This window comes from Vombatus ursinus, unplaced genomic scaffold, assembly GCF_900497805.2.
Source record: "Vombatus ursinus unplaced genomic scaffold, bare-nosed wombat genome assembly UNPS02014802.1, whole genome shotgun sequence".
Classification (NCBI taxonomy): domain Eukaryota; kingdom Metazoa; phylum Chordata; class Mammalia; order Diprotodontia; family Vombatidae; genus Vombatus; species Vombatus ursinus.
The window spans coordinates 23,149,697-23,251,407 of record NW_020954580.1 but is presented as its reverse complement, the minus strand read 5'-3'; the positions used below and the strand labels follow the sequence as shown (position 1 = coordinate 23,251,407).

The 101,711-nt window shown below is 36.6% G+C and overlaps 2 protein-coding genes across 4 annotated transcripts; one reads left to right on the top strand and one right to left on the bottom strand.

The window, feature by feature from the left end:
- Positions 1-8,357: 8,357 nt before the first annotated feature.
- On the bottom strand, positions 8,358-32,305 carry WDR12 (WD repeat domain 12). Its single transcript, XM_027873899.1, has 13 exons — positions 32,035-32,305; positions 28,464-28,558; positions 26,645-26,739; positions 25,656-25,762; positions 23,540-23,655; positions 22,996-23,150; positions 22,483-22,528; positions 18,844-18,929; positions 15,017-15,157; positions 14,804-14,909; positions 14,499-14,631; positions 10,052-10,124; positions 8,358-9,256 (listed from the first exon to the last, which is right to left on the bottom strand). The coding sequence occupies exons 1-13, from the start codon at positions 32,073-32,075 to the stop codon at positions 9,185-9,187; spliced, it is 1,266 nt and encodes a 421-aa protein (XP_027729700.1). The 5' UTR covers positions 32,076-32,305; the 3' UTR covers positions 8,358-9,184.
- Positions 32,306-32,920: 615 nt separating this feature from the next.
- CARF (calcium responsive transcription factor) lies at positions 32,921-85,141 on the top strand. Of its 3 annotated transcripts, none has more exons than XM_027873896.1 (16): positions 32,921-32,975; positions 37,615-37,705; positions 42,686-42,806; positions 43,801-44,028; positions 50,247-50,367; positions 51,474-51,603; positions 52,436-52,520; positions 67,375-67,564; positions 71,011-71,134; positions 72,501-72,644; positions 73,981-74,214; positions 77,117-77,279; positions 78,973-79,048; positions 79,764-79,894; positions 80,289-80,655; positions 83,923-85,139. In XM_027873896.1, exons 3-16 carry the CDS (start codon positions 42,696-42,698, stop codon positions 84,039-84,041), a joined length of 2,223 nt encoding a protein of 740 aa, XP_027729697.1. In that variant the 5' UTR covers positions 32,921-32,975; positions 37,615-37,705; positions 42,686-42,695; the 3' UTR covers positions 84,042-85,139. The 3 variants fall into 3 exon arrangements, with proteins under 3 accessions (XP_027729697.1, XP_027729698.1, XP_027729699.1); XM_027873897.1 differs by having other exon boundaries at positions 32,948-32,975; positions 37,589-37,705; XM_027873898.1 differs by lacking the exon at positions 32,921-32,975 and having other exon boundaries at positions 37,534-37,705; positions 80,289-80,493; positions 83,923-85,141.
- The last annotated feature ends 16,570 nt before the right edge of the window (positions 85,142-101,711 follow it).

Below are 101,711 nucleotides of genomic sequence, written 5' to 3'. Positions count from 1 at the left end.
CCTTAATCTTCAATTCCTCCTTTAATTTTCACTTCCTCCTTAGTCTTTCCATTCCCCCATATTCACCTCTCCCTTTAGTCTTCACCCCCCCCATATTCCTCACCTCATTTAGGTCCTTCTCTCCTTTATTACTTAGTTCTTTTCCCCCTTTATTCCTCAATGTCTTCCCCACCCCTTTTATTCCTCAGTCCCTTCTCTTTATTCCAGATCCCTTTTTTTGGAAACTCTACTCTCTTATTCCTCAGTCACTAACCTATAATACTTTAGTCCCTTCCTAGTCTTCTTGCTTATTCCTCCCCAAATTACCTCCCCAAACATAAACACCCCCTATCCCCTCTAATTTTATATTCCCCAGCTTGTTTTGCCTCTCATTGCCTTTTATCATTCTTTCCTTTACCCTTAACCCACACCCTTCCCCATCACTTTTTGTAATTATAACTCAAAACAACTAGATCAGAAGAGTCAAAAGACATTTGGTAAAATCAGTCACAGCAAAAATTGCTTTTTTTGCCTTCCCAAAACAATGCTACCTTGGATAGGGCTTTCTTCCTCTCTTGTGCTTTTATCACATTCTACTCTGTTTTGTAGTTTTTGCATAGCTATATGTGACTTATCCCCCTTGACCTCTTAGATTGTGACCTCCAATAAGGCAGCAAGGACTAGATCTTAATTATCTCTGGATCCTCCTCAGGATCTAATGCAGTATTCTGTAGGTGGTATGCCCTTACTATAATGGTTGTTGATTGGATATAATGTGTATCCAATACATGATATTCTGGAGTCCATGACATGGTAAAGAATGCTAGATTTGGAATTAGAGGACATGGGCTCAAATCCTTGTCCAACCACCTTTATGACCTCAATAAATCAGTGTCACTCACTACAGCCATTGGAATTAGGGCTTTCTAAGTGTAATACATTTAAAAATCAGAGGGACATTTGATTAATTTTTCCTACCCATTTCAATTCTTTCATTTAGTAGTAAATGCTTTTCTAAATGTGGTAACCCCACCATTTACTAGAGAAATGGAAGCCCCAACCTTTTTTCTCCCTCACCACTTTCACTTCACACACTCCCCTCACCAATACATCTTTCTCGTAATAAATATAATCAACAAAACAAATCCAAACATTAGTTATATTTAAAAAACATGTGGCTGAGTCTTTTTCTCTCTGACCAGAGAGACAAGATACATTTTTTATGATTAGTCTTTAAGTGTTATTTTTCTTCATATGGTTCTGTAAAGTGTTTTGGTTCTGGTCACTTTGCTTTGCATCAATTTTATAAGTGTTCTTGAGTTCCCTGAATCCTCCCTGTAGTGTAAAACATGTGTAGAGAGATTTTCTCTGCCTGTTTCCAGGCGACCATGTTGGAGCTTTAGAGCTCTGCTTCTAGCCAAATGTTATTCAGGGGCTTGCAGTGGGAGGTTAGAGTCCTGTCATTGGATGCAGGCAAAAGAAAAGCTGATCCGTTAGCTGTACAAAACCAAGATACTGCTCTCTCTGTCCCCTTCTTCCTTTCTGGTTTCTTAGCTAACAGACTGTTTCCAGCTGTAGTCTTGAGAATGTGGCTGTGAGTGTATATCCTGCCGACACAGGCCTTAACCTCAGATTGGACTGCACCTCCTTTGGGTTCCATTTCCTTGAGTAGGTGATCTTGTGTGTTTGGAAAGCCTGGAGGTCTACAAGTTCAGCAGCAGTAGTGTCCACCAGGGACATAACTAGGGGCAGAGGAAACTTCTGTCCCACACAAGAAGCCTGGCTATGTCACCAATGTAGTGTTTGCACAGCGTGGTGTTATGGTGAAATTTGTAAAAGGCCTAATTAATAGTCTTAAAAACCTGCTTTATGTTCTGATGAGGCTTAAATATTACCTTCCAGCTGATAGTAACTGTAGTTATAAGTTGATTCTTATTGTAATTTTTCATTTAACAAATTTTTTTTTATGTGGAGGAATAAATTATATGATCCACTCTCAATTCATATCACACAATAGGTACTTCCTTTTACTCTTCCCCCACTCCCTGGCCCTCCAGCCCTTGATGTAATAATGGAAGAGGGAAGATTATTAAAACCTTAGGAGGGTGGGACTCCAGAAATGATTGAATAATATTCATCTATTTATTAAATAACCATAATTTTATTGGTCTCCTATATATACAGCTAATGCAAGAGGCTAGAAGAGATATAAAGATATGGTTCCAGCCCTCAAGACACAGTTTAATACCTGTAGCCCTTTGTTATACAAGAAGTACTTTTAAAATTTTGATGTCTTTTATTTTAATATCATCTTCATTTCTCATTGTACACCTCTCACTAATCCCGTTAAAGAGCTATCCCCCATAACACAGAATTTTAAAAAATAAAATAAAATAAAAGGGGCAGCTAGGTGGTGCAGTGAATAGAGAATCAGCCTGGAATCAGGAGGACCTGAGTTCAAATATGGCCTCAGACACTTGACACTAGCTGTGTGATCCTGGGCAAATCACTTAACCCCAATTGCCTTGCCAATAAATAAATAAATTCAGCAAAACCAATCAACATGCCTGAAAAATCTGACATACAAAATGTTCCACACCTGTGGACAGCCCTCACCCTTGTGGCTGAACTTGGTCATTATAATTTTGCAGTTGTTTTGATTGCTTTTTGTGTTGTATTCTTTCTGTTTACATTATCGTAGTCATTGTGTATATTGTTTTCTTGGCTCGGATCACTTCATTTTGTATTAGTCCATTTAAGTCTTTCCATGCTTCTCTGTATTCATCATTTCTTATAGCACAGTAATATTAGTTCCATTACATTCATATACTATGATTTATTTATCCATTCCCCAGTCAATGGGCATCAATTTAATTTCTAGTCTTTTGCTACCACAAAAAAAAAAATGCTGCTATAAATATTTTGGTATCTATGGAGCCTTTCTTTTTTGGCAACTCCTAGGGGGTGTTTGTCTAGCAGTGAAAGCTCTGGTATAGATATTTTAGTCAATCTATTTACATAATTCCAGATTGCTTTCCTAAAACTGCCTTACAGTGTGATTGTTGACAATCTTACCTTTAATTTCTACCTTGCCAGATAAACCTGTGAATGAAATGAATGAGCCTGGTTTTAGAGTCTGATCTCATTTTTCCAGCTAGGAAACTTGAAACAGGTCATGGAAACAACTCCGTTTCTACTTTCTACTTTATTTTGTAATCTGATTTGTTTGATCTTACAAAACAAGTCAAAGGAAGTATTGGAGATGAAGCTCTAGGAGAAGTTGGTTAGCTTGTGGGGATATAATTTACCAGTTGCTCACAAAAGGGAAAAAAAAAGTAGAATGTTATAAGCAACAGATGTAGTACATGTCATTTTCCCAGGGGAACCCACGATGGAGATAATTCTAAGAAGATATTTTTCTTCACTTTGCACTTTATTAAGCGGTGTTGTATTTCTTTTGTTCCTGTGCTGAACGTGAAAAGCCAGCGAACCTTCTTGTGCTTCTTTCCGCATCTGTGGAACAAGAGAAGCAGAGGAGGTTGAGGCTACTATCCTGTCCATAGTCATATTATCTGCTAATACACGTTAAAAAAATTTTTAATTTTCTTTAAAAGTTTCACAAGCCAACTCAACAATTTTTGCACAGATTGTTTTTTGGCTGATGAAAACTCAGACAGGCCGCATGGCATGGTGGATAGGGTGCTGACCCAGATTAGACTAGGGTTCAATTGCCACCACCTCTGATTACTGACTTTGTGACTCTGGGCCTATCACTTTACCTCTCCCCAGGGAAGATCTCCTAGAACAAGAGCTACAGAGAAGCAGAAAACAGCCTTGGGTTTGGAGTCAGGTGACTTCAGTTCATATTCCATCCAGTTCTGCCATTTATTATCTATGTAAAGGTGTTCAAGTCACTTCACTTGTCTGGAAGCCAGTTCTTTATAAAATGAGAAGTTTGACCAGATGACTTCTAAATCCACAATCCTGGATACTCCATATATCTTGTACAGCCAAAAGTTTTACATTTTTCCTATGAGAATAGAAATTGTGGTAATATATAGCTCTCAAAATATTCTTCCCCTTTTATTTATTTTAGAAAAGAAAGATAACCTACTGTGAATTTCATAGCAAGAACATATCAAGAGATTTTTTAGCAGTGTGAACAGATTGCTGTGGTATTACCACAAAGTCCCAGATGGTACTAGTTTTGTTTTTTCACTGTTGTTTTTCTTAAAATGTAATTAAATATTATTTTACAATATATAAATTTAAACTTTCATGTCTTTCTTCCTCATGTCATCATGCTGGAACAACATTTTGATAAGTTGTTAAGCATAATTGACAATGTGCTAAGAATGCCAACTCACAATCCAAGAGGGGGCATGATGCAGCAAATACTGTAAAGTACCAGTGGTAATATATTAACTTTATTGTATTTATTTTACATACTAATTAGAATAATTACATACTAATTAGAATAATTTTAAATAATTCAAGCTTTTTCTAGTAACGTCCAAATAAACATTACTAAAGTAGCATTGAAACAAATTTCCAGTGAACTTTTTTTCCACATAAAAGATAAGATGGAAGGCAAATTTTATGTTCATGTTTTAAAAAATCCCTAGGAACATGCAGAAAGCGCACGATAATACACTTGTTTTTCCTTTTTGATGTCTAGCCTATTCAGTGACTAGGAATCCGTGAACCAACAAAAGCAATTTTTAACTTTAAATCTTAGAAAGCTTTTCTGAATTACATTGAAAAATGAAATATAGATTCATCTTTGCCTATTACACCAACTTGAAAAACTGGAAATTATTGTTAATGGGGTACAGTTTACAAGGCAAAAAGAGAAAACATCAAATTCCATATATTTGGTACTGGAAGGCAATGGAAAAAAATTGAGGTGTCTAGTAATCCTTCCTCAGAAGGAGAAAATGAGACCCATTAAGCCAATGCAAAGAAGGATGCGGGATGATACATTTAGAGCTGGAAGGGACTTAAGATGTCAACTAGTCCAACCCGCTTATTTTACAAATGATGAACTGAGACCCAGAGAAGTTAAACAACTTCCTCAAAGTCACATTAGTAATTGGGAAAACCCTAATTTTAATCTAGCACTCTTCCCTTTGCACCACATTTACTTCACTCAGAAAGTATGAGGATAAAGCCTACACAGAGAATACTATTATTGGAGTGCTTTAGAATCTAGCATCCAAGTTTCTTAGAACTGATTTTAGGGATCTTTAATACAGGGAAACATAGGAAGACTCTGAGAACTGATTGAAAGAGAAATAAGCAGAACCAGGAAAGCAAAAAACATAATGTAAATTATAACAATGTAAACAAAAAGAATACCCTGCCCCCAAAATCACTCTACTTAGTATTGTATAATTACAATAACTAAGTTGAACCTGAAGATACAGGAACATACCTCCCTTTTTTTTGTAAAGGGGTAGGACTATAGAGGGGGCCCTATCCCAAGTTTCAGGCTTTTTTTGTTGCTGTTTTCTGGGGGTCTGTAAGAGTTCAGTTCTTCCAAAGTGGTCAAGAAATAGGCTGGAAAAATGAGCAAACAACAAAAAAAGAACCTGACCACAGAAAGTTACTATGGTGAAGAAAGATGAAGCTATAAGCCCAGAAGAAGACAAGGAAATCAAAGCAGCTACATACAGAGCCTCAAAGAAAAATGTGAATTGGTCACAGGCAAAAAAAAAAAAAAAGACTTCCTGGAAGAGCTCAAAAAGGATATTAAAAATCAGATAAGAGAGGTAAAGGAAAAAGTGGGAAAAGAAATGAGAGTGATGCAAAAAAATCATGAAAAAATAGTCAACAGCTTAGTAAAAGAGGCACAAAAATTCACCGAAGAGAACAACTCCTTAAAAATCAGAATTGGCCAAATGGGAAAAGACATAAAAATTCACCAAAGAAAAGAACTCCATAAGAAGTAGAATTGGAGGGGCAGCTAGGTGGCACAGTGGATAGAGCACTGACCCTGGAGTCAGGCAAACCTGAGTTCAAATCCAGCCTCAAACATATAACACTTACTAGCTGTGTGACCCTGGGCAAATCACTTAACCCCATTGCCTAGCCAAAAAAAAAAAAAAGTAGAATTGGCCAAATGGAAAAGGAGATACAAAAGCTCACTTAAGAAAATAATTCCTTAAAAATTAAAATTGGGTAAGTAGAAGCAAATGACTCCATGAGACAACATGAAACAATAAAACAAAATCAAAAGAATGAAAAAATAGAAGAAAATATGAAATTTCTTGTTGGAAAAACAGCTGACCTGGAAAACAGATCAGAGAGAGATAATTTAAGAATTATTGGACTACCTGAAAGCTATGATCAAAAAAGAGCCTAGATATATTTCAAAAAATTATAAAGGAAAACTGTCCTGATATCCTAGAACCAGAGGGTAAATTGAAATGGAAAGCATCCATTGATCATTTCAGAAGAGAGATCCCTGCTCATTCCCCTTCTAATCATTGATCCTTAAGTGTAGACCTCTTCTCTCTTTGTAATCTCTACTGGTCTATACCTAAGGACCAAGAGTTGGAATGGGGATTAGCAAAGGAGACTAAGAAGAACCATGAGAGTCAAGAGAACCAGGAAGGAAGAGTATCACAATCTGAGAGATATCCAGGTTATTAAATGGTCTAGAAAGGTAAAGGGGGATAAAGACTAAATGAGAAACATAGCATTTAGCAATTAGGTCATGGGCCACCTTGGAGGGTTTCAATAGTAGGAGGGTAGAAGGCAGATTGCATGGCCATGGGGAATGAGCAGGTGAAAAGAAAGGGGAAAATGAATGTTTGCTATTTTCCAAGTTTGGCACATAAGGGAATGGGAGGGTCAGTGACTGCTTCAAAAGGTTTGGAGATGATATGGGAGCCCTGAGGATGTAGGAGGGGCAGTAAGAAGAGTCAGGGGAAAAGAAAAAGGTAAAGCTAGGAGAGTAGATGAAGGGGCTCATGGGAGTCTTCTAGTGAAGGAGATGATGAATGGTTTTGGAATCTAAAGCAAAGAAGATTATTGAGTACCCTAATAGCTTATGGGGTAATCAAGATGAATAAAAGCTTAACAATCTCTCTTCTACTAGTAGCTCACTTAGGCAGTCCCTTACTGCCCTTAGGTGTGGGTAGTTTACATATTATCAACTGTACAGATGAGGAAATTGTGACATCATGGCTAAGTAACAAACTCAAACTTTGAACCAAGGCTCTTCCTACACTACATTATTATCCTAATACAAGCTTTACCCTTTGGCAAAACCAGACTGCTCACCATTCCTTAAGCATGCCTTGTGTTTTCTGTCAACATTTGTCAATGCTGCGTTTCATGTTGTTTTCCTTTCCCCAGAATCCGTTTTTCCCCACTTCTGCCTTTGAAAATCCCATCCATGCTCAGAATGATCTAGTTCACATACCACCTACCTTCCTGCTCTCTCCCTCCTTACATCTTCTGTAGCACTTTTATAGGTATCATTTAGATGATCCTTCTATACCACCTTGTATTATATGTATCATCTTCCCTGCTACACTACAGGCTTATTAGAAGAAACGTGTTGTCCACAGTATCTAGCAAAGCACCTTTATTGGAACATTGGTCATCATCCTCTCTTCCTGGGTTATCAGTCTCCTTTCCCTCAGGTGCTGTGACATCATATTCTCCTGTCCCTTGAAGTCCCTAAAGGCACTTCAAATTTCTTATGTCCAGAACTGAACTCATTCTCTGTCCCCCAAATCTTCCTCTCCTCCACATTTTCCTATTTCTTCTAAAGGCACCATCATCATTCCAGTCACTGTCATTGGTAATTGAATCATTTGGATTCTTCTCTCTCAACCCTCATATCTAATCTAATTCCTGTGATTCTACTTCCCCAATATTCCCGTGTACACAGACACTACACTAATTCACCTCTTGCCTGGAGTGCTTTAATAATAACCTAATTGGCCTCCTTCTAGGCTTTTCTATCATATCTCCAAATGATCATCCACACAATAATTTTTAAAAGTATAAATCCCAAACATCATCCCTATGCTCAAAACTCCTTAACAGCCCCCTATTGCCTCTAAAATCAAGTACAAACTCCTTTTATTTTAAAGGTCTTCCACAGTCTGACTCAAGCCTACATTTCTAGCCTTATTATTACACTGTTGTGGGCACTATACATTCCAGGCAGACTGAGCTCAAAGGCTTTGCAGAAGCTATTCAATACCAAGTAATAATATACGTCTCTCTAAATGAAGGAATAAAATGTCCTGAGAAGAAAAATGGACTTATCCTGATATTATTATTTGATAATTGCACACTACAATTAATTGAAGCATTTTATTTTAGAAGATTACATGGAATATGTGGTCTTATTAAAAGATGGTCACCAAACAAATAGCTATGAATAAATCAAAGTACTGTTTGGCAATTTCCTCCAGCAATTAATTTTACGCAAGGACCAAGTCTTAATTCATATGTAGTGGGAAGAAGCAAGAGCATTCTAGAGTCAAGGTACATTTCCTTGAGATTATATTCTGATAATGAAGGACATCTTATGATCCATTTGTATGATATTTCAGACAATTTTTTACCATTTCTTGGCAGTAGGGTATCCAGCTAGAATGTTCAAATAAGTCCTTCTTAAACACCAGCAATGTTTATGATTATCTATGTCTGAAACACCTGATATTTACTATCTGGAGGAAATAAGTATCCCTTCTCATGATCACTGGATGACAAAGTGAGTTACAAGGACATCACCCAATTAATTAAAAGCACAATAGTAAAACATTTTCTCTTTTTAATTTCATTCATCCTTTTAATATGGCATTTACCAGTAGTTTGAGTTCAAAGAAGAAACTTTTCCCACAGAATAAATCAGGACCCATAAAGTCAATTGCTTTATATTTATTATAAACTTTCTAGTACTTTTTTATGTTATTCAAAGCCAAAATATTCAGGAAGTTCTGAACACAGTGAAGAGACTGGTCACATTTCACTTTTTATAAATACCTAGATTTGTATATTATAAATACAAAGGAAAAATGGAAAAAAACTAAACACAATGAAAATGACTGTTATGACAGTCAAAAACCATTTTATACAGGTTGTTGTAAAAGACTGGCTAATGAAGACAATGATCTTCAGATCTATGTCATATAATCAATGATTTTATAGATAATCTCTGATGTTGAATCACCATCCATCTTCATGCATTTGAAGCAGTGACTGAATATTTGTAGGAGTACAGTTTATTGTCGGCTCCTCCACTCAATAGCAGCTGATTGATGAAAGAAACAAACAGAACGTAAATGAATAAAATTCACTTATGGTAGAAAATAAGCCAATCAAAATGACATTTTTATATTAAGAAAACCAGTATTTACCAAGTGATTTAAGTTACAAGAACTAATAACCAAACGAATCACAACCTCAATTTGCAATGCTATTACTAATACATTATAACCTTTATTAAAAATGTGATCATTCTATCTAAGCTGTGTTGATGTGTACCTCTGAACTTTCTATGAAGAAAAGGTTTGCAAAGAAATGAATTAAAGTGAATGAGATTGAAAGTGGAATATTTAGAGTACCATGAATTTTAAGGATATTAGATCAATATTTATAAGTAAATGGTTGCCATCAAATGCAAGTTAGTTAACTGCTTGTTGAAGGAAGATTATTTTAGCAACTGCATTTGGTAGACGTACTTGAAGTAATGAAATCACATTTCTTCAAATATTTGGTAATTGATTTTTTTTTGCTGAGAATAACTTTTCCCCAATATGATTTAGTAGAATTTAACTGTACTTTTACTATTTTAAAATTTTAGATAACAATTATGTAATCCCAAAGGGAAAAAATGCATAGAAATAGTTTTCTTGTTAAATTATTAATAATATTAAGTAATTCATTTCTTATTTGAATTGAGACATATACTGAACTTTGCTGGTAAAGTTTTCAGAATGTTTATCAGAAATAACTGAAATTGCTCGGTCTATGGTAACAATACAAATACTGAATGAATTTCATCACTTAATGTTTTTGTCTTTTCATATACTAGTTGATTTCTTACCCCTGCTTCTGTCCAATCTACACATAGAACTTTATCTTCATGAGCAGCCAAATCATAGAGGGGGGCCTTGCAACTAGAAAAAGACATAAGTCACATTAACTTGATAAATATTTACATTATTATATCATTAAATAAAAGAATATATCTGTCTACACACACACACAAATAAAATCACTCAAACTTGTGAAACAGAATAATCTCTAAATTCTGAATCTTTGTTAAAACACATGTCTTACTCTTTCCTGAGTCATTAGATGAAAAGACTACAGATGTATAAAGCAAAAAAATATAGTAAGAACTTTCAACTTCTTGAACACTTCAACACTTGAACTTGATAGCAAGTAAAACATTTTAAAATATACACAAACTTCAACACTTGAACTTGATAGCAAGTAAAACATTTTAAAATATACACAAAAAGTCTATGGAGCTACATCCTTCAGGTATGCTTCTTATTCTAGGCACTGAATGGTATGTAAGAAGTCCTAAATATACTCTAATTTACTATATCTGTAATATTATTATAATATTCTTAGGAAGAAAAAAATATGCCTTCATAGCTAGTCATCTTTCAATTTGTATATTTAATTTTGTATTACTACACAAAATGAAAATCAATTAAATAAATGTTTTAAGTCCCTACTATTGTGATCAAAGCTGGGAAGACTAAAACAAAACTGAAACAGTCTCCACTTGCAAAGATATTGCATTCTACTGGGGAAATACAACATGTATGAAAATAAATAAATACAAGGTAATGTGAGTAGGGAGAAAGCATGAACAATGGGGAGACGATGGAAGGCTCCGCAGATCAGGTGGCACCTGAGCTCAGCCTTGAAAGAAGACAGGATTCTGAAAGGCAGAGATGACGTAGGAATCCATTTCAGGCATGAGGGATAGCTTATGTGCATGTACGGAAATATGAGATGGCATTTCAGGCATGGAGTTGAGTAGTAGAATCTACCTAGAATGAAGTATTTATGAAATTGAGTAGCATGAGGTATGTGCTGAAAGGAAGGTTTGAGCCACACTGTTGTAACCCTTAAAATACGAGGAATGTGTATTCTTGCAGATGACAGGGAACTAAGCACTCAAAGTTTCTGAGGAGGGGCGTGAGATGATCAGACCTGTGCCTTAGGAAGGAAGATTATTTTGATAACAGCTGTATGGAGGATGAGACTAGAAACGGAGTTATGTTAACAATCAGGAAGATATTAGAATAACTCTGCATGAAAGCCTCAAGGGGATAGAAGGCAACTAAATAAAAGGGAACAGGTCCAAGATACCTCAGACAGACTGTGGTAACTGACTGGATATTAGCGGGTGATGGATGACTGGGAGCTGACAAATCCAGGTTAACTGCAAGGACGGTGCCCTCAACAGAAACAGGAAAGGAGAAAGGGAGGGTTTTTACTTTAGAAGATAATTAACGCAATTTTGGACATGTTACATTTGACATGTCATCCATGTGCAAGTGTCTAAAACACAACTAGAGAGATGCCTTAGAGCTAAATGCCAAGAAATTATAATCAATGAGGGGAATTTCATAGTTCAAGGTTAGGGAGGTGGCAGTTTTGGTTAGTGGTGAACTTTGAGGGGTGTTAGATGAAGTATAGCAGAGCTGCAGATTATGGGAGCTGAGAAAGTTGATGAATTCAGAATCCAGGGTTTGTGAGGGGATATTTTTGTGAAAATTTAAGTCCAATAGTATGAGAACAAAGGTTAGGGTGGAGACAGAAGCTGTGAATTTGGAATAAAACTCCTTGAGAAGGGAAGGAGAGCTCCCCAGAGGCTCACAGATCACAGCAATGACAATGCAAAGGTGGGCATCACAGAAAAATGTTAGTGGAAGCAAGGGAAAGGGAGAGAAAAAGAATAAGCATTTATTAAGCACCTACTATATGCCAGGCACTGTACAAAGCAATTTACATTATCTCATGATCCTCATAACAACCCTGGGAGGGAGGTGCTAGTATGTTCCCAATTTTACAGTTGAGGAAACTGAGGCAGGTAGAGTTTAAGTGACTTGCCCTGGGTCACACAGCTAGGAAGAATCTAAGGCTGCATTTGTACTTGGGTGTCCCTGACTCCAGGGCCAGTGCTCAATCCAATGAGCCACCAGCTGCTTTAAGAAACATACCAACTGGAAACTGATAAATACTGGAGGGGGTGTGGGGAAATTGGGACACTAATGCACTGATGGTGGAGTTGTGAACTCATTCAACCATTCTGGAAAACAATTTGGAACTATGCCCAGAGGGCTATAAAACTATGCATACCCTTTGATCCAGCAATACCACTACTAAGTCTGTATCTCTAGATTAAAAAAAAAGGAGGGAGGAGGAAGGGAAGACCTCTTTGTACAAAAATATTAACAGCAACTCTTTTTCTGGGGGCAAAGAAATAGAAACTGAGGGGACGCCCATCAGTCAGGGAATGGCTGAATGAGTTGTAGTACATGATTATAATGGAACACTATTATGCTATAAGAAATGATGAGCAAGCTGATTTCAGAAAAATCTGGAAAGATTTATATGAACTAATGCAAAATGAAGTGAGCAAAACCAGGAGAACATTGTACACAGTAACAGCAATATTATATGATGATCAACTGTGAATGATTTAGCTATTCCCAGCAATACAATGATCAAAGACAATTCCAAAGGACTCATGATGAAAAATGCTATATCCACCTTCAGAGAAAGAACTGATAAGAGTCGAATGCAGATCAAAGCATACTACTTTTCACTTTATTTTTTTCGTGGTTGTTTTTTGGACTGTATTTTCTTTTGTAACATGGCTAATATGGAAATGTTTTGCATGACTTCACATGTATGAACTATATAAAACTGCTTACCATCTTAGGAAGGGGGAAAAGGGAGGGAGAGAGTAAGGAGGGAGGGAGAATTTGAAACTCAGAAATTTTTAAAAACGAATGTTAAAAATTGTTTTTACATGTAATTGGGAAAAAAATAATAAAATATTATTAAAAAATAGAAGCATACCAATTGCTCCTCCTGGTTCAATGGGTTGTAAGGCATGAGAGAGACAGCAACTAATAGTGAAGCAGGTAGCCAAAGGTGAGGCGTCTTCTGGAGAAATCCAGATTTCCACAGAGTGTAAAAGACAGAAAAGTGTGAGAAGAAGAGAGCTAGGATGAAGGGAAGTTTGCTAATAATAGAGTGGGTGGAGGGAGGGAGTCTACAGGACATGGTAGAAGGGGAAGTTGGAGGACAGTTAGGGAGTGGCAGAGTTAATCTGGATGGGGGAAAGGCAGCAGGAGAAAGGAATTTTTTGTCTTGGCAAATAGCAATACGCACCACTGAGATGAGAAGAATAGGAAATGGTCATTTGCTACCTACAGTGTAGGGAGATTACCAGTTGATAGAAACATTCAATCAGAATAGAGGTTCAAAGGGTCTGTGGCTATCTGGGAAGATGCGGTAAAGGAGACCATTAATCTTGGGCTGCACAGGACGGGACAAGCGCTATATCCTTCTGTCCTCCTCATCACAATCCTTCAAACAAGCTGGTGCTGGGACAGGAAGTATAGACAGTGATGGAGGCCAGTGGGATCATATAAGATAGTATGGTCAGGCTAAGCAGCCAATCGTTTCTGGCTGGCAGAGAGCATGCTGGGACAAAGGGTATAGTAAATACTGATTCCACACAGAAGGGGCATGTGTGAAGGCCACAATTTCTAAAATCCAAGAGGAGCCAAACATTTCTGGGTGTCAGTGTGTTTTGACTTTATTTCTACCTCTCCTTCCCACCCTGACCTAGGCCCCTGGTGGTGACCCATGTTTAAGCAGGGAATGATCTCTAGATCAGGGGTCAGAGCAAAGGAAGGCCTGAGGGGGCCTGTTTTTGTATGTGAGCAAAGAATAGTATTTACATTTTTAAATATAATTAAAACTTTACTTAAAAATGTAAAAAACATTCTAACCTCAAGGGCTATACAAAAACCAGCAGCAGGAAGCCCAAGATCTTGGTTTGCCAACCCCTGCTAGAGATAATAGAGGTTGTGATAAAGCGTGGAGGAGATTATTAATTTAAGGCCTACTCATTATCTCACTTAATTTGGGAACATCAAACAAACACTAGCTATGGCTATTTCCACTAATCTCTAGTTTTCTCTTCTCTGCACATTAACTATAACATCAATTTGAAGCCTGCGTAGATGTGCTGCACACATGTATTTTTAAAAATAATGCAGATTAATATTAGCTTAAGAGAAAATATTAAAATGTTAATTTTAAGAGGACTATGTAATATGAGAAAAATATATCTTTGACGGTTCTTTGTTTTTAGTGGCAGCTATTTCTCTGCAAAAGGGACCATCAAGAACATTTTACTCATTTGCCTCTGAAACATCAAAGTGCTTCACTTCTCTCTTACTTAGGATAATCGGGACGCTTATTTAGCAGGTCGTAGAAATAAGTTTTACCTTCTTGTATCCCAAAGCTTGACCACGTTATCCAGGGAACCTGAAATTAGTTGCTGTTCATGTGTGGGAGACCACTTTACCGATGTCACCCAGTTATTATGGGAGGTTAAGGATAATAACACCAAGGAACCATCTGAATAATGAAAACAGATAAAAAACGATTTAATTAGTAAACAGTAAAAAAAGTCAGCATGATAAATTTTAAGTTTTTATATAAAACCCATATTTGTAAGTTTATATGTAAACGATAAGGAAAAATGTCTGTCACTCACATAAGTTATTTGCAGTAGCTTGCAAAGGCTCACCTTTAGTTCGGGGATCCCACAGCCTGATATGCCTATCAGAGTTCCCAGACGCTAAACGTTTACAAAGTGGGGAATAGGAGATACAGTTAAATGCTTTATTTCCAGTCTAAAAAAGAGAAAGAAAAACGTTGAAAAGGGACTCCAGTGGCCTTTTTATACTACTTGGCTATCTTAATACCAAAATCATTAAGAACTACTTAAATTCTCTCTCACCAAAGTTGATTTAATATTGCCAGTTTCAACATCCCACACTCTAATTGTATGGTCCCACGATGCACTGCAAATTTCTTCAGTGTCTGACCAAAGCACTGAGAAAATTGCATCATTATGGCCAGACAAAGTCACGATAGGAGTCTATAAATTAAAGTAAGACCAAAAGGTTTTTTTCATTCCAGAGTTACAATCGTCAGTCCACCAACTAAAAATTGTCTATTTTTTTTTTAGTATATCACAAATGTTAACACAACTAAATTTCTTATAGATCTCCAGTTCTTTGATTCTATAAAGGAAGCAAACCAAACTACTTCAAGTTATTGCTAAAAACCATACTTTTAGGAGCGCTACCAAACAACACTTTATCTTTAACCTCTTTAGCTTTAACACAACCTATCAGGATGTTGGAAAGGGGCTACCTGCATTGGGTGGGAACTTGGACTAGAAGATCTCTGCTGTACCTTTCAATTTTGACTGTTAAAGTTCCTCAGAGAGAACTATGAAGTGAACTATCTTGATGAACAACATAACTTCCCTCCTTTCAGTATAGAGGCTGTGGGCTGTACCAGAGGTCCTCAAATTTTGTGGTTTCAGGATTCCTTTACACTCTTGAAGATGACTGAGCACCCATCCCTAAAATCTTTTATTTATGTGGTCCTACCTAGCCATATATACCAGATTAAAAATTCAAACATCTTTGTATTGTGATAATAGTCTTGATCTTGGCCTAAGACCTTGTAAGGGTCTTAGGGACTCCCAGGGTCCCCAGATCATACTCTGAGAACTCCTGGGCTATACTATAGATGTGGAATAAAGCATAAACTGCCAGACATGGTCAATGGGTGGGTTTGTTTTACTTAACTATACTTTTTTTTACAAGAGAGGAGGCATAATCGGAAGAGGCAAATAAAATTTTAAAAGAAAAATTTTAAGTATATACATATTTAGGTCAGAAAAAAATTTGGGGGTGAATTAAAATCTTGAATAAATTACCACACTCCTAAGTATAATAATACAGTCAGAAAAATTTGTAAAAATCTTATTACTTTCAAGGATTTCCTAATATTTGTCATTTCTGTCTTTCATACATCAAAAGATAATAAATAAAAGTGAAAAGAATGAAATTATAAGTTGAGGATTAAAAAAAAGAAACTGGTAAACATTCCCAAGAAAAGTAAAAGGAAATCCTAAGAAAGAAATCATCTCCAGTCACTAAATATTAATTAAATGCCTACTAAGTGTCAGGAATTGTGCAAAGCGCTACAGATACAAATACAAAAAAAGAAAAGTCTCTGCCCTCAAGAAGCTTACAAACTAATGGGGGAGGACAGAGGCATTTCATATTTCAGTGAATAATGCCATCATATTACCAGTTAGTCCATGATTAAGTTTCATTCCTTCATATAGTCTGATGCTATGGAGTCATGGCATAACAAAATTTCATGGAATTTTCTAACTTGGTTCCTTCCTTATCATCACCTCCCTGCCTCTGCCACAGTTTTAGGGCTTTCCCTGTTACCTTAATGACTTCTCATTAGGTGAGAAATGAGGGGATCATAAGGAATTCTATCCCAAGAGGCAGGGAAATCATAACTGAATATAAAGAAGAGAATGACTGTAACCCTTTGTAGCAGGAAAGAAAATAAAGGAGAAAGTCTTGGGGAAAAGCTGTGGATGAAGGTTTTAACATGGGCTCACAAACTAGAAGGAATTAAAAGATAATGAGGACAGGTGCTTAACCAGGGTATGAGGTACCTAATTGTAGTTCGCATTCAGAGATACGAGGTGATTGTTTCTTCCTCTCCACCATTCCTGCCATTCAATTACAGAGACATAAAACAGTAGCATCCATATTCTCATCATCAAAATATTCTCTTAAGCAACTACACAGAACTAGATTGAACACTGTACCAAATGGAAAGATGTTAAGAGGGAAAAACCATCCTGTCCTTTATGTACTAATGTCCAGAGAGCATTCATCTAGAGCTACCTCAAAAAAGACCTAATGAAAAGTCATTAAGGTAACAGGGAAAGCCCTAAAAGTGTGGCAGAGGTAGGGAGGTGCTGATAAGGAAGGAACCAAGTTAGAAAATTCCATGAAATTTTGTTATGCCATGACTCCTTAGCATCAGACTACATGAAGGAATGAAACTTAATCATGGACTAACTGGTAATATGACAGCATTACTCACTGAAATAGAGAAATTCAGAGGAGGAAAGGAGTTTGAAAGGAAGATGAGGAGCTATATCTTTGACATGTAACTTGAGTAAAAAGCTAGACAGAATCTTTCTTTTCTGCTGACAAGTTTCTCTGTAATTCAAGAAATTTAGTCAAAGGCTTTTGTATAGAAGCATTAATAATTTACGTAGACATAAACTTAAGCCTTACAAAACAGAATGAAAACCTTAGTTTTCTCATCTGCAAACTAATATCTAAGATCCCTTTCAGCTCAAAGGCTCTATGACTCTAATGTTCTAATTATACACTTGCCCAAAAAAAGAGGGGTGGGAGGGAGAGAGAAGCAACTGTGTTCTTTGTAGAGAACACTCAGAAAATCTTTTTGCTTAGGGATCCTGATCAGGGACATGAATCGTGCAGCAAGGTAATCTATCACTGGCACAGAATCCAAAACACAGGAAAGCATTTCCAGCTCTAATTTCTGTTCTACCAGATGGAATGATCGAGGGGTTTCTTATTTCTTAGAATGGGTGCCAAATTTCTCTATAAGATCTTCCCATCTACAGTTCAGTAAACATCTTTAAATGTAGCTAAAACAGACCATTCACCTGTTTCATATAAGCCACCATCTGGACCAGTTGGCAACACTGCTATTGAGAATGATACTAATAAGGCCCTGGCCATATACCGAAGGCTCCAGTGTTAACCCTAGTGAGTTATTCTAAAGATATAAACTACTGGTAACAAAGAGAGTAGAATGAGAACGTACAGATAGTTCAGGGCAAGTTTATCACAAGCACCTGAAAATATGAAAAATGGAAAAAAAAAAGTACATCCTAACAAAACTATCAAAGGAAAGAAGAGCACATAAAATCACAGCTAACAACCCTGACACAGGTCATATTTTCTAACGATGATTTTCACAAGAAACATCTTGATATAATGAAAAGATTTCCATAATCTAGCCCATGGACAACAAATGATTTCAAACACTATTTGGTGGAACAAAATTCTAGTACAACAAAGCATTCTCAAGTGACTACTTATTTCTGGTGATTTCAGTGACACGACCAGCTTTTCTCATGCAGGAATGGCATCCTGAGTGAATCTTCAAGCATGAGCACATATTCATGTATGCATGGGTGTTTAAAAGAATCAGAACACCTAGAATTATTCTACATTTTCCTCTACAAGATAAAGTCATGGAAAATACCTTAGCAATCAAACGACCCATATGTAAATCAGGAATAATTTTTTTGTTGTTTTGTTTTAAATTTCATATAGGGGTACTTATAATTTAGTAAGGCTGAAAGACCCTAAGAATCTCTGATAAAAGATACCATAGGATGGTGTTATAATATATTTTCTTGGCAATAAAGTATAAAAATGTTGGTATAAGTTTCTAGGAAAGACAGCAAAAGAAAGGATTCCTGAAAGAAGGGATTTTGGAAGATGGGTTATAAAATACTCATTATAACATATTCTACCCAGAATATAAAAGAGATGAATTTGCCCTAAAAAAAAAAATATATACACACACACACACACACACACACACACACACACACACACATACGTATATATGTGTTTGTGTGTAATGCTGAGCATATCTGATGCCAAATTACAGCAGTTTCTCACAAAATCTTACCCTTGTTAATCCCAGTTGCTCTGTTCTCTGTTTCTTTCTAGGCTTGTTTGTGGAATCTTCTATTTCATCTTCTTCATTTGTAGGGACTGAAACAGAGTAAGATTTGATGTCTTTTTTAAAATTTATAGGCCATATTAACTTACTTAAATCTTTAAGTATACAGATTGAGTTGGAAGGTCATTTATAGGAAGAAAGCACGGTTATAGGCCAACGCTGGATAGAGAGGTCCTATATAATGAAACATTCATAGCACTCTGTGGAGCAAAGATGCATGGTGTTTGAAGGATGCCTGAATAATCTGTAGCATATAAATGTATTATCATTGCTCTCTTAAGAAAATAACAGGGGGCAGCTAGGTGGCACAGTGGATAGAGCACCAGCCCTGAAGTCAGGAGGACCTGAGTTCAAATCCGGCCTTAGACCAAACACTTGACACATACTAGCTATGTGACCTTGGGCAAGTCACTTAACCCCGATTGCCTCAGTAAAAAAAACCAAAAAACAAATATGAGGCATTCTAAGAACTACCATAAGATTTGTATGAAGCAACGCAGTGAAGGAAACAGAAGCAAAAGAACAATATTCACAATGACAATAATAAATTATAACCACTTTTTTGTTGTTGTTGTTCAGTTGTGTCCGACTCTTCATGACCCTACTTGGGGTCTTCTTGGCAAAGATACTGCCAGTGGTTTGTCATTTGCTTCTCCAGCTCATTTTACAGATTTCTGAGAGAACTGGGGCAAACTGGGTTAAGTGACTTGCCCAGGATCACACAGCTAGTAAGTGTCTAAGGCTGAATTTGAACTCAGGTCTTCATTTACTTCAAGGCCTGCACTCTATCCCACTGTGCCACAATCTAAATCCTCAGCAACGGATAATGCACCTTTCCTCTCTCAGCAGAGGTGGAGACTAAAGCTGTGAATCCCAAATACATTCTCATGTGTCAGTGGGATGATTTTTCTTTATTTAAAGGAAAGGTCCAATCTCAAGGGTCAGATGAAAGGAAAACCATTGTGACCATGTTGCATTTATAGTGATAAATATTTTTTAAAAGACAGTCCTCAGCAAAACGTCAAATTTCTGGATTTAAATTCTCTACATCTTTGGGAAATAGTGTTTTCTGGTTCTTTTCTCCTCCCCACCCCCCAAATTCTCTCTTCTTTCTAACTTCCCTATTCCCTATTTCGAGGGTACCACCATCATCCAGTAACCCAGGCCAGCATTCTGGGTATGATACAATAAGCTGCCAGGTCCTGTTGTTTCTACTTTCCTAAAATCTTTTGTACATGCCCCCTTCTCTCCTCTGACACTCCATTACCCTAGGGCAGGCCTTTGTCCCTTCATGCCTAGACTATTGGTCTTCCTGCTTCAGATCTCTCCCCACTATAGTCCATCCTCCACTTAGCTATCAAATCGATCTTCCTAAAGTCCAAGTCTGATCACATCTCTCCATTCAAACCTAGTACCTACCTATTGCCTCCAGAATCAGACATAAAATCCTCTGTTTGGCTTTTAAAGCCCTCCACAACCCGGCCCTTTCCTATGTTTCCAGTCCTTACTGTCCACCACGCACTCTGTAATCCAGTGACACTGGCCTCCTCACTGTTCCTCACCTAAGATACTCCATCTCCTGATTCTAGGAATTTTCACTGGCTCTCCCCCAAGGCCCAGATCTCTCACCGCTCTTCACTTCTGCCTCTTCACTTTCCTGGCTTCATTCAAGCATCCACAAAAGTGCCACCTCCACAAGAAGCCTTCCCCAGTCGTCTTTGATATTAGTGCCTTCCCTCTGATACCATCTCCAATATGCCCTGTCTATATCCTATCTGTACACAGTGGTTTATCCTGTCTTCCCCATCGGACTGGGAGCGGGAACTGGTTTTGTCTTTGTATCCCTAGAGCTTAGTGCAGTTCTTGGCACAAAGTGGGCGTTTAATAAATGCTTACTGATTATGGACTCTCCGTGTATACACACAGACACACAGACACACACACACACACACACGCAGATTATCCATCTTCCAAAAATTATAATGCACTAAAACACACTTAAATACTAAAACTGTCTTTGACTGGTGATTAAGAAATCCCTAAAAAGACTCCAAATTGCTGAAAGGTACAATATTATGCAAATTCCTTACTACCAAAAAAGTCTAATTAAAAGAATGCCAAATAAAGAGCCAAAGTATTTAGGAAAAAAATCTGAATAGAAGAAATCGCACTTGGTGTCCTTCACATTACTAACAGCATGAAAGAGAAATAAGGAAAAATAAGAAGTATTTCAGTCTAGCCCTTCTCTTGACTGGTGGCAGATCATCACCCAAAAGTTCTAAATACAATCCATGTTTCCTTATCTTCACTCTAGGCCAAGGTGGCTGGGGACAGGGGCCTTCTTTAAAAGACAAAACAAACAAAAAACTCCAGGAAACTGAGGAGCAGAGCAATTAAGTAATGTCACAGGTCTCCCATTCGGGATGCTCTTTCCAATGAGGATCAGTCAATGGTACCACAACAGGCCAGGAAATACTCCTGTTCCACAGAGTCTGCACTGCTCCATCACCTCACATGAGAAGAGTCTCTCTTGTTCTAGTGTTTCCTCTTCTTAGGCAGCTGGATGGTGCAGTGGTTAAAGCACTAAATCTGGAGTCAGGAAGACCCGAGTTCGAATCCAGCCTTACCAGTCTAATAAGTGTAGTGACTTACTAGCTATATGACCTTGAGCAAGTCATTTAACATGCCTGCCTCAGTTTCTTCATCTGTAAAATGGGTACACAAGAGCACCTACCGCCCAGACTTGCTGAGGATAAAATGACATAAGATTTTAAAGTGCTTTGCAAATCTTAAGGAAGGAAGGAAACAAGCATTTATTAAGTACCTACTGTGTGCCAGGCTGTAGCTAAGTGCTTTGCAAGTTTTATCTCATTTGATCTTTACAACAACCCCGAGAGGTTATCATTGTTATCATTATCCCCATTTTATAAGTGAGGCAAAGGTTAAGTGACCTGCCCAGGTTCACACAGCCAGTAATTGACCGAGGCTGGATTCAAACTTAGGTCTTTCTGACCCCAGGGCTCAGCATTCTATCCACCGTACTACCTAGCCAGCTGCCTCAAGACACAGAGTGGTTACATTTCATGTACAAGTCAAAGAGTGTGGGCCTGAGTGAAGCGTATGGGCCTGTACGGCATGGAACCCATTCTGGTTGCTCAGGGACATTTCTTGTTACTCCTGACTCCTTGACAGTTAAGACAGTTACATAGATGACCTCCAGAAAAGAAAGCTGCTGCTATACTTCTTTTGTTTTTCCCAAGGCACCTAGAATAATACTAGACACACAGTAGGCACTCAATAAGTAATATTATTTTAAATTGACAGGGGCTCGATCATTCCTGGAATACAAAGTAACTAACTAAAATTTTGAGGAAAAATGAAAACCTTGACATAAATAGCACTTCACGACATAAAGCTCAAGTGTTCCCTGACATGTAATTTAAAATTTTTTAGTTTTTTTGTCCACTTAGGTCACCAGAATGGATGACATGTATTTGCAATTCAACAAGCGCCTAAGTACCTATCCTTTCAAAATGACTTAGTATGACGTCCGGATGAATATTAAGAGTAAAAGATTCGACTTACCTGCAGACCAGATCTTTAACATCTTATCCCAAGAGCCACTGCAAAACTAAATCAATGGAAACACGTCAACAAAAGAGAAGGTTGTATACTATCTCCTTTAGCTGACATCCCTCCCCTACACAGTCAGGTATACCATTCCAGCAATTTAATTAACTGAAATATTTTTCCCTTAATCAAAACGAGACAGATGTGCTGTCAGGACTGTGCTTAATAAGTTCAACTAGACAAAAAGATACATATAACCTTTATCATTTCAGTGTCCCATTTGAAAAGTTATATACCTCCACTTCATCATCAAATTTCAACTGTTACATTAACTAGAAGAGGAATAGTCTTTGCCTTACGATGGTGGTGTTCTTGCTCACTAACGACGGAGTTAATAGGCATAACCACAAAAGGTTATTTAAGTCAGAGGGGAAAAAAATCCTTTGACATTCTGAGCAGGCCATTCGTACTGCAGCTCAGTACAGACATCAGTTGGTCACCCTCCCAACCCACCCACCTGCGGCTTACTTTAGTCCCTGTGCTGTCGACAGCGACAGATTCCACACTCTCAGCATGGCCTCGACAGCAGTGCAGAGCTCTCACTTTGTTCCTCTCCACGTTCCACTCCCACAAGAGGATAGTCTGATCCATGGAGGCAGTGAGAAGCAGGCACAAAGGACTGTCTGTGGCAAAGCGAAAACGAGGATAAGCAACAGCAGGCTCTACAGCATATTCTGGAGCCAAAGAATTTTCCTTCTTTTAGAATGAATTTTAAAAGCTAAGATCATCTGTATGACCAATTTCAGAAAGAAGAAAGTTGAACCTAGACTGCAAAGAAGAAACTTTTGTTCCTATGATAACATAATTATAGAAACTTGAAAATACCTATGTAGCAGGTGATTTTTACCAAGGGACTTACTGCTGACCATTTACTTGCTTTACCCTTCTTCCTAAATGTTCTCTGACTGACAGTATTCAGGATACTGGAAATGCAAAATTTATTTTTCTGCTGTGAGTCTTTTTTCCACTCCAACCCCACCTGGTACTTCTTGAACAGTACAAAGGAACTGACCTTTCTTCACCCAGGCAACATCTTTTACCACTTCTCTATGTCCACCGATTGTCATGAGAGACTTTCCTTCTGGAGACCAGATCCGAGATGTCTTGTCATAGGAGCCAGTCAAGATCCTAAAGGATGTAAAAAGAAATGATTTCCCCCCATTCTGAAGCTGGTGTGCTTCCTAGGACAAATCCTTGAGGAGAATGTTCAAGTAAGGGAATCTTAATCAGGAATCCATGGGTCACTTTGGAGGGGTTCTGTGAACTTGGATGAGAAAAAATAATTACAGCTTTACTTTCACTAACCTCCAACTGAAATTTCATATTTCCTTAACAAACATTACTCTGAAGCGTTCACATGCTTCACCAAACTGCAACTTGAATTCTTAATGTCGATATTTTTATTTATTCTGTTCAATACGTCCCAAGCACTTGTGCGTTTGATACCTCTGATTTATGGCTATCCACACAATTCTCAGAAAATTTTAAAGAGAAGTGGGCATTCTGAATCAAGTGCTTCCCAAGGAAACCTATGACTTGTAAGCTTCCATGCACCAAAAGAGACCCAAAGACATCATGTTTGATTGCCACCTGCTGAATGGAATGGTCTCGATCACATCTCTCGTTGGATACCATTAAAGAATGTCTCTGCCTAAACAAAAGAGTGTCCCAACTCTCAGTGCAGTCCTACAGAGAAAAACAAAGGTTCTTCTCCAATCCTAAAATCTCAACAAATCCCCCATGTGCTTATGTACGGCCACATAAACTCTGGGAGAATCTGACAACGGCTGAAAAAAGTTTCAAATCTGACAGTTTAAATATTTGAGATATAACAGTGAATTATACAATATAATACACTTTGTATCGTAGGATGACAAAACTAAGCTACTGCCAGGGAAGTATGTGCCACTTCGCACGCTCCCAAGTTTGCCCCAAGCCACTCACTCTTTTACGTGACTAATCGTAACAGCTTCTCTTACACAATCCTGTCCAGTAACAGAAGACTTTCTACGACTCCTCTAACTGGATCCTCACAGCAGCTCTACGCGTGCAGTGGCTAGTGTTAATATCATCACCTCCGTTTTACAGAGGAAGTGTCCTGGTAGTGAATGGTAGAGCGTGGACTCTTACCCAGTGCTTCCTGGGCCATACTACACCGTGTCCTGACTGGACTAGATTGCTACTCCAATGATCAACATTCTCAAAACGGCCTGGAGAATAAAAGTCTACCTCTTTAAAATATTTTTTTTTCTCATTAGATAACTGGACTACATAGAGCTTAGACCTATGGCCTTAGTTTTCTTAACACTGGCTTTAGCTAACTGAGCTAACTGGCCTAAGCACTGCACCTGTGCCTGACATGATCAAACAGCACCATTCCACAACAAGAAAGGGCAGCAACATAAACCTAGTTTTAGCAACTTGAGATTTTACAGAAACCTTTTTGAACCACAGCTGGAATTTCACTGGTATAGGGAAGTCCAAGTGAGGAAAACTCCCTCTATCAATCCAGAAAAGCAGCTGGTATGCAGTGTCAAGAGTCTTAGAGAGCTGCTGACCCGGTCAAAGTTACACAGCCAGCAGATGTCAGATGTCAGATGCTAGACTGGAACACAGGCCTTCTTAACTACTCGGCCAGCTCCGTATCCACTGCTCAGTGCTATCTCTCTAGGGAAACTTGTTCTCGCAAAATATAGTTATTAAAATCAAAGCATAAAAACAAAAATAAAAATTAAAAAAATCAGTGCATAGCAAGGACGGGCTTTTCTTCACTCTCAATAAAGGAAGCAGTGCAATCAAAAACCTCACTTTTATACAACAGCAAGACCACATGTATACCACTTTGGCCACCTCAGGCTAGGATGGTGGCTAATCTTGAAACCTGTCACACTACCAACTCTACATGGGAACAATGAATATTATATAAGCCTTCAATTCTCTCTAACACAATCATACATACAACTACATATATAAAAAAAGAAAAGAAAACCCAAGATCCAGAGAAAGACACACATGGCCAAGCTAAATGTAGAAATAAATAACAAGAAACCTTCAGTAAAATGAGTAGCAACACAGCAAATCTGATAAGAGAATGAAGGAAATTCAAGGTGTAACACAACTGGCGATACCATTCCACTGTTCCTTCAATTGAACTGATCCAGTCATCATGGACTATACATTCTTCAGGCTGTGGTGCGATATATTTCTCCACATACTCAATTTCCACTACTTCTTCCTATTCACCCAAAGAAACAAGAAGCTTATCAGGAAAAGAGGTGACTTAAAAAAAAAACAAACTACACACATGTTCCTAACTTTTTCAGCACCTCAAAGGCATGCCACCTTCAGATAACATTAGAATCCTTTCCAATAGGGGAAAAGATCCAATTTGGAGTCATGCAAAAGACTGAATAGTTTCAACACAAATTTAAGTTTCATTCTTGCTTGGGCCTATATCACATCCTGGAAGTAATTGAAAAAAATAGAGCATCAGAAAATTTATACTGAAGTATGATAGGAAGCATAATAAGTAACGAGTGAACACCACAGCTATAAGCAGTGTAACTGAAATGTCTAAATGAAGGTAAATGAACTTTCTTTCTGTCCATATAAGTTTCTATTAAATACTGTGAAGAATATATTTTGTATAAATTTATATTGTATGTATTTATATATTTGTATTATATAAATTTATTTTGTAGACACTTGTATTGAAAATATCTCAGCAGTTCCTCCATTTTGCCTTTGGGTACCCTAAAAATGTATGATTCTGTTCATTTGAACACTTAAAGATATTCCAAAATCAAGGAGATAGAAGTCAGAATTAGAAAAAGTCTCCTGGGGAGAAGCAACGAACTAGGGAAATTTGGATGCTGAAAGGACATCCCAAGGCCTGATGCATATACAATAGCATATACAATAAATACTCAAGCAGTGGCTCAAAATGCCACAGGAGAATCAGATGCAGATAGAACCTGATTAAATACCTACAAATTTCAGCATGATCATGAGAATTAGATACAATGTGACACATGATTAAACCTTAATGACACAAGTTAATAAGGAGATAAAGTCATTATGTAATAATGCCTAATCAGAGGAAAATATCTAAACTTACTGTTGAGATGTTCTCTTGTTCCATATGCTTAATCAAGGGCATTCGCAGGAACTGACCCTTAATAAGGAAATCAAATTCCACATACTTGTGGCCTTCTGAAATTAATAAAAAATAAAAGTCAACATATTTCATATTTGAACATTTTTCCTTGGGGGCTAAGTCATTAATGTGTACAGTAACAGTGTTTAAAAGGAAATGAATAATAAAAAGTAATCAGAAGTATGGACAATGAGATGAAGTTCTGACCAGTTAACTCTGTCAACACAATAACCCAGGGATTGATACTTTAATTATTCACAACATCTCATGCTGCTATGAGGAAAATTAATATTATGCTACATCATTTAATAATCAGAAACAACTGAACAATAATAATTACTCTGTATTCTATCCTATTCCCCATTTTGTCAAACTCCATTTCTCAGTCTAGCTCAAAAGACACAAATCAGCCCAACCAAAGGTGTGGTTAAATAATGTGTCCTAAAAAAAAAAAAAAAATATATATATATATATATATCCTAGTCCCCAGGACATTTGCTTGCTAACCTAGGACCCTTACTTCAGTTTACCTGTAAACAAAGAACTGAGCCCCTGTCCTACTCTCTTCAGGTCAAAGTTTAGGGTGATTTGGTCTCCAAGGTGAAGGTTAAGTAAGAGAGTTGGGGAAGATCCTGATTGGGGTGGTTCTGACTTTCTAGCCAAGATTACTAGAGGCATCTGAGGCCCATAAAAGAAACAGCATTCCTGATTTGTCAGAGAGGGGTGTGCTCAGCCACACTTGAAGGCCAGTTCACTTTCCCCAGCCTCAGCTAACTGAAAGTTGTTTTTTTTTTAAAACAACCCCAGATCTCCCCCATCACCACCAGCACCCTGACCTCACCTGCCTCTCACCCCCTGCCACCTCTCCTTGGGGTCTCAATAAACATGGTCTCTTCAACCCCATCAAGGTCACTAACCCAAGTGTGTGGATGGGAGATGGAGAGACAATCTGACCCATTTTCTTAACAGCTATACAAGTCACAGTTAATAAACTGTTATTTTGCCCTGGAGAAAACTGTGCCTCAGTTCACCTTTGTTCCATTTTTACTTGCCATGGCTGTTTTCCCCCTCAACAACTGTATTATTCATGAGCAAAAACCATGGAAGATAGAAAAAGTAAACCTCAAAAACCCTGTTGCTTATTTGTTGTTTTGGTAAAGATATAACAAAGATAAAACCAGCAAACCACATAAAACCAATAAAAATTATTACTATCAACCCTAACCTTTGGGATGCTACAGCAGGTAGCTACTATGACTTAGGAGAGTCAAAGAAAATAAGTCATATACCTCACTAATCTTTCTACTTGATTAGGACTTTTAGAAAAAGGTTCTTTGTGGGACTACCGGACTTTACAGATATCATAAAGAATGCAAGTGTAAGGTCCAATTGTCACTCAAAGTGGGCATACCTCCTCTATATCTGAAAAGCAAAATAATAAGAAGTTTCCAGGCAGAAATATTATTGTTTAAACCACAATTTATAATTATTTGTAATGGTAAATGCTTTATTCATAAATAGTGAACTAGTGTATAAAATTACAAAAGCATTAATAAACTGATAATTAAACTGAAAATATTATCAGAAAACTACATTGTTTCTTCCAAAATATGTCTGTAAAATAGCCTGATAGGCTAACAAACACACTTGGTAACTGTATTTTTACAGTCACAAAATGTATACATTTTTAAAGAAAAACAAAACATTCAACAAAATGTAACTGTATTATAACCTGTTGTAAGTACTCTTTTTCGATCTTTTAGATAATAAAGATGCTCACCATTTTTGGCTTCCAATAATTTATTGATAATGTTACTAAGATCAGAGATTTCAGAGGCCGCAGGGATAGAGAAGGGAACATTGTCTACAGCATATCTATAAAAAGAGAGAATACTTATTCTTTACATGAACAAGACAAACTGAGATAAATCTGCTTTGCTAATTTCATCATACATAATATTCTAGAATTACCATGCCCAGAAAGGTAGCATCAAAATTTCTATTTTTCAGTACCATTAAAAAGGGTTCCAGTTTAGATAATAGTGGCTTTCAATTCAGGAGTTAAAAGATTTTCATGTATATTGTCATTTATTTGGCTAACTTTTTATTGGTGAATAAACACATATTCAACCATAAATGTTGCTGCTTCTAAACACCTACTTAATTTACCAGGTCAATCCAGAAAGTCCTACTCACAAAGCTGAGAAGGGTAACTAACACAATGAATCCTACGGGGGTTTTAAAATATATTGATAGTCTAATCCGAATAAAATAAAGTTTAACAGAGTAAAATGTATGGTCTTTTTACTTTGGTTCCAAAAGAATGTCTAGGCAGGTCATCTAACAAAGATCTGAAAGTTTTAATGTGCTGCAAGATAATATCAAACAATCGATAAGTGTTTATTAAGTGCCTGCTACGGGCCTGGCAATGTCGACACAAGTACAAAAAATTAAACAATATCTACTTGCAATGAACTTAGAATGTAATGGAAGCAATACATACATATAAAAATATATACACAAAAAATATAGCTAATAAATACAAACATACACAAAGTAGTTAAATACAAGATAGTTTGGGCGGGGCAGAATACTAGCGGCTAGGAGGCTCAGAAAAGGCTTCATGCACAAGATGATGCTTGGGATCTTAAAGGAAGAGAGGAATTCTAAGAGGCAGAAGTAAAGATGGCATGCATTCCAGGCATGGGAGACAGCCATTGAAGAGGCATGGAGATGTGTCACGTGGGAGTAACAGAGAGAGAAGGTCAGTTTGGCTGCTTTGAAGAGTGCAGTAGAGAGAATGATGTCCAGTGAGGCTGAAAAGGCAGGTTGGGGACACTTTATACAGGGCTTTAAAAACTAAATAGAGGAATTCCTATTTTATCCCACAGGCAACAAGAAATCACAAGAAAGCTAACAGGACCTTTGGGTGCAGTAGTGACAGCATTCAGTTCTAAGGTGGTACCAGTCCCATTACTTACCAAGGTCAGACCATATCTAGAATAGTGTGTTCAGTTCCGGTCACTACATTTTGGGAAGGACAGTGATGAGCTGGAAAGCATCCAGAGGACAGCATCTAGGATGCCAAAGAACCTTGACTTCAAGCCACACAAAGGTCAATGAATTGAAAGAACTAGGAATGTTCATCCTGTAAGAAGGCTGAGTGGGCAGAGGGAAGGGAATATGATAGCTGTCTTCAAGTATTTGAAAGGGCTGTCATATAAAAGAGAGATTAGACTTCTTCTGCTTGTTCCCAGGGGACAGAATGAAAAGTCATGGGTGAAGGCTACACAGAGCAGATATAGGAGCTTGTCATACAGAAAAACTCTGCCCATTTAGAAGCAGAGCGGGCAGGTTCAATGTCTGTTCCGGATCAGTGATTCAATTATGTGAATGTGGAGCCACATTTATTTAATCATCAATAATCATCACTAATAGAACTATGTGACTATTACATGCCTAGAGTATAGCATACTAGCATCATAATAATATCTCATTTTGTTGTTGTTGTCATGTAGTCATTTTCAGCCATGTCTGACTCCATTTGGGGTTTTCTTGGCAAAGATCCTGGAGTGGTTTGCTATCTCCTTCTCTAGTTCATTTTGCAGAGGAGGAAACTGAGGCAAAAAGGGTCAAATGACTTGCCAGGGGCACATAGTGTCTGAGGCTGGATTTGAACTCAGGTCCTCCTGACCCCAGGCCTGGCACTCTATCCAATGTGCCACCTAGCTGCCCAATGTCTTACCGTATACATTAAAAATCTTGGTACCAGAAGTTGAATGTAGAAGTCATGAAAGGGAAGGGGAAAAAGAAAGGAAAGGAAAGGAAATAAGCATTTAAGTACCTACTACAAATAAGTACTTATTATGCTTAAGGTATTGCTAAGTGCTTTTTACAAATGTTACCTCATTTGAGGGAGATCATTGTGGAATCCAGTGGTCATGGAGGGTTTCAAGGAGGAGATGGGATTTAAGCAGATAGTTTTAAAGGAACAGTAGGATTTAAAGAGGGCAGGGTATTCTAGTTAGAGGTTGACAGTGTCAAATAGGGACCACTCTAAACTTAACGAATAGGACAAGAAAGGCTGAAATGGAAGGCACCAGAAATCCTCCCCGTAACACAGGCAAAGATTTAAAAACAAAACAACAATACAAAAAAAAAAAAAAAGACACAAAGATGTTATGCCACAATCTGGCTCCAACCTATTCTTCCAGCCTCATTTCACGTCACTTCCATTCATGAACTCTACTTTCTAGCCAAAACAGAAAGCTCTTCTCTAAATTCTCTCCTCTCCAGAGGACTTCCCTCCTGCTCTTACCTATTTCTGGCCTTTTAAAATCTTTATCTTCTTTCAAGTTCTACTGCCACTTCTTCCCACCCTCCACCTCCCCCCACCCCTGCCTCCCCCAGTAGAGTGGAAGATAATGCAAAGGCAGGACGGGGCTAGGTTATGAAGGGCTTTGACTGCCAAACTGAGTATTTCCTATTTGATCCTGGAGGCAGTAAGGAGGCACCGTAATTTACTGAGTAAAGATAGATCCAGTGTTACCGGAAAATCACTTTAAGTGGCTGAATGGAGGGTGGACTGGGAGAGAGTTGAGGCTGGCAGACCCACCAGCAGGCTAATCTGCAATAGTCCAGGGAAGGGATGATGAGGTCCTCCTGAACTAGAGCGGGCAGTTTCATTTTTGGCCCTGTATTCCCAGCACCTTGCAAAACGTCTTGCACATAGTAGGCACGTTAGTGAAATATCCAGACTAGAATCGCACTATATATGGAGAGGTAGGGGAGCAAGGAATTAACCGGGGCTAAAAACCTGCTTAAAGGAAGTGGGAACACTTCAGCCTTGTCTCCGGAAGGACAACTTAGCTGCTCGACGGCCGTGGGGTGACTAGGGACAAGGCTGGAAGGTGGATTGGGGCTTGACGGGAGAAACTTCTCAACAATCACAACTGCCCCAAAGTGACATTTATCTTCCAAATGCATACAGCTGGGGGGGGGGGAGAGAAAGACTGACGCCGAGTCACGAAGGGGGATGCCCCCGAACGCTCCCGTCCGGGGGTGGGCTCGGTGCCTTCTCGTGCACCACCGAGGCGCAATGGAGCTTCCTAATCAGACCCACCCGGGGGGCGGCAGAGGGGGGTCACCGCCCCCTCCTCCCAACTTTACTCTCCAAGCGCTTTTCTGGAGAAAAGGGACGCGGAAAACTCACCACCCCCCTCCCCCAAATGAAAAGTTAAAGCAAGTTCAACAACCCGAGACAGGCACCCGCTCCTCTAGCCGTCACTCCGGACTCCTTCAGTGGGGCAGGGGCGCCGGCAGAGGAGAAAGTGGGGGGGCTCGATACTTACTTTTTGTTGTCGGTGAAGAAGCGAGTCTGGAGCTGCGCCATGGCTGGGGGAGATGGGGGGGGCGGGGAACGACCCGGCCCACAATAAGGAACGAGGAGTGGTGGGCGCTGCTGCAGCGTGTGTGGGGGCGGGGGTTGGGTCTGTGCGGATCGACCCGGGCTCTCTCCTAAACTTCCCGGGCCGGCACCTCTGACCGCGGCAGCAGCGGCAGCCAAAAGCGGGGACAGGCACCAACCACGTGGCTGCAGCCCCGGCGCTACCGGGGATGCTCCGAGGCCCAGGCCAGAGAGTTCGACTGACGATCCCACCAGGCCACGATCTACTAGTTAGGTCTCTTCTTAAAAGGCGCCCGCGTGTAGTCCCCACGCCGTCAACAATTTTTTTAATTAGCTGGTTTCTTCCACTAGCTCCAGACTTGATGTATCAGACAGAGATATTAGGTCCCTCAACTTAGCTGTCTTTGAAAAATATGTATATATATTTTAAATCATCAGGGAAGTATTCGAAGAGGAACTCAGTCAGGAATCGCATATACTACAACTCCCAGAAGGAAGCTCCGCCAATCTGTCATAGACTCGCCGCAATGCTGACTGGGAGTTGTAGTCCGTCTTCGCTCTGTACATGGAGTAAGATCAGCAAATGTCTTATTACGTTATTAAGCCTCCCCCTTTCTCAATCACACTTCCAGCCTGGGAGTCACTGCGGAGGGGCAGGGTGAGGAGAGGGGAACGGGACATGACTTTTTCTGGGCTACAGCTTCCTCTTCACAAACCCAAATTTAGGGAAGTCAAGGCAGATCCCGAAGTAAATCTCATGACGGTGGCCAAGGAGGCCCAACCTACTAAGGAGCATAGTGGAGCCGGCGTGCGGGTGCAGGGCGGGGCGGGCCGCGCCTGCGCAGTGCGCTGGTCTCCATGGCGGTGCCGCGGAGCCAAGACGAGGTTGAGTAGACTCGTTTTGAATTTTCTCCCTCTCGGCTCCGGCGCTTCGCGGACTTCCCTGGTTGCCCTGCAGGGCTCCCGGCGGCCACAGGGCTGAGGGAGCCGGGGGGCGGCGGGGACGTTCGCGCCCGGGAAGGCGGCCTCTGTCGCCTCCCCCGCCCCCCCATCCTCCTGCCCTTTCCCCGTCACCCACCCCGACCCCCCGCCGGGCTCTGTGGAGGCTCCGGGATCCGCCCCCTCGTTACGGGCCCCGGGCCCGCGGCTCGTCCGCTTCCCTGTTGATGCGGCGTCTCGGGTTACAACATGGTGGAGCCCGGCGGTTCTCCAGACCCTTTCCCCGGGGATCCACCCCTGACCCTGCGGGCACGGGCTGGCGGAGGTTAGGTAGCCCGGCTGAAGGAAGAGCCGCCCCGCGGCGGCTGGGTGCGGAGTCCTGGAGGATGCTCGTCGGTCCCCGGCCTTGCTCTCCCGGGGCCCGAGCTCAGCTCCGCCCCCCTCTCTCTCTTTGTCACGAGAAACGGAGACAGTTTGAGGAAAGTGCGAGGACCCCGGTCCCCCCTTTCCTCTCCCTCCAAGCACACGCCTCCAGGCGGCGTTTTCAAGAGCCAGGGACACAAAAGTCACCCGGCCGAAGGATGCTCTGGGTGTCTGTGGGGCTGTCTGTGCTGGGGGTGGGGGTGGGGCGGGGGAGGGGGATTCGGAGACCACGGTCTTCCCGGCCCCCTGCAGTGAGATGGGATAGTTAGGAGAAGCCACCTGTGTATGTCCTTGGCAGTGAGGGGAGGTCGGGTGGGGGATTGTTAGGCTGCTGCTGTAGCTGAAGGGCCGCCACGGCCAATTCTTGCAATGCCCAAGTTGTGTTCAGTGGCTGCACAAAGGTGTTAGCTGTGGAAACCTGGAAAGGGGTCAGCATTTCACAGACTTCCCCAGCCCAGGCGAATAAGAGGAAAAAAATGTTCACGGCACTTCTCTGAGACGAAGTATGAAATGATGTGTGTCAGATGTCTTCTTTTGATATGGAAGTGATAGTCCCTCTATTTTGCTCTTTCTACTGAATTCCCTTTGTCCCAGGCATATACACTATACCTCCAGGCTCTCAGGGCTAACATTTATGGCTAGCTTTGCAAATTTTCAAATCCAAAACTGTTCCGTGGCCAAATTAGTTTGGAAAATGCTGTTCTCGGCAGTTCTTAGAGAAGAGTTCTCTTTGCTTAAGAGTAGAAAGGAGTGCAAAGGAGAAAACTGCTCATTCTGCTGTCATTCCACTGACAAGTTTCAGCTTATGCAGTAGTTAAGATATTGCCAGGAAGAAGAAGGGGAATGGAAAAGTAGGTAATGGGGCAGTGGAGAAAGAAATATGTTGCCAGTGGCATATAGACTTAACTATGTTTTTCATGCACAGCTTTAGCTATTGTTTGGCTTGGGATCACTCAGTTGAGAGATGCTGTATTGGATAAAGAGAGAAAAAACCTTGAAATTAATTAATATCATCTAATATATACATTTAGTAGTTCTGAGAATCCATTTAACAGGATTTTTAATTACCATGCTAAAGGCTCTTGAGGGAGAAGGCACTTAAAGAATTCTGTTGTACCATATTGTATACCAGTAAAGTAAAAAAAGAAACAACACTTCACTATTGGAAATAATTTAAGTCTATTTATTTCTTAAAATAATTTAAGTCTGATTATACTTTATGATTTGTACAGTACCCTTGTAACTTTTCCTGTTTTGAATTACTTCAATAAGACTGGAAAACATCTAAATTATGATTTTCAAATTATGTTTTAAATAAAGGAAAATTGGGCATTTAATGAAGCATAGCTGTTACTTTGAAATGTATAGGTTTTTTTCCCCTAATAAATAGGTATTGGATAAATTAGGCCTTATTCTTGGTTTGCAATTAACTGGGGTGAAAAAATGTCTAATATTTCGATTAATGTGAAGATAGGTTTTTAAAATTAGAACATCTTAAATATGACTAGTAAATAACATAAGATCAGGGTGTATTCTTAGTTGTTAATTTTCCAGATTGCTGTTTTTAAAGAAAACAAACTATATGTGATAGAAATATTTTGGATGAAGACAAGAATTAGAACCTAAAAGTACCACAAACAATCTGGAATGGTGGTCCATGTCTGATGAGATGAAATTTCATGAGAATGAATATAAAATCTCGCAATTGGGTTTTTTTAAAAAAAATGTGCAAGTACAGGTTTCACACATTCATGTGAGAACAGCCAGGTGGTTTTGGCAGTCTTGACAGTCTGCAAAATGATTATGAAGTGTGAGTTAACAATGTGCCATGGTGGTCAAAGTAGCTAATGAGATAAGGTACATTTAATAAAAGTATAGCATCTGGAGTATTGTGGACACGAAGGTAGGAGTGGGTCTAGAAGAAGACAACCCAAGATATTGAGGGTCAGAATCATGCCAAATGAGGATGAGCTGAAGGAATCAAGGACATTTAGGCTGGGGAAGAAAAGAGGATGTAAATGGTTGCAGTCTACAGATATTGAAGTGCTGTCGGGTATAAGAGGTATTCAGCTTAAAATTAGCTTGTCCCAAAAGGACGGACAGAACTAACATCAATGCATTGAAGTTGCAGAGGGGCAGATTTCTACTGAATGCAATTTTATAATGGTTGTTCAAGAATGAAGTATGCTGTTTAGGAAATAGTATATACTGCCTTTCACTGGAGATCAAGGAAGGAACAGCTGGATAAGCACTCAGGGATGTTGTAGAGAAGATTCATATACTAGGGATTGAATTAGATTACTGCTGAAGTTTCTGCTTCTACGATTCTATGAACTGAAAATGAGTTTATGTAATACATTTTTACTAGTCAGTGACAAAAATGCTTTTCCAGTTGTTGTGTTTGGGGACATTCCAGACCTTTAACTTCATTTACATAGAAACTACTTCCACACAAATGAAGACTGGCAATTCCTGTGTAATTTAATAGTCTGAGAGAGTTGCCTGGGGCACTGAAAGTTTAAATAACTTGCTTGTGGTTATGCAGTTACTTGTGTTAGAGATGAGACCTGAATGCTGGTGTTTCTGATTCTCTATCCATCCTTACATCCTTTACAGGAAACCGCTCCTCAGTTGCTAGATTGACCTTTGTTTAAAGTTCAGCTGAGTTGAATTGTTGCTTACAGAAGAAAATTAGTATTGATATTGTTCAATATCCTTAAACATGAAATATGCATCATATTCTGTCAAGTTGAGACAACAGGCACAACTGGTTACCTCATATATTGTGTTCTGTCTTTGTAAACATTATCAAGCATGAAAACCATTCATTTATTGCAGTGCTTGTGCCTTAAAGACATTGAACATCACATCCATTTTTTAATTGATTTGTTTAAAATGGGAGCTAATACAATGCATCAAAATAGGATATTTCGTATCCTAGTAACTTATGCTAGTAGTACTCATTTAGGAAATTGCAGAGGGTCAGGTGGTTTAAGGTGATTAAAAGGATTATAATACAGGTTACATAGTTTATTATAACTCATTAGTGTTGGAAGAGACCTTAGAAATTATCTAATTTGTTGTTTTTTGCTAATATGATAACCCGTTACCCCTACATCCTCTGCGCTGAAGGGATATGAGAGCATAGAACTATGTGTATATGCATACTCAGAGGGAAAGGGTAGAATGGAAAATTAGGACTGCAGGACAACTAAGGAGAGGGTGTACCGTGGGCAGACCAATACTTAGGTGATCAAAATTTAGATGTGATTAAATTTTGAGGACAAGAATTTATTCTTACTTGGTTATTACTATTCTGATACTATTGTGCAATTTCAGGCTATTTAGAAAATATTTTTGCAACTTTCCACAGCCCATATTTTTAACAAGGGAAGAAAATAAACCCTTCCACTGAAATATTCTAAATTCATGAGCTTATTATCTGGGATATAGGTGTTAATGGATTTTGTTTTTGTATATCACTGGTTCTTGAGGTAATTTTGAACAAATCATTCAAGGCTATAGTCTGCCTACTTCTGACTATACTTATTTAACAGGGTTGTTGTATGGAGTTTCTTAAAAAATACTTTTTAGAAATGTGCTAGAAAGATGCTATAATTGCTAGGGTGTATTCTCATCCTGTCTCACTTCCTTCCACTGTGGAAACTAACAAAATAATTTCAAGTTATTTTCACCTTTTATATATTCCTGGTTTTGTTGTATTGCTGAAAGCTAAGCTCTTACCAGATTTCCTCTGGAAGTTTTATCTGCTAGTGTTAGGCTAGTCTGTTAGTTATTGTTTTCTACCATTTGTGTACTGGAAGAAAAAATATTTTAAATTGCTTATTTTGTTGTGCACAGGTTTTTTCTAAAGGCATAAATATAACCATGGCATAAATGTAGGTGTAGCACCTATTAAGCTTTAGTACTCAGGGTTCTTGTAGGTAAGCTTTCCCACAATTCTTGACAAGTACATTTGTGGCTGCTTAATGGTCTCCAATTTAACTTAGTTGCTGCATGGAGATAATTTTTGTATTTACATTTTGGAAATGTAATAGTGGATAATAATACAGCTCGTGAATAATGATTTTTACCATTTCACATGCTTAAAAAGTCAAAACTATACCTTGTCTTAGAATATTGTTCTGTTTATGGTAACCAGTTGGGGAAGAAGATTTCATTTATGGATGGACATGATACGTAACATGCTGGTCCTTAAGTAACTATGCCTTGACATGGAACTATTGTGTGTGGTAAGTAATATTTTATAATATTTAAATAACTTGGCATGATAAAATGAGGTGTTTAAGATTACCCAGAAGTGATATATCAATTAAAGTTAGTAATGCAGTAATTTCCTCGCCAGGAACTTCCTAGCCCAATGAAATCACAGATCCAGTTTAAAAAAAAAAATGCAGGATTGTATTAAAGAGAAGAAAGGAAAGGTTTTTTTTATTTATTTTGCATGCAAAATTATCTAGAAGATAGTGTGTCAGGGAATCTTTTTCTGTCACTTAAAAACATTCAGGCAGTCCTCAACTTACATGGAGTAATAGAAAGAATGTTGACATTGAGGTCAGTATGACCTGCATTTGAATCTCACTTCCAGTATGTACTAGCTTGTGACCTCTGGGACATTGTGGCATAATGAAAAGAAAATCACACTCGGAGTCAGAGAACTTAGGTTCAAGTCCTGTTTCTTCTATTTGCTATTTGTGTGACCTGGGGTAAATCATTTCTAAGCCCACATTTGTTCATCTATAAAATGAGAAGGATAACCTCTTTCTCTGAACTTGTATCTTCATCTGTAAAATAGGATAGTGGTATGAATCTCACAGGGATGTTTGTGAGACTCAAATGAAATCCTGTAAGAAGACCCTTTGCAAACTAAAGTGCTGTATCAGTGTCAATTTTTATTAGTATTACCTAGAAGATTTGTAATATCTCACATCTCTGTTGTTATTGTTCAGTTGTATTTGACTCTTTATGACCCCATTTTTGAGATTCTCTTGGCAAAGATACCAGGGTGCTTTGCCATTTGATGAGGAAATTGAGGCAACAGGGTTAAGTGACTTGCCCAGGGTTACACAGCTAATAAGAATCTGAGGCCAGATTTGAACTCAGGTTTTTCTGATTCCAGACCCAACGCTCTTATGTACTACACTGCCTAGCTGCCCTCACAATTCTGTATCCTCTTACAATTTACAAAGTGCTTTGTTTACAGCAACTCCAATAGGTAGGTGAAAGTTTTATCATTTTAAAGGTGAGAAAACAGACTGAGAGGTTAAGGTGTTTCCCCAAGATCATAGAGAATCACTGAGCATCTGAGAATTTCAGAGTTGGAAGGAAACTGAGAAGCCATCTAATATAACTAATACCTGACAAGTGACTATACAACCTTTATGGGCAGACTTTCTATAAGGAGTAATATCCTATATCCTTGGACCACCTATTCCACTTTGAATAGTTGTTGGGAAGCTTGGTTTTGCAGCAATTCATAATTTGCCCCTCCCGTTACTACTGTTGGTCCAAATTATACCCTGTGTGGCCAAACAAGATGTCTTATACAGGGATGGGGAACCTGCGGCCTCTAGGCCATATGTGGCCCTTTAGGTCCTCAAGTGTAACCTTTTGAATCCAAAAAGTTTGGATACTCTTAATAAGAGGATTTATTCTTAAAACTTGGACTCAGTCAAAAGGCCCCACCGAGGACTTAGAAAGCCACAGCTTCCCCACCCCTGGTAATCCCTTCTTCCATATAACAGCCTTTCAAAGATTTGAAGGCTATTAACATCTCTCCTTAGCAACCCCAGTTCCTTGAACCATTTTCTTGAATCCCACTTAATTGCCATGTGACTTCATATGGTGTGAACTCAAGTTACTTAACCATCCTAGCTGCCATTTTCTGTATACTTCATAAAATGTAGTATTGAGAACAGACTGCTATGATCAATCTGACCAGAGCACCATACAGTGGGACCTCCACCTTATATCTAAAAGGTAGACATCCTCTTAATGCAGTCTAAGATATTAGCTTTTTTTTTTTTTTTTTTTGGTGGCGGTCAAATCATGTGGTCGATTCGTTAATCTTGAAGTCCAAAAGCTGCAGATCTCTTTTCAGGTACGCTGCTCTTCCCAAAAAGTTCTTTGATTAAGTATTAAGTTCATTACTCTTTCTACTACAGTGATCAGCTGTATTCCAAAACTTAATTTTTAAGACTGTTTGAACTAATATTATAACTACTATTTAGATTGCCTATCCTGATCATAAAAGCAGCAACCCATAATGTAGCTTCACCATAGTACTTATGATACTGGCTTGAGATCTGCATCTTAAATGTTGTATGGTATAAAAGCAGAGAGGAGAACAAAGAAGAGGTTTTTTTCCTTCTTATTTCTAGTGCCACAGGCCTAGCCCCATATGAATTTTTTAAATAAGTGAAATTTGCATTTGGAATCCTTCCACTTCTTTTTCTGAACCCTTCTCTCACCTAGTGTCCTCTGTAGACTTAGGATCTCATCTGAAAGGGACTTAGGAGCCCATATAATCCAACTTGAGCAAGAATATCTTGAATGATAGGTAGTTTTCCAATCTTTACTTGAAGACCCATTGCTTCCTAAGACTGTCTGAGGCTCCTGGGTACAGTGTCTTTTTCTCAGACTGCTTTCAGTTTCTCTTCCTACAGTATAGCTAATACCAGTTAGATATATAAGGAAAAATTAGTTTTATCGAAGTATGAATGATTGATGACCACTTTTAACCTTACCAGAATTGAATTTTGAAAGTGTATTTGTTGACATAAATCTATAAATGAATAATAAAAAAGTTCTAGCTGAGTGATTTTGTGGGGTAAGGAGAAGAACACCTAGTAACCTAGATATGGTTACTTTGAGAGTCTGCCCTCCTGGGATCAGCTACTCTAAGCTGCAGCTGCTTTTCAAAGAGCTTTTCCCTCCTGAACATACCAATTCTCCAAAAACTATAAAGTGTTCTCCTAATCACTGGTAGCACTGTGTTGACAAAGGGAACGTATGGAATTTATAAAAACTAGCCATACAAAAATTTCAGTGTAAAAGAGTCCTAAGACTTAAAGAACCAGCAATGCCTTCAGTTTACTTGCTTAAAAGTGAATTTCCTTTTTTCCCCCCAAGGAATATTTGTATTTCTGCCTATCTAAGGAAGACCACTTTGACCAGTTTTAATGTGTCTATTGATCAATGCTAATCTTTATTCCTAAATATTTCAGTTGAAAGAAAACTTTATAAAACTACTTGTTTAGATAGCTAAAGAAGTCTCTGGTTTTAAGTAGTGAAGAAACAGCAATATTTGTAAAAATTCCTTTTCCTCTATCTTTTGAAACCTTTTTGGATCAAGGTTTTTGAATTTTTTTTCTAATTATCTTTAAGGAGAAGGAAAAGGAATTTCAAAATTATACTCCAACAAAAATATTTAGATAATATTGTTTAAATGAAATCTGATAGAATTGTGTCCTGCAGTAACTTCATTTATTAGATTATTATGGTTTGTATAGGAATTTTCCCAGGAAGGATCATTCTGTTCTTTTTTGAGAAAGTTCCAGATATTGTAGATGAAGGGGAAAAAATAATATTCTCTTTGTGTAATGAACTTTTACAATTAGTGTCACTATACCAATAAAATATAAAATCTTAGTTCATATCTCATAGTGTACATATTTTTTGAAAATCAAAATAAAATGTTTGAAGTAGTAGTTCTTTGTCTTGACCTCAGGAATTTTTATATGAAAATTTCCAATATATCTTTATTCTTGAGAATGAAATTTGTTTTAAAATTGCTGAATTTATGATGATAATGGTTTCATTTTAGCAAATGGCATAACTAAAAGTTTTACATTTTTGGTTAATCTTTTCACCGTGGAACTTGATTGTTCCAAATGTAGTTCTCAAATGTTGATATGAATTTAAGCAAGCAGAATTAATGGTCCTCTTTCATTAAAGTTGATTTCTCCTTGGAAATTCATCATGTTGGAGTCTCCTTTCTCTTTCATCTTACTTCTGTTCTTTACTGAACTCCAAAGGACACTTTAGTTCTATCAATTTTGCAAGACTTAAAAAAAAATAAGCATCTGTATGGAGCTCTGTGTAAATAATTTTATGGGTATCTCTCAGAAATTTTTTTAGCCCATTGCCTTTGTATTTTTTTGTTTGTTCATGAAATATGTAGGATTTAGGATATACTGAATGTCTATGTAAAGTTTAAGATCAAGGAAAATAAAAATAGGTACCATCATAGATTCTGCTTTATGCAGTATTTGATAGATTTTTATTAATTGAACAAAAATTATGCATCTTCTGTGATGTATAATAAAACCTTGTGTTGTGTTTCAAAGGAGATATTTATGGAAAAGGTAAAGGTAAACCTGAAGCATTTTACAAAGTACATAGTTTCTAGTCCTAGGGCTTTAATTTACCTAATAAAATTAAAAGTTTATATATACATGCTGAAAACAGCATTGTCTTAATTTTCCATGTAACATCTTAGATATTTTTGTTTTGGGGTATGTTTTCTTGGCAAAGAGCAGAAGAGTTACTATTTGACTGCTACTTTTAAAGACATCTTATCTGAAGAAACATTTGAGCAGTTGTTTTAAGAATGAACTTCTACCAGTTTCTGTTTGATATAGTCCAAATTTAAAGACATGAACTTTATTCTTTAAGGTCTGGAGTACCAGGTGTCACTTTAGCACATAAGATCACTTAGTCATGAGTTGATTGTCCTGATAGCAATTATTTGTCTTTTATTTGGCTTCTTTCTGTGTGCTTTTAATCGATAGTGTGAGTTCTGTGATGATGCTCTGTTCCATATGGTGAATTATTTACAATTTATATTAATGAAAGGTTAAGGTTAGGCCTTGCCTAAATGCAAAGTAAAGCCACTTTCTTTATTCTAGACTCAACAATCTATAAAATGAAAAAAAGAAAAAAATGGTTTGGAAAAAAATAATGTATTGTAAATTTCTTTCCTTAGCATCCTTGAAAGCCAGGGTAATTGTGACCTAAGGATGTAGGAATTACACAGTACTAACATTTGCCCTTGAGTATTCAGTTGGTGTGGACAAATTATTCAATCAAATCTTAAATTTCCTGTGAAATGGAAACAGTGTTACTAATTTAGAGTTGTGGGTGGGGAGGTTAAGTATTTTTTAAAAAGTCATTTAAAATACTTTAATTTACTTTGATTTGGACTCTTTCAGCTGTCTTTTAATGGAAGAAAATGGAACTGGCCATGATGCCAAGATGGAACAATCTCATGATTTATTAGTAGTCAACTGTAATAACACCGAAGAGTCAGAAAGAGATGCTCAGGTGTTTCAGGTGGGAGTTAGACTGAAAAATCACTTTCTTTGCAGCTTATTTTCATTCTGAGGGGAAAATAGCCTGCTATATATATAGTGACTTTACTTGCCTAAGAAATAAGTTATATTTCATTTATTCAGCAATAACAGCATAAAAATGTTATATACCTTCATAAGGTATTTCCTGGAAAACTCACTGAATTTAATTATTAAAGTTAGAGAGATGATATTAAGGGAGACAGTGAAAAGAATGCTTGATTTCAAGTCACAGGCCCTGGGTTGGAATCCTAGGTCTGCTGCTTGATTACTTGTGATCAGTTTCTCACATATAAAAGTAAAAGGGCTGGACTGGATGAAACTTAAGGTCCCTTATAGCTCTAAATTATGATCAATAGAAATGAAAATTACATAAAATTATGCATTAAAGTATTTAAATTGCATGGAGAAATAGTGACAATCTTTTGATCAAATTATTTATAAACTGAATGTAAGCTAGCTAGGGTTATTTTTATGTTTCATGCAGTACTCAATCTTAATAAAAATGATGGCTTAACTGAAGAGAGTGTGTAGGACAGAAAATTCTGTAGGAGTACAACATGTAGCTCTCTGTTCACACACTCTTTTTTAGCACTTTGGAGAAGCCGAGATCTTTAAAAATGAGCATGTTGTTCTTAACTGAATAGGAGAAGATATGTAAAATTACTGAGGAGGCAGGAGTTAACAAATTTATTAAATGAAGTAGTTATGTTATCTGATGAATGGGATTACAATATAGTAAACTCACAACTATACCTGTATATCTTTTCTCATAGACTTAGGCACCTGCCTTTCACAGTACAACATATCAAAATCATTACCTTAATGTACCTTTTGAGAAAGATAAAGTGACAATTGCATAATAAAATACAGTGTGTTTGAAATTGATTTATTTGTTGTTGGGTTGGTATGGGATTTTTGTGAAACAGTATATTTCAGGAGGATTGAAGTGGTATTTTGTTTTTCCTATGCAAAAGCATCTAACCTGCATGGATTCCAGGGATCCTTCCTTTGGACAAAATGATTCTTCTGCAGTTTTGCCCATCACAGTTGGTGTAGCAGATAATTCACCCCCATCACAGCATGTACCAGTCCAGCTGTCACAGCCACAGTCTCTTTCCACAGAGCAGTTCCATCTAGTTGACCAAAATGGGCATCCTATTCAGTATGAGCTTCAGTCAGTAGGGGATTATAATACACAGATGGTGAGTATATCTGAAAACAATCCAGGACTCATGATGTTTCACAAAGTGTGATAAATTGTAAGGTAAACAGCCTTGCCTTTCAGATCTTAACCTTTCCAACAAAGGATAGTAGGGATGAGGTTAAATACTAATTACCAATAAATGACAGTATGGAGCTGATATTAAATATATTCTCCGATTAAATTTCAGTTTTTTAGGACCACAGGATTTAAAGCTCAGAGGGACCTTGGAGATCATTCATCTCCCACCCTTGTTTTATAGGTGATGAAATGATGAAATGGACCCGGGGGAGGAAGTTACTTACCCAGGGAGTTCTGTTAGTAAATATTGCATTATGTTACACTTTTCATCAATTGATATTTGTTCAAAACTAGGATGTACCAGAAGCTATTTCTGTTAGTAAGGCAAGTTTCATCAACTACAAAATTAAAAATAATAGTGATAGACTATCATTGAAAGGAGCACTTTTCGTTAGTTTTCCTTGGAATAAGCAGTTATACCTCCCAACTCAATAATTGCTATTAGAATTCCTATAGCAAATGGGTTTAGACATTTCAAACTGTAGCTGGCAGCTAATAAGATGATGGGCTGATAAACATGAAGGAAGGACTTTATTAATTCCACAAACATTTTTTAAGTGCCTTCTGTGTGCATTGTATTGTAGCAAGTGCTGAGAAAGCTAGAAAATTGAAGAAAACACAGTCCCTCTTTAATAGACCTTATGATCCAGTGGCTTAAAGAATTGTTTCATGTGGAATGTGAAGAATATGGAAGAAAGGTTGGAAATAAGTAGGAGAAAGAATAAAATGAACAACTGTATATTATCTTAAAAGCTCTGGTTTCAGAGTCAGAGGACCTGGTATTGATTCCTGACTTTCTTTACTACCTTTACAAATTTGGGCAAGTAACTTAACTTCTCTAAGCCTGAGGTTGGACTAGACCTCCTCTTTCATTCCCTCCAGCTCTATAACCATAATTCTTAAGATTATTAAAGTTCAGAGGCAATGCTCATGAGAAGAAAAAGTGAAAAACTTTAAAAGGAATGTATAATTTATATGTGTGTGTGTGTGTGTGTATATACATATATTCATATAGGGGTGTGTGTGTGTGTGTGTGTGTGTGTGTGTGTGTTAGCCTACCGGGAATTATTGGAGGATTTTGATAGGGATGAATCAGTGATAGGAAAAGGTTTAGCATAGGTCTGTGTTAACAGTGCTATCATGGTGTGGAGGTAAGCCACATGATGTGGAGCTTCATTCACAAAGGCGTTAAGAAATATTTCATGGACTGTGTCATTTCAAATTATAGGATTCATGATAAGTATTTTCAGAAAGACCACCATGAAAATTGCAGCTTTTGCACCAATATCTGTTGCAGAGAATGAGGAGGTAGAGAAATTTTACAAAGAACTTAAATTTTACAAATAAATAAGCATATGTTTGCATTACACTCAATGACATAAGTACAAAGGTTGGAATAGATGATGTCACCAAAAAATCGTTGGAAAATATGGTTCGGGAGGAAGGATGAGAGGCCAAAGACTTAGAGACTACACAGAAGTATAATGCCTGTATATCACCAATACTCTCAAGAAGAGTGGAAGACATGGGAAATAGTGACTTTTTAACACCACAAAAAAAGGAAATCAATAGAAGGAAGGACCTCTACACTTATTGTAACAATTTTATATAGAAATTTAACATGTAAACTAGCTGCCAAAGCAGGGAGACAATCTAAAAACTGCCTTAGTCAGCAAACGTTTGATCTACTGGTCAAGCACAGTTAACTAAAGCAAACACTTGTCTATAATACAAACTTATTTAGAAAATTTTACAGAGGATGAGTTGGAGATTATGAACAGTATTGCCTTATCTGCACAGAAGTAGTAGGAAAAAAAAACATAAAGAAAGCTTGGCAAGATAGTCAACTAAACAAAGCTATTGTGAAGTCAGTTAAGAATGAAATTGGAAGGAGAGTATAACAAATGAAAGGTTAAAAAGATATGTAAAGATTTTTAATAGTAAACTCATTTTGCCATCAGGCAGTAATTTAATTTGACTGTTTAACATCGCAGTCCCAGCTGAAGTTGAAATAGCATTAAAGAAAGGAGATGTGCTCAGAGGAAGTCTGCACTGAAGGTGACAGAATTTTGAAGGCATTACAGGATTGTTTTACAAGTCACTTGAAGAAGATATAAAAAGCATGGGAAAAAATCCAACTTTATTGCCTACCCACCACAAAGGCACCATGAGAACATTATTGACCCAGATAATATGTGTGTTGGTAGGTCTTGGAGAGACTGAAAGTGAACCGTGAGCTGAGCTGAGAATTGAATAGGAGGAAGAGAGAAGAATTGAGTTGTCTTTGGGATATTGCAAAATTATTTCAATGACCAAAAACTTCTCCCAAAAGCAGAGACCCATTTTGTTAAGATCACTGTTCTCCCAGCAGTGATATGGGACTGTGAGTCAAAAAATATTACAGTCTCTAAAGAAGTGAGATTAAGGATCCCACGAGCAATAGGGAGGCACATGGAGGGCATGAATAGGTGGTAACACATTATGAACAAGCAATTGGGAAGAATTATATAGGGTATGTCTCTAAAGAAATGTGTTTTCAAAAAAGATGAACCGGTCATGTAGTAAAAGTAAGGGATAATTGACAGCTCATGTTTGAAAAATAATATGAGGAAGGCCCCCAGCACTTTGAGTAGACACCCTATGGAAAACCTACATGAGGGTGAGCAGGCATGGATAGGTTATGCTCTCCATTGCTAAAGGAAGTACATATATCAGTAAGGCCACAGATTGGAATAGGACAAGACCACTAAATTGAAGACTATAGGTTAACTCATGGTTTAGTCCCTTGGTTTGTCCCAAGTAGAATGATGCATAGGATCGTAGGTTTAGAACTGGAAGAGACCTTGTACTGTCATCTAGTCCAGCCCCATCATGTTACAGACCCAGAGAAGGGAGTAACTTGCCCAGAATTACTGGGCCAAGGAGCTGGGCAACTTGAACTTGTAACAGAAGTGATACTTTGCCTTCTGTGTAGCTTTTCGAGGAAAAAGCAGGGGCGGGGGGGAGGGGTGGAGGCCGAGGATAATGAAAAGCAAAAAGCTAAGGCCAGTCATCCTAAATGGCATGGGCTAATCGTTAAACTTCCTCCAAAAACCCCAAACACAGGTGGTAAGTGGCAGTGGTCCTTCCTCTGATTTGAAATTCAGTACTCATCCCAATACCTCACATTGTCTCTAAATAACAAGGGCAAGAATTGTATTGACTTTCGTAGTAAAATAGTTGTGCTAGCCAGCTAAATTTGTAGAACTGTATCACTGTAGTCAAAAATTATTTATTGTATTCCCAGTGAGTTTATGGCATAGGTTCTGTTGTTTAGGGTCATAGGATTTAGAGCTAAGAATCATAGTGTCATAGATTTAGATCTGGAAGAAAATTTAGAAAGCGTGTAGGCAGCCTTCTCATTTTACAGATGAAGAAAAAAATGCTCAGAGAGATCAAATTACTTTTCCAAGGTTAGGTAGTAAGTAAAAGTAAAGGGAATAAGTGCAGAGGAAACTTGTTTCTCTACTTGGGCAGTGCTTCCGAGTGTGGGAAAGATCAGGCTCTTAAATCATTATCCATAACCTCTCTCTCTCGTATAATCTTTCATTGTTTGTTATATCAGATTTAGGAGAAGTCTCAACGTTCTTATTGTCTAATATAGAAGAAATCATGTATGTTATTTGATACTTGCAAAGTATTGCTAAGAAGGAGTAAAAGAGATAACAATGCTAGCTAGCATTCAGATAGTATCTGCGGCTTTGCAAAGCACTTCACAGATAGCTCGTTTTGTCCTCACAACAGCCCTGGAAGATAGGTGCTATTATTTCCATTTTACAAATGAGAGAACTGAAGCAGACAGTGATTTGCCTAGGGTCACACAGCTAATAAGGGTCTGAGATCAGGATTCAATTCACATCTTCCTGACTCCAGATGCAGATGGTTATGCCATTCTTTGTTCCTTGTCAGTGACCAGCAGTGTTTATTTTATGTAAGTGACAGCATCAAAACTTGCCATACTGGCTGTATTACAGTAGCGAGGGTAAATAGACCTGTAGTAGTAGTAACAATGAGATCAATAACAATAACTCACCTTGATATTTTGGATTGTCATGACAATCCTGATGTATAATATACAAATATGATCCTCATTTTATATATGAGGAACTAGAGGTTCAGAGAAATTAAGACAACTTGCTTGAAATCACACAGTAACAGAGCTCAAACTTGAGCCCAGGTCCACTAATTCCCAATCCAGGACTTTGTCGCCATGCCATGCTGTCCAGGTTTATCTAAGAAAATTATTAGGCTTAAATTCTGTCTGTGAAATATTTATAACTGTATTATTCCATTTCCATTGCCTCTCCCCTACCCCTCATCAAGTCAGAAATACCAATATTAGAAGAACTTTTCAAAGTGTGGAGTATCTGCAGTGTTTACGTATTGCTCTGCTATTTACAAAGGGAAGTCCATGAAAACAAGTAGGAGCAATGACTAGTGGGTTATTTGCAATTTACATAGTATCTCCTGCCACCTAGAGGCAGGGATGCAAAAAAGAGACCTACTGGGAAAGGAAGGATATGAAAGTAACGACTCTTGGGTAATAGCAATTAAGCCATATTAAGAGTGTCAGACAAGTAACTGCATAACCACACTTGTCAGATAGGGCAAAAGTATGTCATAACTCAAAGAGCATTAAAAATTTTATCTTTGGCCAAATTATTTGTTTAGATTTTTTAAAATAATTAGGTCCCATATGATTAAGTACTTTAAAAATCTACAATTTCATTGGCGTAGATATTCCCTTTTCCAATGCAGAGAGTAAATGGTATTGAAATTTATTTGGGCCAAGCATCTTTATCTAGTTACTTTTCACAATCCTACCTGAAGAAATCAATTTTAACATTGACTTCACTGTTAGTAAATGATATTGAAGAATTTCTGTGGCTGAAAAATGTATCATCCAGTGGCCAATCTGTTGAGGAGCCTCTCCAAAGTTTGCTAAACTCATCCTTAGACAACAGGTACACAGTTGATTAGTAGATCTATACTCAAAGCCTTTTCTGCTTGGTAGGACCTGTCAAAACTTGAATTTTTCTGATTACCTTTAAAAAATACCATATACCAAAATTAGGCAATGAATTAAGATTTTAGTGGAGGAAATTTCATGCATAATAAATACATTAAAGAGATTCAACTAAACTCATCAAGTGCCTTCTGTGTACAAACTGTTATGCTAAGTAGCCAAAGATGACAGTTTCTGTTTTCAAAGATCTTATGCTCTAATGTGAAGTATCTGACTTAGACAAATAAGTGTGCTATAAGATAGGACATGGGTCTAGACAAAGTGCTGTAAAAAATGGGAGGGAGAATTAAATTGCATCAAAAAATCAGAGATGGTTTTATGGAGGCGGTGGCCCACGCCGGGCCTGTGGGAGTAATTTAAACAAGCAGACATGAGGGAATGTGCTCTAGGAATGGAGTATGTATAACAAGGTGAAAGAGCAGGGTGAAATGGAGTAGCAGGTACTAATTCAGTTTGGCTGGGACATTGAAGTGGAGTAAAATGAAGTAAATCTGGAAAGGTATGTTAGAAGCAAATGGTGGAGGACCACAAGTATCAGGTTGTGAAGTTTGTGTTTTATTCTTTAAACTGAGAATTCTTAACCTGGATTATGTAAGCTTGTTATTTTAATATTTTGACAATTATTTTATGTAATTGTCAAAATGTTAAAATAATAAGTTTACATAATTCAGCCCTATGTATTTTATGCTTTTAAAAAGATTATTTTAAGAAGGGGTGCATATATTTCACCAGACTGCTGGAGGTCTGTGACACACTCAAAAAAGTTAAGAACCTCTGCTATAGACAGTGGGGAGCCCTTGGGGATTTTGAGCAGGGGAGGGGTATAATCAGATTTTGGTTTAGGAAGACTTCTAGCTGTGGAACGATTGGAGGAGACATTGGATGCTGTTATAATAGTGCAGATGAGATTAGAAATATTGGCACCCAGAACTAAGGTAGTAGGTAGTATGTGTGATGCAGAGGGGGCACATGAAAGATCTTGTATAGGTAGAATACAAGTGACTGATAAAAAGATAATTTTATTAAACAAGTATAGGAATATACATTGATTTTTTTTCTTTCATATTTTCAAGATGATTGTTACTAGTCCATCAGAAAATGGACAGGTGCTTCATGTAATCCCATCCACTCAGACAGGAATGGCACAAGTTATTATTCCTCAGGGGCAGCTCCTAGATGTGACCAGTCCTCAGGGTGAGTAACATGAATACTGTTTGGGGCAGTTGAGGGTGTTTTTTATGATCAATCATGTATTTCAGAAAATCATCTCAGTGAAGTCAATGTTAAAATTGATTTCTTCAGGTAGGATTGTGAAAATTAACTAGATAAAGATGCTTGGCCCAAATAAATTTCAAGTTCATTTTCCAACCCCTGTCTAGGTTAGCTGTCTATTTCAGTTTGGAATTCTGTGAAGCTGGTTGACTCCTGCTTCCTCCCCAAAGGACCAGTGAGCATAAAATAAATTCTTTTTAATAATAACAGTAGTAATATTAATAATAATGCTAATAACAAGACATAGAGCTAACAGCTACTGGAGGAGTGTTGCATTTGTTTCTGGATAGATACTTGTATACTCATACCTTTTTTCTCCCCACTATTCTTGTTTTCTCTCTGCTCCTGGCACTTTCTACCCTCCATTATCCTCTAGTTGCTGAAAGGGGGCTTTATGCTTTTCCCCTTTTTATTCTGCACTTCCTTTGCACTTTCTCAGTTCTCCATTTTAGATCACTCATAGTGATGTTTCTTGTTTTCACTAATGTTTTTAATTAAACTTTTTTCAATTAATAAGCATTTTTTCTTTCCCTCCTAACTTCATGTTTTCCTACTTCTTTATCCCCTTGTCTTGTAGCATTGTAGCTCTACTTCTTTGCTACTTTAATAATATTTTATGGTAGGGTAGCATTATGATGACATTTCTGCTAATTCGTGATCTAGGTTAGCAATCGCAACATACTTTATGAAGGGAACTTTTTAAAAGTAAGACATTATGAAGACATGTACAAAAAATGTGTACTTTAAGTATTATTATGACACTGTGAAATGATAGTTGCCACAACTATTTCTGCTTTTTCTTTGTTCATGTCTTGGTTTCTCAATTTGAACCTAAAACATAAATACAAAGTGATAGTATTATAACTTTTAAAAACAAATTGTTTTATAAAATTCTCGATGAAGTATTTTTAGTTTTGCCACCTTTATCTTAGCTACAATTCTTGCTTTTCCAAAAGAGAGAAAAATTACAGTTATCTACATTCCTTTGATGTTATTAAACAAGATTATTTTGTGTTGTTGTTATTAAGATATTTCAGAAGAGAATACCACTGATGGACACTTACAGACTGTAGCAGTGGCTGCTATAGCAGACAATACCAGTAGTTATATTCTTCATCCACAAGCATCCCTCTCCTTGCCTAAAAAGACAGCAACTAGGTAGGTCAATAGGGAAAGAAGAACTCATCTAGCACCACGGACATCTTTTCCAAATTATTTGTTTTCTAAGATGACCTAATATAGAAAAGTTTAGTAAATCATTCATTATTAAATATGTAAGTCTTGATTTAATTTAAAGGTATGCTGGAAACATAAGACTGTTTCAGAAGGTGCAGGTGCCCAATGCTTCTTTTTTCATTATTGCCACCTGGCTATTTTCTGTTGAGGAAATATAAAAAGAATTGATTGCTAATAAGCGTTCAGAAAGAAAAGTTACTAATTTCTTACCTTAAAATGCCATTGCTCATGTTACTCTATGATATGACTTTTATACTTTATATCTTTTTGTTTTGTTTTTGTCTTCTCAAACAGTTTTCTGGTTAAGAAAATCATACTTGTTTCTACCCTTACTACCAAAATAACACTGATTTGAAGAATTAGATAGAATTCTCTTAATACTCGTGAAATCAAATAAAAAGGTTTCGTTAACTGATTTGCACTAAATAATAAGTGAAGGAACCAAATATGTAATATAGCTGATTTTGCAATGACTGCAGGTTGTATTAAAAAAGAATATTTTGTCAAACTCAATATTTAGGGAGATGAAGATGTTAGCAAACTTAAAATGTGTAACTTTACATCAATTATATACAATCACTCAAAAAAAACCCTGTAGGCAACCTGTAAAATTCCTTTATACAGTGTATTTTTAACAATGATTTATAAAACTTCATCTGTTGTCTTAGTGTTTAGGACTCTGACTCTAGCAAAGCAATGCCAAGTATTTTAAATGTTTTTATCCTTGTCATTGATACGTATGTTGTCCTTTCAGAATAGCTGACGACCCTTTTCCTGTCCCTCTGCAACCACTTCTTCCACATACACCTACATGGGCTCATCGTCTACGGAATTGTCAGGTAGGTGAAAACCTTCCTAACCTAAATCCAGGGAGAATCCTGATGACATTATTGTCAAAGTGTACTTTTTCTCTGTACCTGTAGATTCTGTTTGAAATATTTTGTTTATAAACAAAGTAAACTTGATATTTTCTGTCTTTTCTTCAAAATGGATTGTAAGTTCCCTCAGGGCAAGGACAGTTTAGGTTCCAAGTGACCTATTTCATTGTTATAAATCACCCCTTCCTTTTTGAACCTCATTCTTCTCGTGGTTTCTATGATTCTGTAATATGCTGATTTTCAGAGAATTTCTGAATTAAAGGAAACCATCTAGTCCAACCCATACCTGAAAAAAGACTTCACTACATTATACCTTACAAGTAGACATACCACCTTTGCTGGAAGATCTCCATTGAAAGGGAACCTATAACCTCCTGAAGCAAGCCATCCTATTTTTAATATCTCTAATGGTTAGGCATTTTAGTCTTATATCAAATTTAAATTTCCTTCTTTGCAACTTTTAACCATTAATCCTAGTTCTGTCTTCTGGGTCCAAATAGAACATATTTTATCCTTTTTCCATATGACTATCTTTTAGGTACTTAAGAAAGCTATCATGGCTAAACATCCCAGTTACTTACCTGATCCTCATGTGGCAGGGACTCAAAGCTCTTTACCATTCTCTGATGGATGCTTTGCAGCTTATCAATGCCTCTCTTAAAACGTGATGCTCAGAACACAATTTTCTGGATGTTCTCAAGCCAAGGCACAGTACAGCTGTCATCTTCTTGTTTTTGGAAGCTTTGACTCTCAATGCAGAATGTTTTAGCTTTTATAACTGCCATTTTCACTGTTGAGTCCTGCTGAGCATGAAGTTCACTCAGACAAATTACTGGCTAACCATACCTCCCCTATCTTATACTTGTGAAATTGATTTCTTAAACCCAAGGATAAAACTTTACATTTATCCATATACAACTTTACCTCACTAGATTCAGCATAGTACTCTAGCCTGTTCAGATCCTTTGTGATCCTGACTAGGTTATCCAGTATGTTGACTACCCATCCTGACTTTGTGTTGTCTGCAGGTTTGACAAAGATACTAAGTCATTGATTATAATGTTAAACAGCATAAAGCTAGTAGAGGTCTCTGGGGAACTTCACTAGAGATCTCCTTCCAAGTGAAATGGAAATGTTAATGACTGCTGTTTTGAGTCCATCCATTCAACCAATTCTGAACCTATCCTACTTGTAATATAACCCACACTTCTTCATCTTTTCCACAAGAATAACTTGAGATGCTTGATCAAGCAACTTCTCTAAAATTTTGGTAAACTAAATCCATAGTATTCCCCTTGAGCTGCCAAGTTTATAACCTTTCAAGAAGTAAATAAGATTAATGTTACATGACCTTTTCTTGATGAATGCATGCTGGCTTTTATGAATCCTTTTCTTCCTTTTCTGGATGTTCACTAATCCTCTTAATATATGCAAGAATTTTCCCAGGAATGAAATCAAACTCACTGCCCCACAATTCTCATCTCTTTTATGAAAGTAAGAAGAATATTTGCCTGTCTCTAGCCCTCTGATACCTTACCTGTTTGCCATAATCTTTCAATATCATTGACAATTCAGTAATCACATCCACCAGTTCTTTTATTCTCTGAGGATGTAATTCATCTGGGCAAGGTTCCTAGAATTCGTCAGAGGCAGCTATCTCCTTTATCATCCTGAGGATCATCTCCATATTAACTATTTTTACCCTCTTATTTCTCATATAGGGGTTATCTTACAAATAAAAAAAAACAGATGCAAAATAAGAATTAAGTAGCTATGCCTGTTTTCAGTTGTTAGTTACACTTGTCCTGCCCACCCCAATAGCCATCAAAACCAGTTCCTTCTTGAATGTACTTTACTGTTACAGCTAAAAAAACCCAAAACCCAAACCATTTGATTGTCCTTCACTTTCCTTACCAGCCTCACCTTAGTCTGAGATTTAGCTCTCATGATGCAATTTTTGTAAGATTATGCCATGCTTTGGGTGTTTATCATGGCTTCCGTCTTCCATATATATCTTTTTAAATCTAAATTGAGAGTGCCTCAGTAGGTGGAGTCAGAGTAATAGAGTGGAAGTATAGCCCATCCTCCCCACTATACCTTCTGGACAGCCATCTAGAAAATACACCAAACTGAATTCTGATCAGCAGATGCCAGAAAAAAATCCCTGAGCCATTTTTCCAGCCCAGGTTGGCTTAGATAAACAGGGAAGTCTGCAGATATTAGGGAACAAGTCTGGTCAGTAACATACTGTGTGGAGGATTAAAGCACCCAGGAACTCATCCAGAGAGCCAAGACTTGGCCCTGCAGGAGGAAAAAGTCCCAGGGGCATCTCTGAAGTAGCACAGGTTGCAGGAATTGGTGCCATCTGGCAGCTGTGTCACTTAACTACCTAGTTCTGGGTCATAGATCCAGGGCAGAATAAGGGAGGGTCCTGTGCCTAGGAGTACAGAGAATTATAGTTACAGTCATGGGCCCTAGATAAGTACCAAACAAAAAGCAAGTTTAGAAGGAAACAGTAGCTGTGTGGCTTTAATCAGAAAAGCAGAGCAAGGACTCAGTTCTGTCCTCTAGCTAAGGCTGAAGCCTGCAGTGGAATAATGAGGTCAGGAATACTATACCAATGGGGAGCCTGCAGTTCAGTTACAATGAACCTGCAGAGCCTCCCAGTGAACTAATAGTGACTGAGTCTAGCAGCAGTCTACTGAAACTTCCAAACTTAGAACTTTAGGACAAGCTGACAAGAAATCTTGCTCAGACCCAAACCTGAGTCAGGAACTTGATGTGCAGACAGCAGGATAGTGAGCAGATTTTGTCCTAGAATTGATCGTATTGGGAGTATGAAAATTTGGAGGTCCCTTGCCTGAACTATCCTTGAAGTCCTGGAATAATGCAATAATCAGTACTCCAAGACAACAGCAGAAGGCCTCAAGAGGACAGAAGCTCAGCCCAGATATTGTTTCCAGATGTGTATAGAACCTGGCTCTAAGATAAAATAAAAAAGTAGGCTGGATAAATGAACAAATTAAAAAAAACCCTACCATAACAAGCTATTATGGCAACAAATAAATGCAGGACAGAAACTGCCAAAAAAAGAGAATGATGTGAAAATATGTATAAGCAAAGTTTGAGCACAAGTCCAACTAGAATTCCTGTAAGTGTTAAAATGAGAGTTTTTAAAAAGAACTAAATTATTTTAACAATAAAATGAGAGTGGTAGAGAAAAGAATGAGAAAAGCAGTGAGAACTCCAGAAGAAAGTTACAGAAAGAGAATCAATAACTTGAAATGAGATACAAAACCTTAGCCAAGAAAATAGGTTATTGAATATTCAAGTGGACCAAATAGAAACTAAAGCTGCCATGAGACATGAAGAAATATTAAAATAAGGTCAAAAGACTGAAAAAAAACAGAAGAAAATATAAGTTATCTCATGGCAAAATAAATAAATGAATGAACTAGAAAATAGATCGAGGAAAGATAATTTAAGAATCAAATCACTGGACTTCTGAAAGCCATGACTGAAAAAAACAGGGATTAGACAACATATTTCATGAAATCATGAAGGAAAACTGCTAGATCTCTTGGAACATGAGGGCAAAATAGAAATTAAAAGTAGAAATTGAAAGAATTCCTGAAAGAAACCCCAAAATCCAGAACTTCTAGGTCAGAGAGAGTATTGCAAGAAGCCAGAAGGAAAGAAAGTACCAAGGGCCACACCAGAGTTGAGATCACAGCAGTTATAGCAGCCACCACTTTAAAAGAGTGGAGAACTTACAATGTGATATTCCAGAAGCAAGGAAGCATTTTTTAAAAATGTAAATAGTATTTTATTTTTTCCAGTTACAGGTAAAGACAATTTTCAACATTCATTTTTTATAAGATTTTGAATTCCAAATTTTTTTTCCCTCCCTCTCTCCCTCCCCAAGATGGCAAGCAATCTGATACAGGTTATACATGTGCAATCATGTTAAACATATTTCAATATTAATCATGTTGTGAAAGAAGAAACAGAACAAAAGGAAAAAAACACTAAAAGTGAAAATAGTATGCTTTGATCTGCATTCAGACTCTCTCAGTTCTTTCTCAAGATGTGGATAGCATTTTCCATCATAAGTCTTTTTTTGTTTCTTGGATCATTGTATTGCTGAGAAGAGTTGATTCAATCATAGTTGATTATCGCACAGTGTTGCTGTTACCATGTACAATGTTCTCCTGGTTCTGTTCACTTCACTCAGCATCAGTTCATTTAAGTCTTTCCAGGTTTTTCTGAAGTCCGCCTGCTCATCATTTCTTTTTTTTAAAATTTTATTAATTTTAACTTATTTTTAGTTTTCAACATTCACTTCCATAAGCTTTTGAGTTTTAAATTTTCTCCCCCTCCCTCCCCAAGACGGCATGTAATCTGATATAGGCTCTACATATACATTCCTATTAAACATACTTTCACATTAGTCATATTGTAGAAAAGAATTAGAACCAATAGGAGGAACCACAAGAAAGAAGAAACAAAACAAAACAGAAGAAAAAGAAAAGAGCAAATAGTGTGCTTCGATCTGCATTTAAACTCCATAGTTCTTTCTCTGGATGTGGATGGTATTTTCTATCATGAGACTTTTAGAGATGTCTTAGATCCTTGCATTGCTGAGAAGAGCTAAGTCTATCAAAGTTAGTCATTGCACAGTGTGGCTGTTACTGTGTACAACATTCTCCTTGTTCTGCTCATTTCACTCAGCATCAGTCCATACAAGTCTTTCCAGATTTTTCTGAAGTCTACCTGCTCACCATTTCTTATGGAACAATAGTGTTCTATTACATTCATATACCACAACTTGTTCAGCCATTCCCCAATTGATGAGCATCCCCTCAATTTCCAGTTCTTTGCCACCACAAAAAGAGCTGCTGTAAATATTTTTTACATATAGGTCCTTTTCCCTTTTTTATGATCTCTTTGGGATACAGACCTAGCAGTGGTATTACTGGGTCAAAGGGTATACACAGTTTGGGCATAGTTCCAAATCAAGCAAGCATTTATAAAGCACCCTCTATGTGCTAGGCACTGTGCTAAGTGCTTCACAAATATCTCAATTGATCCTCACTACAACTCTGGAGGTGGGTGATATTATTATCCCCATTTTATAATTGAAGAAGCTGAGGTAGTCACATGTTAAGGGACTTGCCCAGGGTCACACAGCTAGTAAAAATCTGAGACCAGATTTGAACTCAGCTCTTCCTGACTCAAGGCCCAGTCCTCTATCCACTGTGCCACGGCAGCAAAGTCTAAAGATCGAGTCTTATAACCAAGAATAATTTACCCAGAAAAAAATAAATATAATCCTACAGGGGGAAAAATGAACCTTTAATGAAATGTAGAAATTCCTAGAATTCCTGCTGAAAAGACCAGATCCGAATAGGAAATTTGACATACAAACACAAGTCAAGAGAAGCCTAAAAAGGTAAATATAAATGAGATAAATATGAATTAAGGGGTAAAACAGTTTACATTCTTATAGAGACAGATGATACATGTATCCCCTCAGAACTCCAGGATCCTCAGGGATCATAAAGGGAGTCTAATTAGACAGATGGCCTGAGAGTGATTCTGTTGTCTTAAAAGAAGAATAGAAAGATCTTAAAAGAAGAATAGAAAGAAAGAGGAAGAAAATTACACTCAAGAGGGGGAGGGACAGAGAAGGGAAAGAAAAAAATGGCAAAAATTATCTTACATAACTGGAGTAGATAAGCAAAAGTCTGTTAAAAAAAGGAAAAAGAGTGTTAAGAGGAGCAAGTAAGGTCTGAACTTCACTGTCATCAGAAGTGGTCAAAGAAGGGAAGAACACACACACGCGCACGCGCACACGCACACACACACACACACACACACACACACACACACACACACACAGAGTTGGGTACAGAAATACATTTCGCCCAAAAGGAAAACAGCAAAGAAATAGTTTAAGGGAAAGGTGGGGGAATGAGAATGTAGATGAATTAAGAAAGGGATTAGTCAGAAGCAAAATACTCTTAAAGAGGGGATAAGAAACAAAGACAGGGAAAAACATAACAGAATAGGATGGAAGGAAATACAGAATTGGTGATCAGAACTAAATGGGATGAACTTACCCATAAGGTGGCAAAGGATAGCAGAATAGATTAAATACTAGAATCCAACAACATAGTATCTAAAAGAAAGACATTTGAAATATTAAAATACTGAGTTAAAATAAGGAGATGGAGCAGAATCTAATGTGCTTCAACTGAAATAAAAAAGGTAAGGCTAGCAGTCATGGCCTCAGACAAAGTAGCAGAAAAATCAGACCCAGTTAAAAGAGATAAACAGGAGAAATATATTTTGCTAAAAGGTACTAGAGACAATAAACTAATATCAATACTAGTTATATATATCCCAAATGGCATAACATCTAAATTCTTTAAAAACAAGTTTAATGCATTAGGGGAGAAAGAAAACCACAGACTGAAATTTCTAATGAATATTAATTTAAATTTTTTAAAATAAAACATCAATAAGAAGACAAAGGCAACACATTACAAAGATTATACTCTATGACCTGGCTATATTTATATCACCATTGCAGGGCTGGTTCAATATTAGAAAAACTATCAACATAATCGACCATATCATTAACTAAAACAATGAAAATCATATAATTATGTCAATATATGCAGAAAAGCTTTTAGCAAAATACAGTATGCATTCATGTCAAAAGACATGAGCATAGGAATAAACAGAGCATTCTTTGATGTGATACATATAATCTAAGAAACCAATCTGAACTAAGAACCAGCATTATCTGTAATAGCTATAAGCTAAAGATCTTTCCAGTAATATCACGGGTAAAATAAGGATGTCCATTATCCTCATTACTATTCAAATAGTGCTAGAAATTCTATTTATAGCAAGAAAACAAGAAAAAGAAATTGAGGGAATAAGCATAGGCAGAAGGAAAAAAAGGTCACTTTTTGCATATGATGGTTTACTTAGAGAATTCTAGAGTCAACTAAAAACCTGAAAGAATTAACAACTTCAACAAAAGTTTGAGATATAAAAAAAACACAAATTACTAGTATTTTGTACATTAACAACAAAATCCAGTGAAAAGTGATAGAAATTCTACTTAGAATAGAGGTACCATAAAATACTTGAGAGCCTGCTTGCCAAGACACACCAAGGAACTATATGAACACAGTTATAAAGCACCTTTTACACAAATAGAGACATCTAAATAATTAAAGAAATATTAATTGCTAGTGGGTAGGCTGAGTCAATATAATAAAAATGACAGTACTGTATAAATTAATTTACTTGTTCAGCATATTGTCCATCAAACTACTGAAGGATTATTTTATAGAGCTAGAAAAATATAATAAAATTTATCTGGAAGAACAAAAGGTCTCGAATCTCAACAAGAAACTAATGAAAAAATGTGGAAGGAAGGAGGTCTAGCAGTATCATATCTGAAACTATACTATAAAGCCATAATCATTGAAACATTTTGGTTCCAGATGAGAAATAGGTTAATCAGTAGAACAGATTAGGTACACAATGTAGAGGCAAGTGAGTACAGTTGCTTAATGTTTGATAAACCCCAAAATCTCGCTTATTGAAGCAAAAACTCACTAGTCAATAAAAACTGTTGGCAAAGCTGGAAAGTAGTCGCTAGTTATAGATCAGTGTCTCATACCATATATCACGGCAAGTTCCAAATGGAGACACATTTGAGATGTGAAGGGTGACATCACAAATAGAGGAAGATGGAAGAAATTACATCTTAGACCTAGAATAGAAGAATTCATGACCAAATAAGAGATAGAGAGTTTCAAAGAAGATAAAATGGACAGTTTTGGTTACATAAAATTAAGTTTTTTGCACGAAGAAAACCAATTAAAAGAGAACCACGATTGGGAGAAAAAAATCCTTTGCATCAAGTTTTTCTGATTAAAGGTCTCATTTTTAAGCCACATAGGCAACTGAGTCAATTTTATAAGAATCATCCTTCAATTAATAAATGGTCAAGGATATGAATAGGCTGTTTTCAGAGGGAGATATTCAAACTATTAATAGCCACGTGAAAAATGCTTTAAATCACTAATAAATAGAGAAATATATATATATATACACACACACACACACACACACACACACACACACACACACACACACACACACACACACACACACACACACACACATATATATTAAGACAACTCTGAAATATCACAACACATCCATTGGGTTGGCAAAATTGACCAAAAAAGGAAAATGATACATGCTAAGAGGCTGTGGGAAAACAGTTCTATAGTTGATGAAGCTGTGAACTGGTCCAGCCAATCTGCAACGCCATTTGGCACTATGCCCAGAAAATTGTTAAACTGTGAATTCCCTTTGAGCCAGTAATAACACTACGGGGTCTATTCCCCAAAAAAGATTAAAGAAATGGGAAAAAACCCATTTATACAAGAATATAATAGCAGTTCTTTTGTGGTAGAAAAGAATTTGAAACTGGGGAGGAGGCGAAGGCCTTCAATTGGGAATGTCTGAACAAGTCATGCCATATGAATGGGATAGAATACTCCTGTATTGTAAGAAATGATGAAGGGTGTGATTTCAAAGAAATCTGGGAAAACTTGTATGAACTGATGCAAAGTGAACAGAACCAGGAGAACAATCTTTATAATAACAGTAATTTGAAGGCACACAACTTTGAGGCAAGGAACTCTGATCAACATAATGACCGACCCCAGAGTTCCAGAGGACTCATGATGAAACGTGCTACCCAACTCTAGATAAAGGTGATGGACTCAGAGTAGAGATTGAGGCATTTTTTAAAAACACAGCGAAGGCAAGAATTGGTTTTGCTTGACTATAAGTTTTTGTAACAGTTTTTGTTTTTCTTGCTTTTTTCAGTGTGAGAAGGAGATGTGAGATCAAGAAAATTTGAGCTGAAAATAAAATTGAAAAGAAAAAGAAAAATACAAAAAAATTAAAATTTAAATGTGTTAGTTCATGGTCCATCCAAACCATTTTCTTCCAGCCATTTCTATTTTTCTTCCTTATCAGAATGTTTTGCACTTTTGTCTTCAGAATTTAATTCTTGAGAATTTCCTATGTATTTTTAGTTGATTTTCCTTGTAGCATTTTATTCCATGCCAATTCTCCCTATATTTACTTTGAACCCTTTGAAATCTGCTTTCCCCAAATTTAGAACGTGTTTTGGATTATGCCTAATTTTCCTTTCCTTCTCTATCACAGACTCAAGGAAGCAGTGGTCAGTCACTCCCAAAAGTTCTCCTTTCTACCAGTTTGTTGATGAGAATCATATCCATAATAGAATTTCGCCTTTTTGGTCCCTATACCTTTTGAAGGATAAAAAATGTCAAAAACAAAACTCATTTTCCTTCAGATCCATCCCTTCTTCTAATTTATCTCTGTTAATGGTAGTACCAGTTGAAAAGTAGGAAATGAATTGAAATCTATTTTCTCTGAATACATGGAATGTTCATTCACAGTTTTGATTTATACTGTCTTCCATAATTGAGTGAAATGTTACTTTGAATTTTTTTTCTTACCTACTTTCTATCATTGAGAGATCATGCCTTCTCTTATTCAGTAGCTAAATAAGCAGTCTAGATATTGTGCAGTGTCTACATAGGGTGTATGGGGTGGTCAAGGAGGACTAGTACCTCTGGTGTGAGGGTTTAGCAAGCCCTTTTCAAGTCTGCTCATACACATTTCACTCAGCTCTCACTTGTGGCTCCAAAAAGCTGGAGCATGGGCCGTGGCCATACCCCAGTGAAAACCATCTCAGCAGATGGGCTAAACCAGGTTGAGGGTAACCAACAGGCCTCAGAGCCATCAATAAATTAGGGAAATGTCTATCCCAAGCATGTAAAGACTTCCCTCAGTGAAATGGGTAGATGAGAACAGTTTGTTCCAATGGCCATGAAAGCGATAGAAGCAGGCATTGTGGAGTGCTTAGAGCTTGGTCAGACATTGAAAATGCCAAGGTCATCCACTGCATGCCGGGCCATCGCCAGTCATCTTGACTTTTGTCTTGCCTCTGGACTTCGATAACTCTGAAAGAGAGACTGACAACTTTTTGCAACTCTACCTTACTTAAATCCAAATCACCTGCAAGTCAAGACATCACCTCATGATGTCACTAATTCTCTTCAAAAGCGAGGGATGAACACAGCTCAGTTCTCAATTTCTGAGTCATCCTTGACTCTTCACTATCACCTCCTTTTTATCTGTAGGCTCAATTACAAAGTCCTTTGGCATTTAAAGCCCTTCTCAGCTTGGCCCATTCTTTTTCGGTCTTATACTTAATTCCTCTCCAAACATTCTAAGCCTAACAGTCCAGGCCTACTTTCTGTTCCTTGCCCACAACACTCTTTCTTCCAGTTCTGTCTGTAGACTGTCCTCCCCACCTAGAATGCTGTCTTTTTACCTCTGCCTCTTAGCTTTCCTGGTTTCCTTTAAGTCAGCTCAAATCCCACCTTCTGTGAGAAGCATTTCTCAGTCCTTCCTACTTTCCAATGTCCCTAGCACCTTCCCTTTGAGATTACCTTCCATCTACTCTGTGTGTATCTCTCATATCTATTTATGTCTCCCTCAAAATGTGAGTTCTTTGAGGGCAGGGCCGTCTTTTTTTGTATCTCCAGTACTTGTCTGGCACATAAGCACTCAATAAATGCTTATTGAGTAACTATGGACTGACTCTCCCTCACTTTTCATATCCAATAATTTACCAATTATTATATATTGTTACATACATACATATACACATTACATACAATCTTACATGTCCTGCCTCTGCTACATCTCTCATACATATCCATCCCTTTCTACTCATATAGCTGCCGTGCTCACTCAAGTCCTCTGGCCCTGGACTATTTTAATAGCTTGGTAATTGGTCTCACTCTCTCCAGTCTTTCTCCTGTCCAATCCATTCTCTATACAGCTACCAAATTGCTCTTCCTGAAGCACTAGTCCAGTCTTCCTTGTTCAGGAAGCTTTGCTGTATCCCTGTTAACCTCCAAAATAAATATTCTATTTAGCATTTAAAACACTTCACAATCTGACTCCAACTCATCTTCTCAGACTGATTTCACATTTTCTCCCTCTCATCTTCTACATTCCAACCCAGTTGTCCCTCACATGGAATCATCAATCTTCTGCCTTTGCACAGGCCATCTACCATGTCTGGAATATACTGCTTCCGCACTTCCATTTCTTGGAATCTTCAGTTCCCAGCAAGGTTCAGCTAAGGCCTCTCCTGTCTATGAGGTATTTCCTAATTCCCTAGGTAATAGTGCTCTCTCCCACCCTCAAAATTATTTTCTATTTACTTTTAATATATTTCATATTGACTTATCTGAGTACATGTTGTTTCTTCTGGAGTGCAAGCCCTTTTTTGTTGTTGTTCTTTGTATTCCCAGTGCCTGGCACGGTGCCTTGTATATAGAAGGCACTTAATAAATGTTTGTTAAATTAAAGTGAATGGCATTTTACTTCAATTTAACAAGTAAGTTATATAATCTTTTACAAATGAGTTTATAATTTAAACTCATTTTTCCCATTGCTGTCATATCTGCTTGCTAGATGAGGCATTTTCTAAGTTTATTCAGTCTCCTGTTGTGCCAGCTGATTTATAGTAGTTAACATTTCTTAGGAAATGGTAATGTGTGGTCCATTCTTTTATCCATTTTCCATTTTGAAGGTATTATAAGTTTGTTAAATAGTCTAGTTGGAGTTGACTCAATTATGTACCATGCTTTTTCATTTTTATAATTTCTTTTTATTTGGTATTTATTTTTATCTTTGCTTTAAAACATCAGTCCTCTGACTACATGGACAGTTGATTTGGAAATGACTTCCACTTCGTTAATCAAGTTTTTTCCTTTCTATTATAATATAATCAATTTCTTTTTTTTTATTTAATTTGTTTTGCCTCTTCAGTAAGGCGTTTATGATATATGTATGTATATGAAGCTTTTGCATAATTTCTAGGCCAAGCCCTGTTTCTTTTTCTTGAATTATGTTTTCTTTTAATTTTAAAAAAATGTGCTTTTTAAACTGCATTTTCCAGTCCCCCCCAACAAAAAAGAATTCTCTTCTGCAGAGAAAAAATAATTAAGATAAGCAAAGTATCAGTGACCACATCTGAAAATATATGCAATATTCTTCACTTGTAGTCCACTAACTCTCTACCAAAAGGAAGGAAGTGCATATGATCATTGGTCCTCTGGAGCCAAGATTAGTCATTGCATTTAATATGAATTATGATGTCTTTTAGTGCTGCAATATTTTTCAGCATGTTTTTCACTGTCCTGTCCTTTGCCAACCTTTGCATCATAGTCATTCACTATTGAAGTATATGTTGATTTAATTCAAAGGCTCTTAATGAGTAGATAAGAATTTCTATGCTTTATCATGTTCTGCAATAGGTGCTGATGTATAAACTCTACTTATCTTAAGGGTATACTTCTTACACAAATACTTATCATGAATTACTTCAACAGAAAATGACCAAGTATAACATGAAATAATTTTTTTCTACCTTTGAATAAAACCAAAGGCAATAAAAAACTTTTTTTTTTCTCCAGGAAGAACCTGTAGCCATATTTTCATTTAGCCTCAACTTCTTTTTATCTTTTGGGTTCATTTTTTTGTTAAGAATGTCAAGATTGATATACTCAGTTTCTCTGAAGTATATCTTCTTGCTAGTTACTGGACAGGAATCTCATATTTAAAGTTCCTAAACTAAGTTAGTTATCTTCTGAAAATGGAGTGATTCTTAATTAACATCCTTAGCCTCTTTTTCAGCCACTCTGCTACCATCACTGCAGGAATGGAAGAAGACTGTGCAAGACTGAAAGCCAACTGGTGTTTTACTTTGTTTCATGAGTTGTCATGGCCAAAGAGTTCATCACCAAGAGTTTAGCCTCCTAGTGAAAGACATCTCTCTCCTGAGGATCTTTTTCAAAAAGTACACCTAGAATCAAAGTCTAACTTTGGACTTTGCTGGCACAACTTTAAAGAATCTAGGATCAGCTCCATGCCATGATGATGTATTATAGTAGAGCTTTGTGTTAATAATATCTGATATTAAAGAAACACTGTAATTTTAAAAGCTCAGCAAGTGGGAGTTGGGGAGTGTCCTACCTTTTTCATATTCTGAAATAATTTCTAACCCTGAAGTCTTATAGCAGGATATTCTTTTAGTGCATTTACTTCCACAATTGAATTTACACCATCATCTTTTATAAGCAGTGCTTATATTTTAAGGTTGTTTCCATATTCTAGTCATGTTCCATCAAAGGTGGTGCCTTTTCTACAACAGAGTACTTGACAGACTTTCAGTTGATTTAATGTCCATCTTATAATTATTGACAGAAAAAATTTCTGGTTTTGCTTTTTTAAAAAGTTGCTTTTTAAAAAGTATTTAGGATTTTTTCTATTGCCGTAATGTGTATCTGGCAAAATTATGTTATGATTTCCATAGTTTGAATTAGACATTGGTTATACTATCAGTTTACAAAACTTTCTTTATCTCCTTACATAGTCTTGATTATGTTACCTAATTCTGAATTTATCAGTTAATTCTAATTAAAAATCTAGTGCTCTCAGCCTTTGTACATACATATGTGAATTCATGCAGACACAATTAGATTTTCATCTTTCTGTTCTACGAATAAATTGTTTTACACACACACACACACACACACACACACACACACACACGTACCTAATTGTGTCTAGTGGTAGCCATCTCTAAAACAGGGCAGAGCCAGAGCAGGGGAGTGGGGGGGAAAGGAAGGGAAGAAAGAAAAAGGAAAAAAATTACATATTTAAAAGAAATAGCAAGTTGTACATAGTGGATTTGCAGTTTTATGTACAATTGTCTTTTTTATTATACTATGTTTTGGAAATGCTTGTTTTATTCCATAAATTAAACATAAAATAAATTAAATTTTAAAAACGGAATCAGAATTAACTCTTTTTAGTAAAAGGAAATTTTTGCTATGGGTTAAAAGTATAGCCATAGCAAGACATATACCAGTGCCTATATATTTGTTAAGTATATTCCCCAAAACCAAAATATCCGTTTGACAATAGAGGAGCTAGACCTTTAATCCCATATTAGTCTACACTTTCTGTCTTATCATCTATGGGAGAAAAATGTATATAGTCTTACAGTTCCATATACCTCACTAGAGAGCAGCCCTTAGAAAAAAGAGTAGTTATCTGAATGAATTTTTTGGTAGCTTTTTATAGAATCTGGGTATAGACACATGTTCTGTGGCTAAACTTGGGATTCATTGTCCCAGGAAAGAAATAATTAAGTTGATTTTAAGTTGTATCTTGTCAGTGACATGATTTTATATTACTCTGAGATAAGGTACCACCATGTCCATTTGTTTCTCTTTTCTTTAATAAATTAAAATGTCAGTTTAACTAGTCTATGAGCAGATAGTTGCTTAAGCATATGTACTTCCAGGTTTAAAAAATTGGTATTCCCTAGCCTACTATATGCATGTTCCATATCCACTGTATTTTCTTATTTAATCTTTAATAGAGTGTTATTTTTTTCTCCCTAAGCAGTACACATTTACAATCTACTATCTGCCAGGCAATGGGCTAAATACTTTATAATACAGAATAATATTCTGGTTATACCACAATCTAAAAGGTTATCTACCTGTTAAAATTTCAAAATATCTCAATTTTCTTTTGCAGTAAAGCAAGTTTTCTTTTGTTAATATTTTTCTTATTTAACCTCTAATCCATGCAGAAAATTGGAGATTCGTACCGTGGTTATTGTGTAAGTGAGATAGAATTAGAAAATGTACTAACACTTCACAAGCAGCAGACAAAGACTATATGGGGGACACGCCAATCTCCAAGCCCAGCAAAACCTGCTACACGCTTAATGTGGAAATCCCAGTATGTTCCATATGATGGAATCCCTTTTGTCAATGCAGGTAAATTTGAAAAGTATTTGTAATACTTTGTTTTGCATAAGCAATTAGGTTTTCCTGAGATTATGCATTTTTACTTTGACAGATGATAATTAAGTGGTTTTTTGTTGTTTTTTTTTTTTTTTTTTTTACCTCCTCTGGTCCTGTGATTTCATTAACACGAGGAAACCCTGACTACCAATATAGGTGGGCAACTTTTCAGTAATTTGTAGTCTCAGGGTGCTTCATGGGCATTGAGAGGTTAAGTGACTTGCCTGGGGGTGCACAGCCAAGATATGTGAATTGGAACTTGAACCTGACTCTAGTGCTAGCTTTCGCTGTCCACTACTCTATATTGCCTCCCATTATCTAAATGTTGGTAGATTTAAATAAAAGTTAAGCCAAAAAGAAAACTATCAGTAAAAAAATAAAAAACTTTTTTATTTAGAAATAATCTATTTCTTAACACAAATTCATAATTTTCTCTATAGTTAGAAAAGCAGAAAAGAAAAATAATTTTCTTGACAATGTTAATATAAATTAATATTTCAAAAGAACTATGGTTTCATCAGTGTGGTTATTTCTTTTCCTGATAGATCAAAACACCTCTCGTGGTCCTCTGATGATACATAATTCTTTGCTTGGCCTCTCTTTGAAGTTTTCCCAATTTGGTGGTATTTTTGGACCCTGTTTCACTGGTGTTTTATTTAGGTACCTAGTGCTATCTCCATGTCACAGCGAAGCATCAGAATAGGCCCTTAGTGGAAAATAATTAAGTAATAGAGTAGTTATTAGTACTTAAAACAAATAATAATCATTTCCTCTGAGTTTCCTTTCTCCCATTAACATCACTGTTCTTACCCTTATATTTGCTAGAAGTTTTGGGGGGTGAGAGAAATAAATAGTTGGATTGCTATCATGGGGGCACAATATAAAAGTTATATAAAATTCTAGTATTTCACATTACATAAATATTTAAAGTATTATTGATGCTATTGAATCTTGGAATTTCTCTTGCTCACATCTCTGAAACCATATATCAGCACCACAGTTTCTAAGAACGTGGTTTGACATTATCCCAAAAGATTCACTTTAGCGCAAAGCAGGGCTTAAAATGAGTAATGTTATGGGAAGTGGTATAGTCTCATGTCTAATTTGGGAAATCAATTTGGGAATAAATTTGGGAAATGCAATACTGAGAGGATTAGATTCACTTGAAGTGTTAGAGGTGGTTGGAAGAGAGAAAAGGTACAAAACTTACTTGCTCAAGTTTTCTCTACATGAGAACATATTTAATCCCAGAGTTCTTTGCCAGGGGGGCTGTGGACCAGAATGTTTCCTTTTAGCCTTTCACCATCCTAGCCTAGGATAATGGGCTTATAATTTAAGTGTGCAATAATACAAATTGATATTCTTTTCAAAGACCCTGCCTGACAGGCTTATCATTACTCCTTGGAGGCTGTTATTTTGTTGGCTTATCAGTATAATCAATTGAAATACCATATTTCGCATTCAGTTATAAATTAACATAATGCCAAATAACATTTAATAAAAGAAAAGGATGTGTGTTCTTTTAGCTTGTTTAAATGTGTTTTGATGTGGTTCTCCTAAGGACAACTCCCACTTCTAAGCTAATTTGCTATAGTTTGGGAGTATTACCTCAACCTCTATAGCTGGCATTGTATACAACCTGTTGCCAGAACTTGATGTCCCTTGAAGAATGAGTTACGTGAGTCTGTTACTGAAAGGATGACAGAGATTGTCATCTCATGTCATCTCATCATTGTCATCGTACTTTTGGAAACACATGCTACCCTAATGGGGCTTTGCATGGGATAGGCAGTTCTTTTAATTTCTAGTAGGGGACCAAATTCTCGGGGGGTGGAGAGAGGATGCTTCAAGCATTTGGCAGGTTGGTTTTCCAAAGGGCTTAGGATACCTATGATAATTCTTCAAGGTCTGAGTTTCCCTGCTGCATTTTTTCAAGTTATTTTACTCTTAGAAGACATTGTTACTTTAAGAAACAAGTTTTGACACAACAGACACAACCCAGTAATTCTTCCCCAATGTACATTTCCTGGAGATATTTAAGCAAAATCACCTAAAAGAAGGATTACAACTTTAAATACAAATAACTTTCCATTTTTACGGCTTACTGATTGTTAATATTAAGGAAGGATATGTATTTTAAATTGAATTATTTGGTACAACATTATCTGTTGTCTTAGTTTTGTTGCCTTTTTTCATGTTGTTATTGTACATATTGTTTTTTGGACTTTGCTTTCACTGTTCTGCATTACTTTATACTTTATTCTTTGGTCTTATTTGTTAGTTCTTACAGCTCAGTAATATTCCATTGCATTCACATGCCAAAATTTATACAGCCATTGCTCAATCATTGGGCATATATTTTGCTTCCAGCTTTTTATAATTATAAATAATACTTCTATCAATATATTTGTACATATAGGCCTTTTTTGCTGCCATTAACCTCTGTGAGGTATAAACCTGGTAGTATGGGGTCTCTGGGTCTCAAAAGGTATGAGCAATTTAATAACTTTTCTTACATAATGTATAATTACTTTTTATTATGTCCTCCTTGTTCCCTCAAAAAGTCTCCTTCTCAAGGAAAAAATGACTTGTATAAACCAGGTTCCTATTAAATTTGGAATGGGACCTTTGGGTAATATTTTTAAAAACTGGAGCCTCTTACATCTCACCACCACACCAATATATACTTTCCTATTCCTAAGGATATACAGGAATCATGATTTTAATACTGGAAGGGGACCCTGGAGATTATGTAATGTAAACCTGTCATCTCATGGGGGAAACTAAGGATTTCATGTTAGGAAAAATCTAGTTTTGATTCTCGCCTCTGACATGTGTTATCTTTGAGACCATGGGCAAGGCCCTTATCCTATCTGGGCCTTCATTTCCTTCCTTCAGAAGTGGTTGGGAGGATCAAGTGAGATAATGGATTTAAGGTTCTTGGTAAAGCTACAAGTGCTATATAAATATTAGTTATTTTTATTATTTGTAATTTTCATAACTAAAAAGATCTCTTGCGATAAAATAGGATATTCAGTGAAATAGAATATTCAGCCAAAAAACTTAAACTTTATAAGAAGTTTTCACAATTGTTTAGTCTGTTAGCTATTGTCAAAGGTATCGCAGTTAGAAAACACAATGAACAAAAAGATTTGTCAATTTTAAAGATGTGTTATTTGCGTATAAAGTGTCTGGTATGCTTTATGATAAAGAAAAAATGGGGACAAATATGCATTAATCTGAACAAGATACAGTTTGCGTTCCCAACTAAGCTTAGTTGGGCACCCACAGCTATCCTTTCTCCCTAAAGTGATAATTATGAAAAAGACTCATTGCCATTGACAACTTATTTTTCAACTTAGTGGCTAGAACAGATGGATACTTGAATTAATGACGTAATAGTTGGTATCTGTCCATAGGGAGCAGAGCCATAGTGATGGAATGTCAGTTTGGGCCAAGGAGGAAAGGTTTCCAGGCCAAAAAAACTGGAGAGCAGGAAAGCACCTCCTCCTGTCACCTCTACAAAGCCACTTGTCCAGCACGGTAAGCTTCAGCTAGACTAGGACCCCATGTAGTCAGGAGCATACCACTATTATTAGAAGCATAAAAAGACTGAGAATCAGAAGAATTTAATAAGTTTTTAAAATGTTACTTTGTTATTTTTGTTCAGGAATTGAAAGTGTTCCTCAGAACTTCATAAAAAAGAAAAGCAAAAATGGAAGAAACTAGTAAATGGAATTTTGTGGGACTTTGTAATATTTTATTTTAGCATCAGATCTCATATCACAAAATATTCTAAAAATACTATTAACTAAGTTGATAGGAATTTTCATATTTAAGCTGATAACATTAATTTTAGGCAATATTTATATTTAAATCTCAAAGGAAATTAAAAAAATTTTTTTGACATTCGGAGGGTATAAAAATTTAAGCTTCTATATAATTTTCAGTGAGTTAGCTTCAGGTCTGACATGGTGAGGAAATAATATTTTCTCCATAAATCAACAAATATTTACTGAGTGCCTGCTATTTCCTTAACAAATTGCTAGATACTAGTAAATATGAAAGTATAAGATGATATCCATGTCTATGAGGAACTCATAGTCTTGTTCAAGAAGCAAAGTACACATATGAAACAATTTGAAAACAAAACAATTCAATTTTGATATGCATGAGAGAATATGGTGTGACCTGAAGTTATCATAGGGAACACTTCATAGATGTTATATAGCCCTTGAAGAATGGGATTTGGAAAAGAGCCAAGGTGTGTGTGTTGGGGGGAAGGGGTATCCTAAAAGATCAAAAGAGGAATGAGCATGCTATGTTGGGGGACTGTACAGAGATTGGTTTGAAGAAGCCAGAAGCAGAAATAAGGCTGGCTAAGTCACTGGGATCAAGTTATAGAAGACCTTGAACACCTAACTGAAAGGCTCCGATTGGATCAAAAGACAGTAAAAAAGCATTGTTGAAAGAGTGTGACATAATGAAGCAAAATATCAATTTGGCTTTGTTGTGCAGAATGACTTTGAGTAGGGCTTGACTGGAAATAAAAACAGCTAGTAGATTATTAAAGTAATTACAAAATTAGGACAGGTTGTAGTAGTAGTAGAAAAAAAGGTCAGAAAAAACTGTTCAAATTATTGGCTAAATTGCTGAAGTAGCCCCCAGAAATGATCATTATTAGGCGTTCATGAAGGTTTATGTAGTATGTAGTGTTCTACACTGAAAAGTAACCTTTTGTGCTTAATTTATTTTTTAAAAATCTCTAAAGAGGTATAATCAGTGTTCATGTTTATATATCCACATGTATACATGCATGGATATTATACCTAAAGGTGGTATGGTTGATAATTTAGAATTCCCTGTGAATATTATATAATAAACTATCACCATCCTTTCATTTTTATAGGATTTACATTAAAAAGGTACAAAAATTCCCTGAGTATCGAGTTTCTACTGACCCCAAAATTGACAGGAAGATCATCAGAATGGAGCAGGAGAAAGCCTTCAACATGCTGAAGAAGAATTTGATTGATGCTGGAGGGGTTATCAGGTATGAGTTTCACACTCTCTTTTGACATTTTCAGTTTGCCAGACAAATTGCCAGAATCTCTCTGCAAGTAAATGTCCAAGGAGGGCAGTTTATCCGTTTTTTCTAGCTTGTTTTTTTTTTTTTAAGAAATATTCTCACTAGTAGTTTGCTAAGGATAAAGATGATTTTTCTTTGTGCCGTTCTTGGAATTTTTAGATGGTATCACAAGTAGGCATGAGCAAAGAGTTTTGCAAATCTAAACTTTTTTTTCAAAATGATCTAGTTTTAGTTCTTATAACCAGATTAAAAATCCCAACTTTGGTTTTACTGATGACAACCAAAAACAGAAAAAAAGGAAAAAGATGATTGAGTTTAAGTAAGTTATTCTGTTTCCTTAACAGAAATTTTACCTGACAGCAATTTGCTACAATGTGATAGACGCTAACTGCAATAAGATAAGAGCTTAACATGATACATTGCCCTCACCCTTAATGCTTTAGATATTAAATAAGAAAGTAGCATTAGCTTTATCTCTAAATTTCTCACTTTTGTTAGCTTAGGCCAGGTTTGATTGTTGTTATGTAACCATGGAATATCCTGCTTTCATGTGGCCTTTAAAAGATTTAGTTACATGGGAAATGAGCAGAATGGAACCTTCTTTTGATCCAATGTGTGTGATACTGTAAGTAATTTTCATTTCATCAAGTTACCATTGCAAACATGTAGTATAAAAACATCAATTAAAATACTATCCTTCAAAGCTAGTTCATTTGCCTAGTGGCTACTTTCTGCATTGCCATGCAAGAGACCTGTGTTTGATTTCCAGTTGATTCTCTTGCTCATTGGGCCAACAGGAGCTGGGAGTGCTGTGGAGGCAGTGTTGTTGAGCCCCTGTGAGCGAAGAGTATCCCATATAGCTCAGCAGGCTCTGAATCACATCCAGTCTTTGGATGAAAGGATGGTAGGTGCAATGCAGAAGCTTAATTGGGGCAAAATGGAGGGTAAATGGGGTGATACCCATTTCAGGATATGATGGTTGACATTATTGCCTTTTTATTGTGAGGTAAAATTCTAGTGATATAGAACTTAATATAAAATTACTTATGTATAATACTTTGATCCCCACTACCTCTTCAATTTTTGGTCTATCACAAGGTCTGTAGAGATTTATAAAGGTTTTTGTTTGATTGGGATACAATCTGACAGAAGTTGAACAGAGCATATATTATAATTTGTTATAAAACTGTGTCACCATGAAGTTTTGTCTTACTAGACTTCTTTTCTTGATAGTTTGAGTAGAAATGATTTTTCTTATTTCTGTTTTATACCTTCATTTAAAATTTTTCCTCTTTATTAGGTGGTATGTACAGTTGCCCACCCGAAAGGCTCATCAATATCATGAATTGCAGAAACCTTGCCTCATTCCTTCTCCTTCCCCTCTCCTTGTTTCTTCACTTGAGAATGAGGAGGATACAGTTCGGGATGAGAACTCTACGTTATCCTCACGTCTACATCCACAAGTAGCAGATAAAATCAGAGAACTGGTATCTCAGGGAATAGAACAAGTCTATGCAGTGAGGAAACACCTCAGGTATAGTGGAAACAAGATATTGGGTTGTTTTTTTTAAGATGTTGGTTTAAAGTTAAGTGTTCAATATCTGTACTTACTCTCCCTTCACATAACTACCACTCTGGGTCATGCCCTCATTACCTTGTGCCTGGACTAGGATTGTGGATTCCTCATTGGTCTCCCTTCATTGGTCTCTCATACATCATCACACAGGTGCCCACATAATCTTACTTAAGGCCATTTAAGACCAGTGGTTCCTCATTGCTTATAGGATAACATACAAACTCTTTAGTTTTGCATTTAAAGCCATTTACAATTAATTTGGTTCCTACTACCTCTCTAACTTTATTTCATATTACTGCCCTTTACAGATCTCTGTTGTAGTCAAAGTGGACTTTTAGTCATTCCCAGAACTCAGTATTCCATCTTCTGCCTCCATATGTTCTTTTAAGTTCTTATTCCCAGAAAGCTCTCCCACTTCATCTCTGCCTCCTAGTTGCCTTGTCTTCCTTTCTGACTCAACTCTGGTGTCAACTTCTTGTTAAAGCTTTCTCCCTCTTAAATTTTCCTTTTATTTTACTTACCTGTGCACATGTTATATCCCTCTAGTTACAGGGGCAGGGAACCTGCGGCCTCGAGGCCACATGTGACCCTCTAGGTTCTCAAGGGTGGCCCTTTGAATCCAAACTTTACAGGACAAATCCCCTTAATAAAAAAATTTGTTCTGTAAAACTTGGATTCAGTCAAAAGGCTGCACCCGAGGACCTAAAGGGCCACATGTGTCCTCGAGGTAGAATGTGAGTTCCATGATAATAGGGACTGTTTTGTTAATGTCTTTGTATCCTTGTACCTGACATATCATGGGTACTTAATAAATAATGATAATATTGATAATAACTAGCATTTATATAATATTTAAGGTTGCAAAGTATTTTATATGTTATCTCTTATCCTCACAACCCTGTGAATTATAGGTGCTATTATTATCACCATTTTACAGGTGAAGAAATAGAAATTAAGAGTGGTTGAGTGACTTGCCTGGAATTACACAGTGTCTGAGGCAGGATTCACATTCAGGCCTTCAAGACTCCAAATCCAGTGCTCTATCCAATGTGCCACATAGCGGTTGAGTCCCTTTCACCAAGTAGATAAGCAAGATGTCATTTTATTAGAAAATATAACTCTTCCTGAGCCAACAGTTTCCCAGCAGTCTTGGCAAATCACAATTTCCAGCTCTGTATACAGTATTCAAATCTAGCAAATTTGACTGTCTGTAAACTAACTTAAAATAGTGCTTATGTAAGGGGCAGCTAGGTGGCACAGTGGATAGAGCACTGGCTCTGCAGTCTGGAGGACCTGAGTTCAAATGCGGATTCAGACAATTGACACTTAGTAGCTGTGTGACCCTGGGCAAGTCACTTAACCCCATTGCTAACCTCCCCCCAACCAAAAAAAATTGTGTATATGTCAAGTCACATTAAAGTAAAAATAATCACATAAAAATCTGTGCACTCAAGACTAAGACCTACCCAGCGGCCCAAATATTTCAAATATTTCACATAATACTTAATGAGGGCACCTTTTGTGGCAGTCCCTTTATAATGGATGAATTTGGATGGTCTCTTTTTAATGGAAATTGACCTGTAGATTTCTGTTCAGAATTCTGTGATATGCAACAAATAATTAAACTTGTTCACTTAAAATTAGGTCATTTGAGAACCAGAAGGCTTGTTCATCATTTTAATAATAACAGTAATGGCTGGCATGTATATCATACTTTAGAGTTTACAATACACTTTATATGCATTATTTCATTTGCTTTTATTAGCTTTGGGAGGTAGGTACTTAAACATATTACTATGATTTGCATTTTACAGATGAGTGCCGAGGTTCAGATAGTTTTTTCATGCTGAAATTTAGCAACTCGTCCGTTAGGGTTCAAAATCAATTAGTGATCCTTACAATTCGGGCTGATGCTTATTATCCTCTTATACACTGCTTTGGGGAAATTCCAATAACATTTCTGCATGAGTATTTATAGATCCTTCTGATCAGCAGTCATCTTAGCATTTTTTTACTCACTTCATATTTAATATATGCTAGAGTAGGGATTCTTAACCTTTTTTGTGTCATGGACCCCTTTGGCAGGCAAGTAAAGCAACTCTCTTAGGATAATGTTTTTAAATGCATAAAATAAAATACATAGTATTACAAGAGAAACCAACTATGGTTTGAAATATGTTTACCAAAAATTTTTTAATACAAGTTAATGGATTCCAGGTTAAGAATCCCTGCATGAATATGACGTGTTAAAATCCAGAATTTAGTAAACCTCAAACCCTATTCTTTAGAGACTTCCTAATAGTATCAGAGGAGCTTTGTTATAATAGAGTCTCACCTAGAAAAGATTGTTTAAGTGCAAACTCTAAGAACAGTGTGATAGCATGACATGAATATATTTTCCATATTAACTAATATGTTACTTAACTAATATCATGGTTTATCTAATAATGGCTCCAGTTTTCTATGTGTATGCTCTTTTTCATCATGTATTTCACATTTAATTGGTATAATTACCATTTTCTAACCATATCTCTTTCTGTACATTATGTTTCGTATACTATTCCATTCCACTCAACTGTTTCATTGATCCTCCCTTGGTCTTCCTGGGGCAGAAAAGATTTATTCTTTTCAATTATGCCTGTAAAATGCCAAAATAGTTTATGTGTAGCCATTTGGAGAAAGAAAGTATTAAAGTTTTCTCATCCATATGGGTTCTAGAACACTTTATTGTAGAAAAATTAAAAGTGGGAAAATATTAAAAGGTTATGGAGTTAATAAGCCATACTTTATATGGAAAAAAATCTTTCTGGTTTTGGTTTCGTATGTTTTACATTATTTTTCCCTTTTTATATATTCACAGAAAATTTGTAGAGAGGGAATTGTTCAAGCCTGATGAGATACCTGAAAGACATAATTTGTCCTTTTTTCCAACTGTGAATGACATAAAAAACCACATTCATGAGGTACAGAAGTGCTTGAGAAATGGGGAGATGGTGTATAATTCAGAAACTCCTCCAGCTATGGTATGATTGGAAGTGCATTTGATTTCTTTTGTGGTTCTTACTTAGCTTACTTTTGCTGTTGTATCTATAATAGGTTCCATTCATGATGTTAATCAGCATTTAGTTTACTTCTTAGAATTTATTTGTAGCAGAAATAAATAGATTGTGAAAAAAAGTCACTCTGAAAATGTATGTTCTTCTCTTAAGTTTATAGAATTGTTTTCTTGACCAAGTAGGACTAACAGTTTTTTCATTTAAAAGCCTAGGCCTGAATGTTTTCTTTATGAAGGAAATTATAAATATAAATGAGTGTTAATAGAAGATAATGGATAGGGTTCTTATATATCTGGAGAATTTTAGGCATAGCTCTGCCTAAATCCCTGAAGATAGATGGATTACCAGATTTCTCTTTAATAACAATATTACTTCAGAGACTCATAGAATCACAGAGTTACAAGATCTACTCCAGTCCCATTATTTTAGACTGAAGAAATTGAGGCCATGAGTGATTAAATGACTCATCCCAGTACAGACAAGTGGTACTTAATTATTTTAATTTTCCAAACAACTTATTGATGTAAATTTATTTTAATTATCTTAACTGTGACTAAAAAAGTTTTCCCTAGATTTTACTGATGGTATAGTTAGAACAGTGAAATTAGGAGGCAGATTTACCTGCACTTGTACCTATAAAATAATGAGACGGATTTTCATTTGTGGCTCACACAAAGAAGATAATGAACTCCATCCTACTCTGTTTTCAGACCCATACCACACAGATCTGGTATATCTGGATTTTCCCAGATCTTCTGGCCTGGAAAGAATGAAAACTCATTTTCATATTAAGTCAGATGAAATGTGTAGAGTTACTAGGTGATTAAGAGGCATTTTAACTGAAAAAACAGAGCTTGAGAGATAAGGTTGTAGGGTTTAGATTTAGGGCTGGAAGGGTCCTCCCAGTCATCAGCAAGCTTTTACTGAGTGCCTGGGATACAAAGAAAGGCAAAAACCAATCCCTGCTCTCTAGGAGCTCACAGGATAATGGGAGAGAGAACATGAAAACACCTATGTTCAAACTCATTTTAGAGAAGGAAACAGAGGCCTGGCGTGGTTAAATGACTTGTCAACCCAAGGTGTCAAAACCCAGGGCTACTCCTTCATTTACCCTACAATCTTAGTGAGATTAGGTTTAGGATCCCAACCCTAATCCTTTCTTTAATCCATTTCTCTACTTATCCATTAGCCTTTTGATAAGGGAAGAGAGATAAGAGGAGTTACTGGAATAGTGGGGCTTCAGGTATTAATGATTTCTTCTTGGTACTTTTCAGATGGGGTACCTTGCATATTGAAGGTGATTGCAAATTTCTAGGTACACTTGAGGAAAAAGAATATGTCACAGTGGAATATTATTTTCTTACAACTTTTGGAGTCATTCTCATTACTTTTTACCTTATAAAACTTTTATCACTTTTGCAGCGACATTGAAATCTTGAAAGTTATGCAGAAGTTATCAGTATTTTTGCTTTGTAATAGATTGGCAATGGTCATAGCATAATAATCAAATTAACTTAAACACCCAGACATGAAGAGAGCAAATGTATACTAAAAGATAACTGCAATTGGAAAAAACGTAAGGGATAACAATTAATTACTGATAATTTTCAATGTCATTCCTTTTATATGTATATTTTCATATGTTTATTTTTCATTTCAGTTCCAATGGACCACCGACAGTGGGAACATTCTCACAGAGACTGTAACAGTTACATTTGCATCACCATCCACTGAGGGTAGGCTCATGCTGAATATCATTAAAATGCACTTTTAAATGTATCTAAACAATTCCAAATTCCCCTGAAGATCAATTTCCATGTTTTCTTATGAATAAAAAAGATAATTAGTGGCTAACTAGAGGGCTAAGAGAGTTCTACCAGCAACCACTTTGAGGTAATTTGAACCAAAAAGGTCTCTTTGACCCAAACGTTAAGGTCTTTTGATTTCTTTCTTTTTTTTTTTTTAATTTTTTTTGCTTTCCTCTTTCTTTTTGCAATATGTTGTTACTTTTTTTTCTTCCAACTTTTGTCTTTCAAGAGTCTTTTCAGACATTGGTTATCATGACATAAAAAAGCTTTGTGCCTATATACCACAGTGCTGGTTAATATACATGATAGGCATAGTGTTATTGATTGGTTACTGATTATTATGCACATTTTGTTGCATATAAGATGTGGCAGCAAGAGAGTGAAAATTTTAAGTCCTGGAATTAGTTATAAAGGGACATTACAAAATCTCTTTTCTAAAGCTCTTAAAAAAAATGGATAGGGGTCTTATATATCTGGAGAATTTTAGGCATAGCTCTGCCTAAAAACATGAAGAATGGACTGACACGATCTTAGAAAGTTTTTCAAACCAGTTGAAGTGATGAGGGACTGGAATAAATTGCCCTGGAATTCAATAGAAACAGTTCTTGTTTTAACAATTTATTGGTAATGTGATATACTTTAGGAAGCTCACCAGGAGAATCGATTATCACTAAAGTGGAAGCAGATCAGACAGAGGAGTCTTTGTCTGCAGAGACAGCCCACTTGCTCTCTTCACTCTCTTCACTTCAGCCCAAAATGTTTGCACAGTTGCAGGTAGGTGTTCAACAAAGCAGCCAAGTTTAATTATTTCCATTCAGATTTTCAAAAAATTTATATTTTCTTTTTTATTCTTTGATAGAAAGGTTATGATAATTTTCACAGAAAATTTTTTCCTTATATATTCCCATTTTACAAATAACTTAGCATCTTTTACATTGATTGAAGATATATTGAATATGAGTTGAATTAAATATAAATACAGTGAAATTTAGTTCTCACCCCTTTTCCCCTCTTAGTATCATATGATAAAGAATTTTAGAGGAAGGAACTTAAACCAGTATTCTTTTTTTTTTTTGTCCCAATCAAATGTCTGAATGACAAACAGTATCCTGTAAGAAAAAAAATGCTTAAGTTAAACATTTTGGTAACTGATTTTTATGTTTTACAGGGTTTACAGTTACAACCAGCGTTCACCTCTACTGATGGCACAACTGCTTTGATATCAGTAAATAGCCACTCTCATTCTACTTCTACAAACCTTCTGGATTCAGTAGAAAGTGCTGTAATGAACCATTCTGTCGTGTTCACTCAAGGACATAACCTTCAAGCAGGAGCCTGCCTGACACAGAACCATCCGGCTTCCTCTACACTGGGTAACCTTCCTGGACCAGATCAGAACCTTGTTACAATGGGCCAACTGGTAGCAGTTGGAGGTGTTGAGGATACAGGAAGCCTGGAAGGTAGTGTTCATCAGATTTTTTTGGGAGATGTACAAACCATTCCAATCAGGATTGTGAACAGCCACCCAACTCTTAGTAAGTCAAAACCAGCCTATATTGTTACAACTTTTAATATTTATAATATTAGCAGTATACCAAAATATGCAAGAAAAAAATTTATAATCTGCTCAGTGGATTTACAATCTCAACAGAGTAAGTTAAATAAGACTGCAAAAGAAAGAGGAAAAAAAATTTCACGACTTAGAATTAAACGTTTATTTTATTTTCCTCTGCTTCTTTGTGTTGTTCTTCTCAACTTCTTAGTTCAAAAATTGAAATAAATAAATCTAATCAAAACTAAAATCAATAAAGGCTCAAAAATTAAATCAATAAAGGCACAAAACCAATAAAAATTTTCAAGGGTGGTTTTGAAGGTATGAAGAGTAATGAATAAAAATGAAGAAACTTCTAATGGGAAGATAAAGGATGAGTAATAAATACAAAGTGAAGGGAATGAGGTACTTCAGGGAAGAAAGGGAGAAAAAGTAGAACTGACATCAGTCAAATTGTGAGGAAGAAAAAGAAATAAGAATTTTAGCCAGGAACCACCACGGTTGAGTTCTATGGCCCAGTAGATCTGAAAGTGATGAATGAACCCATTTTCCCCAGTTACTGGAAGAAGTAATGGGCTTTATCACTTTCAAGCACACTGTCAGCTGCAGCTCAGAGGAGTAGATTCTTCCTTTCTTTTCTTATTGGCAGCAATTTACTTGTCTGAAGTCTGACATCTAGGGTGGACAAACCACCAGTGAAGGTAGCAGAGAGGAAAAGAAGGGACTCCTGTGTCCACTGCTTTTGTCTTAGGATTGTTGCAGGTGTGTGAATTTTTCTTTCCTAAAACAGACATCAGACTCAGCTGCTGCAAGCACAGGTAATAGGCACAGCTTGCAGGAGTAGTAAAATAGCACGGGAAATAGAAGACTGTGTAACATTTTACAGACATGGAAAGTTCATGGGTTGGCCACAGTGATTTCAGAGAGAAAAGGAAGGAATAGTATAGCTATAAGAAAAGACATTCAACATGTCTCCTCATATGGAAGTGATCAGCGACTCATCAGGAACTACAAGTTAGAATGACCAGCTGTAACAACTTAAAAGAAACTAACAGTAGAAAAGTCAATTCAATCAACAGGCATTCATTAAAAACTTAGGATGAGCCAAGCTTTGGGCTAAGCCCTGGGGATTCAAAGACAAAAGTGAAAACGTCCCAGTTTTCAATAATAGTCAGCATTTATGTGGCACATTAGGGTTTGCAAAGCATTTTACAAATACTATCTCAATGTATCCTCCAACAACCTTGGAAAGTAGGTGCTATCATTAGCCCCATCTTACAGATAAGAAAACTGAGACGGACAGGTTACATGACTTGCCTTGAGTCACACAGCTCGTAATTGTCTGAGGTGACATTTGAACTCAGGCCTTTTTGACTCCAGGTCCAGTACACTATCCACTGAGTAGCCTACCTGCTGTCTTCAAGAATGGAATAAGATAGTATCTCCATAGAAATAACTGAAAGTATAACTGCATTTCTCAGAGATTTAAAGTGAGAATCATTTTTTTAGATCACCTGTTTCTGGCAATGAGTTTTTATTATCAGCCTTAGAAATGATGTGCTTTCCTTCCTGGATAGACACAAGTGGCAACATTGATTTTCAATAGGGCATAAACTCTCAATTGTCCTTTCAATAATGGTAGTGAATTTGTATGATGCCTTCACGTTATGGTCCACTCTCCCTTAGAAGTCAGTGGCACGCATATGAGAGATTTGTGGGCAGGCAGAACCAGAAGTATAATCCTAGCTGACAGCCTCAGCTTCATTAACATCATGCTCTAACCAAATTATCCAGTCACACACAGACAGTATAAGATAATGTTTGTTAAAACTGATAATTACTATTAGCTGACCTCACTGGAGCACTTCCTTTTACTCAAATTGTTGAATTGGATATTTTTAGGAAGAATTTTTACAATTTTATTGAGAAAAACAAAAATATACACTGCAGCAACTGTTCTTAAACTACATCCTCATCTCCATTCTTATTGATTTTTTTCCCTATTCACTTTTTAATTGGAAAAACTGTGATAATTTCCTTCAGAAAACATTAATTTTTTTAAAACACTGACTGAAATAGTTTTAAATACTGTCTAGCTGACTAAAAGCATCTCACTTATATGTCATTGAAGAATACTAAGGGCTCAAAACCTTGGCCAGGGGGCTCCTGAGAGGTCTATTCAGTGGTAGACCTAACAAGACAGCCTTTTTGAAATAATACTCCCAGGAATTCTTGAATTGGATTAGAATTTGAGGGACTAGTTGAACTTGATAAGAACTCCCAGAGCTACTCAAACCAGACAACCAGTGCTTCTCTCTTGTCAGGATAAAGGCTGACATGTGCTACACAGATATATATTTGTTACGTGTAACTCTCCCTTTCAAGAACTGTATGGTTGCTTTAACCTCTGTTCTCCTCATCAGCTGAAAAAAAATTGATATCTCAGAGAGAGATGAAGATTTCATATCAGATCTCCTACTTTCCTGCTTTCAGTAGTGTTGCTATTATGTACTAACTTAGATTTATTTAGTTTAAACTATTTTGAAATCAGTTTAAGGTTGGAAATTATACACACTGAAACCCTTCGTTTTTCTGGTAGAGCAAATGAACAGTGCAGATAGTGAAGTTAAAACATTCTTTAAAGATGCAAAATTTTATTTTCCAAATTAGGACAAACACTAGAGTTACCTGATCAACAGAAAATTTCCATTAACATGTAACTACACAAGCATGGAAACCTCTATAATAAAAAGGTTGTTGAAATGGTACCACACATAAGTATTTGCTACATATGTTTTCTAACTGTATAAAGTTTCCCTTCAAAGAAAAGGAATTCTGTTGCCTTTTATTCACATTAATATTCAGTGGCATCCTATCTTCAAAAACTAATTAGGCCGACAAACATCTGTTTGAAAAATGTTACTTATTAGGGCTTATTTTTTTCTCATTTAATAAGCTGGTTAATCTTAGAAGATATTTAGAGGAGAATAGCTTTATAGTTTTGTCTACATTCCCCTCTCCTTTTTTCGTTGTTAGTTATGTTCAAGAAATATAATTCTTTCATCTTTTCACACAAAAAATGAATGATATGAATGTTATAAGTCACAAGTTTGTTGCATTCTCAAGTATACAACCTAGGGTTTAAATTACTATTTTAAACTGTTGTGCTTGGCCTCTAAAAATGTCATTCTAAAGAGCTTACTGTTGTTAAAAGTACTGACCTTAGTCTGTCTTTTGTTTGTTTTTAAAGTTGAAGAAAATCTACAAGGTACTTTTTCTGTGAGTCAAGTTAAAGAAGAGCCCAGTGAACCAACATTATCTGAGCAAGCAAATAATATCCTGGACAGAAATACCTCATCCATGGTTTAAGTTTTTCAAGACTTTTTAAGGCTTAAAATTTTGAAAAATTCAACTCTCTTGGAAATGAAAGTAGATAGTGTCAAAATGGTGCCATTCTTCTCAGTGGCATTGTTAAAGAGCATATTATACAATAGTTCTAATGGATACTTTCATATAAAACTGATAATGATTTGTGCCAATTCAAAGTCATTGTGTTACCTTATAAAAGAGTTTCTCTTCTCAGTTTTGGATAGATCTGCTAGTTCTAAATTGTCTGATTTAACCAGTATTTCAAACAGTAGGCTGAAGGTTTGGTGCCAATGTAAATATTTCTCCTACTCATCTCATAGAAAGTCTTATCTGATTTTGGTGCTTCATGGCTGACGAAAACATGCTCTTACATACATCAGTCATATGAGTCTTTTTTTTTCTTTTTTCTGTTTTTTTGTTTGTTTCTTTGTTTTTTAGGAGGAAAATGGCTTTTATAACAGAGCCTATTTGGTACTAGTGGGAAAAGGTACTTAAACAATGAAGAGATTGAATATAAGGAAGGAAGTTACATTCCAGTGCTAAAGAAAATATGGGTGATAAATGAAAGCGTATTACAAATATGAAATGTAATGGGTCTCATTTGTTAAAATAATTGTTAACATTATAAATTATTTTCTCTTGGGTTGTAATTTGTTTCACCTGGAAAGAAACACAATGGTTTTTGTTATGACTACTAATGACCGCAGTCATTTCTGGTGAAATGTGGCTGTACTTCAGCTACTTCCCTTTGACTTTTTGCACTTCCAGTTACAAAGAGTTTATTGATTAGTAGTTTTCAGAAGGATACTTGGAATATTCTAAGTACCGAGAATCCTGTATCCTTAAGTAACTTGAATTACACAGACAAGCAATAGAAGTACATGTAGCATATATAAATACTGTCTTTATAGCTAAAACACTACCATCATTGGAATTAGAGAACTTTTGAAAACATGAAAAGGTTCCCAGAGTTAAAGGAAATTTACAAAGCTTTTTAAACTGATCTCAGAGGATTTTTTTTATATTACATTGAAAAAAAATGGGCATATATTTACATTTTTTCCATGCCAAACAAAATTCTTCATGGATTGATTGGCATTTAGAACTAAGGTATTTACATTAAAAATATTTATGCATAAGATTTATTTTTATTTATAGTAGTAAAATGTATTGATCTGTTGCATTTGCTAATTAAATTATTAATATTTACTTCAAATGCCAAGTATCATAGTAACATTTTCAGTGTAAGCCCCTGTTTTAGGTATATTGCTAAACCAGGAAAGTCAAGTATAGTTGTCAGGAATTCAGCTTAATTACATTTTTTAATTTAAAAATTTATAAAGAAGGGTTTATCAGTGTTAGATATTAAAGATATAGAATTTTCACATAGACAATGCAAAATGATGTTTGATGTTAACGTTTTGACTACTCTGAATCACTTTTTGTTTTTCTAAAGTGATTAGACAAAGTCGTGAAGGATTCTCATTCTTAATCCATTTCAATTATTTTAGTGTCTGTCTATATTTGGAGAGTTCTTTCATTCCAGGTGGATGAAGAATAGAACCCGTATCTTAATTATAAATGTTTTTGCTTTTTTATATTTAATTTTATACTCTTGGGATTATTTAATATAAAGCTTAATTTTTAGTTAAATCTAAAACTTGTTTAGTAAGAAATATTTTCTTTCCTGAGTAATGAAAATATTTAATGTGGGCATTCGTAATGACTCCAAGTCTGCCAAATCTAATTATGTTAAATCTGTTATACTTGATAAATTTTTGTGTTAAGTCCACTGATAATTTGCCTTAAATTTAAATTTCTACTAAAGTTTGTGGTATCTTGCTTAAAACCAATGAGTGAATTTTTTGAGTTGTCCATATTAATTTCAAATTTAGGGATATACAGATTAAAAAAATTACTTTTACTTTCCATTGCTGCCTCCCAAACTAGTGTTTTATTACTCCCTTCCTAAGATTTCAAATAGTAAATCTCAGTCATACTGATAGAGATGTCAGAGAATATAAACCTTAACTCTTCTTAATCAGAAGAGATTTTTATACAAATATTCCTCTCACCTCATTTTGCTGAATCTCTGCTTTATATTATTAGAACAGAAAGCAACAATGTATCCTGAAAACAAATATAAAAGACTACTTAAATCTTTGATTTTACATTGTTTTAGTTTTATAGGTAGACACTGGAAATATCAGTATTTTCATCTGGATCTTTCATTGAGTAGTTCTTCCAAAAGTGACTACCAGACAAGTTCTAGAAACTTAATATTCTTTGTCCTCCAAGTGCATGCTCAGGTTATATCAGTGTTGTCTTTGAAGGTGCCTAGGCTTTTGTTATTTAAAAAAAAGTGTTTACATATATTGTCTTAGATTTGTTTTAAGGCATGTGTTGAATTTGTCATAATGATATAACATTTTCTGTAACCACACAGTTGGCATTCTCCTCCTAATTGCTCTGTAGCAAAATTTTACCTGTTCTTTTGTGTGGGATATATGATAAGGTAGATCGAGGTAGCGCATTTAAAATAAGCAGGTAAGGATTCGGAATTGATATTTGGACAAATTTCTGAACTGTTGACTAGTTATCATTATTCTGTTCATATTCCAAGCCACCAAATTTATTTCAAGCCGCACTGCAAGTCAGTTGTAGTTAAACAACTACAATTTCCCTCAATGTCAGTTTCCCATAAAGGCAGTTAGTATCTTTAAAACAAAAGGTTTATGCATGTAAAAACTCTTGACTAAAGTGCAGGAAAGTGATAGAAAACATGGGTCCCTTGTTTTGGTCTTGACTAGAGTTTTTAGTATTAAACCAAACAAATCCAAGTTTTCTCTTTCTTTATATGCTATAGAGATATGCTTAATCATGTGGATATGAAAAATGTTGTTTAACTTGTATAAAGTTTAAAAAGAGATAAAGTGTATATTTACTGTAACAATGTATAATGTTCTTGTTATAATGTAATTTTTTTTAAACGTAAACCAAAAAAAGCCTTTTTTTAAAAACTTGTTATAAAAATTTTTATATTTCCCTTGGAAATTGAGGTGCTTTTTGTTTATTTTGATGCTATAAAATAAATATCTTGGTACCTGACTACTTTGATAGTGAAACTTATATTCTCTTTGGAATCTGAAAGTGCTTAATTAAGCATAAGTAGTAGAGGAAGAGGAAGTGGCTTAAAACCCTGTTACCATAATAACCATTGGCATTTAAAAGAATTCCTTTAAAGATGGGGAAAGGATCATTTGTATGTGGGTCTGCTAATTTTGCTTATTTCTTCTTTCAGTTTCTTTTTCTTTATTTTCTTCATTCTTACTTCACTGTCATTCTCAGTGGGGGTAGAAGGCTTTCTTCTACCAGCAGGTGTGCCAGATTAACTTAAGGTCCAGAAGCCTTGGATGATAAACTGTGATGTTTGTGATTATTAACACCTTCAGTTATGATAGCCAAGTTTTAGTGCCAGAAGGGTCCACACCTTTTTCACTTGAGTAGAAAATCACAGACTTTCAGAATTGGAAGAGGTCACCCAGTTCTACCTGGACCTGGTCAGGAATTCCCTCCACCACATCCCTCAAAAAAAGTCATCTAGTTACCACTTGAAAATTGACGGTGATATGGAATGCACTCATTCCCAAACAGCACATTCTACTTTTGTACAGCTCTTGTTAGAGTTTTTCTTTGCGTTGAATTAAAGTCTTCCTCCGTGCAACTTTTAATCATTGCTCCTAATTCTGACCCTCTGGTGCCAAGCAGAACAATTCTGATACTCTGTCTTGATGACAGCCCTTCACAAATGCTATCTAGTCCCCTAACCACCTATTTATATCCAAGTGTTTTCTTCTCCAAGCTAAACATCCCTGGGCAAATCCAACTGTTCCAGTTTTATCCAGTCCTCTCACCAACCTGGTGATTTAGGCAAGGTGTTTGGATCATAAGTAAAGAAGATCCTTTTTAACTGTTTTTATTATTCATTGCCCATTAGGTGGTGACATTTTTACTTTGAATTTACCTTGGTTGTCTGATGGCAACAGTTGTGTCCACTCATCAAACCAATGATAGGGGAAATTAAAGAAAATTGTCCTTTTTTTTCTAGGTAATTTTTGCTTTACACACAGAAATGATCATAAATTGAATCTAATTTTGTAGTGTGGGAGGGTAAAAAAGTTTAAACTGTTTTCCTCTTTTCCAGGATAAAAAAAAACAAGACTCATTAGGACAAAGTCCTTTTAAACTACTCCTTTGAAACTCACTGAATTCAGTTCAATTCAACAAACATTTTTGAAAGCCTTTAATATGCCAGGTATTGAGCCAGGTGCTGTGAATACAAGCATAAAAGTGAAAACAGTCTCTGCCTCCAAAGACCATCCATTGTATGGATCCAGATAGATTCCTGAAATCTTAGATAGTATTGTTGACTTCTATAATTAAGCATTATTACTTTTTCAATGAGTATTGATAAATACTAATTTACCTGTACATCCTTCTAGGTTCTGTGATGATTTCTAACAAATTAAATATCCAGAAGGCTGAAGTAAAGGTAATTGGTATCTTGCTTAAAGTCTGACATAGCATAAATGATTTTAGGATCTTTTGTTGTAATAGGAGTAGCGTATTCCCAAATATGTATGAGTAGGGGCATTTGAGTCAATAAGTCACTTAACCTACCTCACTTATAAGTGAGGAGATGCTATGCTCTTATACCTGACCAGGTGAGAGCACATCTCAATCAGCCAGAGACTTTAAATATTAAAAGTTGTTGAAAGCTATTAGAATGCTGTTTATAGAAAGTCCTTTCATATTGGTTAAGGAAAGTTGATCACACCCTATGAGTTCTCAGTAAAATATCAAACCCATTTTGGAACTGAGAAGGTGAGCAGCAAGCTAGGAGAGAGTGAGTATTCCAGTCAAACCCCTGAAAAGTATTTGCTTTGGGTTGGAGGACAGTGTCTTTGCCTTGGCTTCCACTCCTGCTATGGTCAGAAGAGGGCCTTAGGTGCTTTGAAGGAGCCAAAGGATTTTGGTTTTCCCATCTTTCCATCAGTGTCCTAGCTGCATCTCCAGAAGACTTGATAGCATTGCTTGTATCAAGAGCCAAGATCAAAGTGGATGAGATGAGATAAGGCAAATGAAAGGCTCTAAAAAGAACCCAGCAGAAAAGCAACACCATACTTAAAGGGAACATCTTAAAGGCTCTAGTCAAAAGACTTCAAAGAGCTACGAGTTAGCTCTAACAGATGAGACTTCTAAACATGATCCCAATTTCCCCTGGATGCTGCATATAGGTACTTTGGAAAGACTTCTGTGGGGATTGTTTTATATCAGCAGTTCCTAGAATACCACTTTAGTAAATATCCAGTTTTAAAAACTAATTAAGTCAGCTGACTGATATCAACAGATAACCTTGAGAAGCACATTGGTAGAGTTTCATGAGCTATAGTTGTTGTTCGTATTTCGTTCCTGAAGGAGGACCATGACATCAAGGAGGTGATGCCATGACTCGCAAGTGAATTGACTTTAATTGGTCAGGGCTACGCAAAGTCACTAGCCTTACTTTCTCCTCCAGAGCCATCTGGGTCCAGTGGCAAGACAACTTGGAGATGGAGTTCAGTTGTTCTCATTACAGGTTAATTTATTGGTAATTGAACAAAGAGCTTGCTACACGGAGTTAATGTTGACAGATGATCTCGGAAGATGTGTATTCTTAGCATCCTCTACTCCCTTTTCTACCCTTCCACCACTCTCTCTCTGAAAGCAAAAAAGAGACTACATTGGATTAAGTGCCATTTTTTTCTGTTTTGTGAGTTACCACGGTTACTAAATAATTTTAAAAGAAGTAAAGGAAGAATAAATAATTGAGGAGAAAGATGATGTGATTTGTTGGTTGAGCCAGTAATAGAAAAATGTCTATATGTAACACAGGAAAAGGAGGTTTGGGGAAAATTAATTTATAGATTAAATATAACGCCAATCAAAACTAACATGGTAGTACTTCAAAGAATTAATAATATTTATGGGAAAGAAAAAAATGCTTTATAATTTCAAAGGTAATTATGGGGAAAGGAAGAAGAGAAGCAGGGTTTTGCTGGAGCCAACTGAATTGGCTTGGGAGAGCCTACTATTAAATCTTCACTGTGAACATTTACACTTCAGAAATCGGCAAACACTACAAATCAGGATTTGACTTACTGCTTTGTTGATTGTCCGGTCTTAAGAAAGTGATGGAGAAAACGTGAGTAATGCAAATTAAATTTTGAAGTATGCGCTACAGTTTGTTTGTTTCAGAAAGCTGGATGTTAAACATTTACCAGCAACCCTCTGATAAGAGAAGGAACAGGAACTTGTACCGCCATATTGTAAATCATGCTGTGATTATTAAAACTGTATAGTACTAAATAGAAAAAAATATAATCTAGAACTAAAACAGAAGTCTTAAAATAAACTGGTCTTTGATAAATACAAAATAAATTTAAGATAAATTATGGAAATAAGACAAAATACAAGGGAAATGAAGCATAATTCAATAAACACCTCTTGGAAAATTAATTAGTAGTTAGGTGAAAATTGGATTAAATATAAATCTATGTGATATATAATAACTTATAAATGGACAAGTAACATATAATAAAAATACACAATAGATCACCTTTTCTGGTGCCATCACACCTAGAGAACACTTTGCTAGAAATTTTAAAATAAAACAGACCACCCTAATGCATTGTTGGTAGAGCTGGGAATTAGTACAACTGTTTTGGAAATCATTTTGGAACTATGAAATAAAGTAACTAAAATGTTTATACATTTTAACACAGAGACTCCACTATTAGGTAGACAAATATCCTAAGGAGATCATTTAATTTTAAAAAAAGTTAAGTTCCCACGTACAACATTTTATAGCAGTTCTTTTTGTGGTAGCAAAGAATTAGAGACAAAGTAGATGTCCATTGATTGGGAAATAGCTAAATAAATTGCAGTACATAAATGTAATGTTATTGTGTTATAAGAAACAGTAACTATGATAAATTCAGAAAACTGTGGGAAGACTTAGATGAATTGAAATAAAGTGAATTAAGCAGAGCCAAGAAAACTATATATATCTAAAAATATACATACACATACACACAAATATACCTACATGCATACACATATACATGCATACACGCATATACATACATGTGTATATTTATAGCTATATATGCAACTGTGACAGTGTAAATGGAAAGAACCACGAAACAATTTCTTACATGGTTATTGCGAAATTTCAAAAAACAAAGCATGGCCCCAAAGGAGAGATTTGGGAGGACACCTTTCCCCCACTACTTTGCAGTGGTGGGAGATCCATGATTGTGGGATATTGCATGTATTTTCAGCTTTGGTGCATGTGTGATGTATTAATTGGTTTCACTGATGAATTCTTTGTTATATGGAATGGCTCTCTGGAATAGAGAAGGGGAGGGACATAGGAGGAAATATAAATGAAGTAAAAAACAAAACATATCAATCAAATAGATTTTTTTTTACAGAGATAGGCGTTTCCCATTGTCAGATCACCTTTCTCTAAATCCAGATCAATAGGCATGACAAAAGAATGAATGAGACTTTCAGCCAGGAACACTTCCAGTGCCTTCCAGGAGCTTCTTAACAAGTCTCCTAGTGGATCAGATCATTATTGCCTTCTTCCTCGAGGGAGAAGACCGAATACATGTCCAGGGACCCATGAGAATTCTAGCTCACAACCAGAGCAGCAAATTGTACTTCTATTTTTGATTATATGGTGTGTGTAAATAAGATTTCCCAAGATGAGTTGCTCTAAGTATAATACATGATGGTTGGAATGAATATTACAAATGAGCTACTACCTAGCATCGCAGAAAGAATAACCCAAGAAGTTCATCAGAATGGGGAAAATGCTCTATCATTTACAGAGTTGATTGAGGTTTTGTATAAGGTGGATTTACAGCAGAAAATGATAATTTAATTTCTGTACTAATAGACTGTTACCAAATTGGTACTATCATACATATAGCACATCGCTTTCACATGTGGGGTCACTGAATGGCTCCACCAGGTTCAGGGTTCTCTGTGGGTTATTTTTTGTCCTTTGTTTTCAAAGAGGACCATGACATCAGGAAGGTGATGCCATGACTTGCAAGTGAATTAGCTTTAAGTGAGGGAGGGCTGTGCAGAGGCACCAGCCACACTCCTATGGAGCCATCTGGGTCCAGTGGTAAGATATAGATCAGGATAACTAGAGATGGCCCTGGAAACAGTGGGAGACCTTGGCCTTTTTAAGCTTAGGTATTTCCCAGATTTCAGTTTGACTGAGGGAATGCCTATTCAAGTGATTAAAGTTAGGTAAGAAATAAGGCAAAGAATGGCCTCTTTTACATAGTAAAAAAAAAAAATCAGTCTGGGAGGGGAAGACCCTTATGGTTTCTGGCCAAAACAGAAACAATTGCTATTTATGTTCACTCTGAGCCATCAGGGCCTAAAGTATGACCACTAAGTGGTGCTTGAACTGGGACCTATTGTTGACCAATCAATGAGAGCCGGAGTGATTTGGGTTTAAGGCATGGTCCTTAAAAAAGAAATCTAGCCTGTAAACCCCAAAGTATCTTGCAAGGTTTCAGCAATCAAAATTTATATTCCTTTGGGCAGAGCCCCGCAGGTAAAGGTATTATACCCTATGTGGGCAGAGGGAGAGGAGGGAGGGAAGAAAGGAAGGAGCTGTGTTTTCCAACTGGTCTGTTGGTCAACATCAACTGAAAATGATTGATAGGTATATAGGCTCCATCCAAAAGTATTGTTTTTCTCTATTAAGCTGAGGATATAGTTCAAAACTGGCGAGAGCTCAACATATCTAACCAGCCCTAACCAACCAACCATACTCTACTGTCATTTTCCTGTTATACCTCCCTCCTTCACCTTCCTAATTAGACCCTTAGCTCCCAGCCTGAGGCTATCCTGTACTGACTGGTGAAAGCTAACTGTATCTAGCTAGCCTCAGTCACCTTACTATGCTTTACTTAGAGCTTTCTGCTTTGCCCTTCAGCTGCTATGCATGTGCCTTCCCACTACCACTTTCTACTCCTTCCTCTGGGGAAAGTAATCAAAATCAAGATTACCATCAAGTCTGGAAAGAGCTTGTTATCAATTGCCCTTTTACCCATCAACTGTCAACCATCTCTGACTTCTATACCGAAACAGTCTCCCCTGTCCACTGCTCACTGCTCCTCACTCTCCTACACCCATTGTCTCTCCCATTAGAATGTAATCTCTCTGAGTTGGAAAGGACTGTCTCTATATTTGTATCCTCACTGCTTAGCTCACCATTGGCCCACAGTAAATGCTTAATAAATGTTTTAACCATTTACCTATTCAAAGCAAAGGCATTTAATGAAATAGAACTGTAAAAAAAAAATCATTAAAACATTCTCCCATAAACATAGGTCATATTTTCCCACAAATATATACACTGTCAGTGGGGAAAGTGAGTGTGCATAGGGATTATACGTGACGGAGCAAGAAGGCCTACAGATAGGGAATTTATATAGAAGAGTAGTTCATACCTAGTAAAGAATGTTTTTTGCAGATGTTCTGTGATATTCCCAGGTCTGGTCCTTGACGAGTGAGTTACCTCTGATGGGTTAATTGTTCCACTGGGCTTGTTAGGCCTGCTCCTCATTGGGCATGACAGTGTCTCTGCTGGTCTTGCCCCTAGTGGGGCATAACAATAATAATAATAATAGTGATAGCTAACATTTATATAGTACCTACTATGTGCTTAGCACTGTGCTAAGTGCTTTACACAAATATATTTGATCTTCATCACAACCCTGGGAGTTGTTATCCCCATTTTTATTCACCCCCTTTTTACAGATAAGGAAACTGAGGCAAACAGGTTATGTGACTTGCTCAGGGTCACAGAACTAGAAAGTGTCTGAGATTGTAAGCTAGTAAGTGTCTGAGACTGTACTTGAACTAAGGAAGATGAGTCTTCCTGACTCCTGGCCCAGCACACTATCTACTGTACTACCTAGCTGCACTATAAGGGTTCTACCTTTCTGGGCTTTCAGTCAGCTAGTGGATAGTGACCAGAACCAGCCCTGATAAGGGTAGGCAGACTTCTGTTTAGTCATAGCTACCACTGGAAGCTAACAAAAGCTGGGCAGAGTGCTCCAGACTAAAATTATATCTGTCCTTTTGACCCTTACATCTGGAATATAAATCAAAGCCATCTGAATGTTACAGATAACTACCTTAATTTCTAGGCACATATTAAGCCCTTAAGAAATGCTTTATCTGTCTATTTACACTTGTTACCATCCCCACTAGATCCTATCAGGCTTACTGTAGATGAATTTGAGCCAGGACCAAAGGTCAGCCAGGGAAAGTTTGTGTACTCCACCCACCTAGCCCACATTCCTGTCTTTATTATGCACATTTGTCAACAATAAAGTCTAATTGCTTTGGTACAGTACTGTATTTTGGCCAGCAAAAAAAGTTTCCTTGCACTATTTTGTATTTAAGAGGTGGAATGTCAAATTTTCTTCCTTTTACTGAAAGTACTGATGCTTTTTTATGACAGACTTAATATTTTCTGTCCACACAAATCTTCCTTTGGTAGGTACAAACAGGGCTTTTCAGTTTGCTATTTCAGTAGTTCTCTATGTTGCTATTTTCCATATTGCTGTTCTCAATTCTGCTACTGTCAAATATAAATCCTTTATATCAAATCTGAGAAAGTGAAAAAGGGAAGCCTCTCTGAAGAGCCAGCACAGTATGAGTCTATAAGCATGCTTCTTGTTAAGCCTTTTAAAAAATTCTCCATCTACACATAGACAACTCTCCCAACCAGTCTTTCAGTCTTTTTACTTTTCCTTAAGCCTAGCACCTTCCTGTAAAATATGCTTTCCCAAGCTATGTCTGTTAAACTCTGCCCTCTGTTATGAGACCAGAGAGGTGGTATGACCATTTTTAGCCATTTTGCAATGTTAACTGAGACTTTGAGATGTTGCACTAAAATGCCCTAAACTCAGATTAATTACAATGAACAATCTTGATGAAGCCCACATCTCTACTCTCAGTAGAGATGGAGGACTATAGGTATAGAATGTTGCATACGATGCCAGACATTGTTACTTCATTGGTTGGTTTTAAATGACTCTTCTTTGTTGCAAAGATGGATTATTCCTCTCTGGACTCTTACTTCTGATTCTCCATAATGTCACAGCAGCCTTCTCACTATGCCTCTGTGGTCCCTTCCTCTGATTGATTGGCTCCTCCTAGAACCTACATTAAAGAAAAGCCATGCATCATTCCTGTCCAGACTTCTTTCTTTTCCATCTTTTCATATTGGTACCTTCTAACCACTCCCCTTTTCGGTGTCCTTTTAGGCATTTTCTTCCCTCGTGAGAATGGGAGCTCTTTGAGCTTAGGGACTAACTTTTTGTTTGTACTTGTATTTCAAATACTTAACACAGTTCCTGGCACGTAGCACTTAATAAGCGTTGGTAGACTTGAGAAAGGTCTCACCTTCCTCGCTACCACAAACACCAACACCTGACCAACTGCCACTGACAGCTGAGCCCAAGAGCCCCATGAATCATAGTGTCCTCCAGACCACCAGTCTAGCTTCCAGCCTAGGGCCCTCCCACAGCCATCATAATCCTGAGAAGCAACTGGGATAGAGATATGACTTGGCAAATGTTTCTGCAGGTACATTTCCAACTTCTTCTGCAACCAGAACTACTGAAGACCCAGAAGTGAGAGTTTTTGACACCAAAATCATTAGTACTACCAAATGGTTCAAAATCAGGAACACTGAGTCAATGTGCTTTTTGACTATTTTCTATTGATTTATTAACTTTTAATTTATTCAATGATAAGAGGTTTATGTAAGGTTTTATTCCTTATGCACATTTATATGAGTATTTGTCTTTCATGGTTTTAAGTTTATATTAATTTTTTTTTAAATGACAACAAAAATGCTACTGGTAAAAACAAAAAGGCAGCCGGTGTAGAAAAAATCTTTAAATTGTCAAAGTAACTATATCTGACATAACTGATGGTCAATTTCCAGTTAAAATGGAATTTCAGGTAAATATGAACACAGTTTTTACATCAGTAACATATTATAGAGAACATAACGGACAATTTTGATTATATAAAGTTGAAAAGCTCTTAAAATCAATGCAGCTAAAATTAGAAGGGAAACATGTAAATGTGGAAAAAAATCTTTGCAGCAAGTTTCCCTCACAAGGATCTCATTTCCAAAATCCTTAAGGAATTGATTCAAATTTTTAAGAACTATTTCCACACTGAAAAATGGTCAAAGGATATGAACAGGTTCTCAAAGGAATACATTCAAGCTAACAGCCATATGAAAAAGAATTCCAAATCACCAATAATTAGAGAAATTCAAATTGAAGCACTTTTGAGGTTCTATCTCACACCTCTCAGTTTGGTAAAACTGACAAGAAGGGAAAATGACAGATGTTGGTGGAGCTGGGGAAAATGGATACAGTAATGCAATGTTTTGATGGAGCTGTGCATTAATAGAGCCATTGTGGAAAGCAATTTGAAATTATACCCCAAATGCCCTTTGACCTAAAAATACGTCTTCTAGGCCTATGCACAAAAGAGAACAAAGGAGAAAGAAAAGAACCCATGTCTACAAAAAATATTTATTGCAACTCTTTTTGTAAAGGAAAATTAGAGACGACGGGTTCTCCTCAAGTGGTTAATGTCTGAGCCAATGCAATGAAATAATGTTACGTAGTAAGAAGTGACAAAAGAGATGAGTTCAGAGAAACATGAGGAGATTTTGATGAACTAATGCAGAGTGAAATGAATAGAACCAGGAAAACAATTGGTACAATGACAACATTGTAAAACCAGTTTTGAAAGGCTCAAGAACTCTGATCAATACAATGATCAACCATAATTCCAAAGGACTGATGATTAACTATACTACCCACCTCTGATAGATAGATGATTGATTTAAAATGCAAAATAAGACATACATTTTTGAACATGGACAATGTGGGAATTTGTTTTACTTGATTGCATATTATGAGAGTTTTGTGTTTTTTTTTCTTTTAAATTGGGGAGTGTGAGAAAATAAATGCATATTAATTGAAAAATTAAATTTTATATGAGCAATTTATAGTATATTCAGGACAGAGTTTGACTCCTAAGGACAGTTGTTAATGTCCTCTGATATGTCAATAAATAGTAATAAATCATTGAAACTTAATGTAAGGCCAAGAGGTGAGATGGTAGCATTTGAGAGTGGGAGTGTATTAGGGATTGTCTAATGGAAGAGTTCCTGGTGAAAGTTAGTGTCACTCAAAATGGAAAGGACACTTCAAAAAAAATTCTGAGGAAAAAATATTTTCAGGAAATATCTAGTTTGAAAAAGGTGTTCTAGGGCAGGAATTCTTAAAGAAATATCTTGGGAGGTGGGGAATACCCCAGGAGAAGGAATTTATTTCAGATAGGAGTATCTGAGGGTAGTAACTCGATACTGAGTCATGAGAGAGGGATATGTTCATCCTAAATGGGGACAGATGAGGTAATGTATATAAGTGTTTCGAAAAACACTTCACAAATTCTTGGTGATGGTGTTGGTTATTTTGGGCAAGTATTTATCTTGAGGGAGGAAATATTTTGGAATAAGAGAGTATGAGGAGGAGATGTACAGGGCAAGAAAGGTGAGAAGATCATAGATTTGGAGCCAGAAAGCATCCTTGAAGATACAGAGTTCAACTTCCTCAATTTACAGATAAGCAAACAGGGTCCTGAGAGTTTCATACAGCTAGTTAAGTATCCAAAGTGGGTTTTGAGCCCAGGTGTTCCTGACTATAGTACAGTACCCCATCCACTCTACCACACTGCCTCTAAAGTGAAGGATGTTTTTTAAAATAAACAGCCTTTTCTGGGATTTGATGGTGGCTTGCTTATATCTTGGAAGGAAAACTATGTCAAGGTTTGACATGTTTATTTTTTGGAGAAAATTTTTCTATATGTAGAGAGGGGATTATTTGTATTTGTTGTGCTTGTTCCTAGAGTTTGCTTCTGAATGAAGATGTAAATGGATGAAAGATAAAGTCTCCCAGAAAATATTTCCTCCCTTATTTCCTGCTTTTCTCTCCAGAGCCACTGCTTGTTTTCAAGAGGATCGTGATTTCATTGCTTTCAATATGCTCTTTCTTTCTACTTTTCTGTGCAAGCCCTATTCTTTGGGATTGGGTACTTATTCTGGTACATGAGAGTTCTTTTTGAAAAAAATATATTTAAGTATGTTTGTTCATTGGACAAATAATAATTAAGTACCTACTATATGCAAAGTACAAGGTATTACTGGGGAATATAGAAATACTAGGAGACCTAGTTAACCTTATACAGCAGTATGATTTTTGTATATGTATAAAATCATATTTATAAATAAATTATTGCTTATACCTTTAAATAAACTCCTTAGTCTGACATTCAAGACCTTACTCAGTTGGATTCAAATTACCCTTTATACCCTTATAGCCCCATCTCATACCATTCTCCTTCACATATTCTACTTTCTAGCCAAACAAGACTACTATTTGTTCTCTGATTCTTATCTTGCCAGTTATCTGTTCTTCTTACCTTTGTCTATCCTATTCCTCAGGCCTGGAATAGAATCCCTACCTTTCTCACCTCCACCTGCTGAAATTCTTCCCCTTCATTCAAGGTTCATTTCTGGTCCCAGTTATTGAATGAAGCTCTCTGTACACCAGCTAAAAGAGATTTCTGCTTCCACAAATTTCTTATAAAACTTTGCATCTCTCCTTTTGCACTCTTTACAGTTTGCCTTTTAATATAGCTATTTCTTTAAGTCTTATTCATTTTTCTTCTTGCTCTTCCCATTAGATACTCTTTGTATCTTGTAAATCTTGAACTCCTTGCAGGGCAGAGACTATGTTTTATTCCATCTTTGTAACCCCAGGACTTCTCAAGATTCCTTGTACATAATAAGTACTTAATATGTGTTCAATTGAATTTCTCCTTAGATCAATTTCATTAAAAAATACAGTACAAGATAAGCCTGGGATACAAAACAACAAAAAGGAGGCTCCTTATTTAGGCACTTCAGGAATTTAGCCTTACTGGACTAGTACAACAGGTAATTTACAATTACCTGAAAAACTGGGAGTGGCTTTTAGATCAGCAGATTCTCATATCAGTTACCTATTCCACATTCTTCATTCATGAGCTGCTTTCATTTCCATGGAAACACTGGGTCTCTTTTAATTTTTAATTACAAGAGTTTATTTCCTATACTTCCAAGTGCTGTGATAGCAGCTTTATCACTTTATTTTTTTCTGAAAGAATCATTGTTATCAAATAATATAATTTTAGTTAGTTACAGTCTCATACTCTGCACTAATAATTTTTCTGTCAAAGGTGTTACAAAAACAGCAGTACCATTTTAAGCTAGATTTAAAATGTGTCTTATGGCTTTATATCCAATCAATTCCTCATCTTATGTTTGTTTCACACTGCTACAAATATTTTTACAATAGAAAAAACAACAGCAGGAAATACAGTGATAGATTTTGACCTTATTAGAAACAACTTTTAGGAAAAGAAATTGGTGAATTTTCCAGACCGCAGGCAGTCTGTTGCTCCCTGGTGAGTCAGCCAACTTCAGTGCAAACAATGATACTTCCCTTGACGTGGTCAACAGTCCTCAAGGAAATGGACTCAGATCAGTAGTTCATTCAGTGTCATCCACTGAACAATTCATGAAATGGAATGAATTGTCCCCTGTTGACCTGTGGTAGTTTGTAATAGGCTCTTTTATCTCCTCTTCAGTTCTTAAGTAATTCAGTCTCCTCGTTTATTAATTTTAATTGTTATTTCCATTTGACTGGAGAAATTTTCAGCAGGAAATGAATCTATGGGGTTTTTTTTCTGGGATTTTTTTTATTTTTATTTTTAATTTTTAACATGTGTTTTTAAAACTATGGTTTACAAATTTTCTCCCTTCCTCCCTCCCCACCCACCCTCATTGAAAAGGCAATCATCTCGATACAGGTTATAGATGTGTAGTCATGCAAAACACTTCCATAGTAGTCATGTTGTGAAAAACTAAGTATATTTCCCTTTATCCTATTCTACTTCCCATTTATTCTATTCTCTTTTGACCCTGTGCCTCCTCAGAAGTGTTTGCTTCTGATTAACCCCTCCCCCAATCTGCTCTCCCCTTTATCAACCCCCTCCTCTCTTGTCCCCTTCCCCTCTTATTTTCCTGTAGAGTAAGATAGATTTCCATACCCTATTGTGTATGTTATTCCCTCCTTAAGCCAAATCCTATGAGAATTAAGATTCACTTATTCCCTCTCACTTTTCCCCATTTCCCCTCCGCTGTAAAAGCCTTTTCTTGTCTGTTTCATGTGAGATAATTTACTCCATTCTACTTCCCCCTTTCTCCTTTCCCCAGTATAATCCTCTCTCACCCCTTAATTTTATTCTCCAGATATCACCCCTTCATCTTCAACTCACTCTGTGCCCTCTATCTATCTATCTATCCATATAATTTTTCCCTCCCACTACCCTAATACTGACAAAGGACTCATGAGTTACAAATATCATCATTCCATGCAGGAATGTAAACAGTTCAACCTTAATAAGTCTCTTATGATTTCTGTTTCCTGTTTACCTCTTCCATGTTTTGCTTGAGTCTTGTATTTGAAAGTCAAATTTTATATTCAGCTCTGGTCTTTTCCTCAGGAATGCTTGATAGTCCCCTATTTCATTGAATGACCATTTTTTTTACCCTGAAGGAGTATACTCAGTTTTGCTGGGTAGATGATTTTTGGTTGCCCTCTGGAATATTATACTCTATGCCCTCTGGTCCCTTTGCCCTCTGGAATATTATACTATATGCTCTCTGGTCCCTTTATGTGGAAGCTGCTAAATCTTGTGTTATCCTGATTGTGTTTCCACAATACTTGAATTGTTTCTTTCTGGCTGCCTGCAATATTTTCTCCTTGACCTGGGAATTCTGGAATTTGGCTACACTATTCCTAGGAGTTTTTCTTTGGGGATCTCTTTCAGGAGGTAATTGGTGGATTTTTTCAATTTCTATTTTGCCCTCTGGTTCTAAAATATCAGGGCAGTTTTCCTTGATAATTTCTTGAAAGATGATGTCTAGGTTCTTTTTTTGATCATGGCTTTCAGATAGTCCAATAATTTTTAAGTTCTCTCTCCTGGATCTATTTTCCAGGTCAGTTGTTTTTCCAATGAGGTATTTCACATTCTCTTCTATTTTTTCATTCTTTTGGATTAGTTTTACAGGGCCTTGATTTATCATATAGTTGCCAGCTTCCAATTGCTCCATTCTAATTTTTAAGGAAGTATTTTCTTCAGTAAGCTTTTGGACTTCCTTTTCCATTTGGCCAATTTTGCTTTTTAGGGCATTCTTCTCCTCATTGGCTTTTTGGACCTCTTTTGCCATTTGGGTTAGGCTATTTTTTAAGGTGTTTTCTTCAGTATTTTTTTGGGTCTCCTTTAGCATCACTCTCAGTTTTTCCTCTACTTCTCTTACTTGCTTCTCAAAATCCTTTAAGAGCTCTTCCATGACCTGGGACCAATTCATATTTTTCTTGGAGGCTTTGG

Excerpts from the sequence above, each read along its gene's own strand:
- WDR12 (XM_027873899.1), bottom strand. The coding sequence starts at position 32,075 with ATGGCGCAGCTCCAGACTCGCTTCTTCACCGACAACAAAAA. Across the intron at positions 23,151-23,539 it reads TGTTGCCTGGGTGAAGAAAG|ACAGTCCTTTGTGCCTGCTT; the intron begins GTCAGTTCCTTT and ends GCTTTGCCACAG. Across the intron at positions 9,257-10,051 it reads TAGATTGGACAGAAGCAGGG|CTGCTATTGAGTGGAGGAGC; the intron begins GTAAGAAATCAA and ends TTCATCAATCAG.
- CARF (XM_027873896.1), top strand. The coding sequence starts at position 42,696 with ATGGAAGAAAATGGAACTGGCCATGATGCCAAGATGGAACAATCTCAT. Across the intron at positions 51,604-52,435 it reads CCTAAAAAGACAGCAACTAG|AATAGCTGACGACCCTTTTC; the intron begins GTAGGTCAATAG and ends TTGTCCTTTCAG. Across the intron at positions 79,895-80,288 it reads AAATGTTTGCACAGTTGCAG|GGTTTACAGTTACAACCAGC; the intron begins GTAGGTGTTCAA and ends TATGTTTTACAG.